The 144,179-nt window shown below is 37.9% G+C and overlaps 2 protein-coding genes and 2 non-coding genes across 24 annotated transcripts in view; 2 read left to right on the forward strand and 2 right to left on the reverse strand.

The window, feature by feature from the left end:
- Nucleotides 1–9,707: 9,707 nt before the first annotated feature.
- On the reverse strand, nucleotides 9,708–108,715 carry LOC134813890 (potassium voltage-gated channel subfamily A member 1-like). 21 transcript variants are annotated; one of them, XM_063821803.1, is made up of 15 exons: nucleotides 108,332–108,715; nucleotides 107,887–107,998; nucleotides 22,586–22,689; nucleotides 22,216–22,332; nucleotides 19,625–19,726; nucleotides 18,794–18,923; nucleotides 18,534–18,664; nucleotides 18,191–18,347; nucleotides 17,971–18,052; nucleotides 16,858–16,881; nucleotides 14,463–14,561; nucleotides 13,666–13,746; nucleotides 13,257–13,390; nucleotides 11,989–12,136; nucleotides 10,108–10,725 (listed from the first exon to the last, which is right to left on the reverse strand). In XM_063821803.1, the coding sequence occupies exons 1-14, from the start codon at nucleotides 108,366–108,368 to the stop codon at nucleotides 11,995–11,997; spliced, it is 1,452 nt and encodes a 483-aa protein (XP_063677873.1). In that variant the 5' UTR covers nucleotides 108,369–108,715; the 3' UTR covers nucleotides 10,108–10,725; nucleotides 11,989–11,994. The 21 variants fall into 21 exon arrangements, with proteins under 21 accessions (XP_063677871.1, XP_063677864.1, XP_063677873.1 ...); XM_063821806.1 differs by lacking the exon at nucleotides 16,858–16,881; XM_063821800.1 differs by lacking the exons at nucleotides 16,858–16,881; nucleotides 107,887–107,998; nucleotides 108,332–108,715 and adding exons at nucleotides 15,920–15,946; nucleotides 82,258–82,549.
- Nucleotides 20,325–20,397, forward strand: Trnar-acg (transfer RNA arginine (anticodon ACG)). Its single transcript has one exon. It is a non-coding gene; the product is annotated as a tRNA-Arg (tRNA).
- On the forward strand, nucleotides 21,446–21,518 carry Trnar-acg (transfer RNA arginine (anticodon ACG)). Its single transcript has one exon. It is a non-coding gene; the product is annotated as a tRNA-Arg (tRNA).
- Nucleotides 108,716–134,111: 25,396 nt separating the features above from the next.
- The window catches only part of LOC134813777 (uncharacterized), a 24,341-nt gene continuing 14,273 nt past the window's right edge, over nucleotides 134,112–144,179 (reverse strand). The window contains exons 3-4 of the mRNA XM_063821658.1: nucleotides 136,547–136,966; nucleotides 134,112–136,393 (exon numbers count right to left, since the gene is read on the reverse strand). Coding sequence (XP_063677728.1) covers nucleotides 134,112–136,393; nucleotides 136,547–136,966 — 2,702 coding nt within the window. The remainder of the gene's footprint in view (nucleotides 136,394–136,546; nucleotides 136,967–144,179) is intronic.

Genomic DNA, 144,179 nt, shown 5'->3' on the forward strand with positions numbered 1-144,179 from the left:
TGGCTGATGTGATGAAATTTACATTTCTTGACCCTATTTTGAAGAAACATGCCTCGATTAGAATTCAATATTCTTCCAGGAATTATTAGTAGGTTATTATTCAGCAAATCAGAACTCAAGTTTAACAATTCTGAGTTTAATTTTACTAAGTTACCGAAATGTGACGAAATTCACTTTTCCTGCCCCAGCAGTATAATTTCAATGTGATGAAAAATGGGCATGGGTTTCTATATTTCCTTTATCTCTGAATTAATCATTTCAAACTATAATTAGGACTGTTGATGTAAAAGAAAATGTATCTAAATTTTACAATGACGTATGTGACGAAATTTACATTTCTTGACCCTATTTTGAAGAACCGTACCCCGATTAGAATTCAATATTCTTCCAGGAATTATTGGTAGGTTATTTTTCAGCAAATCAGAACCCAAGTTTAACAATGCTGAGTTTGATATCACTAATTTACCGAAATGTGACGAAATTTACTTTTCCTGCCCCAACAGTATAATTTCAATGTGATGAAAAATGGGCATGGGTTTCTATATTTCCTGTATAAATCCATTCCAACTATAATAAGGGCAGTTGATATGAAAGAAAATCTATCTAACTAATGCAATGGCTGATGTGACGAAATTTACATTTCTTGCCCCTATTTTGAAGAATCATACCTCAATTAGTATATAATGTTACTTTATCACCATCACTATGTCGATAAACACGGAGCAAATAAAGTTATAATATTTTTTGTGTGACGAAATTTACAAATTTTTATCCTGTTCAGGTGTTGAAATTTATCCAATGTTAACATATCACTGCCATATAATAATTTATATGACCGGCGTATGGTTGAAATATTGTTAATTGATCCATAGTACGTAATATAGGGTGTTTAAGTTGGTATACTAATATCTACTCAATTTCACACATGTTGAGATATCATACAAATTTATGTGACTAAATTTACCTATTTCTGCCTTCTGTATTTGTATTTGCCTATAACAATGAAATATGTGAACAATTCCAAACACATTCAGCTCACAAAATAATGCTAAACTATTCGGCATTTCTTGTCAGGATGTCATAAACATCCCTCATATAAATTTCTTAAATGTGTGACGGAGTTTACATGGTGCTACCATTTAAGGAAAAAAGTCGCTAAATATGTAGATAATAGTCATATACAGCTATTCTATGAATTGGAAATTCGAAAATTTGGTCAAACACGGCAACAAGGGGTCCATATAAACTCCGTCACGTTTTTATAGTGTGACAAAGTTTACAACTCACTGCCGGCCGCATTTAAGCGATATCTTATCGTCTGATAAAGATATCGTTATGCGACAAAGTTTATCTAGAGGATGAAACGATTATCTTAGGGTTAGAGGGTTTATATAGTTTCATAGTGTGACACATTTTACATCATCGTGCCATTCAGTAGGGTCACTAATATTTACCAATATCCTCAAACTTCAATGAACGTGTCCATATACATGTTGCCATCGATATTTCTAACATGTTTACCAACATTCCTAGGGATATGGGGATCCAACAATGCACTAAGCACCTGAATAAAAGGAGTAGTGGTGATCAATTGTTTAGTACAGAATGTATTATTAGTGCACTAGAAATTACTCTTGATTACAACATTGCTTCATTTAACGGTATAACATACCGCCAGGAGCGTGGAGCAGCGATGGGTCCTAAGAACTCATGTGAGTATGCTGATTGTGCTATGGATAAGATTGATATTTTAGTTAACGAAGGAGATCTAGAATATGGCCCGCCTCATAGACCAGCATTCTGGGGTAGATTACGTGATGACATTTATATGGCTTGGCCCGGTACTGTTGAGGAATTATTACAATTCATGGAATGGCTCAATAGTATCCACCCAAACCTTTTGTTTACTTACGACTACTCTAGGGACGGCGTTGAGTTTCTAGACACCTATGTCTATGCTGTTGGTGATGTTGTCCACACCAAACTCTACTCTAAACCTAGTGACACCCACTGCTACCTTATCCCCACGTCATGCCATAGGAACCATGTTGTAAAAAACATACCTTTTGGAGTGGCGAGGCGGGTGAGACAGAACAACAGTGAAGACACTAACTTCTTGGAGCAGAGAGAGGTCTATACACGTTACCTTCTAGCCCGAGGTTATCATTCCAGTATTATAGAAGATGCCTTTAACAAATTTAGTGATATAGCTAATAGGAAAAACTTGTATACCCTTAAAGACAAGGATGAGTCGACTGCCTGTTTAATACCCATGGTGATGGATCAAAATCCAGCACTTCCCAACATGGGGGGCATTATCCATAAGTATAAGCACCTTCTCAACCTTGATCCGGCCCTGAAGAAGCTGGTACGTGCGGACAGTGTATTCGTGAGTCATCGAAAGAATCAAACTATCGGTGGCATGCTTGTACACAATAAGTACCGTGCCAGTGGAACTTTAAACTGTGATAATGAGAGAGAAACAACTGCAAGCCAGATCCAGGAACCAGACTCCGAAAGTCTAAGGGCGGTTCCCGGGGCTGTCGACCCAGGGTGCCATGCTTGTGGTAAATGTTATGTTTGTAAGCAAAATTTCCTGTCCCCCTGTTCCAATTTTAGTAGTCACCATTCTAAACAAGTTTTCCCTATAACTAAGTATATATCTTGTCAGAGTTATAACCTCATTTATTTAATGGAGTGTAAGACTTGTAAACAGTCGTATGTCGGTTATACTACCTCAAATCTCCCAAAGAGATTCTCTAACCATAAGAGTCACATAAAGAAAGGTATAAGAAGTTGTAAATTAGTTAACCATTTTTTAGATATTGATCATGATTTAGATTTTAGTACCATAGCCTGCTATAATTCCTCACTTAGTAAGCACCTTTCTGTCATTATAGTAGACGCTTTAGTATTTGAGCCTAATATTAGTAAAGCAGACAAAGAAAAGGCTATGGAAGCTAGAGAGGGGTTCTACCAGACCCAATTGAAAACCCTTGAACGGTTTGGGGGTATGAACACCCTTGATAGTAACCATCTACTTTTTAAATCTGCCGGAGCTTAGTTTTAGTTTTAGTATATTTTGTAGATTTTATTTAGTTATACCATTATTCCAGAGACGTGCATATTACATTTTTTACTTAAGTATAAATTTTACAGGTTTTTGTTGTGATTTTAAGTGATTTTCCGAGAATCAGTTATCAGTATTTAGATAAGAGATAAGATAAGAGTACATTTTTAACGGCTTTCAGTCTCTTTTTTAAATTTCAGTTCATCAGATTTTCCCACTGCTTTTAGTTTGTATTTATTCTCAATTGTATATGATTCGTATTTGTTGTAGTTACTTTAATGATATAATTTCTCAGAATTGATGTAAATAAACGATGCAAAGACTTTCGAAGATCTAATCACAACCGCTTTCTTTTATTGTGTAGAAGTCCAGCCATGAAATATATATATATATATATTCAATGTCCCTTCGTGCTTAGTTATCTTGAGCTCTCTTGGTAACTGCAGATGGCATTCAGTTTATAGTTACACAGTTGTTAAAGTTATGGCGAGCACTCTTTTTGATAGTTACACACTGTGTACTGATTAACTCTCATTGTACATCTGACGTGTTGTCATGGTAACAGGAATTCTGTGTTACTCGTAGTATGGATTGACGGAGATACACAATTTGTAATCTATGTTAATGATTAACATCCCGTTGACTGTTCATCAATATGGTTGGTGTGTAATACCATTATAGTACGTGGGATTTCAATTCTTCTATTGTGTTATATCATGTGTATATAATCAGTAATGTTGCCCTGTTCTGCATCTTACACCAAAAGCTAAAGCATGATTTTCTATTAAATTTGCAGCTTTAGTTCGAAATCTTTTACTTCTATTTGCTATGATTGTTGAAAACTGTTAAGCGCCCGCTCATGGATATACACGATATCATTCCTCGCCATGAGGGCGGAACTATTGTATAGCACTCGGGCCCGTTGGGCCCTCCGTGCTATACGAAAATATCTCCGCCTCGGGCTAGCGCCCTCGTGGAGATATAAAATATTGCACGCGCGTGCGCGTGCAATATTTAGTACCGCCCTCAAGGCTGCGGTGATATCTATATATATATACATATCACCGGAGACTCCCAGGCGGAACAAAATATTGCACGCGCACGCGCGTGCAATATTTCATATGTCCCCGAGGGCGCTAGCCCGAGGAGGACATATTTTCGTATAGCACGGAGGGCCCATCGGGCCCGAGTGCTATACGATTTTTCCGCCCGCGGGTCGAGGTGATGTGGATTATATCCACCAGCGGGCGTTTTACAGTTAATATATAATCTTATAAATAAACAATGGAGCTTGTACTCTTGTATAAAAGTCAACTCTAGAAAAGGTCGCCACTTATTATTGTAACCATGGTAACACGTCACGTGTTCAATGTAAGCCAATCATAAAGGGCTGTGTCGTATATAGGGGCTGGAGATAAGAGATCCATACTGGCACTGCATTCCTGGCAGGCTTGTCCGCCGTGGCTAAATGGATCGGCGGCGGCGTTTCACTAAAATTACACCGGCGGCGGCGTACGCCGGCGTGAGCCGTGAAATCAAGGCCAACTAAATTGAGGTCTATGAAATATGAATATGATCATGTACTTAATTTGGGTAATTTAGACTTAACTTCAACAATTAATGATGTTGGTATATTGTTATGGTATTATCTACTATCAAATAAAAGTTGAGACAAATTGATACAATTATTTTATTTAAGGTAAAATAAATAAACAATAAATTATTGCTGAAATCAATCTCTCAATCTTTTTTGTTGGAAACAAAATCATAGTTTTTAGAACAAAACAGTGTATATTTGAAATTCTTAACATTCATCCTAGATCGCTGACTAGAAAGAATTAAACCTGCAGCCGACCAGGTTCTTTCAATTTCCGCACTACTGGCAGGTATACAATGCACTATTCTTACTATGTTTGAGAGTATTGGGAAAGTTTTTTGCCTATCGGCCCAAAATCTTAAAAGTTCGAATTGTAAAATTTCTTCTTCAGTCAAACTTATGAGTAGGTATCTGCTCAGTTCTTCTGATAATCAATATTGTTAAGTTAGCTAAAGGTGTGTATCATGTGTGTGTTGCCCCTAGCCGCTAATCGCTATCAGTAACTCTATCTTCAAATGAAGACAGAATTATTTTGAAGTCAGAAAATGCACGCCATACGCCGATGTACGCCGGGGTGTATCGGCGGCGTTCGGCGTGGCAAAATCACCCGGCGGCGGCGGCGTTCGGCGGCGGCGGACAAGCCTGATTCCTGGGCCGTGAGAATAATGAATGTAATGTCAGTGACGATGAATATCAATAATAGGGGGATTATTATAGTGCTGATGTGTATTGTATGTAGTGTGTTATAATAACTTTGATATAAATCAAAGTATCATGTCATCTGCTCACGAGCTGCATGAGCAGCCCTACCAGACACAAAAATAAAATATACATATCTCCGTGCTATGAAAATATTTTAAAGAACTATATTGCTACTGGTCAAATTAAATGTCACTTGTTAGCGGGCTATATCATGAGCGGGCTGTAGAGATATCGGGCCCTGTGACAGCGGGCTGGTGAGAGCCCGCTATATATAATTATATCCACCAGCGTGCGCTTTTTCGCATAGCGGGCTCTCGCCAGCCCGCTGTCAAAGGGCCCGATATCTCTACTATACAGCCCGCTCATGATATAGCCCGCTAACAAGTGACATTTAATTTGACCAGTAGCAATATAGCCCGGAGTTCTCTAAAATATTTTCAGTTTCTGTATGAGTATCGTCTCCATGTGAAATTCCTTATTACACTGACTATATATACATTTTATTTTTGTGTCCGGTAGGGCTGCTCATGCAGCTCGTGAGCAGATGACATGATACTTTGATTTATATCAAAGTTATTATACCACACTACATAATACACATCAGCACTATAATCCCCCTATATTATTGATATTCATCGTCACTGACATTACATTCATTATTCCCACGGCCCAGGAATGCAGTGCATCTCCAGCCCCTATATACGACACAGCCCTTTATGATTGGCTTACATTGAACACGTGACGTGTTACCATGGTTACAACAATTAGTGGCGACCTTTTCTAGAGTTGACTTTTATACAAGCTCCATTGTTTATTTATAAAATTATATATTAACTGTAATACGCCCGCTGGTGGATATAATCCACATCACCTCGACCCGCGGGCGGAAAAATCGTATAGCACTCGGGCCCGATGGGCCCTCCGTGCTATACGAAAATATGTCCTCCTCGGGCTAGCGCCCTCGGGGACATATGAAATATTGCACGCGCGTGCGCGTGCAATATTTTGTTCCGCCCGCGAGTCTCCGGTGATATGTATATATATGCGAGCGTGCTAAATCACTCTACAGTCGATCTTCGAGATTGTTCTAAAAGGGCCCCCGACGGTTGTAACCAACTTCAATCGATGTATTTTCGGACGCTGATTCCGAATCACCCCACATGACATAGGGTTAAAATGCTCCCCTGACGAGATATTGGCGAAATACTGTCTCGATCACGTGATATGACCGTATAAGGAAGTTAGTCTTATTTCTCGTTAGGGTTAGGGTTTCAGCATATGTTTTTGTTAAGGATTGGGTTAGGGTTAGGGTTGGGATCAGATTAGAGGGTTAGGGTTTCGAAAACTCGTTCAGAACCAGCTGGAGAACGGGTTGAAAAAGTCACGTGACAGTCGAGTGTAGAGTGATTAATCATCATCCATATATATGGGAATGTCGCCATTAGTGATCATTCGCACTATTGTATTGATAAAGAAAAATATTGTCTTATGTTTTTGTTACCTGTGGAAATGAGACACATCCAGGCTGTTGAGCACAGTAGAAGACCGGAGTCTGGGTTACTGACTGCTCGGTAGTCTCCTCTCCGCAACCACACTCGTCAGTTAGGCAACTAGAGAAACCATCACAGACTTTTTCTACAGGGATCAAACACGTCCAATTTGTTGTGTCCAATACTGGATATCCGTGCATCGACATGGGACAAGCATAAATGTCTTCAGGCGATAGAAGTAATCTGTCCCTTTTCTTCATTTTTTTGTTATAAAATGGTCTATTGTATGTAAATGAGGTCTCATTCCGAAGAAGGAAATCGTCAACTTCATCTCTGCATATTTTTTTTATCGGAAAATCTGCACGTAGTATCGAGTAGAGAGGTTGAATTTCGTACACAGCCTTGGTTATAATTACCTTTTCTTTAGACAAGGGTTCTCGTGGGTCATTGGAGCCGAGGACGAGGTCAAGGATGAAAACTTGAATTAATATACCTATCATTAAATGGCTCCTTCTTGTCATGGCACTAATTTTCAAGGACTGCCAAAAAATTCGGTATGCACGAGTGCAGCTGTCCAACGTTGAAAGAAAGAAGAAGAAAACTCGACTGCCCTATATCTAAGATAGTTTATTAAATACCGAATAAATACACGAATCAACGCTCGCGTTCTTGAAGATATTATTTTTAAGAAACCAGCAAAATAATATAATTTGATCAATATCAATTATTCCATGTTTGATGCTGTATCGAAAAATAAATTTGTAAGACTAAGCACTAAAAATAAAATCCTGATCAGTAAGAGAGCGTTGATTTGCGAGAAAGCGCGATCCGCGAGCGTTGATTCGTGGATTAATAAACATTTATTCTGTATTTAATAAATTTTTATCGTGGTGTCTGCAGTTGCTGTTGCGGCTACTGCTGCAGCCCCGGGTATTGCATCATATACTTTTAAAAATTGATTGAGGCGATGAAAAAATGTCAAGGTATAGATAAGCGGGTTTAAGTACGCTCCCAACATGTAGAGATACCGCATTTTTTCCAGCCATGCCGGTATCCAGTCTTCCCCTTTTATAACAGAGAGGTGGAACCGTACCACAGTAGGACTCCACATCACCCAGAAGAGACCTGTAACCGCCGCGGTTGTGACCAGGGCTGTGGTGGTCTGAGTGGAGTGTCCGTATTTGACTTAAAATACGTACCCACATAGGCCCACGGGACTATGTTAATCACGGTGATTACAGTAAAGGGGACCAGGGTGAGAAGACTCATAATATTAGTACCAAGGTTGGAAATGTCTCGTCCGTATATAAAAGAGCAAACAGCAAGTTTGGCATTGAAATCAGATTTACCGTGGACTTACTTACTTTAGGTACTTTAGGTTGGTTTGGCAGAGAGTGCTTCTGGACAACAGTAACTAGTACATAGTACGTCCTCCATTCATTCCTGGTTCAGATCTTTCTGTAGATTCCATTCCAGGAGTGAGTTGTTGGTGATGGCGGTGTATCCTTTGGTTGGCGGGGTATCGGGAAGAGTCTCCAAAAATCGAGCAAGTGATACCTTGAAGAGTCCTAGAGCAGTTAAACTGTTCACTTGTCGTGGGAGGAGGTTCCATAGTCTCGCTGCATTCACTGCAAAGGAATTCTCGTAATGAGTGGCCATTGATCGTTGCGATTTGTTGTTCAGTGGTAGGATTATGGCTTTTATGCCATGTCGAGCGTTTTCCTTGAATACCATGTTGATGTCATTTGGAGCAAGGTCGTTTGCCATCTTCCATGTATGGATCAGGATGTATCGCTCTCTCCGCCTCTGCAGGGAGAGCAGGTCCAGCTTCTTAAGACGGTCCCAATAGTCCAATTGTTGACAACCTAAGATACGGCGAGTGTAGTTCCTCTGAACATTTTCAATTGCTTCTATATCGGTGATTTTGCTGGGGTTCCAGACCGGGACGATCAGAGTATTATACCCATCAACGGATGGTACCCGTAATCCATAATCTTACTGGGCGGCGCTCAGCTTGTCTTTCCGCCGAATCTCTATGATTATGAACATAAATATAATAGCCTGGGGTCCCCAGGTAACCCGTAATAAAAATGGTTAATATTTGTTTTAGTTGTTCATGTTTCAGAAATTAGAACCGGCAACGAGACGCATCTCTGATCTCATTCTCAGCATGTTACAAACATTTAAGTGTAAGTTCATATACTCTGTTATGTGTTGAGTTCAGCTTTTATTGTTAAGGTTATCTAGGTTATCTTTAATATTGTTGCCAAATGGTACATTAGCAAAAGATTTCAGGCAGGGGACATGCCGATCTGGCAGGGGTATATGAAACTTCTTAAACTTTCACTTACAGGAGACAAAATAGGTCACAAAAGTTCTATTCTGTCGATCTTGGCCGATAAGGGCAAATTGTCCACCCCATTTATATTGATGTCTTTGTTACTTAATTATCAATGGTTATTGTTACTATCTTACAGTACTACTAGCTGTTTTTTGTAGTACATGCCCTGCTTCCTTCCATTCCTAAACTACCTTACAAGCTCTTCCTCTTTTACCACCCTTTTCACTCACTTCATTTCACTCATTCACTTCATATCTTATTACCACAGTATCTGCCAAAACAAACATGGTCCATGTGGAAGGGGGCCTTGACGTTGTTTACCACTTGGCCCTGCATCCCAAGCTGACGGTCGGCCTCCACTCTCTAAAAACATACTTCAGTGAAGGCAGATGGTCAACAAATAGCTTGATACATGTTTCGCGCGCGAAAAGTGGCATGCAACGTATGTCAACCATTAACAATGGGCAAGTACAACTTTTATTGTGTATTAATGATTAAGTTGCGATTAAATCGGATACTTATAGTAATAGTATTCGGATATTTATAGTACTGAGTACACAACACGCACATTTCTTAGTCTCGTCAATTTTTATCTGATCGATGAAAGTGATAGCAAAAGTGCGTAGGTTATATTTAATAATTTAATTATTTTAGAGATTTTAGCAGCATGGTTTAAGGTTTTACCACACGTTTCAAAAACAACTTCAAATTATGAGCGGCATTGTAAGAGGGCAGCATTTTGGAGCATAGGGGTGGCGAGATGGCAATGAGAGGTGGGTGGGAACTGGGAGTGCACTTACGTAAGTTACGCCACTGCAGTACGTCCAGATAGTGGATACACTATACACTACTAGCTATTAATATTACAATTAACAGTGAATGATGAACAAAATAAAACGAGTAACTTCTAAATCAGGTAACATAAGGAATGCAACACATGAACTTTCATATCCCTTAAACAGCAAAGTGATGAATATTTATTAATTGTTTTGATTCCTGCAAAGTTCAATATCCATTACAATTACAATTGTAATATACCATTGTATTACAATTATGAGCTTACTATGAAGTTGACATTTAGTGGACTTTCTGAACTGTTCCAGACAAACGAAATGTTGCGCTCACATTATTCTACACCTACCACTGATTTGAAGAAAACCTTAAATGAATCCATCAAATCTGCACAGTCTTATTTTTGATTCTTGTACAGCACAAGTTAAATCTGTTCCGACCCACGAGGATGTGCGATGTGACATCACGCTGACGTAAAGTGAAGTCATACCACGTGACATAATGTCACACCAGGTGAAATGACGTCACACAACGTGACATGACGTCACACCACGCACCAAAACGTTATCTGTACCGATCTTTTGATCTCTTTTCCATCTTAGACTTCTCGTACTCATCCGAGAATTTAGCTACGATGACTGTAACAGGGAGAGCTAGGACTATGAGACCTGCTAAGAGGGCCAGTGTTCCGAACACCATCCCCAGAGAGGACTCCGGAAACATGTCTCCGTACCTGAGGGTGGATGGAGTTAGAAGGGAGGCAGACAGAGGGGGGTACAGGTAGAGGGTGGGGCAGGTAGAATGGCGGTAGAAATACAATAAGAGAGTAAATGGTGGCAGGTGGGGAGTGGTGAAAAAGAGAAAGTATTATAAAGGAGCATTCGACGTATAAATTAGACACTGTTGATGATGTGAGGGAATAAAATAATTGACTAACAAGGGGTTTTAATCATAAAACACGAAATCCCGATTTAAACACGATATTGTTAGTAATTGTGAAGTGAATTACGATAACACTCATAACATTAACAAACTTGAATCATTTAAAACCCTCTCAAATTTTGCATAGCATAACAGAATGATTGATTTTGGTAAATATATTCTAACAACATCAAAGCATTGAGATTAAAAGTTTGATTTTATAATGTATAATATATCCCCAAATGAATCAATATTTATTTCAAGACTACCCAAAGAAAATTACTGAGTTAAAGAATTGTAATTGATATCCCGTGATTAAAACTAATAGATTTTTCGTATTAAAAAGTTATAATGCCTAATTATATGCTGCCAACAAAAATCGGGCTTCGTTGTTCGTATAATTTGAAAACCTATAATGCAAAATCTGAAGCCAATTTGACTTTTGATGCCTATCAAATGAAACAGCGATCAGCAAGATTAAATGAAGACTAAAAAGATACAAATGACGAAGAAAGCAATTATTCTTTCTTTCATTTGGAACAATTTCCTGAAATTTTAATGAAAAAGCGTGTCATAGGCTATCAGGCTCAGCAGCGAAAGTGCGCGATTTTCTTTTATAACGAGCGAAACCGTTTTTTTGGGAAGTCGGTCCCGTGAACATGTGTGTATGTGTGTAATATTGTAACAATCAGACTGTGTGCACAGAAAAGCATCCAAACAGATACACTTTGTTTGAGCTCTTCCAAGCAAAATCACCCCGTTGTACTACGAACCCCACATTTTTAAAGTCTATATTATCAATTCACATGACTTTAAATCAAAGTCGAGCTGCTTATTATGCATATTATTCATAAGTTGTACCTTTTTCTGGTCCTATCAGATTCAAGAGGTGATTTTACTTGGAACTATAATTCCCGGAAAAATGCTGTATTAAAAAAACTGCAGGAGCGTGCACAAGCGTGCAGGAGCGTGCACAAGCGTGCAGCGTGCTCTGAGATAACGTCACGTGCGTTGTGTCACGTGCGTTGCCATGGTAGCAACACGAGGCGCGCGCTGCCGTCTTGTCTACACGTACGCTAGGTTAGGTCTTGCTGCGTTCGTACTCGTCCGAGAATTTGGCGACAATGATGGTGACGGGTAGGGCCATCAGTACTAAACCCAGCATGAGGGCCACCGTCCCCAACACCATACCCAGTGGCGTCTCCGGGTACATGTCGCCGTACCTAGTGGTGAAATTCAGGGTCTAGTGCACTAGCATTACATCACGTGGTGTGAGAGACGTCACGTGGTCTGACGTCACATCACGTGGTGTGACGTCATGAATTTGTGAGACCTAGTTGTATGGTGTTATTTGGAATTTTAGAGTTTTAGCTAAAATTCTTCTTAAAATTCTCAGCAAACACTTAAACATCATGATTTTATTTTTCTCATTCTCAATATCAAGCACCACCATTCACGCACTGATCGAGTTCCCTTTTTCTGAGCTGCCCTATTTTCATGAGAATTAGATGGTGGTGCCTTACGGTTAACACCTCCAGGAGTAATGTTCAGTCTTCTCAGAAAAGTCTGAGACTGTCGACAAAATCTCACAATGCATTCTACACACCAATCACTTGTACCCATGCTCGTAGAATTTTGGGTTAAAGCACTTGTTTATGACATGGTGAAAGTTTCATTGCTCCTAATAAGAAAGTCAAAGCAGAGATAAGATCTTTAGATTTTGATGCGCCAAAATACGGCCTGCAGAAAAAGAGTAACTTATAGTGGTGTAGCAGCCAATTTCAGTCAAACATAAAACTTTAAACGGAACACTTTGGTGTAAAGAATAAAGTCAAATTGAACTTTAAATCAGTTAGTCGTCATAGATTACACTGTAGCAAAGTGGCCAATTGTCTATTTTACTATTTTAGAAAATTTAGAAAGATATTATGATCAACTAGTAAATAAACTATTTGGCTCTTTGTCTAACTGATCGAGTATTGGATAGGAGCTGAATTGTGAATTCAAAATTACATTCAAAATTATTAGGGAAAATCATCCAGTACATATAATAAACTTATAAATATAACTAATTGGTGATTGGAATGATCAACATAAATAAATTTAAACAATTAGCTAATTAATTCAGAAATGGTTAAATAATTGAATCAACAAACTCTAGTTGATTAACAAATTAACCAAATCGACTTATAAAACGACAATCCATAATTAAATAATTCAGTAAATTAAATAATCCAGTAAATTAACTGATTAAATAAATTAACTAATTAAATAAATAAATAAATTAACTTAATTAGCTAATTAAGTAAATCAACTAGTTAATTAATAACTTAATAAACATACCCGACAGTGGTGACGGTGATTACACTCCACCAACAACCAGACATTATAGAGGTGAACTTAGTTGTACCGTTTACACTAGTGGTCTTCTCCACCGTGTACATTATACTTCCAAACATTAATACTACCATAAATACCTGAAGATAACGTTTTGCTGTATTACAGATTAATGCTATAAATTCGAGTAATTGGTTGGTTGAAATGGTTAAAAGTAGTATCTCTCGATTTGGAACAAACTTACTTTTTTAGCAACGTTTAGTAATCCAAAATTGAAGTTTAAAGTTTAGGTGAATGGCTGGTTGAAATTACTTCAAGGTGAAATGTTAATTTATAAAGGTAATATGTTTCGATTATAAAAAACTGAACTATCACGTGTTAGCGCGCATTATCACGTGTCATCACCATTACTTACCATTACGAATAGGACGAACAGTTCTGTACTGGTGTTCCCAACTGCTTTTAGTAGAATTAGTAAATTTTCTGACCGTCTCGCCTAAAAACAAGGTATGTTATGATCTACCGTACGAGACATATTTAAATGGTACGAAAGTCGGTGGTTTTTCGAAAAAAAAACCACCATATATTCGGACTATTTTCCTTAATTATGACTTTATCGATTAACAATCAACTTATCAATAAAGTAAGTTATAAATATGATTCATCAAACAATTAATGAACAGTAGTATTCGATCATGAATAGCTTTAAAAATGATTTTGCACACGTTCCATTAAAAATAGGCAAGCTCTGTCACTACTTTATTGGCCACGGCGGTGAAATTTCGGGAGTAGTGGAAGATAACATTAACAAACACTGTCGGTCTCCTATTATATATCCTCTGGAGGATTATAAGTTATGTTGAGGCTAAATTTCAAAGATGAAATTGTTTACAAGATGAAACAGCTTATGAGAGAAGATCTTTGTATTTAATTTTCTCAAATATTGGGTTTCAGTTTTATAAATAATGAGATGAAACAATCCCCAAATACCATGATTCAATTTGGGGTTCGAAATGTGGCGGTTTTCGGAAAAAATTCCCATATTTTCGTTCCCAAATCATTTAGGTCACCGGAATTATGTCGAACATAAATCTGTCTCGTAAGGTATAAATCTATACTATTTTAAGGACGTCTGCGCTCTAACACTCTACTTTAAGTAATTTGCTAGTTTACACTAAAGTAGTCTGTTTAGTACAGTGCTAAAGTACTCACAAGTTTGAAGACTCGTATGACTCTGAAAACCCTACAGACTCTGAGAACCACATACCATCCCCCTGAGCCCTGCTGCTCCGCCGACCCCGCTGCGGCCTCCTGAGATACACCTTATTAGGAGGATATCAAACCAGAGGTGTGTTGAAAGTGGGCGTGAGGTTCACCTGAGGGGTGAAATGGAGAAATGGAGGGGAAATTAAAGGTTAACATGATGATACAAATAAGTGAGGAATATAATTTGACAGTGAAGCTGAGGTGTACCTGTGGGTGAAAGGTGTACTTGAAGAAAGATGGAGTGAAATGGACACGGAATTAAAAAAAAAAGAAAGGAAAAAGAAGAAAGGAAAAAAAGAAAAAAGGAATATGTAAAGCTAAATAATTGTGACGTCAGCGCAGATTTTGCAGATTTGGTAATTTATTAGTTGTTAATGATATAATTTAATTAGTAAAGTGAAGCCATCAGTGGAAAAAGCATAAGAAATAATTTACTTTATGACATGACTTATGTATAAGAATAATTCTCTCTTAATCAATAAAGTAAAATAGTTTAGAGAGATTAAATGAAGATGAATGAGAGAAAATGAATGCCAAGATGGAGTGATGGAATGACGGATCAAGAAACTATCATTTTTTAAAAAGGAAATTGAATCAATCATTGAAACTGTAAATTACCTTTACGGTAATTGTAAAGCATACTTATTTAAAAATCGTGAAAAATTGCTCCAAACCATGCACCAAAAACATTTATAAAATCAAAATGATCAATAATCATCTAGTGATAAAAATCACCATGCAAATCAATACGAGGCAAAAATCGCCATGGCGACTAAAATATCGATGAGAAATCATCATAATTTTGTGCTCCAACACAATACAACAACAATCAACATAAACAAATCGATTGATTTTAAACAGTTAAGTGTATGGAATGACATTGAGAAGAGGTAAAAGTTCGTTTGGAGAATAATTAATGGTTAAGAAATCGGCTAATAGCTTGTAGTTGCATATTTTGTTTAATCTTTTCGGCAAACGTTATCAGTAGATTGGTGCCAAATGCGCAACGCATTTGGAATTTGGTGACTATACCAAGAATACTAATCTTCACTTATTTAAAATCTGTTGATTGCCCAGATAAGCAGATATAGAAGATTACATAAGTTGGTTGAGAATAATCGATTACCCATAACGATTATCAGCCTTGGAGTTGCTAGTAATTCTTCAAAACTGATCACCGGTTACCGGTGTTGCAATGATCGGAATTTGAATGCAGATATGATTGGATGTTTACTTCTGGTAAAAGCATCATTTGCTTTAACACGTGACGTCTCACGTGCGTCACGTGTCAGTTGTCACGTGCATTGCCATGGTAACAACATGAGTTGGGTGATGAATAATGAGATGATTATTAAATTTAAATTCACTTTTCACATTTCAGCGGGTCTTACCACGCTACTTACTTTAGTGTTTAAACCGATATGCAATCCCTGTCAGTTGTTTGGAAATTAATTTAAAGTGCATTAATTCAACTAATTGAGCAAATTATTATATGATTTAGTTAATTGATTGAATACGTTGCATGCATGATTATTTATTGTTTGCTGAAAGATCGAACTCACAAGTTTTTCAATAGTAAAATGTAATGAACTTTGATTTATCGTAGGGAAAATACGAAAATGATATACAAACATAAATATATTTGTTACTCTTATTTTCTTACCACCAAAAATCTTCCAGAAAAGCTTAAAAGAATTTAGTTTTGGAGATCAAAATTATTATAAATATAACCTTATCTTCTAGTTTTAGGGACTTATTGGCGTGTGGACGATACAATAATTTTAAATTATTTTACCCGGCACTTATTAAGTTACAAATCAACAGGACACATTTATAATAAATGTACATTAAAATAAACAGTTACTGCTTTGATAACAGTGACATGCAGGAGTTGTGATACCTATTTGAAATATTTGGATGCCGCAAACGAACTTCTCTTGAAATGATCACATTTCATGGTATCATGGTTCTAATGAAAGGACCAATTATACTGATAAACAATAACATGCTCCATCTACAATTAATGCAAACTGAAATAGTTTATGAACTGGAAATGCATGTGCATAATATGCATAACTTGCATAATATACACAATACAAATGCCATGTTCATAATGCTGGATAAGAAACATATCATCATGACAAGACAGAAGTACCATTTGAGTACGGTGGGTGCAAAATCGCACAACTTTCCGTATGTTTTCTGCATTTCTATCTGCAACTAAGCAATTAAAATGAGAAAATATGCGAATAATTTACACCGCACCCAGATGGTCCCTGATCTGTAACGAGACAAGACTAAAAAGAGTAAGACACATTGTAACAATCAGATATTTACTTACTAAGCCCTGTGCAGCTACTAAGCCCTACAAGGTAATGAAAACATCATTCTAGATAACACGTAATAACGCGCACTAACACGTGATAACACGTAATAACACGTGATAACGCGCACTAACACGTGATAACGCGTAATAACACGTGATAACGCGCACTAACGCGTGATAATGCGCATTAACACATGATAACGCGCATTAACACGTGATAACGCGCGCTAACACATAATAACACGTGACAAGGTTTACTAACACGTGATTACACGAGATTTACTAAGTGCAATTGAATGAAAAGATTCTATAGATCTGGATACTGTGGGAGACTAACCATTAATGCTTAACACGTTGAAGTGATTTTACATTTTATTAGTTAATGTGCCGTATGCTGATGGGCAAAAAATTCACCTCCCCAACAGTATCCAAATCCTAGTTAACACGTGAAATGTTTTAAAGATAACATTCAGTTTGTTAAGGAAACATTCAATTTGATTACGTCAAGAAGATTCTGTTGTTTATTAAAGTGTACAACAATACCCTGATTTATCGTGATTCTTGGAGGAGACCAAATTTGTGGAGTATTTCATCCGCCTTTTTGAAAATCCCGGTAAATCGAGGTTCTGATGTACACTTAATAAGTCCAGTAGATATTAGAAACTTCACGGCACATGTTTGGGCTTATCTGCTCTTAGTTAAACATCACAGCTTAAAGCACGACCACGAAAATCTTGCCACTAAAAGCTCTAAATTGCAACGAGCTACTAATGGCTAATTACTACTAATTACTACTAATTACTAATGGAAATAAAACTTAAAGCTGGAAATTCAGAGGGCCAGAAATTCAGAGGGCCAGATTTTCGGGGTTGTGCTATACAGTCATATCACTGCTAAAGAGGCACACGTAATTGTATCCTTATTGCGGGAGGTATTGTACATTAGAACCAGTGAATCACAGGTTGTGTTCATTTATTTGGTGGCTCAAACGTTGACTCAGACTGCTTAGTATTACCAATAGTTGGAGTCTGCTGGAATCCACTGATTCCAAGTTTATCTAATCGTGTCAATGACTGTTCAGTGTTTATTAGCTCTGATGATTAAGTAAATGAGTTAAATAGTACATACCTGTGGCCCATGGTATGCCATTATAGCTAATTCCATGTAAAACGGTAGTATTGATAATAGATCCATCCAGGGTAATATCTGCCTGAATAAATACAATATTTTAGAATATATTTAGACCTTTTATAAGGAAATATTCAATGAAAAAAAGGATAGCCATCATTGAAGTGAGACCTTAAAAATCATAATTAGTATAAACTAAGGATTGAAAGGTTTCACTAACTTTAAAAATGCATTTTTACTCTGCGCTGACCACAATCGTGCCATATAATCTGCAGTAAAGAATGCCATGATAAAGGCATTAATACCAAATAGATGGTAGTAATATTTGTTCTGAGGGTTTATGAAATAGTCTTTTACTTTTCCTTCTGTTTCGAGAACTGAAATAAATGCGAGGGTTAAATTTATGTAATTACACAATTACATAAATCATGTATTTAATAATTAATTGACAACAATTGTTAATTGTAGATAGTTATTGATGGCACGTTAAGTTCTGCTAATCAACGTGTAAAGAGTGGGAAATATACGACGTCTTCAGCACTCAGCAGAAAATTCTTACCAACCTAAAAAAGATATAGAGACTAAGATAAAGAAGCAATCTATGATTGCATAAAGTGAAGCACATCGTGATGACTCTGGCACGTTTATAAGACTATCAATCTTCGCTTTCCATTGCCCTAAACTTGTGTTATCTCTGAAAACGTACTTTATTATACCTGGCAATTTTGCTATTTTTCTTAATAATGACTTAAACTTCAAGTCTAAATATTCTGAACACATTATAAAACTAGCACAATGTATTTCCTTGCACTGGCCTCTGTACCTGATTTCCTCAACAGCTGGGGAGGGAACTGGTTCAAATTCCCGGGGGGTAAGTGGTATCTTGAAGTACTCAAACTCCCGCGTCACCAAACCTTCGTCTAACGTGTCACATAAGTAGGGGATCTGTCCATCTGGAAATAACGGCTGTTATCTAAAACTGTCCTATATAAGGAGCTAATAAGGAGCTAATAAGGAGCTAATAAGGAGCTAATAAGGAGCTAATAAGAAGCTAATAAGGAGCTAATAAGGAGCTAATAAGGAGCTAATAAGGAGCTAATAAGGAGCTAATAAGGAGCTAATAAGGAGCTAATAAGGAGCTAATAAGGAGCTAATAAGGAGCTAATAAGGAGCTAATAAGAAGCTAATAAGGAGCTAATAAGGAGCTAATAGGGGGGCTAATAAGGAGCTAATAAGGAGCTAATAAGGAGCTAATAAGGAGCTAATAAGGAGCTAATAAAGAGCTAATAAGGAGCTAATAAGGAGCTAATAAGGAGCTAATAAGGAGCTAATGCTGTCCTTTTTAGGAACCTTTGATCAACTCTCCAGGGAGCTAATAAGGAGCTAAAATTGGTCTCTGTAGTCTGTACTACAGCGAGCTAAACTTGAGTACTTAGAAGTTCAATTTACGCCTGTTATTGAGTTATAGAATCGAATGAACTAACACAAGGCGGTAAGCTTAAATTCTCCTCGATGTAGAATGGATATGCATTTATGTTAGACGAAACTTTGAGTTAGTTTCAATATGGTTAGTTCATCAAATATCAGGAAGTAACACTCTGATTATAATGTCTAATACCTGATAAACAGTAACTGACAATAGTAACTCTAATACCTGATAAATAGTAACTGACAATAGCGTCGAAAGCCTCTCTGTTTCTGTCAAAATAATAAGCTGATAGGTCTTGTCGGTAGTATCGCTTTATATTATCTGAACCTGAAATGGGATGTGATTCTTAGATAGTCTAAAGACTGTTCTACTGCCTTTTAAAAATGTTTAATGTATCTTTTTGTAAACATGAAGTTTAAGGATGATGAACAAACACGAACTTATCAAAAATTAAATGAAATTACGATAATTGTTTGGCATTCGGCCTTTGGGCGAGCAGAATGGCAAAGAAATTATTGGATACGAACAAAAAAGTGTGTCAAATAGACTTAATCGATGATTCACGACTGAGTTTCACGTATGCGTAGGAAATTATTGATTAATGGATGGGGACACTGGGTACTTAATTGAGATAATTTAGTTTCCGTGACTTATCACCACATTTATAGAGATTAGAGAGGTATGTAAGCCATAAGGGCATTACAAGTAACAGAGGACAGAACCTGTACAAGTGAATTGGATAGTGACTAAAGAATTGAGAAATTAGCTCCGGTTTCATGTCACACTAACACATTGGACAACTGAACATGAACTGAACACACAGACGTCAGACAGTAACTTGTCATGACGCAGACAGTTGAAACTATTATAGCAATACAAACACTTTAGCAGAGTATAATAATAACATTATTTCCTTTCAATTGTCGGCCGCGTGGCCCAATGGTTAAGGCGCCTGCCTACGGAGCAGGAGATTCCAGGTTCGAGTCCTGGCGTGGTCGCTTTTTTTCATGTCATTTAAAGATAAGAGTATGGTTATCCCAGTTATTATAATGCTCGTTCCTATCATTATTGTTATCATATTTTTGGCGACATGTACATCGTACACTATACATTGTACATTATATCATTAAAAGGAAGTATAAGATTGCCGCGCGTTACTGAAAGTTTATGCCGCTACAAGTTTGCGGAAGAAAACAGCATGGTATTGCTATTTAATTTAATTTTGTTTGCAGACCTGAAATATATCCTATATGAATCATCATGAATGCTTGATGTGCTTTTCATCATTTAAGTGTCCAGTCAGATAAATGCTAACTGTTACGATTTACTGCGAACCAATTACAGTATAGTATGCAGATTGCAGTCAGTTTATAATATACAATGTACAATTGTGTAATTACTGAACGCTTGATCGTTTTGACGTTCTTACTATCATGTTATTTTAATCGTTAATATGCTAATTGCTATGATATTTTAATTATAACGATGAATTAGTTAACATAGCGAATCGCTGCACTGAACATGAACATTAAATAACGAGGCAAATTAGTTTTGCCGATCAGACACATGACACATCGTAATGATTACCATTTTATGGTAGTAATTAGCATATAATTGGAACGCTTAATCATAAGATATTTTGAATAACAGATCGACCTTGTATGATAAACCAACTATACCAATTATCTGACTGATATTTGGACCGAAAATGTTCTGCTCCTGTCGGGTATACATATTTTACACTAGCGGTGTGCTATTAATTTTTAAGAAATTAATAAGCCAGCAAATCTTTGCAATATTCTAATTTTAATCATTGCGATCATCAATGAACAATCACTGAATCAGTTGTTACACTTACAGTTTATTTATAATTAATATTATGGTTACGATCTGTTACTATGAACTTAATTTGATTTCAATAAAAACTTGACAGATTGTAAGCTTTTTTGTTTGTCATACTTACACAATAGCCGCAAGATTCGGTTGCATGCAGTTAAATCTATTCTATGCATGAAAATCGAGAAAAATGATTCAATCCTTCATATCGGCCGCGTGGCCCAATGGTTAAGGCGCCTGCCTACGGAGCAGGAGATTCCAGGTTCGAGTCCTGGCGTGGTCGCTACTTTTGCACGTGCATTCAATTTACCACAGGCGCGCAAAACTTTGGTATCAGCTGAGGTGTGCTCAGTATGTGTATATTTATAATAACGGACATTATCTATCTCTTTCTCCCACAGTGTATGTTGACGAAATTGACACCACGCCATCCGGACCAAAGCATTACTATTGCATCCAAAAATGGCATGAAAATCTATTAAGCTGACTTCTTGCCGTGTGTCACACTTAGCAGGTTTCTGTTAAACCTTATATTTGCGTTTACCGTTACACGTTTTACTGCAGTACGATAATGAGAATAATAGCACGGACTGTTATATAAAAAAAGAAGGTTCAAAGCATTATATGTTTTAGCTAATGTCGTACTGTGTAACTTGTTGCTGGTCTAGGTTTTCTAGATTAGACAGGTTTATTAATAGTGCGGGGGACTTATGGTGCGACTTTCTTACCATCTGGGATATGAAAGAAACTTATATCGCAACTGTCATGTGCATTAAAGTTTATTTGGAAAAATGATCTCTGGCACGTGAATATCTGTTAGTACTTTAGAAGTTGGCTAAAAACCACGTCAAACTATATTTTAAAAGCGGCAGAGTTTAAAAATTAGAAAATTCTAAAATATTCTAGAACGTTCATGTTTAAGTATTATAAATACAAATATTAAATAAGTGAAATGATAAACGAATAAAGTATTAACACACCTAGCAGGGTGTTGGGGTGTTGTCTGAGTAGATCCCGTTTTAAGATGAAAGTGGCTCCCGCCACGTTTATATTTACCCACGTGGACTGGTGATCATTGTGGTCCTTCAACCCATCCACTGAGGAGGAAAAATATTAAAGATAAATTATTAAAATCACGATACTTCGTTTTTCTCGTTTCCTGTTTAATTTATGTTTAGTTTCCTTATTATATATCTATTTATAGAGATTAATTCAGTCATAAAAAAATAAAATAAAAAAAAGCTAAGATGTAAGTGGTCTATTAACTTATTAACCAATAAATATTAACTAATTAACCAATAAATATTAACTAATTAACCAATAAATATTAACCAATAAATATTAACGTACGTGAATTAGCAGGAACCTTGTGATCGAAATCTGGCCGTCCACCAATTGTCAAATTGTTGCCACACTTTTTCCTGTTGTTCGAGTTTGCGTTCATGCGCCGCGCCCTGAAAAATGTTCAGTTAATTTTCAGTTTTAACTCGAATAAGTATAATGCTAAAATGAGGCGTATCGTTAACGTCTGCTTGATTTTTACATAAATATTTTTACATAGACATTAGACAACACGTCTGGACAGAGAAAAAAGAAATGGTATATGGACCTTGACAGTGGAACTGGATATAAAGAATCACAAAAATCAATTATATTACGCGTTCATCTGTTAAACTGTTGAACTCATTGTTAATGTTCATCAACAGATCATGTCAGCTCGGTGCCAACTAGGTAGTGAACGTCGTCCCTCGATAGAAAATCTTAGTTTATGATACTAAAGTGGGACAACGAAAACCAGGTACATGACTTAGTATCAATTATAGGATAGCGTGTAGTTCTGCGATATCCGCTTTATTAGATCTGAATTGTAGCGCTGATTACCAATATTAAGTTATCGTACTTTCACTGGAAGTATGATAAGTAGGTATGAACCGGGGTTGACCAGGTTTTCAGATAAAATATAACGTACAAATATACATCGGTTTTAATAGAAATAGTTTAATACTTAGCTTAGTATTAAAACTTATTCCATGATTTAAGTGCTTGCAGTTTGGTTGTTAATTGTTAATGTTATTAATCTTTGTCCCAATAAAGAAAATGTTTCATTTTAGCGCGATTAGTTACTTTACAAAGTATTGCAAATTTGACAAACAAATTTATAACCAAATTTCATATTTTCGTTTCAACCTATCATTTTCAAATTTCTGGATTTTTTACGGCTGAGCGCGGTAAAAATATTTCTTTAAAGTGCGATGGAACACGGAATTAATCAAATGATTGGGTAAAATTTACTTTGTCGGAAACAAAAAGCATTTGAATTTAAGGTAAAAACTTCATTTCCTAGCTGCACACAAAAAAGGAAATAAATCTTAGACCAGAGCACAAACCCACCTATAGCGGCTATAAAGCGGCTATAAAGCGGCTATAAAGCGGCCTTAACGGCTACCAACCTGTAACGACGATCAGCATTATAAAACCTTCTCTTCCCCTTCCTTATCCTCAAAATACAAGAGCAAATGTAGATCATAACTTAGCTCCGGCACAAAAAGCACCAGGAACAAACGTAGATCAAATGTAGATGATTGCCGGTACGAGCATAAAACTTACAACAAGCCCTCCACTCCCTACGGAACTAATAGTCTTGATTCATGTTCCTTTACTTTAACAGGTCATTACAGGGGGAGTTATTTGATAGTTTTATGTAATCCCTGATTAGATTTTAGGGGTAGGAAAGGACATTTTTCTCGTAGCAAGTTGTAATTGGTATGTGGGTAAGGTGCGGTAATGAAGTATAACTTTAAATACTTTCAACACTACCATTTAACAAATAATTTTAGAGATAGCTTAGGGAAGGATGAAAGTTGTTACCTTTAAAACATATTTAAATGCATAATTTTACGTTTATGAACTTCATATTAGCCTTTTACTTAGTCTGTACAGACGTCTTATGAATACTCTTTCAGGTATTTATAAGCTAAAAGTGATTTGGGGTGAGCACCAGCATAGAAATAAACATTAAATTTCTGTTTCCGTCGGAGAAAGTGATTTATTTTGATCTAATAGTGGGGTTTACCGACTATTGACCAGCGAGTTTTGCGGAGTATTTAATTATTTAATTGTATTTGGTGGGGGTTAAAATTGTGTTTTGTCACCTTTGAAAGATTTAGGGGCAGCGAATCATGGATTATTGAGGTTGCTTGCAATATCTTTACATCAGAACAAATCACGAACAGGCTAAGAAAATGAAAATAATTGTCCGTACTTTCCTCGTAAGAATTCTGCAATTGACAGTTCAGACGAAAATTAAATAATCATTGGGATCATTTTGAGACGCGGTCTAAATAATTTCCAGGTATTATAAATCTTTAGAGTTCGTACATTTTGATTATACAATTTAAAAGTTTACAATGTCATTTGTATAGACTAATGGGAGATAATTAAGAAATACCAACTGTCACCTCGATTGCTATTTTGAGATGCATATTGTCAATGTTGCATGCGGTCGATAAAATTGCCCAAATTTGCTTACCACTCGATTTAGCAATCACGGTAAATCGGGTTGGAGCTGTGTGAGTGTGTGCTGTTAGGTATTAACATTATTTCATTCAATCAAAAATATATAACATTAAATAACTCATTTGATAACTTAATCTGTTATTGATTAGAAAATGTATTTCTAGTTTGTGTTCAAACATGTTCAACCAATTAAAGACGAGTATTTTCACATTCATAACCACCTGGAGTGGTTGCTGTCTTTCCCTTCACTAAAGGTGTCGTTAAGACTGTTGAATCGGGAGAGGAACCCCGCGAACAGGGAGAATGAATTGGACAACATTCCACTAATTCCTCCGGTTACATGGGGAATATGGTGGTTTCTTCGTCTTCAACAGTGAATATTGAGAGGAGCTATACGGTGTTTAAAGTAAGACCCCCCATTATTGGAAAAAGCTCAGTAGCAGAAACTATGTGTTATCGTATTGGGGTCAAAAAGCAGCATAAGTCAATAAAATAGGATGATCCAAAAGTGTGGCCATGATTGATGGTTTACTTTCTGTTTTTAATTCAACCCCACAAGATTAAACATCAATACAGGTTAACAGCGACTAACAACATCAAGAACAGTAAATGATAAACAGAGTAAATAAATCTCAGCTGAGGTTAAACAAACATAATACCAAAAAAAGAGAATAAATTTAATATACAGGATGTATATGCTGGATTTACGGGATATATGTTAATTATTAACATAATAACATTAACTTAATAGACTGTGACAGGTAGCCCACATCAGTGTCAAGGGGCATCTGGAGATGACAAGGAGCATGTAATAAAACTATATATCGGTAAAACACCTATACTAGGTTAAGGACTTGCAGAACCTAGTGCAGGCGAATACCTTGAACAATCAATCAAATGCTATGCCTATAGTCTCCAACCTCCATTACAAAACTGTTAAAGAACGAGAGAGATTTAAGTTAGACGTTGGCTAGAAAACAGGACGAACCCCCCCCCCCTCTTAAAAGTCGGTCGGAGATCGGGATTGCTGGATTATGACTAACAGATAAATTATTATTTATCACTCTACCCTTACTGTAGGGGTAGATAGCTTTAAACCTAATCCTATCTACTGATAAACCAAACAATAATCAATTGAAAATCAATCACAATAATAATAACACGGATAAAATGGAATCGTCAACTTGCGTCCAATTCCGAGAAATCAACCAACTCGCAAGTAATTCCCGTAAAACAGTATCGTCAACACTTCAACATTGATTCCGAGATTGGGATTTTAGTACAGTCAAATCCGTCTTTTTGTCGGACAAAATTCGCAACAAAGCGATTTTTACGGGATATGGTCGGGACAGGTCCCAGGAATCATTCCAGAGAGTTCCCAAAATCCTCGACTTCAGGAAAATCCACAGTTACCACTTTTTTACCACCTTTTTACCACTTTGGTTTTCCGCAAATAAGTCACGTTCTGAATATCCTAGAAGATTCTAGTTTAAAGCATTGTGTTTAGAAAACAAAGAAGAACAACTTTTTCTTTAACAACTTTTTCAAAAATAAATTATTTAATTAATTAATTAAATAATTAATAAATTTTCAAATATTTCAAAAATACATTTTCATAAAGAATGTTCACAATTACATTCCACGTATATTGAACTAATTTTTATGAAAATTTTGAGAATTTTCACTTACAATATTTTGGACTTGTAAAATTTTCGAAATTTGTAAAGAAAAACCACTATTTACCACTTTTTACCACATCGAATCTCCGCTAATAAAACGACTTCTGAATGTCGTAGAAGGTTCTAGATTGAACCAATGTGTTCAAAATATAAAAGAGAACAACTTTTTACTAGACAACCTTTGGATTAGATAATTAATTAATTAGTTAATTAGATTATTAAACAAATATTCAAAAATTATACAAATTATTTTTGATCAAAATATTTTAAAATTACATATCACGAATAATTAACAAATTTTCATTAATTTAATTGGGAAATCGAAGTAGTACTTTATATAACCATATATACTAGATAAGAGTCTAACTTATGAGTCCTCAGCTGGCACATTGGTGCAATTGGATCCTGACATTTGAGGCAGGTTGATCCACAATGTATTCCTGCTTTTCTGCATGAACAAGCATTGCCACAACCTGACTTTAAACAGTTGCAACTGATTTTTTGAATGAGCTTTTTCGGAGCTGTACTCATAAGAGTGGTCACTGGTACATGTGTCCCATTGTTCTGAACAATTTGTTCATCTTCCATCCCCAGCTTATCGGATCTAGGTCATTCTCATCCCACGCCTGCAGCTGATGGTAAACACGATAAGAATGTTGTTCAGCTGCCCCAGATGTTGGCGAGAGCTGTTCGCACTTGATGTCTGCTGTTAAAGATTGCGACTTCTGTTCAAGACCTGAAAGTCTAGCTTCATCTAGTGATCTCGAAATGATGAAATCAGCTGCAGCCTTAAAAGTTCTCCTACATGATTTATGGTAGCTGGTGTAGAATTTGCCGAATAAAAAGCATCTATTACACTTTCATCGATGGATGCGATCGTTCTGAAGAGCCGATCCTTACCAACTCCGTGGATCCGACTGGTGGTGTCTGATCCAGTGAAAGTGTGGCACAGCAGCTTATCGTGTTTACGTGCCTCCTACCAATCGCACTTCGAATTTTCTCAATGTCATAGATGTAGCTTTTGGTGGTGAGAAACAGTAGGTGGTCAAATGCAAAGTGTTTTGTCATGTGCAGTAAAATGACAAGCAAATCAGTATCATCACCAATTACAGAAACATCAACTTGATTAGACCTGTAGACCACTCAACTGCCTCTCTGCAAATCAAAACATCTGCAAAACGATGTGCGAAACGGATTGAAAATGACGAAGTTATCAAGCAATTTGTTTATCTCGTTAGCGAAATTGATTGGGTTATCAATGATTACCTAATCGCTTATCACGTGACAGGGTGCTACGATACCGTAATTGGGCTTTCTGCACGATTTCTGTGCCACGCTTTCACTGGATCAGACACCACCATAGTGGGAATCTAGTGCACTAAGCTACGGAGAAAGTCACGTGAAATTTTTGGGCGAGCGAATTAGTAACTTAGTAAGAGCCTAACGTATGTGTACTATACCAACTTACCCTGTCTGTAATCCGGTTTGAGGATTCATCATTTGGTGCGATCTCTACGTTACAGAATGGAAATTTGTTTAAACTGTGTTCGTGGACTAAAGATGGTCCTGCCTCATTTACAACGGACTCCTCTTCATTGGCCGATATAATAGTTAATAGCACTATGTTTACAGTATGCACTGAAGGGGTATCCTAGGAAGTTTCTTGAACTTTTAACAGGTACCCCTCCTCATTTAACCCTCAATTAAGTTTCCTATCATTCGGTTGAGTCGACCGTTGAGATCGCATAGATCCAATGGATCCTTAGCTACTCCCTAGACTAGGTGACACTGGGATTCGAACCCTGAACCTTCTGCACAGAAGGCGGATGCTCTAACCGCTAGGCTAGATATGAATCTTTGGAACTGGTCTATGGTCACTGTCTGCAATAATACACACAAGACGTCACTCTGAGCTGAATCAGTCATGCCGTTGTACTGCCGTTTAATTTCGTTCAGTGACCAGGGGTTGTTGATCCAACCTGTGGTGCGTTGATTTGTTTATTTATACAAGGTATAAGAGGCGTCAGGATAAAGAATAGGACCTCTTAAAGCTATTCACCGAAACTAACTCCTCATTTGCCTGGTAAATTAAAACATTGTATTGGTTAAGAATGCCTCTAGTTGCGCTCTCCGCTGAAATCAAACTTAAAAGTAAAACGGTAAAAACATATTACTATTATTGTATATTAGTTGACAGCTACTTACATAGAATCTGCACGCGTACAGTATCAGGCACACGATGTGTTCTTCTTTTGTCAAAATATTAACTATTTCGTGTGATTTTAGTCCTCGATTTTTAGCAGATTCAACTTTTTTAGGAAGAGAAGTCAACATAAAGTAAAGCTGAAGCTTACGCTTCCAAACAAACCAGTTTAACAATTTAGTTAAGCACAACACTAAGTCGAGAGATATGATGTGTAAATAGTTATAAGCTATAATAGTATCGTACAAATTTGGATATTTTACCGTTTATTCCATTTATCTGGATTTTTTAATCTGTTATCTTATCTATGTGACGGTGTATGTTCTGTTATTCAAGTAAATTCATTTTACGTTTTACGTCACGGCAAATATTTTTGATAAAAATTATATTTTGAAATTTTTAAAAATTTAATTATTATTTAATTAATAAATCAATTAATTATCTAATCCAAAGATTGTCAGACAAAAAGTTGTTCTCTTTTATATTTTGAACACATTGGTTCAATCTAGAACCTTCTACGACATTCAGAAGTCGTTTTATTAGCGGAGATTCAATGTGGTAAAAAGTGGTAAATATTGGTTTTTCTTTACAAATTTCGAAAATTTTACAATTACAATAAGTCAAAATATTGTAAGTGAAAATTCTCAAAATTTTCATAAAAATTAGTTCAATATACGTGGAATGTAATTGTGAACATTCTTTATGAAAATGTATTTTTGAAATATTTGAAAATTTATTAATTATTTAATTAATTAATTAAATAATTTATTTTTGAAAAAGTTGTTAAAGAAAAAGTTGTTCTTCTTTGTTTTCTAAACACAATGCTTTAAACTAGAATCTTCTAGGATATTCAGAACGTGACTTATTTGCGGAAAACCAAAGTGGTAAAAAGGTGGTAAAAAAGTGGTAATTGTGGATTTTCCTGAAGTCGAGGATTTTGGGAACTCTCTGGAATGATTCCTGGGACCTGTCCCGACCATATCCCGTTAAAATCGCTTTGTTGCGAATTTTGTCCGACAAAGGCTTAAATTAGGACGGATTTGACTGTACTATTTCTTTGCACGGAAAAAAATAACGTTAATTCTGAATTTCGTGGAGCAGCTGCAGCACAGGAAAAACGTCGCTACTAGATGTCATCAGGTGTTGGTAAACAAGATCTCATGATGTGCTTTAACTTTAAGTCTTTGATCTTATGAACAACAAACTCGGAAACCCAAGTTTAGATACAACTGTTGCCAGAATCCTGGATTGAGGAAGAACTCCAAAAAAGACAAATTACCAATTAATGGTCCCCTAAGCAAGTCACTGCGTTTAAACATACTGATAATTAGTCCAACGAGAAAGCCATCAACGCCACTGGAACTAAAACTAATCACATACAAAATTGGAAGTATGATAACTCCCGTTAACTCTCTCTCTCTCTCTCTCTCTCTCTCTCTCTCTCTCTCTCTCTCTCTCTCTCTCTCTCTCTCTCTCTCTCTCTCTCTCTCTCTCTCTCTCTCTCTCTCTCTCTCTCTCTCTCTCTCTCTCTCTCTCTCTCTCTCTCTCTCTCTCTCTCTCTCTCTCTCTCTCTCTCTCTCTCTCTCTCTCTCTCTCTCTCTCTCTCTCTCTCTCTCTCTCTCTCTCTCTCTCTCTCTCTCTCTCTCTCTCTCTCTCTCTCTCTCTCTCTCTCTCTCTCTCTCTCTCTCTCCCTCTCTCCCTCTCTCCCTCTCTCTCTCTCTCTCTCTCTCTCCTCTCTCTCTCTCTCTCTCTCTCTCTCTCTCTCTCTCTCTCTCTCTCTCTCTCTCTCTCTCTCTCTCTCTCTCTCTCTCTCTCTCTCTCTCTCTTTCTCTCTCTCTCTCTCTCTCTCTTTCTCTCGTGCTATCTCTCAGACTCCAAAACTTAATGCAGCGGGAAGCGAGAGAAGCAAGATAAAAGACACCCTAACAACCTTGCTGGTTGTCATGGTGCTACACGCAATACGCATGTGCCTGGAGACAGTGCAACTTGTAATTATCAGCAAGTCGTGGAATTATGTGTTCTTTACGCTAAGTCTCTGGACATGACAATTGAGGTAAAGAAAGGGAGGTAGAGGAGTGTTGTTAAGCGTGACAGACACCTAGCAGAGAACAATCAGGAAATGTAAACTCGAGGAAAGGAGGGTGTTTAAGTATGAGGTTGTGTTTCGTGTTGTACCCACGAAACCAAACCCTCTTCATGGCTAGTATTCTAATCATGGTGTGACAAACAACTTGATTCCTGGGGTAGGGGGCACTCCCTTGGGGGCACTACCCTGGTGGCACTACCCAGGGGCACTACCCTGGGGGCACTACCCTCAATGTTTTGTGGGTCACTATTAGATCACATCAAGACAGAAAGGAAAACAAGCTGAAGAGTCAGCCAGACAGACCAGCGCTGCATTTCGTAAATATGGATTATCAGCGAGTCTCGGAATTACAAGTGGCGCGTTTTACGTTTATCATCCCAGGCGCGTGTTTTACTGGTGACGCCACCAGACCACTGAGAGATCGACCCTCGTGATTTGAACACTGTCATGCAGACACCATTTCATGATTTTGTTATACCGCATATTTTCAGGATGAGCAGGGATATCCGAGGAAGAAACAGCGTACTTCGTAATTATCTGCTAGTTCTTGAATTACAGCAGGTGGAATTAAGCGTCTTTTGTTAATTCCCTGGATACGCCAGGACAATTGAGCAACAGCTAAACAGGGATATGGATTATGGACGGAGGAAGGGTGGTACAGTCTATAAATGAGACAGATACGGGCTGAGGAGAACAATCTGGTAATCTACTGTAAAGTGGAGGTCAACAGAGAGTACGGGTTACATTCCTTAGCAAGGAATGTCTCGACTTTGCCAAACTGTTTATTTAAAATACTTCACGACGAAATCAAAAAGTTAAAGTAAGAGTTAAGTGGGAGAAAGAAGAAAAGTGAAAGTGAAAGTGAATTATGGATAGTTTTTTAGTTTGGTGCTCGCTAGAGTTGACGAGAGAAAAAGAACAGTTCAAAACACGGGGCGTGTTTAATTGTAAATATTACAGTAAGTATTAAAGTTAAAGTAGTCGGCGGTGTTAATGATGGTGTGAAGTTGAAAGAGTGCATGAAAAGAGTAACTTGTCGAGTAACTTCTTAACTTGTTGAGTAACTTGTTGAGTAACTTGTTCAGTAACTTGTTGAGTAACTTGTTGAGTAACTTGTTGAGTAACTTGTTGAGTAACTTGTTCAGTAACTTGTTGAGTAACTTGTTCAGTAACTTGTTGAGTAACTTGTTGAGTAACTAGTAAAGTCACTACTCACTAGTTAAGAAGTAAGGATAAGACAAGAAAGATACTAACTACATTCTTTTGGTCGTGTTTTATGAGAACTGCAATCAAAGTTTAGGGTTTTATTAAAGTTTATGGTCTGGTAAAACTTTTTTAGTTTTAGGGTTGTGGTTTGTTCTAGGGATTGGATTTACAGAAAGGGTTGGCTCCTAACTGAAGGTTGTATCAATGATCACATTATGGGGTCAGGAATATTTGGGGGTTATCAACGTATACTAATCTATCAGGCCTTCTCACCTAATTGCGATGGTTGACTGAGTAGCGGTTGCCATGGTGAACTATACCTAACGTACCAAATACACAACAACAACACAGCTCAGAAAAAACATAAAAAGTGCTGAGTGCTGTTAAAATAGACACTTAGTTGTTGAGTAGCTCCCCCAGTTCCCTGGACGCACGGGCCTCATGTGTCAAATAGTTCACCGGTAGTCTGTGTGAAGTCCCAGGGTAGCAGGACGCTGTTGTTAATGAACAGGGGGAACCAGGAGGGGAACTCCATCACCTGGGCTTGTTAGCTAGATTAATAATTATGAGACAGTGTTGCAGTAGGAGGGGGAGGAAGAGGGGGTTTAACATGTAGCTTCATGAGGACACCTGCACAACCTAGGTGTCAGGATAGCTTGGTGGAGGGCGGCACTAAGGGCGGCACTTGAGGTGGCACTAGGGCGGCACCTGCCTGTTTAACTATGCGATTAGGTGTTGCTAACGTAAAGGTAATGTAGTGTGTTGAGGGGCTTCTTTTTGTAGTTCACACGTTGAGGGTGCTTGTCACCTTGCCCATGTGTCGGACAACAGTTGTCGTGGAGACTGTTCTTAGGAGACAGATAAAAGTTGTCGTGGAGACAGTTCTAAGGAGACAGATAATAGTTGTCACGGAGACTGTTCTTAGGAGACAGACAACAGTTGTCGTGGAAACTGTTCTTAAGAGACAGATAACAGTTGTCGTGGAGACTGTTCTTAAGAGACAGACAACAGTTGTCATGGAGACTTTTCTTAAGAGACAGACAACAGTTGTCGTGGAAACTGTTCTTAAGAGACAGATAACAGTTGTAGTGGAGACTGTTCTTAAGAGACAGACAACAGTTGTCATGGAGACAACCAAATAACAAAATAAGTGTCCTTATATTAATACTTTACCATGCCTTACAAAAAAGCAAAAGGTCTAGCCAATCCACAACAACGTACACAATAACAAATAATCCTCAAACTCTCATCGCTTAGAAAATCTTTATGCTTAATTCATATCAAGAACAAAAAACAATCAGTAAGGTCCAACATAAACCAAAAATAAACGAGATGAAAGGCGTGTTTGTGCGACAGCTGGCGAGGAGTAAACCTAAAGCATATCTCGAGATTATGATTATACTATATACACACTGCATCACCGTCATAACACCTATATCCCCGTGATAATATTATATAGTCTATTTTTATGCTTCTTTTTTGTTGGCGCTTAATACAAGCAGGCTGAATTTTGCAATATAAGGTATTTTAATTCAGCACCACTTAAAATTCCGACCATCAGATTCTCGGCATGACTTTATAAATAGACAAATATCAAATTAGCGAGGGGTCCGATATTGTAGTTTAACAACACCCTACAACACTCTACAACACTCTACAACACTCTACAACACTCTACAACACTCTACAACACTCTACAACACTCTACAACACTCTACAACACTCTTAGAGTGTTGTAGAGTGTTGTAGAGTGTTGTAGAGTGTAATACTCTACAACACTCTACAACACACACACATGGCCAGGTTTTTATGTTACAGAAAAGATAGAAAATCCGTCGACAAAATCAAAGTGGCAATTTAAGAATTTACAGTTGCAGTCGTTAATCTACATCCCTGAAACTTTGCTGAGAGGGAGGCTATATTTATAACACACATGCAAACTCGGTGGGTAGGGTGGAGAAAATAAGTGGATTATAGCACACACAAGCTTAGTACTTTAGTAGGTCGAGCTTAGAGTCGCAGCAAATGTCTAAACTTGGACCATAGGCTAGGTGTATAAATCTTAATATACTGCAACCAATCAGCATCCAGTATTAATCACCATTAACCAATCAGCGTCCAGATTGATCAGTATCACCCAGGATCACTGTCACGACACAGTACTGGAAGTGAGATTTCTAAAAGAGATACTGACAAGTAACCAGGTCGTCCCAGTTGCTAGAAAACCCTGCTGATTTCCTATCTGCACTTTAACAACAGTTGATATTAGAGGTTATTGGCCGATATTTCAACACTTAACATGATTGACCTGGTGAATATTCTGTAGAAATCGTACTACTACTTTCTAACCCATCGAATATATAAGAGTTTTAATACTTTCAACACTACTATATAACAAATAATTTGAGTAAATGGCATTCAACATGGCCGCTGGATTATTGATGACAACTGCTTAAAGACAGACGAAACTATAGTATAAAAGGCTGCGAAGAGTGTGACGAATCGGAATTTATTTATTGTTTTTTCTGAATCTGGTGTAGTATCATTGCTTCATTGGCTTTATTGAAATGATGAATGGCCCAAACATCGAATATATAAGCTAGGAAATCCTTCACGACCTCTCAATTCGAAAGTACTAATTAACAGCAACCAGCTGTACACACACCAACGTATGTTTGCTGACTTTTAGCCCACCCACTATTTGCACAGTACTACAGACACGTGGAGAGAGCTGAACAGCTTAGTAGCCTTCTTGTAGACAATCAAATAGTATTGCTATGGTAACACTACCTTAAAAGGTATTGCATTCAGCAGCTTGGGCTTATTAACGATTGAACTGTGTCACTATAAGATCGAGTAATCAAATTCGTAGGATCCTTTGCAATTCAGAAGACTCTTAAAAACTACGTCGCCAAATATAATTTAACAGAGTACTAAGTAATATACGTTTATACGATCAGTGTTACTATAGTGACACTACCTTATATGGCAGTGTTACTATAGTGACACTACCTTATAAGGAAATGTAAGGTATGATAAACACTTTTTACGATCGGTATTCAGTAGACTGACTTCCTAGATAAGGTGCTGCAGACAGGGCACCAGATGTTTAGGTACTACAATACCGGGTAGGTCACTACCTTATATGGCAGTGTTACTATGGTGACACTACCTTATATGGCAGTGTTACTATGGTGACACTACCATATAAGGAGATATAAGGTATGACAGACAGCAAAGAGTACCGGGTAAAGTTAACAGACTCACACGAGCTAATAGCGACTATACAAATGACGGTGGTTGGTTTATTGTGAGTTGTAGAGTAATGTTTGTGTTAGGAGGAATACCTGTTTACAGGGACAAAAGGAAATCGCGATTTTTCTCATTATTTGCAACAAATTTTATGTATAGTCTGTTAAAAATCGCGGTATCGCGATTTTTGGGCAAAATAATTGCGATTTTTTTGTGTCCCTGCCTGGTTAGTTCTGAGGATCATTGATTTTAAGGAGGATTTTTCAGACGAACATTTTACTATGGGGCGAGGAGGGGTTTTTCCATGATATACGCCTCTAAAACCAGAAAGTTTACCTTAGTAACTGTGGTGTTACCCCAGGTATAAACTTAACACGTGACTATACAACTCCCGGTAGACACTGTACCAGACATAGGTGGTAAGATTTAGTAGGACCAGGAGCTGTGGTAATCTTCAAAATGCTAAAAATAATAATATTACGTCTACAATGCTGTCGAGGGAAAACTTAAAATGCAATAAAATAATATTATGATGTCAAGAGAGAGAAAAACTCCGAAATGTTTTAAAGTCGGGGATTTTTATTACAGTTGGGAAATAATGATATTACTTATTCTATGTTGTCGAGAGAAAAATTAAAAAGCTAAATAATAATGATATTACGGCAACTACAAAAAAAACACTGCTACGAAATATCTTTAAGTCGGAGATTTTTCATTAAAAAATAAAAAATAATGATATCTCATTGCCAAAAGAAAAAATAAATGCCAAAAACTCTCTTTCAGAAGAGAACACACTGGTACGAAATAGAAAATTGAGATATTGTTTACCGTGCAGACAGAAGAAGGGAGCGGTAGTAGGTCCATGAAGACCGAACCCATAGAAAGTTATTAACAGGTTAATCAAAGATAAAGTAGTCTGCAAGGCGAGAGGTTTAACTCTGATGGAGGGGGAAGGGGGGGGGGGGGGGGGGACTTGTTTTTTAATTATGAATCGGAAATCGTTAAAAGTGGTCGTAGAAATCGAATAGGAGGCACAATATAAAACTGTTCACGAGTTGAAAGCAACACAAGGAGACATGATAACACCAGATTAATACGAATTCGCTGATTAATATTTTCCAGGGTGTTGGCATTGAACACTACTGAATATCGTGTAGGTTTATCATCGGAAATTTAATAATCACACGAGTTAGTGGCAAGATTTTTGCCATATTATCGATATCCTGCGGGAGTGAGAATTATACTAACTTACTAACATTTGGAATTGTATATCAGCTGTACCCAGATCTTCAATACATCAGAAAATAAGCATAAAGCGTGGTGGAATTGAACGGTTTTGGCGGAATTGAACGGGTTTGACTACCTATAAAATGAAACACTGAAATTGACTGAAACTTCCAAATGTGATAATTAGTTGATGTAACCATGGTCACTGATGGTGGCTGGAAAGTCTACGTGGGGGTCAATCCCAATTCAGGCTAGAAAGTGTTTAATTATTAATTATGCCTAATTCCTATGCTGTAAACTATGGTTGCTTTAATATTATTATATCAGATTAACTAATTGTTAAAACGGCCTGAATGACAATTAAAATTAAAATAGATGTGCAATGAAGGTGCTATCGAAATTAATTAAAATTTAAATATGCCAAAAACAGGCAACTGGAATGGGCCATAGTTATCAACAGTCTTCCCTCCTTCAAAATGATTATACGAACATGAGGTGGTTAGAATAACCCCGCCCCCCCCCCCTTCTTACAGTCCTGAAGTTCTGTGCTACCTTAACGCAGAGTTACGTAAACTATATGGATCATGTCAGGCTTCACAGACTGTTCTAAGTAACTTCATACTTTACTCAGAGACAGTTCCGAGAGTATTCTATCTACACCACATTTTAAAATTAGACACGTCTACTGAGGGTTTTATTGTCCTGTTAACTTATTAACTCGGTGAAAAAGTGCAGCGTAGTTCTGAGAAAGTGCTGCAGTTTGGAGAAACGAAAAGAATTTTAAATGAATTAGCGATAACACGTTTCAGACAGAGTTCCAGATCTAAACAGGAATTTAACATGAAGTATGGCAGAATGCATCGTCTGTAACTATGCACTAGATTGTTTAGTCAGCTTGTAAAGCAAAACCGCGGATCAGGAGTACAACAACACCATATATGGTAGAGTTAAACAGGAACCTGCACGCTCCCGCACGATGTATGAAGTTGCCGAACAGAAACTCAATTTTAACTTGTCAAACCAACTAACCAAGCTTTCTGTCATCTCCAAATAATCAGAAGTATTTAGCTAAACCTTCCTGTTATCGTATGGTACATAAACATGGTTGATGTTGAAACGTTATTGATAGTCGACTTGAAAAGCTAGGAGAAGGATCGGAAGGATTTTGTGAAGCCGTGAATTTATTTAAAGTCTCACTGAATGAGAGAATGATCTCGTTTTAAAAATGTCTGAAGACAAAATGCTATTGGATATTAAAAGTCACGTTACAATTTCCAACGGTCATACCACTTTATGAACTACAACAAAAATTGTGTCCCTCCCGACGCGTCACATCTAACCAAAACTACTGATTGATTGTCTAAAGAGTCTAACTAAAACTTTCCTGCCATCGTTTGATACATGATTGACAGTTGACTTGAAAAGTTAGGAGGCGGATTAGTAGCTGACCAGATAAATAAGAAGTACGTTAAAAAAAAAAAAAAAAAAAACCCGACACGTGTTTTAGAGCAAAACAAAGACTGTTAGTTAAATTAGAAAGCTGGGAGGCAGATTAGAAGTGTTTGTTACAGCCGTGAACTGTCTCACTTATACTGTCACACTGTTACACTTGTACTGAACTCAAGGATACGAGTCTCCTGTGGAGATACCGCTAGACCACGTGACATGACGTCACGGCAGTTGCCACTTTTTACGAGATACTTATTATCATGTAGAGATTCATACTGAAAATAAAGCAGCACGGTACTATGGAACAAAGGAACATAGGAACATTATTGATAGTTAGCTCGAATAGCTGGGAGGCAAATCAGATGCGTGGTAGACCAAACTAGACCGCGACTGTCATATGACGTCACACCAAGTGACATGACGACACACCACGTGACCTGACGTCACATCACATGTTATCATATAGTGATAAGTCACGTGATTAAAGTAGTGATTCATGTCCAGAGACACACATTCACCCTGTTTGGTTCCCGTAATTACTGTTGAAATCCGGACATGATACTGGTAATATGGTGCTATAGTTTTGTACCTGGAGCCGATAGACTTGGAGACGGGAATATTAAATCAGATACTTTATACTTTGTATCTACACTTCTGACAGAAGTTTACCTGGAGCCGATAGACTTGGAGACGGGAATATTAAATCAGATACTTTATACTTTGTATCTACACTTCTGACAGAAGTTTGAACAGACCGTGAGACCGTAACATGACGTCACACCACGTGATATGACGTCATACCATATGAACTTTTGAATCTTGTTATAAGCATCGCTGAGATGAATATTGAACCAGCTCGATCGGCCACTGATCGAATGGACCTCATTAACTAGGAGACGTAAACTAGGATCAGGCGCATAACTCTCAGTTATTCAGTTAATACGGTAGAACTATACTAGTGCTAGTAATGTAGATTGTAGTACTATAAGTAGACAACAACAACTCATTTTTGAACTTAATGGACCTCTTTGTCTCCCACCAGTTAAAAATGACGATGGTCTGGTACTGTGAATTTGGTTTGGGACAAACCAAATCCTGGCTGTCTGCCAACGTCTGGCAGTCTGGCAGTCTGCACTTCCCATTCATTGAGAAATTAAGTGGGTTCTAAGATTCACACTTGTACATAACACAAGCTGAAAATGGGGTGTTCGGACTTCGGCAATAAGCATTCTAATGTTAAATAAATTCAACAGTAGACAAAATATTATTTTTGAACTTAATAGGTCTCTTAGCTTCGCGTTGGTTTAAAAAGTCTGTCTACCAACTTCTGGCTGTTTGTCAACTTCTTGCTGTCTCTCAATTGGTGAGTCAGCAATGAAGTGAATTTTCAGGTACACAGCTTTGTCCTATACGTTTACAAAACGCAGGCTGAAATTGGGGTGTTGGATAATGTCCCCAGTGCAGCTATACCCTTGACAACCACAGTACTGTACCCTTGACAACCACCTTCCAATTCCATCCAATAATCTGATTTCTTGTCACGACACCTAGATGCGTGGCGCGCATGAGCTGCATCTCAGTTAGTTAACATAACGGAACACAAGGTTTTAATCAGTATTTTACACGAGGAGCTGTTACTTTTAATGGGGAACATGTTAGTGGGTTTAATTGTAGCAAGAATCCTGTTAAACACATCCTTGTAGGTCTTCTCAGGCTGGACTATCTTTTCAGAAGAAGCACTAAAGAAGCACCTGCTATAAATTGGCACGATGCAAAATTTTCACGTCGAATTTCCTGACCCTAAACCTTGGCTGCACGTAATGTAAATGTGGGTGTAGGACTTGAGACTTCGCATTTCTAGTCACGTGGGCGAAAGACTTTTCATTTCGAGTCACGTGGGCCCGATTTTACTCGTCAGTCACGTACCTTGATTTTCAGTCGCGTGATTTCTCACTTAAGTTGTCAGTGAGTCTTTTACTTTACTGACTTATCGTGAAGCGTCATTTATAAATTTAGTCGGTATTTTAATATCGTGTCTGAAGTATTTACTCCCTCAGCAAGTATAATTTCACCTAAAAACAAAGAAAAAGAGAAGAAAAGAGAAGAAAAAGAGAAGAAAAGAGAAGAAAAAGAGAAGAAGATACACATACTATAATATTATGTGGGTACGACTTCTCTCGTATTAGTTATTACCTTCACTTGGCAGACTTGTAGAAATTTGGAAGCTTACCTTGGTCCAACTTTTGTGTACATCTAAAAATGCCAGAATCCAGATATGATCCTTACTAAGAGAGGAAAAAAGAAACAAACTGACTTATCGCAGGGTAAAGCAACCTATTGTCCGCAAGAGGAACTGATCCTTATATTGGGGCAGTATCCTCTAATATTGTTATCCAGGGTAGTTAATAATAAGTTACAGACAGTCACTAGTCACTAATCCTACCTTGATAACTAGTGAGTACTGACTGTTAAATACCAAGATGAGGTTTGGTACAGCTGATAATCGACTAAAAACGTAGTGACCTAGCGGTTTTTATAATATACCACTCCTTCTTCTTAAAAAAAGTACAAAACTTAAGACAGCCCAGATGCGGGTTATAAGTGCTTAAACCCACCTAAATCATCACCACGTGACATGACGTCACACCACGTGACATGACGTCACCACGTTGCTAAGTGCTTGTACCCACCTGAAACTCGGATCCTCCCGTCTTGGCATGGGAGAGAGAATCATCCTGAAATTGCACTACTGAACTGACAAGTTCTACTTTATCCTTCTGTGTGATCCACTGTCTAAGTCTTCACTCAGCAATAATTTGTCGTTAAGGAATGGAGAGTAGAATAACCAGTGTCTCATTCAGGTATCATATCTACCCGACAGTTTCTTCTTCTTCTTTTTCTCCTTCTTATGAAATGGCCAGTTTCTGGCTTAAAACCGAATTAAAGGACGTCTCACTAGCACAAGCGCAACGGAAACGAAACACTTACAACGAGCTAAGCGAAAACTAGCCAGTAGCCAAACTGCCGTTTCCAAAGTTGCAACTCGTCCAGCCTAGCGGTAGGAACGGAAGCAGAACACTAGAGTATAGACGTCAAAGATAAACGATAACTGAGAGCTGCACTTCTACAGTAGTTTACCTTACTTCTGAGAGTAAATTGGCCGACTATAAACACTCTCTACTTGGACATTAGGAAGATAAACTCAGGCACGTGACGACTCCTCCTTCATTCCAATTACTTAGTTAATTAGTAACTATTAGAGGGAGGGAAAGTGCAGTTACCAGGTAAACTAGATGTAGAACTTGATACAGGAACTCTGCCAAATGTTGCTGTCTGGCGTGTATTTTGATCTATCTTACTATCTTATCTCTTAGTTTTAACCAGTTGTAATCTCCTTACTGCCTGCAGTGCACAGTCAGATGTGTTGTAAGCTATTACTCTATTACAGTTTTCTGTCTCAGAACTTCTTTCTTGCTAATTAGTAGCTATTAGAGAGAAGGAAAGTCCAATTACCAGGTAAACTAGATGCAGAACTTGATACAAGATAAGAACTTATAGATACAGATACAGGATAAGATATAGGAGCCCTCTATGATATATTTGTTTAGTGTAGTGTTCTTTTGGTATTTAATATTATACTTAAGTACTAACTATTAAGTTTCGACAGCTAGTGTAATCGATTTATGAATGGGGGGGGGGGGGGGGGGGGCTCTTCTGACTGAATATTTAAATCATATTTAAATCATGACTGGAAGCGGTTTCAAAAGTAGTAGGGGAACAAAAATAATTGTAGAAAACATAAAACTGAACTAGGATAGAAATATAATTTGTAAAATTAAGCATCCTCTATCTCACAGACTTTAAACTTATAACTTTGTAAGCTATGAACGAGATGATGAACCAATACACAAAGATAAAAAAGGGATTTATAAATCAACTTATAAAATATTGATTATGGGGAAGTCATGTGTCGGTCTAATTGATTTCCGATAGAATTGTGTAAGTTTTCTTGATAAAGGCGTCCTGGTGATGAAGAAACCACGATAACGAAGGAATAAATAATTGAATAATTATCAATACGTAATTATCAATACCGTAAATGAATCGATCAATGTTCTCCCTTATTTTATACGAAGGGAAAATAATATCCCTCTCATATCCACAATTTAATCATGATGAATTAGAATCGGGTATTATCTTGTTAATTAGTATTTTCACTAATGAAATCATCCTTACTGCCATTGATATCTTATAAATATTAATTTGTATCAGTGAGCGTGGTTACCCGAATAATGCGATCATTCAAGGATTAAATAACGAATTAAAATAAAGTTCTCCTGATTGGGCGAATAAATTATTAATATTTGTCTGAATCTGAACTTCTATTATGCTGGAACAGCATTAAATTTATCTATTTGATGTTTGAAGCCAAGTAACTTGCACTAACTCGACTCGACTTACTCGACTTAGGGCGGCTTCAACGTCCGAACAGAGATAGTTTTTTTCCAAATCTGTCTTTCCAGCATGAGTTTGTTAATCTCCTTACTGTCGTCAACCCCGTGTCCTTCCGAAGGATGTCAATATATGTGAGGTGTGGTCTTCCCCTTCGACGATGTCCTTGAAGGGGTTCCCAGAAGAGAAGTTGATGACTCAGAAGTTCTTCATGTCTGGCTAGATGAGCTGCGAGTCTCATCCTCCGTTCAGCTATCTTATCAGATGCTTTGATGAGGTGTCCATATACCTTGGCGTTAGTCTGCCGCTCTTTCCAGTCTATGTTAAGTGCCATCCTCAGCATTCTCGTATAACATCCATCAATACGTTTTGCGAGGGTCTGGCTGACAGTCCATGTTTGATATCACTACGCATATCCGACTTCCATACAAGCTTCATCTGGTGACACGCTCCCCATGCCTTAGCTTTCCTCACATCATTCCTCATTATTCCTCAAATTATTCCTCACTTGCACTAAAAACCCGGTAATTCGCATTAAATACCCCCATTTAAAGGATTAATTAATATAAATGTAAAACACATGTTAACCTATGATGAGATGTCCTTATAGAAATAGGTAGGAAACTCCTCAGCTCGAAGGTCCCTGACCCACAACTCCTAGAAGAGGAGGTGGAGGTTGTGGAGCCGGTCCTCCTGAGGGAGGTTCGTTCCGTTCGTAGCTCTGTGAGCTTGTCCAGCGGCTCTGTCGAGCCTGTTGTACTGCTGCAGTGTGCTCTCTTTTGGTTGTACGGGATCATTTAGAATAGAGAGTGGGGGTAGTGAGGAAATGAGAGCGCCAGTTGGAGGTAGTGGAGAGTTTCAGTAGTGAAGAGCTCTAGTTGGGGGTAGCGGAGAGTTTCAGTAGTGAAGAGCTCTAGTTGGGGGTAGCGGAGAGTTTCAGTAGTGAAGAGCTCTAGTTGGGGGTAGTGGGGAGTTTCAGTAGTTAAGAGCTCTAGTTGGGGGTAGTGGAGAGTTTCAGTAGTGAAGAGCTCTAGTTGGGAGTAGTGGGGAGTTTCAGTAGTGAAGAGCTCTAGTTGGGGTAGTGGAGAGTTTCAGTAGTGAAGAGCTCTAGTTAGGGGTAGTGGGGAGTTTCAGTAGTGAAGAGCTCAAGTTGAGGGTAGTGGAGTGTTTTCGTTGAGCAGCAAAACTTTATAAAGAACTTCGATCTAACAACAAAAATTACGACTAAACTTGGTTTATTATAGTATTATCCCTGCAGAGAGAGATGGTTTGTGAGGTCAGTGTGGTTAATTACATATCTTATTGCATACTTTATGAAGGAGCCGGATAGTCGGGCAGCACCTTGTAACAGTAACTAATCGTGCGTGCATTTTATACCGGAGTCTTTACTTACCTGATTAGAACCAAATTATCAGCTACTTAATTAGCTACTTAATTAGCTTCTTAATTAGCTATTTTATTAGCTTCTTAATCAGTAACCTAATTAGCAGCCTAATTAACTACCTAATTTAAGAGCTGTAAATTAGTGGCTCAACGAGGGATAGAGCTCTTTATCCTAAGTTATGTTATATTTATTTAATTAGCCATGCTTAGTTGGAAGCGTAAACGCAACAACATGAACTTAATATTTAGAGGAGTACAATTACCGACCCGTCAACGACCAAGACCTCATTATCAAATTTCCTGAGTCTTTTGATTTTACTTTACTTTGGTAAAAGACTGTTATATAAATGGCAAAACGATGTAAGTAATTTAAATACACAACAGTAGTTTTGTTTATGACAAATCCCCAAGATTCAAGTGATCAATTATAACCAGCATCAGTATCACCACCGATCTCAAAACATCACGTGACATGACGTCGCACCACGTGACATTACATCACACCACGTGGTATGACGTCACACCACGTGGTATGACGTCATATCACATGACGTCACACCACATGTAGACCTCCCTCACTAACCACCAACTCCACCACTCCACCATCATAAGAACAAGACAGATCCAACTCAGTACTTAGCATGTTTAATTAAATGGTTAATTAAGTGATTAATTAACAATCCTCCCAGCTGATCTCTAGCCTATACATTCTAACTAGCTGGGTAGCTTGTAGTTCAGAGTATTGTGAGTAATTGTATTGTTGCTATCTACAATAAAGATCTGGACTGGATACATCAATTGTATTACGATTCTGGGGTAAATTTCTGTTGTTCCCGTTCATTATTATTAATCAACTATATACAGCAAACACAAGATAATATAAATTAAATCATAAAATCGAGTGGCCGAGTAGTCTCGACTCACCCATAACTTCTCCAAAGGCGTCTATCATGAGCTTTGTACACTAAATCGTTGAAATTACTTAAACTAAATCTTTTATTTACAATCACAATAATTTGTTTTGTCATAATGTCTTTTAATAATAAATCAAATAAATTTGAACGAGGTTCATTATTACGACAAGGAAAAGGCTCTTATCAGGATAAGGAACTAAAGAAATGGTCTATTCAATGTAACAACATTCATGATCACAAATTATTTGTTATATTGTATTACGACCACGGACAGGTTTTGGAACATAAAAGTGATAAGTTGGTCCCAGGAATGAGACCTTTATACAGTTGTGACGTTATAAAAACTGAAAATACATTGAAAAGATACAAAACAGTAAAGAAAGTTAATTGGATCCCCGATTTTTTGAAGGAAAGAATTGACAGCAAAAGCCACAAAAATAAAAAATACAAAAAATCAGACAGTACAATACGAACATTTGGGAAAGCCACCAGAGATGACGAGAAACTTTAAAATAAAAAGATGGTCGTGACACTGGGATTTTATCGTATATTTGAGTGCATAACAAATAGTAAGTTATCACAGTACTTAACTGAAAATGTATTATATTAAACACGACATTCAGCTGAAAAAGAAAATGCCTACTTCGCATATTCAAGACAAAATACAAGCGTTAAATCCGGATTTCCACGTTTAAAAAAATAGCACAAATAAAAACAACAAAAGACATAATAATGAAAAACTATATGATAAAAAACATAATATAAAGATATAATAAAACTGAATAGTGAATACTGAACAGTCAACATGGATTACTCGACGTATGATCTATCAGAGCATACCACCACAATTTATTAAACACGATCCTCAACAAAAGATAACACAACCACCAGAACCCTCCGCAAGCAATACAACATGTATACCACTAACTCACTAATACTCCGAGGGGGGTATGGGAAACAACAGAAATTAATAAAGAATTTCAAGCGTGGTGAATATTGTTGACGGGTGGTTGGTTCATCCGTTAACCAGCACAAGAGAACGAGATGCCGTGTGAATGCGGAGAACTCATGCCCCACAAGTAGTCCCTAGGTTAGGTGACCCTCATATCATCAGGATTCAGGCCCTTATCATCAGTTTCTACAGATTCCAGGGACCCAGAAATGGTTCCGTGCCCCTTACGAGTACGCAGTGATAATTAAAATACTTTACTTATTTGATTAAATACTTTACTTATTTGATCACAGTAATTAATATCTGCTGGGAAGTGGCTAAATAGTCAGATGTTTGTTGGGAGCTAAACCAATCGACTGATATCTGTGGAAAATAACAGGGGGTCTCACTATTGACGTGTAATAAATTTTATGGTAATCAAATTTGTGCTACTGTAAAACAAGATGGAAAGTTGACCATATTTTTCAAAGAAATACCCAACATAATGCGTGGTAGAAATCCCACTGTATAACGAGATAAACAATAAAGCATTCAGCAGGCTAGAATTAGTGGCAAAGTGGAGAATAGTGGAGAATTAGTGGCAAAGGCCCCGGAAAGCAGCTGGATTATGAGCATCCGGGATACTAAATAAGCCGTTAACTCGCTATAATACCTCCGTTTTAGCCTACTCAAAGAGTTAAAGTGTAGCTAGGCAACTGTATCTAGGTTACTGTAACTAAAGTGTGACTAAACGTGTGATAACTGTACCTAAATGTGTGATATATCCTGGGTAGTATAAGTAATATTATAACTCGTGCTAATTCCCAGTGGTCTGGTGAGTATTGTAGTGACAAAGGAAAGTATAAGTGTGACAGTTAATGGTGGACCATGTTGTTGGTACGATGGCAGCTTGCTGCAGTTTGGTAACTGTAGCTAGGTAGCGACAGTACCTAGGTAACTGTAGATTGGTTACTTATAGAGGTAAGTGTAGCGGGTAACCAGGTAACTGTTGCTAGGTAACTGTAGATTGGTTGGTTACTTATAGAGGTAAGTGTAGCGGGTAACCAGGTAAATGTATCTAGGTAACTGTAGATTGGTTACTTATAGAGGTAAGTGTAGCGAGTAACCAGGTAAATGTTGCTAGGTAACTGTAAATTGGTTACTTATAGGGGTAAATGTAGCGGGTAACCAGGTAAATGTTGCTAGGTAACTGTAAATTGGTTACTTATAGAGGTAAGTGTAGCGGGTAACCAGGTAACTGTATCTAGGTAACTGTAGATTGGTTACATATAGAGGTAAGTGTAGCGGGTAACCATGTAACTGTTGCTAGGTAACTGTAGATTGGTTACTTATAGAGGTAAGTGTAGCGGGTAACCAGGTAAATGTTGCTAGGTAACTGTAAATTGGTTACTTATAGGGGTAAGTGTGGCGGGTAACCAGGTAACTGTAGCTAGGTAACTGTATAAATCCATCTCTAGCAGTCTGGTAAATAGTGTAACAAAGGCAGCAGAGACACACTGGTAGTTAATCGTGGTACCCCCCTCTGACGAGCTAGTAGTCCCCTGATATATTTGATTGTATTGGTCATTGAGCATTCATGATATAACATGATAATCACGGTACAGAATATAGTCGTGACTTGTCGTCATGTTCATGATATGCTGTGTTAGTGACAAACGTATTCGCGTTCATGATAACCGCGGTGTCTTTATACTGACTACAAGCCCAAGCAGTCATTGTTGGTAACAGTAATAGTAATGGTTGTGTTCATGGTGCAGGTTTGCTTGTCCGTGGTAACTGACGTTATTTATTAGCGATCGCTCATGTTGGCGCATGACTTTTAGAGTCATATCAAGTGTTTATTTAATGGGAACCTGGCAATGTGACACAGGATGTCCACGGTAAGGTGAGGTGAGGGACCGGTCCACCTTGGATCTCTCAAAGGATGAAAATCGTGATTCGTGATTCATACTAAACCCCTTTAGTCATATATATGTTTTAATTTTTTAATCTTATTCAGTATTTCTTTAAAATTTCTTTTATTGTTCATTTTAGTATTTTGAATAGGAGCTAATGCAAGGGTTAATTCTTTAAAGTTATTTACTGAAAATATAGTCTGGCTCATAGCCAGATTAGGTCATTAGGTCAGAACAGAGAGTTAGAGTCCTAAAGATCACAGGATTTAGTCACGTGACACAAACCAATCAATCAGAACACAGGATTTAGTCACGTGACACGAACCAACCAATCGGAACATAGGATTTAAGCTGCAGATGTTTGGTATTGCACTCACTAAATTGTGAACAAACTCTAGTAAAAGATGTCTCACCTTGTAGTTGTAGTGGATACCGGATCCTAAGCCATCCTCTAATCACACTATAGACACTAACAGTCACTTTTCTGAGATTAAACCAACAAGGATTTATTCACGTGACACAAAACCAAACAATCAGAACACTTTTCTGAGATTAAATCCAACAAGCTGCACTCAACGTACAAACACAACTTTAACAGCAGCGGTTGGTAAAATACAACGTCTCTAACATATGATGTGTAACATAACAAATTTTAATTATAATTTACGTTTAGTGTCCGTGCAGCTAGGAACTGAGTACCGACAAGTGGGATTACAAAAACGTGGTGGTGGTGTGGTAATCACATACGTACTGTTATAGTACGTGATTAATAGAGTTTCACAGGGATCAGTGCAATCCTGGCTCTGTTATAATACGTGATTAAACTAGTTTCTTCTTGCAGGTATTTACAGGGATGCACAATAAGTGATAGTATGAGTTGTAAGGTGGACGGATCTGGTGGAAGTTTGATCCACTTATTTATTATTTATTCGAAATTTCTATTATATGACTAACGAAAAAATAAAAATTATTCCGCTCTATTTTCATAATTGTTTCACATTGGATAAAAATGATATTTTGTTTTTCTCTCAATTTCGATGAACAATTTTTAAAGGATAAATGAAAAAAACAAACTTTGCCGCTGTATTTCTAAATTTTCCCCACAAAAATGCTGCCTACTAGGTCTAAGAGTATTAAAATTTAAATCTAACATTTGAAGTTGAATTGCTCAGCTTAAACATTTACTGTCTTTCGTCGTAATAAACCCGACATTACTTCGGGTAATTTAATTGTAAAGCCTTAAAATTAATCTTTTGTCTTAAAAGTTACACCATGTCTCACAAGTTACGGTCGTAAAGAGTCTTCTTGTAAACCCATAATGCCCAGACATACCAGAGGGTAGAATGCTTGCGGAGGGTAGATTGCTTGCAGAGTGAGCGGCATTCTGTGCAGCGTCTAAATATTTACCCTCAGCAGCAGTATATCATGACGGTCGAGACATTTTGTAGCTGCAGATCACAGGGTAACATAGCTTTATACCCACAATAATGTCTAAAGGGTGACATGTTGCGACTGTAACAGTATAAAATAGCTATACTATTCTACTACTCTTTGAAATATTTATTTATTTTTGAATATCGCAGACGGGTACGTATCTTAAAATTTGTGGACAATGGTGAGTACCAGGATGAATCTGTTGCCGCGAGTCTGACTTTTAGGAAAAATTCAATTCATTGGATATAGACATACCAGACATCAGATATACGCATATCAGACATACCAGACCTTCATACAAACCTCAATTTGTGTTATTGAAAGAGGAAACAATGAATAAGACTGCGACTTACTCTACTATTGGACTCAAAAGCAAAGGGTTCATTTTCTCTTATCAGTACACAACCTCCACTATAAGCCCACAGCAAATACTACAAAATTATGCGAAAATTTATGAGGTTAAGCATATAATATTTGCATAAGAAAATCATAGTAAACCCACGGTCCAATAAAACAAAGCTGATAACTATTTCCCCTTTTGACCTCAGATTCGTTAATTATACGTGATTAACAACTACTCTGAAGCTGATAACAGTAAACAAGATTAAAGAAAACCTGAAGATTATAACTAATCCCACGTGGGCTGATCACGTGATGACGTGATCACGTGCGCTGTCACTTGATGACGTGATGACGTGAGCACGTTGGCTGATGACGTGAGCACGTTGGCTGATGACGTGATCACGTGGGCTGATCACGTGATCACGTGGGCTGATCACGTGATCACGTGTTGGGAGTAGTTAATGTGAATGTTAGATTCGTTAATTGGATAGGATTTGTGGTGAGATTCCAATAACTGACAATTTCTCAGCCGCGCTACATGAAAAGTACTACAGAGCCGGAAATGGACTGGATAATAACGTACCTGATACATAATTGCAGGGCAATTTACTGAAAAAACGTTGATTATTGTAAAATTCACGATTCTTTCCAGCGGTGCGCGATGAATTCAAGAGCGATGGCACTCAATGTAAGAAATATTGAAAGAATAGTTAAGACTTATTTTAAGATATGATCATACTTTTAAATGCTTTTAGGGAACATTTGTCGTGTAAAACATTGTACGTGGGCACGATGGGATCATCTGAAGTTAATGTTAATTAACCAGCTCCTTTCTTCCTACAGCACTTATATCGTTTGTGGTCACTGTAAAAATCAGTAGCAATCTTGAAAAAAGGGCTGTTTCAATTATATGACTTTAAAATTACTTCATACATGCACATATTACTTACTTACATGCAGTCCCGTATAATGCTACTAGAACCACCAGAAAGTGTAACAAGAACATTACTGGTAGTGTAACAAGTAACAGGAAGACAAACAAACAACCCCCTACATACCCTATATTGTTGAGTAGTCCCTCGAAAGAGTCCTCCCCCAACCCGGCCTCCTGCGTCTCATCATCATCCACCCAGGCTGCATCCTCAAATATAGTAGTACACGTGCTAGGCCGTCTGGTACCATGGAAACTGTGTCTCTTCTCCGCAGTAACAGGTGAGCCTGGTACTTGTATTGCTCCGACTACGTTGGAGGGAGATTTAGTTGAGAGGGATTTATCCGGATGGAGATATCTGTAGTTTCCCTTGTAGACTTCTCCCATTGCGAGGCTGAAGCGAGTTCTTTTACGGGCTCTGTTGCGTTTAGTGGTGTACACGCTGGATGCAAGGATCATGGTGATGGGGGTGGTTGGTGATTGTAGCTGAGTTGCTAGGTTAATGTAGCTGAGTTGCTAGGTGATTACAGCTGAGTTGCTAGGTAGTGGGGAACTGTATCTAGGCAACCATGAAGCTATGTAACCGTTACTTGTTGACTGCACCTTTGTAACCGTTGGTAACTGTAGCAGGTTGCTGGGTAACAAGTATCTCGATAACTGTAGCAGAGTAGCTAGGTTACTGTTGGTAACTGTAGATCAACGAGAAACTCGTACAACTGATGACTGGAATAAAGCGGTGTCTACATCTTCACTGAACACATAAAATAAGGCAATATTAATCTAATATTTAAGTATATTTCCAGTTGCTTAATCGCCAATGCGGTCGTCATTGATTGCTGGTTTTGGAAAAGCAGGAAAAGCGGAGAATAAAGTAATACTAGATAAGACGCTCACAACAAATTCAAATCTTTTGTTTTTTGAAACATTTTTTTTCATGAATCAAAGCTGAGAAAATATCAAAAATTCATCAAATTCCATTCTCTACTAACGAGTTCCTTATTCAATTCTAAAAATAAAATTGAAACTAAATCGCACAAAGAGCTATCATCGCACTGCAGGCGATCACACAATCTACAGAAGAATGTGGCAGAGAGTCAACAGATAAAGGCAAAGCTGATACAAATCATTATTACTACTAGACAGCTGTGTGTGTGTGTGTCTGTGTGTGTAGGATCTTCTATAATTCTAGTTAATTCCTAATTGCTCATCTGCGGTTACATAATGCCCTGTTCACGCACTGTCACGTGCCGTCATCACACTGTCACGTGCCGTCATCACACTGTCACGTGCCGTCATCCTTCAATAACAAATATCACACAATTTACAGAGGAATGCAGCAGAGAGTGGAGAGAATAGAGCTGAATTTATTCTGCAGAAAGCGCCCAGAAATTTTGGCGTATGCCAGTTGTTCCACCCTGATTAATGTGTTGCTGTAATTGTGTAAATTAATGTCCTGTAGGTAGGACGTGCGTGATTACGAGACATTATACACACGATCATTTAATTAATTAAGGTATTAAGTTATTATGAGCTACGATCACTGGATTTGTAGAGCGTGAAACTGAGGAAGTTAATTAATGCGGGTTTAATTAGGAATTATTTATTAGGAAAGTGTATCTAGTTTAGTTTTACAAGTCAACCAATATGAAATTTGTCGAGTGAAGGAATTGTAACAACTAACAACATCGGATTTGTAGCGTGATTGTGGCCTACAACTTGTGGGTGCGTGATAATTGTACTATGACGTCACGTGACAGTGTGATAACGTCACGTGACAGTGCGTGAACAGGGTAGAATGTAACTGCAAATGAGTAGTTAGGAATTATCTAGGATTCTACAAGATCGTACACAACTGTCTACTGTCTAGTAATACTGCTCTTCTTTACAAGTTAAAGCTAGACAGCTAATGTTGACCTGTAACAATAAAGTCTGACTTATGAACTCATATGAAGGGTCTGCGACTATAATGGTTTATAAAAGGTCCCCAGGGATAAAGATGGTGGTGATTAGGTGCTCGCACAATTAACTCACTAATTACGGATGAAAGAAGGGGTTTGTTTACAAGTTCACAGTGGTGAGAGATATGTTATACTTTATTCATGAGATAAATGGGGGTATTGTTAGGTATCTAATGCGGCCAGAAAGAGATGAGACATTAATAATTCATAAGACACCTATTGTGTTGTGGATTGTTATCTTATCTTGCGTCACAAATCCACAAGCGGGTTGTAAGAACGTCTACCTCAAAACACGTTCCATACACATTCTTTACACGTGTGATGTTGTCTATCTCATTACAAAATCATTAATTAAACGAGATTCGTTTTTGTGAGAACTGAGAAAGTCTAGATTCGTTCTGAGAAAGTCTACTTTATTGGATTCAACCCTGTCTTAGATGCTCTGATAGTGTGACAGTGTGACAGTGTGACAGTGTGACAGTGTGACAGTGTGACAGTGTGCTAAGTACGATATATAAATTGGAGATTAAAAGCTTGTAAAAGGTAAAAAACAAGACATAATATTAATACTAAATCGCAAAACAGCTAGACACTAGTTCGTAGTCACATAGCAACTGTTGCTAGGTTACACTGTATCAATCAAAGGTCTGATCAGTGATGATATGCTGGTTAGGCTGCTAGGCGGCGTTAATAATCCGACTAAAACAATAAGCAAAGTGATGTAAAATGTATATACGCATATAGGCATATGTTTCAAAGTGATGTTGGAGTTTCTTCAACGTAAAATGTATATAGGCATATTATGTTTCATCAGAAACATCACAACGTAAAAACCTTCTATTTCGATGTTGACTCTAGCAAGTATAAAATATATATTCTGATAACTGACAAGCGAACAGAAGTACACAACCTTATATTCCTAACTCGAGATACAAGCAAGTAAAGTCTATTATGAGTCCTGACTGAATCTGCAAAGATTAAACAGGCATTAAACATGAGACTCAGTGACGCAGAAGGAATATCTGGTGAACGTCTATGGGATGACTACGGATCTTGTAACACTGACAGTGACACCCAAGGAACGTGTAACACTGACAGTGACACCCAAGGAACGTGTAACACTGACAGTGACACCCAAGGAACGTGTAACACTGACAGTGACACCCAAGGAACGTGTAACACTGATAGTGCAGACACCCAAGGAACGTGTAACACTGACAGTGACACCCAAGGAACGTGTAACACTGACAGTGACACCCAAGGAACGTGTAACACTGACAGTGACACCCAAGGAACGTGTAACACTGATAGTGCAGACACCCAAGTAACGTGTAACACTGACAGTGACACCATAGGAACGTGTAACACTGACAGCGACACCATAGGAGCGTGTAACACTGGCAGTGACACCCAAGGACCGTGTAACACTGATAGTGACACCCAAGGAACTTGAAACACTGACAGCGACACCCAAGGAACTTGAAACACTGACAATGACACCCAAGGAACGTGTAACCCTGACAGTGACACCCAAGGAACTTGAAACACTGACAGTGACACCCAAGGAACTTGTAACACTGACAGTGACACCATAGGAGCGTGTAACACTGACAGTGACACCACAGGAATGTGTAACACTGACAGTGACACCCAAGGAACGTGTAACACTGACAGTGACACCCAAGGAACGTGTAACACTGACAGTGACACCCAAGGAACGTGTAACACTGACAGTGACACACAAGGAACGTGTAACACTGACAGTGACACCCAAGGAACGTGTAACCCTGACAGTGACACCCAAGGAACGTGTAACACTGACAGTGACACCCAAGGAACGTGTAACACTGACAGCGACACCCAAGGAACGTGTAACACTGACAGTGACACCCAAGGACCGTATAAAACTGACAGTGACACCCAAGGCCGTGTAACACTGGCAGTGACACCCAAGGAACTTGTAACACTGACAGTGACACCCAAGGAGCGTGTAAGGAACTTGTAAGGAACTTGTAAGGAACTTGTAAGGAATATATGTGTTTACGAGCTGCCATTAGCTCAAAAGAAATTATGTAACATGGTTTGGGATAGAGTGTTTAGATTCAATTCTAAAGGTGAAACGAAAGGATACGGTTAGAATCGCGTGAGGGCTGAAAAGTAATATTTCTAGTGTATCTTGACAAGAATGATTCTAAAATGAATTAATACCATATTGTATCTACACGTTTACTAGCCCGCTCAAGAAGAAAATAATCACACTGGCATTTCGGAAGATGAGGTCGGTGGCGAGGGAGAGTTAAACAGTCAGCTGTAACTCTGACTGTTTTCCAATCGAAACTAAATCATTGCATTAGACTTTGGCAATTTTAAGCATCCCTAAGCATGCTCAAGCGGAAAACAACAAAAACAGCAGTTCGGGAAAAAGATCAATATTTCGGGAAAACAAAGTCGGTACTCGAATTAACACCAAGTTTTGTCGAAACTAATTGTGCGATAGACTTGATTAACTCCGTTTAGGACATGTCATGTGTGCGGTAAAGCTGACAATAACCGCGTGAATCCTGAACGCATCACACAAGTTTATACTGTACTACTAGCGATACTAATACACTGATACTGGATATCGCGGAGAGAAGCAATCAGATCATATCTCTACCAGCCACAGGATCACTACATTTACAACTGGAGCAATCCAATATAGCTGAGGACTGATCCAATATATCTGGGGACTGATCCAATATATGTGGGACTGCTGCTGCATCATTAGTGTAATTCTAGTTTGTTTACTATTCATACGTTATATAGCCTGGTGATCATAGGGTTCGTATTAAGATATCAACTAAGGTGATTAGGCAGTGTATCTGGGAGAGAGAGAGACGTATTGGGTCGGTATTGACAGGAGTAGACGAGTTATCTTGTTATTGATGTGATACTAAACTGAAGCTTTTCAACGACTATGGGGAGTCTTGAGAGGAATAATTGAGGGAGCATTGTTTGTGGCAAGTGATTATTGACCTAGGTGTTTAGTTGGTGCGTATTTGTGACAGACGTTAGGGTCATTCTAGCAGGAGTGATGCAGGGAGACACTTTGGCGCCCTACCTATTCATTATCGTAATTGACTACATTATGAGGGTGTCCCTAGAGGGTAGGGACTTTGGGTTTACTCTACACCCTAGAAGAAGCCGTCGCTATCCGGCAGTCAAGGTCACTGATGCGGACTTTGCTGACGACCTTGCTCTTATAACAGATAGTGTTGCGGAGGCACAAGATTTCCTCAGGAGTCTGGAACTGGCGGCCAACTCAGTTGGACTCCACCTCAACGAGGGGAAAACTAAGTACATGGGAATCAACATAAGAGATGATGATAACCCGACTCTGGTTGCTGGGAGTGGGAAGAACATTGAGAAAGTCGATGACTTTGTATATTTGGGTAGTAGAATGAAGAGTTCGGAGAAGGACTTCGAAGTGAGGAAAGCTAAGGCATGGGGAGCGTGTCACCAGATGAAGCTTGTATGGAAGTCGGATATGCGTAGAGATCTCAAGATACGACTGTTCCTGGCTACAGTCGAGTCCATCCTTCTATATGGCTCTGAAACATGGACTGTCAGCCAGACCCTCGCAAAACGTATTGATGGATGTTATACGAGAATGCTGAGGATGGCACTGAACATTGACTGGAAAGAGCGGCAGACTAACGCCAAGGTGTATGGACACCTCATCAGAGCATCTGATAAGATAGCTGAACGGAGGATGAGACTCGCAGGTCATCTAGCCAGACATGAAGAACTATTGAGTCATCAACTTCTCTTCTGGCAACCCCTTCAAGGACATCGTCGAAGGGGAAGACCACATCTCACATACATTGACATCCTTCGGAAGGACACGGGGCTTGACGACAGCAAAGAGATTAACAAACTCATGCTGGATAGACAGATTTGGAAGAAGACTATTTCTGTTCGGACGCTGAAGCCGCCCTAAGTCGAGAAGTAAGTCGAGTTAGGGTCATTCCTGATCATATCTGGAATAAAATTAATAATAACATCAAACATGACCGTACTCTTGAAGTATGTATGTAATATAATTATTATTAGGTTTCTACCAAAAGTACGCTTTCAACGAGTCTAAAATGAAATCCGTATAATAGTGAAATGACGATTGCCAGCCTCCTAATTATAACGTTACACTACTATCTACTTGAACTAAACTGTGAATATTCGTCTACCAAAAGTGAGTGAAGGATAAAAGCAGTTGTAGTCCAAACTTCCAGAGGGTTCTGAAGAATTGTAAAGTGATGAAACTGTGACTGGGTTCAGGGAATTAATGTTACTCAGTAGGTGCGAGTTAAAAGAACTTTCTGTACTAAAATCAGGGGAATATTTTACTGCAGGTTGAACCTTTAAAACTTAAGGAATTTCCGAAGACCCAACAAAAACGGACCAAAAGCTGAAACAAAAGAATTCGTTCAACAAATGTCAATTAATTATCAAGTAGATGCGACAAAGAGGAACTTTAAACAGACACCTGAATTCCTTTAACGGCATGAAAACTTATCATCACCAAGTTGCAACATTTATACCGATTGAGACCTTAGAGCATGTGTGAATCTTCTGTCTAATCTTGTTTATTAGGTACCGCGGTTAAAGATTATTATGTTAATTCTTAAAAATGTGAAACATGATCTGTAGAAATGCGCATAATTTAATCTGAATTATCATTTAATCTGAGTTTTTATCAGTTTTAGAGCAAGTTCAAGGTGAGCCTTTGAGTATGAAAACAATACCAAGTCTGACTGAAATGCAAATGAGTGCTTCTACTGCATTGCTGTGGTGAAAAAGGCCGTTAGACATCGCTCCAAAGATAATGTTATCATTTTTAGATACATATGGAAGTAACTTGATTTTAAAATTAAGGACCGGTCTTGCAACAATGTTCTGATTAGAATCAATAATTATACTTGCATAATTTAACAAGACGAAAATTAACAAGACAACAGTGAATCAGCACTAGAGTTTTCTTTATTTACGAATATAAGTGCTTGTTAAAATATATATAAATTTTTTTAATCAAAGGCTCTTTCATCGGAATGTTTTAAGAAGAAATATAAATAGTAACACGACCAAATCAGGCTTTCTGTCCGATAAAAATTTTAATTGCACTCTTTCCCTAAACTCCTATAAAAACCTCGAATCCTCATTAATACATGGTCTTGCAAAGTATTGATGCTTTTCATACAAACAAGTTAAACCAAATTCTTTATGTCATGTATCCTGGGTTTGGACAGAATATGCCCGCTTAAAATACTTCCATCGCGTTACATTACATAATTCTCAATAAATGTAATAAATTTGTAGTGTTGTAATTAGTTTAAAACTATGTATGTTACTTTCTGGTTCAAAGCGTTTGAATTAGCGCTCAAAGAAACCAAAAAGTGCGATTACATTGCGGCTTGATTTTACAAATAGTTCCACTTTCAGGAACTACTGTTATTTAATCAGAGTTCTAAGAAGTTTTGGTACTAAAATTGTTCTAACTTCTTTCGATTCCAGGAGTCTGTGGTATATAAAAAAATAAGAGTATAAGGGCCCTGGTGTTAAACTGTTGAAATTTGAAGCATTCCTGAAGATCCAATGAAAAACGGACCAAAACCTAAAGCAAAAATGTCGCCCAATAAATACCTAACTACCATTATAATCTGAATCAAATCGGTATAACTACAAAAAGGAATTTTGTAAAGCAAACCGGCCAAAATTCCATTGAATAGAAATTCTTCTCAAAAAAATCAAAAATATTTTAGAAACAAGAGTAACGCCAGTTTTGGCCACGAAGAGGGTGAGGATTCTTCCAATTACATTCACAACTAGTTCACGTTTATTAAGGACCCTTTCAATTTCTCCCAACAACTTCAAATAGCAAAAACATTACAGAACAGAAACCCGTCCAGCATTTTAGAAACAAGAGTGACGCCGCTCTTGGACATATTTCGGACGCAAACAAGATTCTAATTACAACCTCTCGAACTAAATTCACGCAAAGTTCACGCAAAGAGCCCTCAAACCTTATACTAAAAACAGAGTAAGTTAGTTCACGGTGAATATATCACAGTTCACGTTCTATCAGAATATATCACGTAAACTATCGGTATGTTCAGCTATCATGAGTGGTATGTTCAGGCATTCCGTTCAGGTTAGGAACCCAGTCAAGAGCATAGTTCACACAGAGCGTCCTGTTTGCGTTCTGTTATAATATATACGACAGTAACCCACCTTTGGTGTGAACAGCAGCTGACTATGCAAATTACTTAGTTTTTACCATACAAATAAAACTATATTTTGCACAGTTCTTTACTATAGAAATTAGAAATACTATACAAACTTATGTTTTATATACTTCTTACATAATATTTATGGAGTTTACATTGTACAGCCAGTGAACACACCCGGTTATCTTATTACAGTTTAGACTACTAGTCTACTGCTTAATGATATTTGATAAACATCGCGAAATTGGAGTTGTCATCAACTGGTTATAGCTTTATAGAAACAATTATTATATATTACATATCAGTTGTGATACCATGAGGTAATAATATATATCAGTTGTGATACCAGGTATTGGAATTGTCGTGAAAAAACAAAAAAAACAACAGATAAAATACAACGAAAAGGAGTCGAGTGAAGCAGATTGTCAAAAGGAACTCTGGAAAATGTATGTTTTGTAGTACTAGTCATGACTAGAAGAGTATATGTGTGACGTTAGTATACCGACATACAATGGCGTTGCCGCGGTTTTAGCATGGTGTATTTCAGTCTACATTGTAGTCTACATTGTAGCACTACAAAGTGCTCGACTAGGTTGTATCACGTGTGAAGTAACGAGGTAACAAGTGAAACCATACCATATATGGTAAGACATCATACCATATATGGTAAGACATCATACCATATATGGTAAGACATCATACCATATATGGTAAGACATTATACCATATATAGTAAAAACATCATACCATATATGGTAAAACTTCATACCATACATGCGGTAAAACATCATACCATACATGGTAAAACATCATACCATATATGGTAAAACATCATACCATACATGGTAAAACATCATACCATACACGGTAAAAACATCATATCATACACGGTAAAGCATCATACCATATATGGTAAGACATCATACCATATATGGTAAGACATTATACCATATATGGTAAAAACATCATACCATATATGGTAAAACATCATACCATACATGGTAAAACATCATACCATACATGGTAAAACATCATACCATACATGGTATGAAACCATACCATGGTCTACTACTATATACCTATATTATTACTACCAATCTAATGTACTGTAGCGACTGGAGATGTTACGAAAAGTCTTGAGAAAGCGGCTAATTGGTTTGTGCGTAACATCTTATTCAATTTTATAGCGCGAAATTTAAAGAGACGTGTAAAGTGCACATTTGACAGATTATCAAGCAGCAAGCCCAAAACAATTGCTCCGTTAGCCAAAAGTAGTCTGATAACTTTAAGACAACTTTCTTTACTGAATTTGATTACAAAATCGTAGATCACCGTGGGAGCAAATCAAGCTGTAGCTGATCGCTAGTTTCAAAGCATGCGAATAATTTCAATCACTCATCTGGAAATTAAATGAAATTGTTGGCTAGATAGTAAAAGTTGAAGATGAGCAAGTGTTACCAGTTACCTACCTCTAATCAGTTGGATAAGCTGACCAGTTTAAGACCCGAGAGGCTGAGATATCAAACTGCTAATTCTATAATTAGGAACACTTTTGGCACACAGTGGCGTAACGTTGCCTGTTGGCGCCCCCCTGCCGAAAAAAAGCGCCCCCCTGTTGGCGCCCCCTCCCCTTTTGGTGCCCCTCCCTAAAATTGAACAAATTAGGTGATTTTAAAGAATACGCCGGTAAAATCTCTAAAAAAGTGTGTATCTAGAGCAAAACGCGCAGTTTTGCTAGTACTTTAGTTAAGTTTTCGAAATTGTCCCACATTCAAACGACGATTTGGCGCCCCCCTAAGACGGCGCCCCCCTGCACAGCGGGGTCAGCAGGGCCTTTCGTTACGCCACTGTTGGCACACCCAGCACGAACAACTTTTGCTTCGATTTAGGGAAAATGCAGAACAACTTTTGGTTCGATCAAGGGAAAATGAAAAGTATGGATAATTTCTGGGAAATGCAGAAGAGTTTAAGTATGCCAGTGATTTGTGTAGACGTTATAAAATTACGACCGTCTAAAATCTGAATTATCGCCGATAAATAACCATAATGACACTAGCGACGCTGTGAAAATGGGTTTACGTGTCCTCGAGGAGATGTTGGAGGTTATTCATAATAACCGAGAGTAGAATTAACTTGTTTTGCAGCGTATATATATATAGTACGAGCATATTTTGTCGGAATGAATTGAAATTATAGCACATGTCCGTGTCATTAAACCTGTCAGAATATCTAATTATCTGATTAAATATCTTATCATCAATTAACAGGACACTCGTAAACAGGTAAACAGGTGTTTTCGACTAATCAGGACTGAGAGGACGGATATAAATATTACGACTATCTGACTATAAAGTTATAGATATAGTTCGTCCACTGATGCGGGACAGGATTATAGGAGGAGAGAGTTAACTGGTATAGATCGGACTTAGTTCCATAATTAACAACTTAAAAAACTTAGCAGATAAAACTTTACAACTCATCCTATAAATAGCTTAACGAATAATGAAAAACTTAACAAACATAGCAGATACAAATTTACAAATCACCCTATAAATAACTTCGCTAATAATAAAAAAAAACTTAACAACTCATGCAGACATAAATACTGGAGCTGGAGAATTATTAATTAGCAAGCAACAAATATCCAAGCTGATCCACGTTTACAGGCCTTTACCTACTACAGTTACGGCATTATTCTACCGAAGAATTCCGCACTTTATGCTGAAGAATGCCGCACTTTATGCTGAAGAATGCATCACATTCTGAAGAAACCATCATGAGACGTCAGGTTAGCAGGACTGAATCTCAGGTTTCCCGTGAGATTCCACTGCGTTCCACTCTGTTACAAGTTCTATAACAGCTAATTTAACAAACAGTTACCTGGTTTAACTTAACTGAGTAAGTGAGAAAAAGAGGAGGGAGTTATTAACATCTAACACTGATTCATGATAATATAACCAAGCTGAAGGTATTGAACTGCTATAATACTTTGAAAACTTCAAACACGACTACAAAACATTTTTGAAAATGCAGAGCAAAGTTGAATAGTTTTAGGGCAACCTTCTGGATGGTAGGAGACGAAGTCAGTACTTATACTAACCGCACAAAAGAACACCAGGTAATAACAAATAGCAACGTATAAACCTCAGCAGTAATAACAAATAGCAACGTATAAACCTCAGCAGTAATAACAAATAGCAACGTATAAACCTCAGCAGCACACGTTTGTGCTACAGGAGACTCTTTTTACTGTTGTAGATGCGCGAGACATATCAGACAGATTACAAGCTATAGATTGTAGACCCTCAAACAGACTACATAGCACTGTATGCACGAATGAACATAGCTGAGTCTGCTGTTTAGTTTGAGGAGGCTAATAAAACTTAATGAGTTTTGAAGGGGTTCTAATTGTAAAAACGTGTTAGAATGACATTAGAACGTGTTAGGGTAGCGTGTGACAGTTTCCTTATTCTCGTCAGGGCATTGTAAGGGAATAAGTTGTCAGGGTAAATGGTCTGGTAAGTGAATGTTGTCAGGGTAAATGGTCTGATAATTAGTGAATATGGTATATGGTCTGGGAATTAGGGGATTGTTATACTATACATTTTTCTGGAGGATACTCGGCATTGGCTCGTTGCTCGTTCCGGAGGTTGATAATCATGGTTTGTTAATTTTTGTTCGGAACAGATAAAAGTTATCGTATTTTAATCGTTATTGATCGGCAGTATTTAAAGCATACATTTTTCTCGCCTTCATACTCGAAGACTTGAAAAATTTAATATCTGTGCAGTTCAGTTAACATGACACGGACAAAAACTATATCAGTGTAAACTGTAAAAAGTGCAACACTGATTGTGATGCAGGTACATATTAACGTTTTATGTCCTCTGCCAATCACAGAAAGTGGCCTGACTAAAGCTTTTGAGACGGTAAATTTGTTTTGCCGAACAGTAGCATGAACAAAGAGACAACAACAGTAGAAAACCGACAGTAGCAAATTAAGAGTCACCAGCATAATGTAGACGAGTGAGACTGCGAAGCATGAGACTGAGAGTAGCACAATTAAATATATTTGAATCAAGTGAAGTGGAGATGTGAGTGGAGAGTGGCAGTGAGATACAAATAACTTATTTATGGACATTCCTTAGTATTACTGCAGCTATATGCGGTTGTATGAAGTAAGAATATGTCAGTGAATTTATTACTTAATAGAGCAATATGTTTTGGCAAAATGACAGAATCGGTTTGAAAATAAAGTATTTGATGATGGAGGCGATGGTGGTAGCAAATTAAACAGATTTAAATGAATTTTAACATAATATTTAGAATTTGATATGCAACATTACGTCTATATTTTTTCGCATCGCGCAACCGCAAGCAAACAAATGTCATGAATTGTCAAACGTAGTGAAGGTAAGCAAGATTACGTGTTGACCGTTGAACTAAAACAGTCGATGATCAAAGATTTCGTGTACTTGAAGTGTTGATATTTTGCGGCTGCTGAAAGTCACTCAATCGGATCAGATAATTGCAAAAACTAAATCAACCCTTAAAGTTGATCTGAAATGATGAGCTCAACAAATGTGATAAATGGGCCCGATTCTGCGTGGAATTCAAGATATTTCAGGATTATATGCAGCGATGAACGGAAATTATTCAATTAATCTATGCCATCAAATGCTAGGTAGAGAGGAAAAATATCAAAAAGAACTAGCGAAGCCTCAAAAAACTTCATAAACAGGGTGAACTAATCTCATCGTAAAAATAAAATTTGGATAATTAGTTTAATTTTTAATAAAAATTGTTAATTTTCATTAACAATTAAACGAATTATCCTAATATCCAGGTGTTCTTTTGTCTTAATATTTGATTTAAGTCAATAATAATATAACAATAATTATAATAATAAATACACTCTGTGTAGGATTGTTCGAATCTCTATTTGCTAAGTTATATATAACTTATATATCACAATGCTGGCAAGCATTACCGTCGCCCTTATATTCACAATACTATTTACCCCCTATACTAGTATATCCCCTTTATTGTTTTCCAGGCATTAAGACTCATCGAAAGTAGTTCAGCAGGCATATTTAAGTTCAAAACATTCTAATTCAATGTTAAAGATGACAGGAATAAGAAATAGTTATGTGGAGGTTTTTAAGAAATTTGCGCAAAATACGCGCCAGCATGTTATACGAAATTAGGTAAAAAACCCAAAATCGCCATATTCAGGTGCCTTAAAAACCATGTTAAAATTGAGTTAGAGATATGAAACTTTGCAGGGCGTCTAGACCTTGTCCAAATCGACTGTAAAAAAAATTTCATGTTTCAGGAGTATCGGGAAGTGGGTTTTCTGGAACCCCTGTTTTACAACAGATTGTTGTGAAGTATATATATGTATATATATATGTATATATGTACTTTAAAAGCCAAAGATATCTTACTACCTTACTTCATAGACAATTTTAAAATTGGGACGGACACAATAAACTGTTTTTTTGGAAATTTTGTAAATTTTGATAATTTTGAAAATCTTTCATGATCGATAAAAATTATTTTATAAAGGAGCAACATGTCATAGCGCTACAATTCATTATTCTATTTGACACTGATGATTGGTATTGTTTTTATACATATCATGAAACGGATCGTTTGCCCGCCAATTTGATTTGTTTCAATTGTTCGAATTATAATGCTCCTGCTTAACTGCAGTCGAGCACTCTCTTTGGGAAACCAAACAACAACTATTTATTAGTTATGCTCCTTCGACTCGTCGTTGTTGAGCACTCTCGTTTGATAACCAGAATCAACAATTAACTCTCAAATACGGATCCTAATTCTACCAGCTTCACGGAACTCAGTAAAGAATTTTCCTCTACCACTACACGAAGGCCAACGCAGTTTACAACTTTAAAAGCCAAAGATATCTTACTACCTTACTTCATAGACAATTTTGAAATTGGGACGGACACAATAAACTGTTTTTTTGGAAATTTTGTAAATTTTGATAATTTTGAAAATCTTTCATGATCGATAAAAATTATTTTATAAAGGAGCAACATGTCATAGCGCTACAATTCATTATTCTATTTGGCACTGATGATTGGTATTGTTTTTATACATATCATGAAACGGATCGTTTGCCCGCCAATTTGATTTGTTTCAATTGTTCGAATGTATATATGTATGTATAGACGCTTTTGCAGTCAATTATAGCCTACATTTAAGTGTCCGTAGATTCAAAAGTATAAAAGATACAGTCATTTCGAACCACAGGTCTTGAAGATAATCGTTTACACTCCAGTTTCCATTATATTACAAAATAATTTAACGTCATCATCATCACTTGATGACGTCATCAAGTTAAGTGTTTTTAAAACTTGGTTTTTAACAAAATAACAACTTTTCAAATCGATTTTAAACCATTTAATTAAGGAGTAATTTTATTCAAAATCTGAGGACATTTTTATCTTAGATAATTGTTCAAGCATTCTGAAAATCTACCGGAAAATTTTCCTACCTTGCTCCTTCATAAAGATATGCGCTATTGAAGTTAGTGCTTTTTTGAAGAATAATTTTATAAAAATACAAAAGTTGTGAATTAGTATTCTCTGGTGTTGGGCCATCCCTTGGGTTGTGGAGCTCGATTGTGCTTCCTAAAGGTCTAAATTGTGTTATAGGCTAGATTTAAAGTTGAAAATCGAAAAGTTGCACACGTGGGGACACGCCCAAATTGATAGAAAATTGCTAAAATTACTGAAAATTGCTGTTTTCACCATTTTTATCAACTTTGGAGTCCCGTTGTGATCCAAGTTCTATATGAAATCTTCTGAAACTTTGCTTGCTTATTAAATTATATATAAAATACTGATATGCAAAAATTTACGGTGATTCAATATTGTATGCGCACGCAAAGTCCGCTCAAAGTTTGCACGTGCGAAAGGTGAGAATTTTGCTCATTCGTGATCACGATTTCGAATAAATTCTGCTTTCTCGCGATATTTAAATGGAATTATATATGAATTTAATGCCAACTTGAATGAGTAAAAAGTGCCATATTCAGTCAGGTAAAATTTCGAAATCGATGAAATTACCTCCTAATTATTAATATAAATATTAATGAAGTTGAATGAACTTGATATTGCTCATCGCAAACACCTCCGAAGAATCCTCAACATCAGATGGCCTACTGGGGTTATTTCTAATGAGGCACTCTATGCTCGTTGTTATGTCACTCCCTTGTCTGTGAGAGTCTCTAAGTTTCGATGGAGAATGTTAGGACATATCTTAAGAGGACAGGAAGACTCACCAGCATACACCTCTATGTTATTTGCTATAAATTCTGATATTTTTATGGAAGGGAGACGGGGTAGACCATGTTTAAACTTATTAGATGTTATTAGAAAAGACTTGACTAGTAGAAATCTTGATATTAGACTTAAGAATTTGACTGATTTCGAAGACCTTAGATTTTTAGCTTTAGATAGGGAGGAGTGGAAGAAGTTAGAAGATGGTTGATGTTTTTTTGTTTTCTTTTTTATGCGTTTTGATATCTATAAGGTGCCTAGGATGCTCTTTTAAAGAGATATTTCGTACTTTGAAAGATTTACTACTACTATTAATGAAGTTATGAGTTTACATTTCGGCTTTGTAAATTATCCTGACATTATATATAATCAAAAAGAGATGATATTTGACCAAAACCCATAATCATGGGTAGAGTGTACCGCTGCCAGTGTCTCTCTTTTCCAAACAAAAGGAAATGATATTAATTTGAATAACCGTCCGCAAATGCAAATTGATACCGAGAATGAAATCGGTCGCTCGCTTTTTCCATTCGATTACGGCTTACGAATTGTAATAAAGCTTATTGATTGGAAAAAGCGAGCGACCGATTTCATTCTCGGTATCAATTTGCATTTGCGGACGGTTATTCAAATTAATATCATTTCCTTTTGTTTGGAAAAGAGAGACACTGGCAGCGGTACACTCTACCCATGATTATGGGTTTTGGTCAAATATCATCTCTTTTTGATTATAATGTCAGGATAATTTACACAGTCGAAACTTCATTAACAAGGAGGTAATTTCGACGATTTCGAAATTATTCAATTATTCAATTAATCTATGCCATCAAATGCTAGGTAGAGAGGAAAAATATCAAAAAGAACTAGCGAAGCCTCAAAAAACTTCATAAACAGGGTGAACTAATCTCATCGTAAAAATAAAATTTGGATAATTAGTTTAATTTTTAATAAAAATTGTTAATTTTCATTAACAATTAAACGAATTATCCTAATATCCAGGTGTTCTTTTGTCTTAATATTTGATTTAAGTCAATAATAATATAACAATAATTATAATAATAAATACACTCTGTGTAGGATTGTTCGAATCTCTATTTGCTAAGTTATATATAACTTATATATATATATTATAAACTTTGTGATTGTTTCTCCCGTTTTTCTTCCCTTGCGTTGCAAGATACACACAGTCTCTACACCTTTATCCTCTGGTCCCTAGGGTCAGCTGACTCCGGGCCAGAGGAAAATTACCGATTGCCAAGGTTTGATGCCTAGGCAGTCGAGACCTCTTATTGAGACCCGATATTATTATTGGCGCAGCAGGGTGTTCAGCTAATTTGAGGTTGCTCTCAAATCTCCCGATAAGCCGTGACCTTCACCATTTGTCACCACTTTTGATTGATACAAATAGTTGATTGTTTCACAACAAATTCTTTAAATCTTTTCCATCCTGTAGTACAAAGAGGAGACGTACTTCTGGTAATGAATGTTCTTTTTACTAGGTCTTACCGACTACTACATTAACATACGCTTTGCAGACTAGCGGAACAAATACAGAAATACGATTTTGGACAATTTGAAGTTACTAACATCTAACAAATTTGATAAAGGAGCAAAACTCTGTATCCTAAAGAACAAATACTCAGAGAAGCACTTAATTTCAGTTAAACACGTTTGGTACCTTAGTCGACTGGAGATTCGAACGTGCCCCAAGGACTAAATTGTTCCATTCTAGTCAAAGCAACAGCCACTACCATACCCGAAGTACGTCTCCTCTCTGTACTACAGGATTAAAAGAATGTGTCTACATATTATTACTTTGGGTTGGACGAAGATAACATTGCACAGCAGTGGCTTTTCAAATCCTATACGGACGTCTGTACTCTAACATTCCACGTAGTTTCCCGGTTTACATAACAATTACAACTGATAAAAATGACAAAATACCCCAACTCACCGGGTAGTTGCACTCACCGGGTAGTTGCAGCCGTGACATGATTCCCGTGATCCTGTTGGGCTGCTTGTGAAGCCGACAAGGCACTCTTTAAAGACGATATAAACACGTTCATTCCACTGTAGGAGGAGAGCTAGAAGGAGAGAGCTAGGCGTTTCTTTGTATAACTTTACAAGCACGAAGTAAACACGAAATATCACCAAACTAAAATAGCTATGTTGACTGGTGCTGAATTATTCCGTGTTGTCTGTTTAACATACAGCCGTCGTGAGTTGTGGTTTAACTTAGTAACTGCCGAATTATCTCAATATTTTCGAGACCACAAATCAGAAAAGCGAAATTATTTCCATACTTTAAAGGTCACGTGCAAAGAAAAATTACCACTGCTCAATGCAAACAATATTTGGAGAAGTGAGAAATAAATACATAAAGTCGAATATTATTTTAATGTTTCTGAGACCACTCACAAGAACTAAAGTGGAATAATTTTAACATTTTCAAGACCACAAAGAGAAAACTGTATGACACAGGAGAGTACATTACGGGCTGTAATTGATCAGCTAATTCGTTCCTGCTAACCTAAACCACAATTCATTGCAGGACCAATTAAGAGGTTGAGTGTGTAGAGAGTTGTAAATACAAAGAGAAAAGAGAAAATAGGGTTAGAACCTCTGTTCTATAGTATATAGGTCATAAACCGGTCATAAGACAGTAATTTACAGGCTGGAGTCCGAGTATCGACCGGCTAACAAACGGTGACAAACTGGGTACTGAGTATTGAATGGCTAATGGAAGTTAATATACTAAAAGCCCTTATATTACATTAAATCATGATAATATTCATTGTTCTATATCATTGTTCTATATCATGATAATGATAATCAGATAAAGTTATAAGAACTTAAAGCATGCCATTAATATCCTGGCCGATTAGTTCTGCGTTACTGTAAAAGTAGAAATTCGATTATCTAGAGAGTATAAGTACTTAATAAAGTCGGTAATATATAAGAAATACGTAATAAAGTACGCATAGAAAGAAAGTAATGAATTACGTGTAGAAAGTAGGTATAAGTTGCTCTTCGACACTACACGGTAGATTAGGGGTGATCACTGTTGAATAGGGACAAAAGGAAATCGCGGCATGTACGGAATCGCGATTTTTCCCATTATTTGCGACAAATTTTATGTATAGTTTAATGTATAGTCTGTTAAAATTCGCAATATCGCGATTTTTGGCCAAAATAATCGCGAAATCCTTTTGTCCCTGCTGTTGAAAGAAACTGACTTCTACTCGAGAAGGTGAGGGAGTGAGCATTAACAGTTAAAAGTGGCTTAGTCTGACTAGGAGTTGGATAATACGATTACCTACCACTCTAGTAACATAATAGGATTAACTACAATCTTATAGTTACTTATTAACAATTCTCTCACCATTTTACTTAAGAAAATGATTCTGACTAGAGAGAGAGTGAGAAAGAGTGAGTGAGAAAGTATAGCTCAGACTAACTTGAAGTGGGATAATATTTAATAGGATTACGTTATTCTCTTACTAATATATAGATATAATATGATATATAATAGGATTAACTACCAAGCAATACAATTACATGAAATCTTACTAACTGAACAAGTAAGTCTCTCTCCGCGCGCGCCTGATTATATTCCTATTTCTTGATCAAATTATTTTAAATAGCATGACTCATTGAATTAAAGATGTGGATTATTTTTAGCTGAATTGGAATTTGTATGCTGTACAGACACTTTTGGGGAACGGAATGGTGAATCTGTTCAAATCGCCCAGATATATCTTTTATGCGGAAACTAAAGCTTCAACCATTCTCCAACTAGTTCATCCAACCAGCCACTTTTAAAAGTGAGCACAGCCATAGAAATGGCATACTCGTATATCCACCCATTCGAGCAACTAGCAAAGTAACTCATAAACTGAGCTCAGTATAATTAATAGATGACGTGTTCGACATTCACATAATCAATAGCAATATATATTAATATATATAGTATGAAGGAGTATAATTGATGACATGTCCTTCCTGTACGGCGTACGCATCCTATCATAAAGGCAGCATTTTAATTATATGGGCTGATTAAGGAGCTAATTAAATCTTGGTTCAGTGATCACGCGTACTCATGTAACGATTCACTGCGCCCTGATATACCGCAGGGCCCAGCCATTCCATTCCTCCGATTGGGCTGTACATACTTGTGCGATCAATTAAAAACCCGATTGTATTATATACTACCATGAATACCCAAAAATTGGGTAAAGTGGACCGTGCCGGTTACAGTCATCCTTCTTCAAAACAAAAAGTAATGACATTTTATATTGAAAAGACTGTTCACAAATGACACCGAGAATGAAATTTAGTATTCATTTATTAACCGGGCTATGAGTTCATGATTATAGTATTTCCCCCTTTTATTGATTGACATAAACCCTCAAATCTATCATGCAGTTCTAGCTCAATAATGACTCTCAATTACTCCCCAACTATCAGTAATGATGTGCTTTGTAGGATGATGATTAAGGGGGCATACACCAAACCTGTCCAACCCAAATGACGTCATAGGCAGTTCAGCGACATTCTAGCGCACCGTTTCCACACAAAAAAATTATTTTGAGAATGCCTATTTTTGTAATCGAGCATTTCCTGGTTAAAGTGGAATTTTGATATCGTATCTAAAAAGGCTGGTGTGTTATAAATTTTTAAAGTCAAAAAGCTGAAATTGTCCTTTTCAGGCTTATTTTAACCAATAAGTCAGTCAGGGAAGATCGGATTGATTTGATGCTTGACATGAAATTGTTCTCTGACTTCTGGCGCAGTTTTTGGTCCCCTCAAAAAGTTTTGACTCATTTTTCTTCAGATCTATTGGACCTCATATCAAAGCCAAACAACAAATTTAGGCACATTTTTCGTTTTTCATATTTACCGATTTTTCTAAAATTTTGATAGGAATGTGCTAGTGACTTTTTGAAGGGTGCAAAATAACCGCAACTAGCCCATTTATATATGAGTTATGAACAACAAAACACCCTAAAATGCTTCCCTTTGAAGTTATTGTAAACAAAGTCATTTTTTATCTGCGAAGCCAAAAAAACACATTTTCTCCAAATGTGAAATTCCGATCTAACCAGGAAATGCTCGATTACAAAAATAGGCATTCTCAAAATAATTTTTTTTGGTGTGGAAACGGTGCGCTAGAAGGTCACTGAACTGCCTATGAGGTCATTTGGGTTGGACGGCACTAACCACTGTTTTGGTGTATGCCCCCTTAATCACTCTACACTCGACGGTCACGTGTCTGTCCATAACCAACCCTAACCCTAACCCAATCCTTAACAAAAGCATATGCTGAAACCCTAACCCTAGCGAGAAATTAGACTTACTTCCTTATACGGTCATATCACGTGATCGAGACAGTTTTTCGCCAATATCTCGTCAGGGGAGCATTTTAACCCTATGTCATGGGGGTGATTCGGAATCAGCGTCCGAAAATCATCGATCGAAGTTGGTTTCAACTGTCGGGGGCCCTTTTAGAACAATCTCAAGGATCGACTGTAGAGTGATTTAGCACGCTCGTGCTTCGTATGCAACTTATAATAAAAACAACTTACTCCTCGTAGAAATTCTTAAAGGAGCTTCCGCGTGAGTTTTCCAGCTTGATCCTGCCCGTAGCAGAGTATCTCTTCTTTCTGATATGACCTCTCATGGGGTCTTATATCTGGGGGTCCTTTCCGAAATGAAACTTAGTAGTAAATATTGCTTAGTTTTCCCTTTTTTGCTAAAATCCGTTCCGAAAACCAACTTAAGTAACAAATTTAGCAAATTTTCAAGCAAAATTTTTGAATTAAGTTTTTACTTCGATTTTTGCTTAGTTTCAACTTAAGAGCTATTTTTTGCTTAAGTTGCTTCCAATTTTTCATTTTTTGCTAATTTTTTTAAGTTTGGTTCAGACCAACCTTAGAATTGTAAGTTTTTACTTAATATCCCAAATTTCATTGCAAGTTGATTGAATTGAACAATTTGAACAATAATTCAGTGTTCATAAAAGGATTTTCTTTAGATTTGTTTGGAGAGGCGAATCATACACAGCTTAGGTTCTAAAAAGGATTTTAAAGTTATCATTTATCAAGAAAAGTAATCATTAACAATATTATTCCGTACATTAATTCCTTTTCTGATTTCTTCCGCCTCGTTCGGCTGCCTTGGAGGGGCAGCCCGCCGGGATTGTTCAGCTTGCTCTTCTCTCATATCTTGAAGAATGTGTGGCAAAATTTCTGGATCACGAATTCTCCTATTACGGCAGTAATTATGAAATACAACGCATGCAGCAATTGTTTCAGTTTGTGTCTGGGACAGAACGATGGTTGTTGTTCTTCTAGCTGTGCCTGCTGATGTATGCAGTGCAGATTCGAATTTCAATAGTGAATATTAGAACTCATAAAATTAACATTTATTGATTATCAAATTCAAATTGCGATATCAAATTCAACTCAACATGAATGGTTATATTTATGATAACAAAATCCATGGCACACCAACAAGCACGTGATCGCACCAACAAGCAATTGCATGACGAATTACGTCATCAGAGTTTTTGCGCGCATTTTAGGCGCGTATTTGTTACTTGCACGTGTAAATTTGTAACTTTGACGCGTTTCGTAAACACTTTAAGTATAAGTTTCGAAAACGCTGCACTTTACTTAAGTAGTGTTTCGGTAAGGACAAACATGATTTTACTTGGCGATTACTTAAACTAAGTAAGAACTTAAGTTTCATTTCGGAAAGGACCCCCTGATGAACAACAATCCAACAAAAAGAAGCTATCTTCACTTCAACAACAACAAAAGTTTACAAGTTACTATTTTATAACAAAACTCAGTCCCCAAAACAGTAAAGTTTGATAAAAAGGAGCGACTTCTTTATCAAACCCACCCCATACCAGAAACTTAATACTAGAAACAAAACTGGAAACGGGCCGCTGAAAACAATGGGTTAAACGGCCCCGCATAAATATTATAGCCTGGAAATGAAATACAAATATATACAAAGATTCCAGAGCTGTTACAAGTAATGAGTGTTATGATAAAGTTACTAATACAAGTGTAATACAAGTAAATAGTTTAAGGATTCAGTTCCCAATACTCTAATAGTAGGGGGGGGGGGGGGGGGGGGGTATTAGTGTGTATTAGTGTGGCACCTTGGTCGGGTTATAAGTAGGGTAGAACTATGAAGAAGAGAGGGAGGGGGGGGGGAGAGACTACATGTTTACACTGATCATCATTGATCGTTAGTCTATTTTGGTGCTGCTCTTCCAATCTCACTAGGTTGTAATATGAATATCTAACTATCAACCAACTATCAACCGGCTATCAACCGGTCATAAACAGGGCATAAACAGGGCATTGACCGCGGCTTATATCTGGCAGTAGTCAACTAATGAGTAATGGCCTTAATTGTAATTGATTGTGCGGTGTTCAAAAACTGGCTATCCTCTTTTCCAATGAATACTAATACTATAGCCATGATCAAGTTTGTAGTTAAATTGATTGTTCACACCAAAATTATTTGACCGTAAATCTTCATCTCCTGATTTTTGGGTCAACTCCAAAAGACAAGTCATGGTCACTAGACACTTTATAAAATTTGACAGTACCTAACAAATTGACCAGGGTTTTACTACATGTCCTTGGTCTTTATCCCAACCGACAATAAAGCACCGCAGGTATTAGCTTTGACAAATCAGTCATTTCAGTCAATCGTAAGGTCAATCCAATACGCTAGGTTACTATATAGACGCTTTATTAAATTTCATGGTACTTAAACAGTTTAACAGACTTATATTTGCTAGATTAGATTGTTAAACCGCCCCTCCACTTCCGCGAACCCAACACCGCAGGTATTACCCGTGTCAACTGAGTCATCAGTCATTACGGAAGGGACTCGAGTGACAGTTAAAGTGAGGCTAACGAGTATCGACTATCAATTAAATGAATTAAAGTACAATTTCCAAGTATGTGCTTTGTCGTTAATCTAATTTGTCATTAACGTAACCTAATCAAATATATTAACAGCACTTAACGTATTTCAATAGTGTTGAATCTACTGATCTGTTATAATATACTGATGGGAGGTACCACTTGTGGAATTTTCTTATTGTCGATTATAATCGCTTAATAAGCGGTCAAGAGGCGCTTTTCTTAAAAATACGGCGTTTAAAAACGCTTACAAATCGCTAATTACGAGTGATTTTTAAGTAAGCGATTATAATCACTATTCCAAAACAGAAAAGCAATTTTATAATTGCTTATAATTGCTTATAATTACTTATAATTGCTTACAATTGCTTATAATTGCTTATAATTGCTTATAATTGCTTATAAAAATCGCAAATAAGCGATTATTATTGGAATGTTCACCCAGGGAGTCGAGCTGTTTATAAGCCATTATTTAACGCTTATAAGCGTTAAAAATAACTTATAATCGCTTTTCTAAAAGTCAATCTAACTGGTTTGTAACGCTTTTCTAAACCAACCTTCGACCGGTTTAGACTAGCGGGTGCCGTACTAGTGCCGTAGCGGCCGGTGCCGTACTCATAGTCACTAATCCCGTAATAATAACACCTACTTACCACTATCAGGTCAGAGCTGCGACAAAACAAATTACGCTCCAAATGAACGTCATGAAATCGATTTATTATTTAGAAAATTACTCAAAACAATATTTTTATTTTTTAATGAGCGTTATATTTATAGTGAACTCTTATCGTAAATCGTTAAACTGAGCCACCGATCCCTCTTGAAAACCAGTGTGCTTATACTAGGCTCCACCTGGCCCCTTTTTGGCCATATTTTGACTCTTGTATTAGTCGATTTAATCATTGCCATAATATTGGTATCTTAAAACTGGGGTTGTATTTCACAGCCTCATAAGAGATTTATCAAAACATTTTCATATTTTGTAAGCACTCAATCGCAGTTAAAATTACTTTTTAAACCAAAACCCAAAATTGAGTAGAGTAGACTGTCGCCAGTGACTCCTTTTTCCAAACAAAAAGAAATGTTATCAATTTAAATTAATGTTACTGTACCTAAACGCTACTCAAATAACCGAGATAGCAATCATGAACAGTTAATTCATTACGGATTCCTCAAATGAGTAATTACAGTATACCATCTGCAAAGTTACAGGTCTAAAATATGAAACATGGCTATGTTATATATTATATAAAGAACCAACGTATGTGTACTGACTTTGCCGACCCCCCCCGCCCCCTTACATTTATAACTAAAGGATTACCTGACATTAGGATTTGAAAAGCGATGTTTGGTCTTAGGTTTAGCACTGCGGTACATGGAACTCTTCATGTTCGGGTGGGATCGTGTGTGGTACTCTTATCAGCTTTTATCAGTGTAGTGGTATCAGATCAGATCTTATTAGTTGTCAATTCTCAGCTTATCAGTCAGCTTATCAACAGAAATCTGATTCTGAACCCGGAGCGTTACCAGTCTCTATCAAATGTTATCTGATAGCCTTATCTGCGTTTTCAGTGATATGTTCCCCTTGTAACTGATTCCCTTCTTTCCGTTTTCAGTAAAATATCCCCCTGGTAACTGATTTTTCTTTCTATTCACCACGTCCTTGTATCACTGACCTTTTTAGGAGAACCCTAACATCCAGGGATTCTGGAAACTTGAGAAAACTTCACTTCTAACAATAGACTTGATATCTGTTGTAGAACGTAGGGCAATAATATGAACAAGCAATTGTAAAATCTCCAGCTGAAAGTTACAGATGTCGGCAATTACAGAGATCTCAATCTAGAATCTGATTATGTTCATACTCCATTCAGGGCTTATTACTGTTCTGGTGCTTGAGCTGGAAGTTGAGATGTTGGGTAGATTGATTTGGATAGCCGTTTCCTGGTGTTAAAGTTTTTAGGCATTAATTAGTAAATAACGTTAAAAATATCAAGTACAATGGAGACATTATCAACCAGTACAGAAACATAATCTCAATAACGATCACAAATCAGACACGTAAAAATTCCGATCGTTGGCAAGAAATTCCGATTATTAACAACAAAAAAGTTTAAAAGAAGGACATTCCTAGTCAAGAAGGCCTGGTACACTACTCTAGTACTTTAGTTCTACAACAATACAAAACCTTTAGAAGGTGGTTACGAGCCAAAACTTAAATCAAATTCTTTTAAATTGACTACCGTCAGCAGAACTGCAAAACGATGAAAAAATTTATAGAGGAGTAGAGGATAATGGTATTAAAAGGCCGACTGAGCTTTTTGTTCATATACTGAGGGAAATTGGGACAAACTCTAAAGAGGAACTGCGAACCCTAATGCGGACAGGGATGTATGGAGTAGGTTATTTGGCGTAGATCGGACTCGGTCCAACCTAGTGGTAGTGGTAGTATGGTATGGTATTACGAGCCAAAACCTAAACTAACGTCTATTAAGTTGTTACACTGTTAGACTAGTACAATACAAGCCGACCACCAGCTCGATTACCTAAGTGCTGTAAGAGTAAGTAGGAGTAAGAGACCAGCTGTGAGAGTTATAGTTACTGTAACAGCACTGTAAGAGTTAGTTACGCCGCGTACTCTGGAAGTAACACAGAAGGAGCTGAAACAAATACCATGTGTGGTAATGGCATTGTTCTGCCCGAACAATTAGTTTCAGGATCAAACTGAAGTGGGATGGAAGAGTGAAAGAGCCTCAGCTTGTTCGCTGTTGTTTTTGAGGCGGTGTTTGCATGAAAATCAAAATATAGTTCCAGTTTTCAAGCCAAAATCAGCACGTTGGCTGGAAACATCGTCAGCGGCGTTTGTCGGCGGCGTTTAACACGACTACATACCTTGTAACACGACTAGAACCGGGGCTGAAATGTTGCGCTGTTGAGTTGAACCAACTCAGCGAGCAGATGATCACAACAAAGTGGTGTCTACTACATACATCCTCCTCTTGTAAATACTCCCCTTATACCCTCCTCCTCGGCCCTCGGGGAGAGGGTTTCTGTCTTTAGTGCATGTATAATGATCATCAGATGATTTAAACGTGAAGCTACTGATAACCCTTACTACAGAGAAAAAGAGAAGAAGAAGATAGAACTAAAACTCTAAAATAACTCCGTACTAACGACCCTGTTATTACGTTCAGGTCTAGTTTCACAGTGGTCTGCCCTGTAATTCCTACAATTACACAAGGGGTTTCCGGGTCTGTTGCACTTCTCTACTGGCATTCAGAGGACAGTTCCCTGGTAGGAACAACCGGGGAAATAACCACTTCTCAGAGATGAACCTACAGAGAAGTGACCACTTTTCGGCTGAGTAAGAGGCTAGAGACAAGTTTTGAGTCTGCCTCGCTCCAGGAAAAGAGACAGGGGAAGTAATCCCCCTAACAACGGACCGAAATGAAGCTATATTTCTCTAGATCACAAAAGGAAGTTGGGGACTAACTTTAAAGAGTATCTACAGCAGTGGCGTAACGTTGCCTGTTGCGCCCCCGCTGAAAAAACGCCCTCCTGTTGGCGCCCCCTCCCATTTTGGTGCCCCTCACTAAAATTGGACAAATTAGATGATTTTAGAGGATACGCCTGTAAAATCTCTAAAAAAATTGTCCCACATTCAAATGACGATTTGGCGGCCCCCTAAGATGCCCCCCCCCCCTGCACAGCGGGGTCGGCGGGGCCGGGGTCCCTTCGTTACGTTACTGATCTACAGGCCTCGATTCAGACTCTAAAAAGTTTCTAATACAAGCCTCGATTGAGGACAGGGATGTAAGAAGAAGAATTTTATTTGACGTAGATCACCGTTAGTTCCGTTAACTTTTATTAGCAGTGAACGGTTAAGTACCCTGACAACAGCTGTAACCACAAACACTAAGACATTTTGTATAGTATAAAAGTACATTATACCTGTACCTGAGCTGTATTTCTCTAGGTTACTAAATGAACCAATTGTATAATATATGGGTTTGTGGCATGATTATGCACAGTTAGATGGAGTATGGTATTTGAATTACTGCTATGTTGGAGGATTGTGCAGCACTAAGAGATCTGTAAGGAGTAGTTTCATTACGTTCAGCATTAGTTTCAACATACTTGTTCCAACATACTAGTTTCAACATACTAGTTTCAACATACTACATAAGAGGTGATCATTGACGTGATTGTTAGAAAATGTATATTATCAGGTTGTATCAGCTGCCGACAAGCAGTAAAAGAGCAAAACGTACGGACGAATAACGCTCATCTTAAACCTTTGAGCCTGTTTAATAGTTTAAACTTTTCTAAGTTTCTAGTTCCTTTGATTTATTGGCACATATCACATCCCAGGTAATGCATTTATTGTTAAGTCTTATCGAAATATGCAGTTACATAATATTGATTGAATTGAGGCTTTATTAATTTCAGATTGAATTAAAATAGAACATTTCCGTTTACTATAAGACATAAGACCTAAATTCTGATTGACAAACAAAGTTCTTCCCATCCCTAACACATGTTCACACCTTACTAAAACAAAACAACAATTAAATTTCAACGTTATAACGAAACAAAGAGAAAAAACCCCTGCAACAATCCAGTTCACTATTATAATAAACAGGATCATATCTCGATCTGAACAGCAATTAAATCATTATCTCCGTCCTCTAACGAACAGATAATTCGTACATGACACGCAATGACCTAGACATAAGGTCTAGACCAATCATGTTAGAGAACCACACCCACGTGATCACCATTGACCATGTTGACATGTGTGCGCGGCTCCTCTTTCAACTGCCAGTGAAAATGACTTACTCACTATTGGACAAAGCACGTAAGTTATACTATACACCTATCAAGATGAAACTTAATTATTAAGAGTTGCTGAGCTCGGCTATATTAATTATATTATGTTAATTATAAAAGATTTTTATCGGGGATTGGGCTGGACGGTTTTAAGAGAATTGACACAGGTACTTGACATCCAAATACATTAAACTTGTAAGCCAGTGAAAGCGAGCTTCCAGACGAATCGTCTGTTGTAGACCTATAATACCGGGTAAGGTAGACCTATACCATGATAGATTATCCTAAAATGTTGATTCCTAATGTTGAAACTAGCTTATTAAGAGATTAAGGAACTGAGCATTTTTCTGGCATGGTCCCAAGATTTCTTAGCCGTGCTAATGTGGGAATTTAGCAGGGATTGGGTCGGTTTCTTGTATTATTAGTCGCTGCCATATAGATGAGGTTCTGACAGGCTTTGGGCTGAAACATACTATGTAGTATGTACTGAAAACTAGATGCATGGCAAAGAAAATTGAGGAATTTTATTCGAGAATACAGAAGTCATATTGATATTGATATAGTACAGGCTCTACTAATAATGGCCGTAATGAAAACATGGCACAGAGAGTCACAATGGAAAGCCGTCAATTTAATGAAAGTTCAACAGTCTATAATAATAGACCTACAGCTCGATCCAGAGATCAGTATTTATTGGAAATTTAGTCTGCTTATTATAACTGGAGAGAGCTCATCGTTTATTCAGAACTGTTTGTGTTCATCACTTCATGCTTAGACTATATTCCTGGTAAATATATCATAATATTAACCGGGAAATTGGCCGATAAGTTAAAGGCCAATAAATATGGCCATTGCAATTTGCTGTTTAAGTAAAACAGTCCATTGAACAATAATTAGTAACATCAATTATACTGATACGGCCTACTTACGGCTCATAAGCTCATAGTCATACAACTAGTTAAACAGTATGACCCCAAAATCCGGGCTTTAACCAATTTCATGGATGAAAGTTACAAATTTAATAATTGAGCATCTATTTTAAGGTGAATTAACCCCGTGTCTACCCCTTGTGTCAAGTTCGTGTAATCGAACACATAATGGAAATATAAAATTATTAGTGTAACCCGTGCCTACGGCCGGGACTTCACTATCGCAGTTGAAATGCAAAATGTATAAACCCGCCTATTATATTCGAAAACCCGCATAACATTGTCGTATGAAAGTATTAACTCTCTCTACAGTCCAAACTCCAAACAGACCGCAATGAGTGCCCCTCCCTTATAAGGTTATAGTATAATATGACAGTGAATATTACGCGGCTAACCTAATTATGATTCATGTACCAACGCTACATATGCAGCTACATATGCAGCTACATATGCAGTAATGGGAAAGAGAGCGAGGAGGGAGAAAAAGAGAGCCATTTTTTGTCACATTTGTGGTACAAAACCATTAATCAAACCACTTACCACCGACCGATTTAAAAAACCTTTATTATTTGGCTTTGTCAGAGTTTACCGAAAAAACCAGTCCCATAACTCTTACCGTTTTCTTGATTAAGCCGGAAATTACACGCTCGGAAATTACACGCGCACACACAGACAGAAAGACAGACAGACAGACAGACAGACAGACAGACAGACAGACAGACAGACAGACAGACAGACAGACAGACAGACAGACAGACAGACAGACAGACAGACAGACAGACAGACAGACAGACAGACAGACAGACAGACAGACAGACAGACAGACAGACAGACAGACAGACAGACAGACAGACAGACAGACAGACAGACAGACAGACAGACAGACAGACAGACAGACAGACAGACAGACAGACAGACAGACAGACAGACAGACAGACAGACAGACAGACAGACAGACAGACAGACAGACAGACAGACAGACAGACAGACACACATACAGAAATTATTGTTCAAGATAATCTGCATCGAACAATTCATTTTCTATTTTATTTACAAGTTTAAGATACCACATGAAAGTACAATTATTAGGTACCATTTGAAAATATAATTTTAAGGTACCACTTGAAGGTACATTTCAAACTTAAACTACATCGCAGATTACAGCCCTGAACTTGAAAAAACCTCTTAAACTCGACAGCTTAACAAGAAAAACAGTTCAAAACCTCTTTGAACAACTGAAGAAGGAAATTAGAACTCTGCAGCAGAGGGTTACAATAACATATGATCTAGGCTGCCACAATCAGGCTCTTAAAGAATGTGTTTAGGTGTTTATAACACGGCAGGATACAAGAAATCTAGAACATTACCCTGACCAGATCCGGAGACTTTCCGTCTCTGTAGTCCGGCGTGTCAACTGGTGCTGGACTCTTTCGCATTTACGAGTTATTTAATTAATTAATCATTTTTGGACACTGTACGTGGATCAGCAAAGATCAGCCACTTCGGCCCGACCTGAAAAGCTGAAACATTTTAATGGAAGGAGGTGTGTCACGCGATCTGACACAAGTTGTTAGTAATTGTTGTTGTTGTAAACCCGGGCTTCAATTTACAAACATAAATAAAATGATAATTAGAAAGGGAAAAAACCCTATTAAATTAAAAACTTCAATGAAATTAAGAAAGCGTTTTTTGCACTCCAAATTACATTTGATTTCTGAACACTCAACACCTTGTCAAATATAGTGATCCTAAAAAGCTAAAAACAGGGTAAGTCCCACGCGCAAACAAATTAAAAAACGAAAACTCAACGTATTTGGAAAGCACCGACGCATTCTCGCCACGTACTAAGATATAGTAGAAACAATTTCACCACGAACATATTGTTTTTATGATGAATTACTGATTGCAAATAATTAGAGCTAAAAACCAAAAGAAGAGAGCAAAGAGTCGGTTAAACTTCTAAATTCATTAAAGGTTATATTTTTGAGGTCACTTGACGACCTGATTATTTAAAAACGTGAAATTTGTATTCAGTTGATCATTACATTTACAGCTCCATTGTTGATATTTATTTATCAATTATCATGGATATATTATGATTTATCATTATTATATAATTAACCTTACCACATTGTACGGAGCCACAGTTTAATGGATCGTTAACAATACTATGTACTGCTGAACCCATCATTAAAAATATGTTTACGCAACTCTCGCATCTTTTGTCGGTGAAAATGTTTTTGATACCTGCAGTAGCGCGCGACAGCCATACGGCGACAATATTAAATTAAATTACGAAATTTACGAAATGTATACGTAGACGTATACATTTAGTTAAATGGAGTACCCCACAAGCTGAAAAATGAATAATCTGGGCGCGGTTATGAAGAGGTAATTAGCGATAGTTTTTATAACGATCATGTATGATGATTGATCATTACTTCAGATTTGACTATTTTACGTCAAATATGAACACGCGTTACATTTTGCTTCTGGTGCGCTACTATTTATTTTTAGTTTTAGCGTTTATCATGCCGGCGGGATCGCTTCGCATGTGCAATAAGACAGCCATACAATATATCTATGGGACAGCAGACAGTAGATTTAGGAATGCAGCTGAGTCACATGGCTGAACACTAAATAGTCATAAAAAAGATCTGATCCCGGTTTCAGATGTATTTTAATTCCTGGCTGAATTATTATTTAAAATTTGACAGAGTCATCATAACAAGATTCAAATGTGGCTTCATGTTTTTAGGTTTCTTCCAACTAATTTAAGTGTTTCAAACAAACAAAATTCTTTTACAGTTGAGCACTCGTTGGGAAACCAAGCAACAACTAATTATTATTAATTCCTCTACTTACGTAGATTCAGGGTTGTGAAGCTTTTTAAGTTTCTCCGACAGCGTTGGGGAGTTCCGTAAGGAATCAATTGAGTCATTCTGCACAAGGATAGGAGATCCTGATTTCTGTAAAGGTTTCGGAGAATCCCATAATGATTTTTTTGAGTCATCCCTTTGCAGATGAGGTGTCATTTGAAACTTAGGAGAGAATCTGGGACTAAACAGCCTGGGATTAATCGGACTTGAATTAAACGAACCACTTTCTTCATTTTCTTCTCTGATTGTGGAGGATCGGATGAGGCCGAATATTGCAGCCATCTGTATAAGGTAGTTTAGACGGTTTAGAATAATTTGTATAAGTATGTAAAACTTATTCAACTTACATTTGCATCCCAACCAAGAGCAAAGAAAAATACTCAAAATTTAAAACGATATGATGTCTGTTGTAGTTAATGAATTTCGATCGAATTGTCGAACAAAAATTAGAAGAAATCAATAAATAAACATAGGAAAAAACTCATTAACCAAAATATAAATATAATTGTATCGCAAAATGATTTAATATCTTAACTAAGCAACAGAGGGGTAAAGTTATACTTAATTAACGTCGCATTTCTTAGAATCCTGTATAAATGTGATATAAATATAATTACTGATACTGATAGCAAATAATTGAAGCCAAAAACCAAATGCTGAGGGCAAAGAAGAGAACAAAGAAAAAGTAAAGAAAAGATCAAAGAGGTGGAAAATCTTAAGTTTATTAAAATTATATTTACAAGGTCACTCGACGAACTGATCATAAAACATCTTTCATCAGTGAAAGAACGTTTTTGGTACTTGCAGTAGCGCGCGCCAAATTAAATTATTAAAAAGGCGCTTCACAAACATGAAAAAACGTAAATACATGTACACCAAAACACCTGGGTAAATGAATCATCTCAAAAGCTAATGAATAAATGATCTGGGCTGTATGGGTTGGTAGTTAAAAGCGTTTTTACAACGATAAAGTTTGATAATAAAATCAGATGCGTGCGTGATAAAAGTAACATATAACGTGTGGCAACTTCAGCTCTTTATACTTGAAACTTGCCAGTCAGTTTCATTACGTATTTAAGGGACAATGGATAATAAATCAAGGCCAACCTAAAGATACGAAGTTAGCAGGCTGGATAGTAAATACAAAAGATCTGGACCTGGTTTAGTAGGTGATTAAATTCTTTGTTTACAATCTGAACCTGGTTTAGTAGCTGTTTAAATTCCTAATTTACAATCTGAACCTGGTTTAGTAGGTGATTAAATTCTTTGTTTACAATCTGAACCTGGTTTAGTAGGTATAATTTAAATTCTTTGTTTACAATTTGACCGTGACTAGTCTTACTCTTAACAAGATTAAATGATTTATTTTTTGGTATACAGGGTGTTCACGATATATTGAAACGGTTTTAAATGTCTATACATTTTTTTATGAAGGAGCAGCTCAATATTTGTTGAAATGTGATTGTGACTAAGGCAAAAAAACCACAAAAAACGTTAAAATTTACTTATATCTCAGTTTTCGTCTTTCACAAGAGCGAATTCGCTCAATTCGTAATTAATTCTCCATTCCTTAATATTTTCGCATGAAATTTTCTGAGTCAATAAAGAATCGTATTTTGACTTCACACTATTAGTCAGATTTTATATTAAGGCCCAATGAAAAATTTTGGGGCCAATTTTCAAACTAGTTCTGGCAGAAACATTCGTCACAGTTGTAGCACAATATTTGAAATTTTGAGAATTGTGAGACATTAAAAACCGTTTCAATGTTTCGTGAACACCTTGTATATGCCTCTTTGTTTATGTTACAAGCAAACATTTACATAATTCGTTTACTAGCACGTAGATTCAGGACCTTTTTCGGTGAGTTCCATAATTGTCTTTTTGAGTCATCCCGTAGAAGAGGTGTCTCTGTCTTTTAGGATAAAATGAAGACCGACTACTCCAGCCGCTATCTAGTGGAAGGGTAATTTGGACGGTTTATACATAACTTATGTGAGAATGTAAAACTTATCTAACTTACAAATACAGACTAGAGAAACGCTTGAACCAAAATACAAATATAGGTGCGATCAGAATGATTTAATATCTTAACTTAGTAATATAATTATAACTGAAAGATGATCAAGTTATACTCAATTGACGTTTTTTAGAATCCTAGTAAAAATAAATATTAATGTGAGTTATGATTAATGTGATCGAAACCATGAAGTACCATTGAATTTGAGACAAGAGAAACAACATTTTGGGACGTTTATAGGACTCTTAGTCCTCATGGAGTCCTAGAATTAGATCTCCTCCAACTTGTTTGAATAAGATGATTATGATGTCAAGACAATTAAAAAACACATGACAAAACCTATGCTTGTGGCACTACTGCTTTTAAATTGTTGCTTCGAATATTGAAAAAAAAATGGACAATAACATGAAAATAATGAATTTTGAATGAACTAAACTTCGGAGAAATTTATAAATTTCAAAAAGCTGAGTAACCAAAATATTTTCCCACAAGTGTGCCCACGAAGCACGTCTAAGACACTACGACCATGAAGTCAACAAAATACAAATATAAGTGCATCAGAATGATTTAATATCTTAATTTAATAGCAGCAACGTAATGTTATACTCAATTGACGTCACATTTCTTAAATTTGCTAGTGAAATAGGGAATTTAAATGGTGATTAATGTGATCAATTACCATCAATTACTATTAATAACCATTATAAGGTATTTCTGAGTCCTTATTGGTTATTTGACATAGAAAAGCTAACTATTTGATACTCGTTAATAAAATAAGTAATTTAATAAAACCTTGATCCTTATATCAGTATTATTCTTGTATGGCTCGTATCTATCAGGTAATCTAATTAAACTAGTGCTTGAAATAACGATGGAACCTGATAAGGCTGAAACTTTCAAATTTTGGCAATATTTTATAAATTTGAAGTTTCTACAGAATTATAACTGTATTTAAAGTTAGTTATCAGTACGCACGAACACAAAATGTATTTGTTGGTAAAAGCCGTGACAAAGAACGTGATGCGGTTAACAATAGATAAAAGCTAGGCGAGAATTGGAGGGGTAGGGTAGGGTGGGGTGGAGTGGGGTGGGGCGGTGTGGGGTGGGGCGGGATGTTGTGAAGTGGGGTGGGGTGGGGTGGGACGGTGCACTATGTCGATGTAAATGGTAAATTTGTATCACTTTAAAATATATTTTAACTCAAATTTTATAAATTTGACATTGCTGCGGTGGGACTACTTCAGTGATGCACGCCGCCGCCGGACGCCGCCGCGCCGGCACATTTTCACACGCCGCCACGCCGATACCTCTCAAGTCGGCGTGGCGTGAAAATTAAAAAAAATTTCAAGGCAAATTTTTTTGGACGATTGCAATTTAGAAAAATATAATTTTAGGGCACGCGCAGCCGGGCAAACTAGAGTTTTCTGATGGTAGCATTGATAATTGTAGTTCAGCGGGTGGATGTCGTATTTTATGGGGCTACTCGCTGCTATGAGGCCACTTCGTTACGTTCATCATCACATTCAGCCACGTTTTCGCCATAAATGCTGTAAAAACCACACTTATTACATCATTATTTCATGATCGCAAGTACGCCACAATTTTTGTGGGCCTGGAAATTCAAACCTAAATTTTGACAAAATTATGTTCCACGCCGCCGAACGCCGCCACGCCGGGCTATTTTGGGCACGCCGCCGCCGGTTGGCGAAAAATGAACCGGCGTGCATCACTGGACTACTTATGTGTTCATTTTAATATAAACACTATTTCTAACACGCGGTGTTACGCAAATTGGAGTTCCTATAGAATTCATGATCCTGCAGGAATAACTATTCAATTTCAATGCAACTCTACCAATAACTACTCAAGTATCAACTTACAAACTACCTTTGGAATAGAAATTACGTTCATGTTTGCTAATTATTACATCTTTGTGACCAAAAGTGTTTTGACTTTTGAGATACAATGATGTGTCATATGTTGCATTCTGTAAGCTGATCAATTATAGAATTACAAGCAGTAAGCCATTTTAACAAATAAGGAAATGGGAATGACGTACGAGATCTTATTGGTACTATAGGCACTGTTCTCCCAGCTACTCACATGTTGTCTAAGCTTTTCTCTCTGTTCCACACCCAGCTGACACTTAAGCGTACCATCATGAATCACATGAATCACCCCCCCTCATAAAACTTACCATCATCCTCCATTATACTTTCTCATTTCTCTGGCATCCTCCCCTAGGACTGCCACACCTCAGAGGCAGGCAAAGCATCACATGTTATCCTCCCAGGCACAGCCTCTCTTTAAAAAACACCGTTCTAGTGTTCTCCTACTAATACTTGTGCCCGGCCCCCGTAGTTCTACTCAAGGTTAAGATAGCTGTAAACCAATGCTGTGAACTTGTTTACTCGTCACTGCCTTTTCTTTATTGCTCATACACTTAGTATTATTTGTATCTCCTCTGCCTTACTCTTAGTTACCATGTATAATGGTTAATTAATATAAGTATAACAAGTAATAAAACATTAATTTCTGAGAGTATTACTTATTATATATATGTATATATATGTAATATATATAATATGTATATAGCAGAAGATAACCTCTCATAATAATATAATAATATATACAAGGCTGCAATCGTCCTTTATAAAATGAGCAGCACCGTAAACATTATCTAGATTCTAGATGACGTAATTGGCGGGATTGCTTTAAAAATATTGTTCATTTTTCTTTAAAATGAATATTTCTGATGCGGTGCATCATAAAAAGTAGTATAGCTGTTAGTATAAAAGTTTGGTAGAGTTTGCCGCTCAGTGGCCATGTTGGTTACTGGTCCTGAGGTTACGAGTTTGAATCACAGTCAGGCCAAGATCTCAAAACTAAAGGGCAGTCATCACCCACCAAACTATGGTGTGAATGGTAGTTGCTCTCATTAGAGCTGGGAAAATAAAACGAGTGCATATGCTTGGGGTTGCGTCCCGACTATGCTGCAGGGAAATCTGTACCGAAAGGACCGTGGCCGTACCACATAAGAAAAGGAGATCGGCCCCTCGTTGCTAGCCTGCTAGGTTCGTCCTGCTGTTTTGTTGGTCGAGTTTTCTAAAAACATTTTGTTGTGTTCAATTGCTTGATGATGGTATCACACAAATTATCTTCATATGCAAACTACTCGTGTAGATTGTTATGTAATACTGCACAAGTGAAATAGACTGAGCTATGATACTCTTCTTCTTATCTTTCCTTCTCTTCACTGGAGCAGCTGCTACTGACGAAGGTACGTACTACAGTGCAGGAACTAGTTCATCGCTACAATATAGTAGGATTATCGCAAATATTAATTCATTATATTTTTAAAAAATGTCCAATGGTACGGTAATACTTACAAAAACATGACCATTACCGATTACAATTTTTTGGCAAAGTTGTAGTTATTTCGTAATGCAATTTCTGGCTGGATTGATGGGATTGCATATAAAATGATTGATTTTGACTTGGAGAACACACCTCTTCAAATAAAGACGAGCAAAGGAACGATCAGCGATATAGGTTTGCGGTTTTACGACGAAAGTGATATAGAAGCAGGAGAGATCTATCTCTTCGATGCAACATCTTCTGTCAGCTCACAATACATGATTGAATACTGCATGACTCAGTACATCGCTACTAATTTTGTCCCGCCAATTGATAGTGATAATGTGTGGACCATCACAAAGAAGTCCCCTGGACCAACAATATAAACAGTACAGTGTAACGAGGTAACAGTATAGTGACGCACTCTGTCGGATGAGGTGTGTACTAATGAAAACTGGAGAAATCAATGTAGTAAAAATGTGGTGAAGATATTCATTGAGTTCGATCACTTTGACTCCACGTACTACAGACCCAAACCACCAGGTTACAAGGAGACAATCGATTCTTTTTTAAACCGTGAAATATAAGAAATCGTATCACTAAAAATGTTCTAAGGCAATATAGTGCCGTTCGTAGCCAATTAAGTGCCACTTTTCAATTTTAGCAGATGATTTTTTAATTAATTTTTATAAAGACAGTAAGCACAAAAAGCAGTCGTTAATCAGCAGTAAACATGTTGAATGTTGATATAATTTAGTCCGATGATAGAAATATAAATTGACCGATATTAAAAAGTAATCTTATCCTAGATAATAAGTTCGCAGTGGAATACTTTTGGGAAAGAATTTCAATTGAATTTGATTTGGACGGACCGTTAACGGACAGGCCTTATTCGAACAAACATTTAAAATGAACGCTAGTAGAGCCTCCAGCATCCGATTAGTTTCCGTTCAAATAAAAGTATTTATTTCAGATATACTTAATTTTAGTTTTAACTAAAATTATATCATGCACAATGGGCGTTAAACGGTTAAACGTCAGCATTGTACGAAGTGACCTTGTACACCTTGTATTATACTTGTATTATACATAGTATTATATTTGACCTTGTACACCTTGACCTTGTATTATACTTGATTTTACTTAAATCAAATATAATACTAATCTATCTCTGTTTGATCAGTGGAGAACAAAGTGTCGATCAAAGTGTCGATCAGAACAGCCGACACTGCTCACGCCGGGACACGTTCCCCCCTCTTCTTCACCTTCATCGGAACAGAGGACAGAACAGAAGAGTACAGGGCAGAGAACAGTGGAACTCACGACAAGGACCGCACGTTAGTGGAGACCTGGACCTTCTCCAATGTGACGTATACTGCAGGGGAGTTTAGATGTGTTAGAGTCAGGGTTGGTGGCGACGATGCTTTCAATTTTGAAGAGGTATTTATGATAAATATGAAATATTTTATCAGAAATTATTTGTGTGGAAATTTTGTGGACGGACATAATTTTGGGCGAACACATTTATGAACGTAAACATTTCTTTGAACACATATTGTAGCTAAACGTCCCACTCAAGCGCTCACGTAATATCCGATCAAATAAAGTGCTATAAGGTACTTACTCTGCTCCGATAGTAATTATATTATATATTTATTACGCATAATTAGTTATAGTTAACTAAATAATATGAACATCTGCATAGTGATTGGATATTTTCAACGCTCTCTACATCTTAGAAAGAAGAAAATATTTACACTATGAACTGTGGATTCACACTATTCTCCTAGATTGATGTGGAAGTGAATGGAACCCTGCAACCGAAAATAACGAACGAAATTGGCTGGATTGATAACCGAACGGACGTTGCTTTCTGTATTCCTCGGTTCGGTACGTTAGATTTAATACGGATTCTAAATTTTAACACTGATTCATAAATTAATGCCACAATCAGAAATGAATTAATTGTAACGATCCTAAAATTAGCACCGTAGATTTCATTACAACTTTTCCGTTACGTCCAAATCAGTGAACGGACGCACAAAGTCTCACTATTACACATATCGGCTGCTTTTGTACTGACGATTAATTGCAGTCTCACCTTTACAGACAACGGCCTGTTTTGCCCTGAAGACCATCCCTATTCCTTCTACGGACATAGCATGTGTTGTTCGAGTGATAAAGAGGGAACAAAAACGAATTACTTGGAGATATTTGCGAAGGTACCAGGACCCTAGACATATCTTCCTTGTGTTGTAATGGAACAGAGGTGCGATGTTCAGCTGTCCCCTGTGTCAACTATCCAGGTAAAATTGTGTTTGGTCCGGTACCTGTGGCACCTGTTTTTAGGTATAGTACCACTAGGTACAGGGTCTTTAAAAAGTCTTGCTTCTTTTTGAATGATCTTGTATCTATTTGCCTAAACTTCATTCTGTAAAGAGTAATTGTTAGTTTTAAGGTTTGATGGTGCCATCTGAATTTTGCACGTCGCTATGGCCACCATAGCAACCACATCAGTCGCCTTAAAACCCTGTAACTGTTTCAAGCCAATTTTAATATTCCTGCTAAACATCATAGTAGATATCCTGATTCCTCCATCATATTATACTTTACCCGATAAGGTAAACCAAATGTGGTACTAGTTATCAGTTTACATTTCGACTTTGTAAAGTACCCCGACATTAATCAAAAAGAGGTGCTATACGAATTGTATAAATAAGTTTTGATTAATTACACCAATGCTGTAAATGATGCCGTTGTCAGCTTCCTTCTTCCAGTAAGTTTGGACTTGGGAGGGTTTTTAAATTCACAATGAATGATAATTTCTAATGTATTCTGTGTAAAATTATATTTATCCCGGTTACTGCGACAAGTAAAATAGTATGTAGTAACTAGTAAAAGACCACGATAAAACAAAATGCAAGTGCAGGTCTCTCCCTAACGTTTGGATGGCCTGAGGTGCTTATCTCCTTTTCATTAACCCTAACCAACCCTGTGCCGAAGCACTATACTAACTGTAGGGGATTAGTCCTACGAGCCAGAGAGTGTGTATCACCAGCCGAAGCTGTACAAAATCACAGCTTGGTAACTGGCTGACTTGCATCTGACCGGATTTGAACCCAGGCCTTCTGCTTGGGAGGCGATCGTGTTACCACTACACCACCTGGCCGATGGGATCTACTAATTGGTTAAGTGCAGTTCCTGCACAATACTGTTGATATTTTTTATTGCGGGCTTATTTTAAAGGACTGATTGTTTCAGGTATAGAAGCTAAGGGTAGCGAAGTGCTGACAAACACAGAAGCTACAATATCTTGTGTAATAAGTGGTTTGACTAAGCAGCTGGAGGCGGTAACATGGGAGAAACCTAGTTCGGGTGGTGTTATAACTGACGGTACTAACAGCTATCAGATTGATATTGGAACTTACCTACCTGAGACCAACATTCAAACTACAATTCTGACCGTACCTGCTGGTGAAAACACGGCTGATGCTGTTTTCACATGTGTAATTTTTTTTGACGAGCATGCAAAAACATCAGCGTCTCCAGAAAAGACTGATGTCAACTCGAAGGTTTTCAGTGAGTAATCTTGATACATTTTGAGAACCACAATGTGTATAACGAAGTCTTATCAGAATTTTGCAGCAGTAATCATTCTTAATTTAGGCTATTTTAGTTACAACTACATGTAATGATACTTTAACATACCAAATGTTTTGTGAGTTTGAAAGAATCAAATTATTTTAGCCGTCGTTCCGGAGACTCCTAAAAAAGCCACCACCGCTGTGACTCAGACATTAACTTGTGATATTGGAGATGTGGTTACAGATGTCACTGTGTCGTGGAAGGATACTGGTGGGGTCGATATAACAACTGGTAGTGGAGGGTACACCATCACACAGGGATCAGCTGGCCCTGCTACCAAAATTCAGAAATCAACTCTGACCATTGATGTTGGCACTCTTACAAGTGTAGCTGTAGCTGCGAATCCCACGACATACACATGTGCTGCGCAATCTGTAGAATATTCGGATTCAGCAACATCTACTTTCAAAGAAATTGTTGTCAACTTCCTTACTTTCGGTAAGTTTCTTGGGACTTGGTGGGTATTTATAACTGCCCATAAATGATGCTCTGCTGTTTTAACTTTATCTCTAAGATAACTTGTTACATCCTACTGTTAAAACAAAATTAAACTCATCATAGGACCCAGTGAATTAAGTTGAGAAAGTTCAATGATTCAGTTCCTGTACAATACTGTTGATATTTTTTATTGCGGGCTTATATTAAATGACTGATTGTTTCAGATGTAGAAGCTAAGGGTAGCGAAGTGCTGACAAACACAGAAGCTACAATATCTTGTGTAGTAAGTGGTTTGAGTAAGCAGCTGGATGCGGGAACATGGAAGGAACCTTCGGGTGATCCTATAACTGACGGTACTGACAGCTATGCTATTGAGATTGGAACTTACGTTCCTGGCACCAAGATTCAAACTACAATTCTGACCGTACCTGCTGGTGAAAACACGGCTGATGCTCTTTTCACCTGTGTCATTCAATCTGACGAGCATGTAAAAACATCAGAAGAGACTGCTGTCAACTCGAATGTTTTCAGTGAGCAATTTTGATACATTTTGAGAACCACAATGTGTATAACGAGGTCTTATTCGAATTTTGCAGCAGTAATCTTTCTTAATTTAGGCTATTTTAATTACAACTACATGCAATGATATTTTAACATACCAAATGTTTTGTGAGTTTGAAAGAATCAAATTATTTTAGCCGTCGTTCCGGAGACTCCTAAAAAAGCCACCACCTCTGTGGCTCAGACATTGACTTGTGATATCGGGGATGTGATTACAGATGTCACTGTGTCGTGGAAGGATAATGGTGGGGTCGATATAACAACCGGTAGTGGAGGGTACACCATCGCACAGGGATCAGCTGACCCTGCTACTAAAATTCAGACATCAACTCTGACCATTGATGTTGCCAGTCTTACAAGTGTAGCTGGAGCTGCGAATGGGTCACCTGTGACATACAAATGTGCTGCGCAATCTGTAGAATATTCGGATTCAGCAACATCTACTTTCAAAGAAATTGTTGTCAACTTCCTTACTTTTGGTAAGTTTCTTAGGACTTGGTGGGTATTTATAACTGCCCACAAATGATGCTCTGCTGTTTTAACTTTTTTCAAGATAACTTGTTACATCCTACTGTTAAAACAAAATTAAACTCATTATAGGATCTAGTGAATTTAGTTGAGAAAGTTCAATGATTCAGTTCCTACTTCCTGTACAATACTGATGATATTTTTTATTGCGGGCTTATTTTAAATGACTGATTGTTTCAGGTGTAGAAGCTAAGGGTAGCGAAGTGCTGACAAACACAGAAACTACAATATCTTGTGTAGTAAGTGGTTTAAGTAAGCAGCTGGAGGCGGTTACATGGAAGGAACCTTCGGGTGATGCTATAACTGACGGTACTGACAGCTATGCTATTGAGATTGGAACTTACGATTCTGGTTCAAACAGTCAAACTACAATTCTGACCGTACCTGCTGGTGAAAACACGGCTGATGCTCTTTTTACCTGTGTCATTCAATCTGACGAGCATGCAAAAACATCATCGTCTCCAGAAAAGACTAATGTAAACTCGAACGTTTTCAGTGAGTAATCTTGATACATTTTGAGAACCACAATGTGTATAACAAGGTCTTATTCGAATTTTGCAGCAGTAACCTTTCTTAATTTAGGCTATTTTAGTTACAACTACATGTAATGATATTTTAACATACCAAATATTTTGTGAGTTTGAAAGAATCAAATTATTTCAGCCGTCGTTCCGGAGACTCCTAAAAAAGCCACCACCTCTGTGGCTCAGACATTGACTTGTGATATCGGAGATGTGATTACAGATGTCACTGTGTCGTGGAAGGATAATGGTGGGGTCGATATAACAACCGGTAGTGGAGGGTACACCATCGCACAGGGATCAGCTGACCCTGCTACCAAAATTCAGACATCATCTCTGACCATTGATGTTGCCACTCTTACAAGTGTAGCTGGAGCTGCGAATGGGTCACCTGTGACATACAAATGTGCTGCGCAATCTGTAGAATATTCGGATTCAGCAACATCTACTTTCAAAGAAATTGTTGTCAACTTCCTTACTTTTGGTAAGTTTCTTAGGACTTGGTGGGTATTTATAACTGCCCATAAATGATGCTCTGCTTTTTTAACTTTATTCTAAGATAACTTGTTACATCCTACTGTTAAAACAAAATTAAACTCATCATAGGATTCAGTGAATTTAGTTGAGAAAGTTCAATGATTCAGTTCCTGTACAATACTGTTGATATTTTTTATTGCGGGCTTATTTTAAATGACTGATTGTTTCAGATGTAGAAGCTAAGGGTAGCGAAGTGCTGACAAACACAGAAACTACAATATCTTGTGTAGTAAGTGGTTTGAGTAAGCAGCTGGAAGCGGTAACATGGAAGAAACCTTCGGGTGATGCTATAACTGACGGTACTGACAGCTATGCTATTGAGATTGGAACTTACGATTCTGGTTCAAACAGTCAAACTACAATTCTGACCGTACCTGCTGGTGAAAACACGGCTGATGCTCTTTTCACCTGTCTCATTCAATCTGACGAGCATGCAAAAACATCAGCGTCTCCAGAAGAGACTGTTGTCAACTCAAACGTTTTCAGTGAGTAATCTTGATACATTTTGAGAACCACAATCTGTATAACGAGGGCTTATTCGAATTTTGCAGCAGCAATCATTCTCAATTTAGGCCATTTTTGTTACAATTACATGCAATGATATTTTGGTTCTTTTGCGATAGTCAAAACGCGACAACTAGCGCTGGATGGCGACAACTAGCGCTATCCAGCGCTAGTTGTCGCCATCCAGCGCTAGTTGTCGCTATCCAGCGCTGGATAACGCTGGCCAGCGCAAAATATATATGTTCGATAATTGTCGCCATCCAGCGCTAGTTGTCGCCATCCAGCGCTAGTTGTCGCCATCCAGCGCTAGTTGTCGCCATCCAGCGCTAGTTGTCGCTGGCTATGCGACACTGTCGCACGCGATAGTTTGCGATGGCCAGCGCAACTGGCCATCGCAGAAAACAGTTCGATAGCTAGCGCTGGATAGCGACAACTAGCGCTGGATAGCGACAACTAGCGCTGGATAGCGACAACTAGCGCTGGCCAGCGCTGGCCATCGATATCCAGCGCAAAATTTTTACGCTTTTACTCGTCAGCTAGCGCTGGCCAGCGCTAGCCAGCGCTAACCAGCGCTAGCCAGCGCTAACCAGCGCTAGCCAGCGCTAACCAGTGCTAGCCAGCGCTAACCAGTGCTAGCCAGCGCTAATTAGCGCTAGCCAGCGCTAACCAGCGCTAACCAGCGCTAGCCAGCGCTGGCCAGCGCTAGCTGACGAGTAATTTCAGTAATATCGCAACTATATTGCGCTGGCCAGCGCTGGCTGACGAGTAATACTAATATCGAGCGTGCTAAATCACTCTACAGTCGATCTTCGAAATTGTTCTAAAAGGGCTCACGATGGTTGTATTACAACCGTTGTAACCAACTTGAAACTTCAATCGATGTATTTTCGGACGCTAATTCCGAATCAACCCCCATGGGCCCATGACATAGGGTTAAAATGCTCTCCTGACGAGATATTGGCGAAAAACTGTACATGTATCGATCACGTGATATGACCGTATAAGGAAGTTAGTCTAATGTCTCGTTATTTATCCAGCGCTGGATAACGCTGGCCAGCGCAAAATATATATGTTCGATAATTGTCGCTATCCAGCGCTAGTTGTCGCCATCCAGCGCTAGTTGTCGCCATCCAGCGCTAGTTGTCGCCATCCAGCGCTAGTTGTCGCTGGCTATGCGACACTGTCGCACGCGATAGTTTGCGATGGCCAGCGCAACTGGCCATCGCAGAAAACAGTTCGATAGCTAGCGCTGGATAGCGACAACTAGCGCTGGATAGCGACAACTAGCGCTGGATAGCGACAACTAGCGCTGGCCAGCGCTGGCCATCGATATCCAGCGCAAAATTTTTACGCTTTTACTCGTCAGCTAGCGCTGGCCAGTGCTAGCCAGCGCTAACCAGCGCTAGCCAGCGCTAACCAGCGCTAGCCAGCGCTAACCAGTGCTAGCCAGCGCTAACCAGTGCTAGCCAGCGCTAATTAGCGCTAGCCAGCGCTAACCAGCGCTAGCCAGCGCTAACCAGCGCTAGACCAGCGCTAGCCAGCGCTGGCCAGCGCTAGCTGACGAGTAATTTCAGTAATATCGCAACTATATTGCGCTGGCCAGCGCTGGCTGACGAGTAATACTAATATCGAGCGTGCTAAATCACTCTACAGTCGATCTTCGAAATTGTTCTAAAAGGGCTCACGATGGTTGTATTACAACCGTTGTAACCAACTTGAAACTTCAATCGATGTATTTTCGGACGCTAATTCCGAATCAACCCCCATGGGCCCATGACATAGGGTTAAAATGCTCTCCTGACGAGATATTGGCGAAAAACTGTACATGTATCGATCACGTGATATGATCGTATAAGGAAGTTAGTCTAATGTCTCGTTATTTTTAGGGTTTCAGCATATGTTTTTGTTAAGGATTGGGTTAGGGTTAGGGTTGGGATCAAATTAGAGGGTTAGGGTTTCGAAAAGTCGTTCAAAACCAGCTAGAGTCAGAGAATGGGTTAAAAAGTCACGTGACAGTCGAGTGTAAAGTGATTAATCATCATCCGAGTAATATATGATTTTGATACATTGCGCTGGCTAGCGCTTGATAGCGCTGGATAGCGACAACTAGCGCTGGCTAGCGCTGGCCAGCGCTGGATAGCGACAACTAGCGCTGACTAGCGCTGGCCAGCGTTGGCCAGCGCTAGCTGACGAGTAATAGCGCATAAATTTTGCGCTGGATATCGATGGCCAGCGCTGGCCAGTGCAGCGCTGGCTATCGCTTAGCGCTATCGTTGTCGCTATCCAGCGCTAGTTATCGAACTGTTTTCTGCGATGGCCAATTCCGCTGGCCATCGCAAACTATCGCGTGCGACAGTGTCGCATAGCCAGCGACAACTAGCGCTGGATAGCGACAACTAGCGCTGGATGGCGACAACTAGCGCTGGATGGCGACAACTAGCGCTGGATAGCGACAATTATCGAACATATGTATTTTGCGCTGGCCAGCGTTATCCAGTGCTGGATAGCGACAACTAGCGCTGGATGGCGACAACTAGCGCTGGATAGCGCTAGTTGTCGCCATCCAGCGCTAGTTGTCGCGTTTTGACTATCGCAAAAGAACCGATATTTTAACATACCAAATCTTTTGTGAGTTTGAAAAAGCCAAATTATTTCAGCCGTCGATCTGGAGACTCCTAAAGTAGCCACCACCGCTGTTGCTCAGACATTGACTTGTGATATCGGAGATGTGGTTACAGATGTCACTGTGTCGTGGAAGGATCATACTGGGGCTGCTATAACAGGTGGTAGTGTAGGGTACACCATCGCACAGGGATCAGCTGACTCTGGTACCAAAATTCAGACATCAACTCTGACCATTGATGTTGCCACTCTTACAAGTGTAGCTGTAGCTGCGAATGGGTCACCCGTGACATACACATGTGCTGCAGAATCTAAAGAATATTCGGATTCAGCAACATCTACTTTCAAAGACATTGTTCTCAGCTTCCTTACTTTCGGTAAGTTTCTTCCTACTTGGTGGGTATTTATAACTGCCCATAAATGATGCTCTGCTGTTTTAACTTTATATCTAAGATAACTTGTTACATACTACTGATAAAACAAAATTAAACTCTTCATAGGATCCAGTGAATTTAGTTTAGAAAGTTCAACGATTCAGTTCCTGTACAATACTGTTGATATTTTTTATTGCGGGCTTATTTTAAATGACTGATTGTTTTAGGTGTAGAAGCTAAGGGTAGCGAAGTGCTGACAAACACAGAAGCTACAATATCTTGTGTAGTAAGTGGTTTGAGTAAGCAGCTGGAAGCGGTAACATGGAAGAAACCTTCGGGTGATGCTATAACTGACGGTACTGACAGCTATGCTATTGTCGTTGGAACTTACGTTCCTGGCACCAACATTCAAACTACAATTCTGACCGTACCTGCTGATGAAAACACGGCTGATGCTCTTTTCACCTGTGTCATTCAATCTGACGAGCATGCAAAAACATCAGCGTCTCCAGAAGAGACTAATGTCAACTCGAACGTTTTCAGTGAGTAATCTTGATAAATTTTGAGAACCACAATGTGTACAACGAGGTCTTATTCGAATTTTGCAGCAGTAATCTTTCTTAATTTAGACTATTTTAGTTACAACTACATGTAATGATACTTTAACATACCAAATGTTTTGTGAGTTTGAAAGAATCAAATTATTTCAGCCGTCGATCCGGAGACTCCTAAAGTAGCCACCACCGCTGTGCTCAGACATTGACTTGTGATATCGGAGATGTGGTTACAGATGTCACTGTGTCGTGGAAGGATAATGGTGGGGGTGATATAACAACTGGTAGTGAAGGGTACACCATTGCACAGGGATCATCTGACCCTGCTACCAAAATTCAGACATCAACTCTGACCATTGATGCAGGCACTGTTACAAGTGTAGCTGCAGCTGCGGGTGATTCACCCGTGATATACCAATGTGCTGCGGAATCTAAAGAATATCCAGATTCAGTTACATCTACTTACAAATATGTTGATGTCAGCTTCTTCAGTGAGTAATCTCGATAGAGTTTGATAACCACAATGTATGGAACGAGGTATTTTTTGAATATAGCAGCAGTAATGAATGTCCAGGTTAATGTAACCCTCACACATCAGAGATATGCACCGAGTTACTTTTAGGCGGTGGCGGTCTGGACGCCAAAATTGGCAGTCTGACCGCTGTCTGACTACTAGATTGTGCAACTGATGTATATGAATTGATTTCTTAATATCAATTTACATTGAAGAACTAATTTATCGTTTAACAGCTGGGTCTGGGTCAAAATTTCGCGGCGGCGGCGAATTGCGGTGGTGCACATCTCTGAAAAACATAGTGAGCTATACGACCGAAATTTCCCAATTAAGGCAAAGAAGAGTAAACCATGACGCCGTAAAAACACAAAGCCGTGAATGCAAAAATAAATTCTACAGTAAAGCCCGGGATCCCCGGATTGTATGAAATAAAAAGAAATTACGCCATCATGGATCGGGAAATTGAGCGGCCATCCACAAAAGAAAAGCGGCCGCCTTTCTTGTTATAATTTAAAATCTTCATTTGTATGACTACAGGTTATTTTGAAATCATATTGGTAAGAAAATTCGTAACTTCAGAGGTAGTCGCAAAAAACAGCGAAGTTCTCAAGGACACAGCGGCAACAATATTTTGTGTAGTGAACGGCCTGACAAAGCAATTGGACGCGGTAACATGGGAGAAACCTCGTTCGGGTGGTGTTATAACTCACGGTACTGCTCCTGACGACTATCAGATTGCCGTTTGGACTTACGATCCTGATCATAACAGTCAAACTTCAGTTCTGACAATTCCTGTCTCTGCAAACGGGGCTGGTGCTGTTTACACATGTGTCATCCAATCTGACGAGCATGGAAAGACATTGGGGGCTGAAGAGAAAACTAACGTTAACTCGAACGTGTTCAGTGAGTATCTTACTAATATTAACTTTACACAGATGTTCAGAAGTTTAATTTTGTTACTTGTGAAGGCACTAGAACCATAGACTACACCAATGGTTTTTCTAGCAGCCAGTTTAGCTAATGATATTAAATGATCTTGAAACCATTTATCTCAAATTATTTCAGCTATCACTCCTGTTGACATGTCGGCAACTGACGCTGTGGACCAGACATTGGTCTGCAATATCGGAGACGTAACTACAGCTGTTACTGTATCATGGACGATCAGTGGAGGCAACACCCCAATAACAAACGGTAATGGATACATTATCACACCGGGGACAGTTGACGGTAGCACCAATATCCAGGAATCTAGTCTGACCATCACAGCTGCTACGCTAAAAGCACTGGATACAAGTTCAAGCTCCGTGATATGGAAGTGTGCTGCTAAGTCCTCACAATACCCAGACTCAGAGCAGTCTGAATACAAAGATCTCACTGTCACGTTCCTTACTTTAGGTTTGTTCTTTAGATCGGTTTGTACGGAAATTGAAAAGAAACCTAGATAAACAGTGCATGACGTTTAAAATTTAAAATCTTTATTTTTATGGCTACAGGTTATTTTGAAATCATATTAGTAAGAAAATTCGTAACTTCAGAGGTAGTCGCAAAACACAGCGAAGTTCTCAAGGACACAGCAGCAACAATATCTTGTGTAGTGAACGGCCTGACAAAGCAATTGGACGCGGTAACATGGGAGAAACCTCGTTCGGGTGGTGTTATAACTCACGGTACTGCTCCTGGCGACTATCGGATTGCCGTTTGGACTTACGATCCTGATCATAACAGTCAAACTACAGTTCTGACAATTCTTGTCTCTGCAAACGGGGCTGATGCTGTTTACACATGTGTCATCCAATCTGACGAGCATGGAAAGACATCGGGGGCCGAAGATAAAACTAATGTTAACTCGAACGTGTTCAGTGAGTATCTTACTAATATTAACTTTACACGGATGTTCAGAAGTTTAATTTTGTTACTTGTGAAGGCACTAGAACCATAGACTACACCAATGGTTTTTCTAGCAGCCAGTTTAGCTAAGCCTAATGATATTAAATGATCTTGAAACCATTTATCTCAAATTATTTCAGCTATCACTCCTGTTGACATGTCGGCAACCGACGCTGTGGGCCAGACATTGGTCTGCAATATCGGAGACGTAACTACAGCTGTTACTGTATCATGGACGAGTGGAGATAACACCCAAATAACAGACGGTCAGGGAGGATACACTATCACACCGGGGACAGTTAGCACCAATATCCAGGAATCTAGTCTGACCATCACAGCTGCTACGCTAAAAGCACTGGATACGAGTTCAGGCTCCGTGATATGGAAGTGTGCAGCTAAGTCCTCACAATACCCAGACTCAGAGCAGTCTGAATACAAAGATCTCACTGTCACTTTCCTTACTTTAGGTTTGTTCTTTAGATCGGTTTGTATGGAAATTGAAAAGAAACCTAGATAAACAGTGCATGACGTTTAAAATTTAAAATCTTTATTTTTATGGCTACAGGTTATTTTGAAATCATATTAGTAAGAAAATTCGTAACTTCAGAGGTAGTCGCAAAACACAGCGAAGTTCTCAAGGACACAGCAGCAACAATATTTTGTGTAGTGAACGGCCTGACAAAGCAATTGGACGCGGTAACATGGGAGAAACCTCGTTCGGGTGGTGTTATAACTCACGGTACTGCTCCTGGCGACTATCGGATTGCCGTTTGGACTTACGATCCTGATCATAACAGTCAAACTACAGTTCTGACAATTCTTGTCTCTGCAAACGGGGCTGATGCTGTTTACACATGTGTCATCCAATCTGACGAGCATGGAAAGACATTGGGGGCTGAAGAGAAAACTAACGTTAACTCGAACGTGTTCAGTGAGTATCTTACTAATATTAACTTTACACAGATGTTCAGAAGTTTAATTTTGTTACTTGTGAAGGCACTAGAACCATAGACTACACCAATGGTTTTTCTAGCAGCCAGTTTAGCTAAGCCTAATGATATTAAATGATCTTGAAACCATTTATCTCAAATTATTTCAGCTATCACTCCTGTTGACATGTCGGCAACTGACGCTGTGGACCAGACATTGGTCTGCAATATCGGAGACGTAACTACAGCTGTTACTGTATCATGGACGATCAGTGGAGGCAACACCCCAATAACAAACGGTAATGGATACATTATCACACCGGGGACAGTTGACGGTAGCACCAATATCCAGGAATCTAGTCTGACCATCACAGCTGCTACGCTAAAAGCACTGGATACAAGTTCAAGCTCCGTGATATGGAAGTGTGCTGCTAAGTCCTCACAATACCCAGACTCAGAGCAGTCTGAATACAAAGATCTCACTGTCACTTTCCTTACTTTAGGTTTGTTCTTTAGATCGGTTTGTATGGAAATTGAAAAGAAACCTAGATAAACAGTGCATGACGTTTAAAATTTAAAATCTTTATTTTTATGGCTACAGGTTATTTTGAAATCATATTAGTAAGAAAATTCGTAACTTCAGAGGTAGTCGCAAAACACAGCGAAGTTCTCAAGGACACAGCAGCAACAATATCTTGTGTAGTGAACGGCCTGACAAAGCAATTGGACGCGGTAACATGGGAGAAACCTCGTTCGGGTGGTGTTATAACTCACGGTACTGCTCCTGACGACTATCAGATTGCCGTTTGGACTTACGATCCTGATCATAACAGTCAAACTACAGTTCTGACAATTCTTGTCTCTGCAAACGGGGCTGATGCTGTTTACACATGTGTCATCCAATCTGACGAGCATGGAAAGACATCGGGAGCCGAAGAGAAAACTAACGTTAACTCGAACGTGTTCAGTGAGTATCTTACTAATATTAACTTTACACGGATGTTCAGAAGTTTAATTTTGTTACTTGTGAAGGCACTAGAACCATAGACTACACCAATGGTTTTTCTAGCAGCCAGTTTAGCTAATGATATTAAATGATCTTGAAACCATTTATCTCAAATTATTTCAGCTATCACTCCTGTTGACATGTCGGCAACTGACGCTGTGGACCAGACATTGGTCTGCAATATCGGAGACGTAACTACAGCTGTTACTGTATCATGGACGAGTGGAGATAACACCCAAATAACAGACGGTCAGGGAGGATACACTATCACACCGGGGACAGTTAGCACCAATATCCAGGAATCTAGTCTGACCATCACAGCTGCTACGCTAAAAGCACTGGATACGAGTTCAGGCTCCGTGATATGGAAGTGTGCAGCTAAGTCCTCACAATACCCAGACTCAGAGCAGTCTGAATACAAAGATCTCACTGTCACTTTCCTTACTTTAGGTTTGTTCTTTAGATCGGTTTGTATGGAAATTGAAAAGAAACTCTACTAAGTGATGCTATCCACTTTTTCCTAGAAGCCAAGATATTTGATGTGAGATTGTACGTTTAAGGCAGCTGACACATTCGGCTGATATTTCAACGTTTTCGCACAATCTTACTTTGTATAACTATCAGATTGGAAGAATTTCGAAGCAAATGGAGAAAGTCACGATATTCTGGCAGGAACTATTGGAACTCTTATTTGTTCCGTCACTGGGGTCTCTAACCCGGACACTGAAATCAACATACAGTGGATGGATGAAGGGCTGGAAGTATCCCAGAACACTGACAACAAAGTAGCTGAAACAGTGGTAGCGGGAGAAGGCAAGGTTTCTACTTTAACACTGTATGAGGAAATAACAAAACATGATCATATCTACACTTGTAGGGTTCCAGTAACTGTAGGAGCTGAAACTGAAACTAATACGTTTGACCTGGAGATCCTGTTAAAGACGTTTAATGTCCAGACTGATGAAGTAGAAGTGGAGTTAGGAGACACAGCTACTCTGACGTGTTTAGTGACGGGTTCTACTGATACTTTAACCATCACATGGCTGTTCAACGGGAAGGTTGTAGGTAACTCACAAGTGACAACATCAGACGAAACTATAACGGCTTTAGAACTGGTTTTAGAGGAAGCAGGAAGGGACGCTACATATACTTGTCAAGTAACTGGAGAAAACACCTACACTTTTGATGTTGATTTAGTGGTCAATGATATCGATCTCGTCCCCTCGGGCCAAATTAGAGTGTTTTCAGGCACAACTTTTAACATGACTTGCAGCTTCAAAACGTCAACTATCAGCGAGGGCTCCTTCCAATGGATACACGACGGAAATATCTGCGCTAGTGATGATTGCTTGAAAGCAAACCATTCTCCCAAGTCGTCCACTTTGACAATCACTGTCTCATACGAGACAGCCGGACCACGGAAGTGCTCCTTCACCAAAGCAAAGAGCAGCAGGAACGTATCAAGTCATCCGTTAGAGATAGTTGAGGTGGAAAGCAGAGGAGAGCAGAAACCTGCAGCAGTTTGGGGTCGAGTTGGAGATAAAGCTACGGTAACCTGTATCGTGCCGTTTGGACTGAACTACTCCGACCTAATCTCTATTGAGTGGACATTTAACGGACATTTGATCACTGAAAGTGAAACTAGCGCTGATAAGAATGCATCTTACTTCACCTTCGGCGACAAAATTGAATCGGCGACAGATCTGGCTTGGACAATTACAGTCGATCTCACTACAACTACAAAAGGAACACTCCAATGCAGAGCTGCTTACAGCTCAGGAGAGCAGGTTACCATTTCTAGCAGCAATGTGAACTTGATGATCCTAACGTCTGATTCTGAATTTGTCTTGATGTCCCCCAACTCTGGAGGTGAGGTGACTTTTATCACCCGAGCAGAGTACGTATCAACTACTCAAGTTGCTATCTCTGATGGACAAATATCCTTTCAACAGTCCTCTGCTCAAAACAATACGGTAGATGGTGTTGTACACATCGAGTTGATCAAGTTTACCAGCAATCATGTGTCTTCAGTGGACAGCAAAGATGACCTCACAATGCAAATGTCCTCGTATAGTTACACCGTCAACGCAGGTCTATCAAATGAGATGTCGATCACTGGACATACATTTTTGGTCGGACAAACGTTCGTGGAGAGTACACCGGTGTGGGGAAGCATTGGACAGCGACTAAGACTAACTGTCTTCCTCACAGCGGTAGAAGCATCCGGTGTCCAAGTTACTTGGCAACAGGAAGACAGTAAGGACAGTGATAATTGGGCAGATGTCACTTCGAACGTGTCCTCTATCATTTCCGAACTAGACGACAAGAATGTGATGTCAACAATCCTAGTGATAAACAAACTCAAAGAATCTGACATCAGGTGCTCATTTTAAAATCATTCCTCTTGTATAGTTGTATGTTTTCTGATTTTGGTTGAATAATTTCCAGTTTTGATCTGACACATGTGTTAAATTGTAAAGATCTTTCTAATTTCTAAAATTTTCACATTTCAGCCGGTACAGGGTTGAGATTGAAATGGCAGGATCTCAGGGGATAACTAGATCAATGACAGTCAAGTCAGCTCGTGCTACCGCCCACAATGTGGAACCAGTATTTGAAAAAGGAAACGTTTCCTTATCAGTCATTATAGAAGGACCCGGAGACCTGATAACAGCTGTAATGTTAGTTCACAAGGAGGCTGGTAAAGAAATTGAAATTGTTATAACTGATATTGCAGTTTCCAATCGCATGAAAATTTCTCATCAAATGATGGACGTGGGCAGCAATAGCGAGGGTATGTACTTTTTCAAAGTGCAGTTTACTGGAGGCTTGAAGATACAGACCACACCAGTGGAGTTGGTGGTAAAGAGGAAGTGCAGACCTCTCACTCCTCCCCCCAACACTGGTTAATTACATTTTATTTTAAATTTTAAGCAATTTTTCTCAGGTTTAATTGATTTTAATTCAGACGTGGACAGTCGTGATGTAACTTACGACATCCATTTACCTAAAGTTTCTTGACATAGAATAATAAAGTTTATTAGTGTATCATCAGTCAAAACGTTTGCTTCGATCCAATTACATGATTGCACCCCTATATAATTGCAGTGCTAAGCAAAGTGGATATCCCCAATTCCTACAACTACAAGATAACAGTGAACTGTATAGAGGTGGACCAGATGAAATATGTGTATATGGACGAAGAACGGAGGAATGCACTGTGTGATACAGCCACGGGACAGTACAATACAACAACCTTGCTAACTCCATGTTTCAGGACTATTGATCCGACGGATTGAGAATCAAACAGCTGCAGTTGGGCTGGCAACTAAGGGCTGATTGAACTTGTATAATACCTTAAAGTCTTGGCAGTAACTATTTTTTGACGATTACTATTTTTCAAAATTACTATTTTTTCATATAATTGAATTGCTATTGCTAAGTAGACTGAATACAAATGCTGCTCTGTTTTTCAGTTTGTATTGTGTGTAGTAGGATTGTGGTTTGCAAAAACCAAATCGTTTTTCGCAGTATTGATCGATATTATTGAACAATCCGTTTAAAAAATTAATTTTTTCAAATGTGGTGCTCCCATCGTGCGAATTGAAAATCAAAAGTCTTTTTCGTCGATTTTTAGAAATTTATTGCAACGTTTTAGTTTGATAACTGTATTAATTGTATTTGAATCTTTGATTGAAGTGTCTTGATAATGCTTGATTATCTATTTGATTATAATGTTCATAACTTTTTTGTGGTAATCATAACGAGTACATTGTACAATTCACTTCCGATAAACTGTTTGTGAGTTCCTTCGGAGAACCAGCAGCATACAAATATAAACTATCAACGCATTATTATTTTAGTGACCCATTAAAAATCTAGCAAGGCCCACACTAAACATCTAATGCCTAATCGCTGGTAATGGATAAACTGCTGTTTAAACCCAATATTTGAATACCATATATAATATAATAATGGGTTTAACGTGGGTGTAATACATAATATAATAAGACAAATTATAAATATAAATTCGGCAATTCAGCCAAAAAGTATAAGCATCTGAAATAAACCGAGGTGAGATCTGCCAACTATTTACATGTGAGTCAGATCTCTACAGGTTAGTGTAACATTATAAACGTTGTTTCTCATGATATTACGATGAGATAATAAAAATAATACAAGAAGAAAAATTTGAAATACCAATTCAGCCAAAAATTAAAACACACCTGGTTTATGGTGACTATTGACTATTCAGCTATGTGAGCCAAAAAAACTGTTCCTAAAATCTGACAATAATTGTTAACAGATACATATTGTGAAACAAATTTGTTATCCCACAATGATTTACACAATATCAGGATGTTCGATTTGTTGAGGACTATATATACTAGCAGGAACCCGTATTACCCTAAAATGGTGTCAAGACTCAAGAGACTAAAATAATTATTACCTATTTAATTCGCGTTTTTGACACCACTTGGGGGTCCAAATTTTGGGCTCTAAAACTCCTATTCCTTGGCCAATTTTTTATTTTTTCATGCTGATTTGGAGGCCATTAAAGCATTTGACCCAGTCAAAAAAGCTTCAGTTGTATATCTTTTACGGTTTTTGCGGAAATTCGCGTTAAAGTTGATGCCGTGGTGTCAGTAATATGGCACGGAACCATATATATCGTCTCGCTTTATATATAGTAAGATTTAAATATATATATATATATATAACTTTTTAACTATATATAGTTAAAAAGTTAGAGTTTCATTCTGTATGCACTGCACGATTGGCTCGATTATTATAGTATAATAATCGCGCGAAATATAAGTGCTGAACTTAGGCACCATTAACTAAAGTCCATTCTAGACTGAACGGCGAAAATGTCAAAATCCGCAAAATCAATATTGAACAATCGTACAATATTCATTTTTTGACCAATTATTAGATTGATTCGTTTTAAATCAAAATTTGGATCAGTTTTGATAAAACTATGATTAACTGTTTCAAAATCTTTGATCGCGGAAAATTTTCATTATTTTTCAAATAAAAAAATTTTCCTGGTTGGGAATCTGCAAAAACGGCCTTGTAAAAAAGAAAACAAATTAATTCTAATACTTAGATTTGACATAACATACCGCACAGAATGACAAAAGTCGAATAATAAACGCCTACAAAGATTTAATAAAGTTGGAATTGAGGGTTTAGTTGGATAACGATTTGTTTCAACACGTGACAGCTCTATTAACTAAAAATGTTGCGTTAATATATAACGACCGATTGAATTCGTTAATTGTTGCCACGAGTCAAAACAAATCAACGTCACCCCCAATTAGTAAATTACACCAATAATTAAATACAGTACAACACATCAACAACACATTATCAAATTATTAACAACACATTAACAAATCATTAACAACTAATTGACAACTCATTAACAACTCATTAACAACACATTAACAACTCATTAACAACACATAAACAACTCATTAACAACACATTAACAACTCATTAACAACTCATTAACAACTCATTAACAACACATTAACAACACATTAACAACTCCTTAACAAATCATTAACAACTCATTAACAACACACTTACAACTTATTAACAACTCTCACCTTGCCTGCCTCCTCCTATTAGTTGGATCTCCAGAAGCCCACTTTCTGCTCCCCGTGATGTAACCTTGCTGTCCACCTCCCCGACAGAACGGGTTTCCTCCCCCTCCCCCACCTTGTGAGATAGCTGTGAGACGTTGGCGGGAACCAGGCCCACGGTGGGTCGGTGGAAAGGAACCAGGCCCACGGTGGGTCGGTGGAAGGGGAAACTCACTGATCCTTTCAAGGGGATACTCACTGATCCTTTCATATTTTTTTTCTGAAAGGTCTAAACAATTCAAATCTTATTTTCATGCTTTGAAGCATATTAACAAAAACAGTTTTAAAAGAATGGACATCATGGAAAAACGGGGACGGGGACGGGGACGAGGACGGGGATGGGGACGGGGACGGGGACGGGGACGGGGACGGGGACGGGGACGGGGACGGGGACGGGGACGGTTTTTACCTGGTTTTGGCGCACCACGACCTCCAATAACCACCATGATGAAAATCAAATAAACTACAAATCCTTAAATAAAGCGATTTGTTGATTTTTTATAATTATCGTGGTAATATCAGATTTTCTTGTAAAAAGTCCGGAGAAGAAGCAAGAAATCCAGTTCAAAATTGATTTTCCCCAATCTGATTAAACTCCGTGAGTCCGTGGGTAAGGTACTCAGTCTGATTTCAATTTTATGGCAGACAGTTCCAATTAAAAAATTGATAAAGTATATCAGTATCGGAAAAGGTTGTTTTCTTCCAATTCCAAATTGCTGAACATCAAATTCTGATGAAAATGTCTTGAGCTGCTGATTTAATGATTGTTCTTGGATTCATTGACGTTCCTCCTGAAGGTGAAGATTTGTTGAGTTATTTAGTACAGTTGTTATTGAAAACCCAAATATAAGAGTATATCAAGTATTAAAATAAACTAATATTTTTTCCATTTCACCCTTTTGAAAAAAGGCAATAGTGAAAGGTTACGAATGGACGTTTTTGCAGAAAAACGTGGATTTTGGGGATTGCAGTAGGTGGGTCAAATATATGTCGTGTTGCTTCCGTTCGTTACCATGTCAACTTGCCGCTCGCACGCGCGCGAGGATTGCTTGCGGAGATGTGGTGTATAGCTAGTCTGTGGTCAATGAATGCGCGGCGCACGAGCGTATTTTAATGTATACTAGTAATGTATAATATTTTGTAATAAGCCCAACTTGAACGTGGCACGCGTAGTGTATTGATGTTTCAATATTATTATTATAAGGTGAGCTGATTAGAGCTTATTATTAATAGTTATAGTGAAATGGAAATCTAGCGTCCGCCAAGACGAAACAACGCGAACGGGCGCAATTCTTGTTAATGCTATCATCACTATAAAATAATTGTAGGCTTTCATGACCTGAATCAAACGAGCTCAAGCCCTTTTTGTTTGTTCCCAATTCCCATTCGTGTCCAAATACAATAAAACAATAACCTAAAACAATTGACTTTGATAGCACAAAACGGAGAAGAATACTATTATAGTATTATCTAGCAATCTAGTACTTAGAAAATTATGGAACAAATAGTTAGTCTACCATAAATTAGTGGTTCCTAAGGTAATAACGTATAATGCTTGGAGCAAACAATGCAATAGACAGGGTACACATACAATGGGTGGTGTTTGTTTTGTCTCTAAAAATAGCGATAAATTGTCTGAATGAGAGGACAGACTAGAGGACAGACAAGAGGACAGACTAGAGGAGAGACTAGAGGAGAGACTAGAGGAGAGACTGGAGGACAGACTAGAGGACAGACTTGAGGGTAGACTAGAGGACAGACTTGAAGAGAGACTAGCGGAGAGACTAGCGGAGACAATAGCGGACAGACTAGAGGATAGACTAGAGGAGAGACTAGAGGACAGACTAAGGGAGAGACTAGAGGAGACACTAAGGGACAGCTATTAAGTATAGTGAGAGTACTATGTACTGTAATGTGTACTGTACTGTGTACTGTACTGATTGGAACATCAGACAGTGCACACTAGAATAAATGTCGGAAAGAAATATAAAGAAAGAAATACTAAGAAATAATAATGTCGGAGTTGGTATGCTTAGTGCAAGCCACTCTAATGATTAGGAGGAGTACAGAAGATTAACAAATTAATGATTAGGAGGAGTACAGAAGATTAAAAATTATGTTTTTCTCTTCTGTAACCAATAATCTATCGTACCATTTTTAAGTTTCAATAAACCCCCTCCTAACGTACAAGCTAGATCACTGAAACTAACGACTTAATGAAAATGTCTGCATAACAGATACTTGCTGATATTTCATTATATAACAAGATTTACGAGAAAAACTTTTGACTCCTGAGCTAGATTGAGATTAATACTGGAGTTAACCGGAGACAGACTAGACAGTAACTGAACTTACAGTACAACGTTATAAAAAATAATCTGACTACTGATAAAGCATTAAAGATGTCTAGTTTACAAAGAAATTGAATGAAAATCCGTCAAATGAATAGGGGAAGCTGGGGTTAAATGAAACACCAGGGTCAAATGAAACATGGCTATATCTCTAGTACTATTAACTTGTCATGGCTTAAAACAGGCGGGATCGACTTCTATTGAATTACCTATTACATATACCTTTCCTAGAATATATGAGAAAAGTTGATTATAGAGTTACAATCTACTTCCTCTCCACTTCATCTTTCCCTAGAATGTTGCGCTTAACATTTGTTGCCTCTGTGCTTGAACCAATTACATTTACCGAATGTTTCTTGATTTAATCTTCAACATTAGTGATCGTATTTAAGTATTCTAGTGGTTTTTAAGCATAGGAACATACAATTAACATGCTGTATTGAAAAAATCTCACCATATACGATTTGGTCAAATGAAACAGTACCCCTTAGGGTCAAATGAAACATCTAATTAAATAAACAATTATTGAATTTTAATGAATGAAGTGTTTAGAACGTTCTTAAGAGCTTGTGTACCCAATATGAGTATATCCCAATGTATGGTATTGATGTTGCATCCAAAAGTTTGTACCCGTTTCATTTGACCCCTACTTCCCCTACAGTTCTCAACCTGTAGGGGAAGTCATTTGACCCTGAGGAGGCCTGTTTCATTTGACCCTGGTAATTTGAAATGCAGTAATTCTTAGGGTCAAATGAAACATCTAATTAAATAAACAATTATTGAATTTTAATGAATGAAGTGGGTTGATAGTGTTTAGAACGTTCTTAAGAGCTTGTGTACCCAATATGAGTATATCCCAATGTATGGTATTGATGTTGCATCCAAAAGTTTGTACTCGTTTCATTTGACCCCTACTTCCCCTACCAAGTAACATTTGATAAATTATAACGTCTAAAATCGAGCATGTGACTATTAAAGTATTATAAAAGAGACCATTAAAGTATTATAAAAGAGACTTATAGTACTGACTGTAGGCCAGCGACTGGAAACTTCAACAGACCGCAACATGCACAAACTAGTCAAAACATATCCATATCAGTTTAACAGAAAGCGATCTAAACGTCTGTGTGTGTGTGTGAGAGTGTGTGTGTGAGTGAGAGTGTGTGCTGATGCCGGTGTCACTCATATAACTCAAGACGTGTAAATGTAATGATTCCAAGATGTGCGTCAAAATGGTTCTCTTCTTGCTTGCAATGTACAAAAACACAATGGTGCTGGAGATGGCCTTAGTCCATTGGGGGAGGGACTTTGTTCATTGTGGTGTTTTGCTAACAATGGGTATACACCATGATGAACAAGGGGGAGTTGGAGAGGTGCCAAAACACTTTGGGAATCATAATATTACTTAAAGAGAGCTGTTAGGGACATGAACCAGTACGTTAAGGAGAGTAGTTAAGGAAATGGGCCAGTACGTTAAGGAGAGTAGTTAGGGACATGGGCCAGTACGTTAAGGATAGTAGTTAGGGACATGGGCCAGTACGTTAAGGCGAATTGTTAGTGTTAATCAACTACACAATCAGTAATTTAATCCATCACAAGAATAATAGTAAAACTTACTTCCAATTCAACTAAACACATCAAAGAATTCTCCTCCTTGTACTTGTGATTGCTAATACGTAATAGGATAATAACACAATATAAATAGTACATAATAATTCCTCCGTATTGTGTGAGAGAGGAACGCGGCACGGTGGGACAAACGACTTGCTCTCAGAAAAACTCCGTAATACTGTAAGGAGAAGAGGGTATTCTGAGGTGGAGGCTGGTGTACATTGTACAGTACAGTATGATATTCAATATATTATATTGCATCAGGCACCAAGTACGAAATATTGCGCTGCGAAAGTCGCGTAGTGTAGGAGGAGGAGGAGGAGGAGGAGGAGGAGGAGGAGGAGGAGGAGGAGGAGGAGGAGGAGGAGGAGGAGGAGGAGGAGGAGGAGGAGGAGGAGGAGGAGGAGGAGGAGGAGGAGGAGGAGGAGGAGGAGGAGGAGGAGGAGGAGGAGGAGGAGGAGGAGGAGGAGGAGGAGGAGGAGGAGGAGGAGGAGGAGGAGGAGGAGGAGGAGGAGGAGGAGGAGGAGGAGGAGGAGGAGGAGGAGGAGGAGGAGGAGGAGGAGGAGGAGGAGGAGGAGGAGGAGGAGGAGGAGGAGGAGGAGGAGGAGGAGGAGGAGGAGGAAGAGGAGGAGGAGGAGGAGGAGGAGGAGGAGGAGGAGGAGGAGGAGGAGGAGGATGTTTACTCTAATAATTAACCATGTCATTGCTACACACAAAACCATGATTCAGAAAAAGGAAAGTACTTCATAGTTATGGAGATAAACAACTAAACCTTATATAGCCCTCGTTACAGAGAGCATTTTGAGGTTTTTAGATGACCAAATCAGGACGGTAAGTGTAGCGCAAATGATAAATGTTTTGTTAGATCTGTTGCCGAAGTTTTTAGCAGATCAAATCAGCGCACTAATAGCCACAAATGATGATTGCTGTGTCTTCATACCTTCATACCATCCAGCTACCTATAGACAGAGAGACAGCAAAATTGGTATTTCTTGGTATTTCTTGGAGACATCAGTAATTAGACATGGTATTGAAAGATGAATGCTATCGAAATTTTAAATAGCTTGAACGGGGGATAATCCAGCTATAATCGGGGTATACATTCGGGGGTATACACTCAGGGTATATAATTGAGGTGTACATTCGGAGGTGTACATTCGGGGTATACAATATACATTCGGGGGTATACATTCGGGGTATACAATATACATTCGGGGGTATACACTCGGAGGTATACATTGTATATTATTGTTATACGGGGTGTATAACACTGTATAATATGAGGGGTATACACTGTGTATCATGACTGGCAGAACTTTACTTTTCCCAGAATCAGCTGCCTGTTGATAAGGAGAATGAGTTACAAGGTAAATGATACAAAACGGTTCCACGGAATATATTCTCCAAGCAAACTACACGAGCCGGAAAACATCCCCATCAAACCATTTCAACTGCCAGCTCATACTTTAGAAAATACACATACAACCTCTATCAACCTGCATATCATTATCAATCTGCATACATTTTACTCCGCATACATTTTACCAGGCTCCAACCTATCTCATAACCACAGCCGATCTTACAAAGGACTCTAAATTGTTCCTCAAAACATTTGAAACAATTACAACAATACAAATCTATTGCGCTTATTAAGTATTACTTAATGGGATGAAAGTGCTTTAACCACATCTTGGCTCCATAATATGAAGACTTGTTTCAATTCTTTATGAAAAGCTTGAATAAAGCATGAAAACGTGCATTGATAACCCATACTTGCTCGCGCACATGCAATCTTTTGATGTTGCTACACAACGATGCAGTCAAACTCCAAAACATACATCAATCCAGTGTTTTACGAGGAGTCAAGACGCAAACAGTACCCGTTGTAGAACACAAATCAGACTGGTATTTAGAGTACGAGCTTTGTTTATAATGACCACTGTAAACCAATGTATCATAAAAGCATAAAGAGATAGTCACAAGATGAAAGTTTTGAAAATCGATATAGTTTAGATTGTTAAGTTAAGAATGAGGTAAGGTAGTCGGGGCATTGTGAACATTTTCTGGGAACTTATTTTCACTACAAGCATTTCTGTGCAGGAATGTGATGTGCATAGTCCCTGTATAGGCACCCCCTCAAACACGTGTGAACTGTAAAGGTAGATCTGATGGGCACAACTAGCTAGAGCATATTTTATTCAGGCGCCCTAAAAACAACTTGGATTTTCTCGCCGTAAGGCAGATGCAGTATATTTTGGGTTATCTAGTTATATCTTATACAATATCTTTGCCGCATAGGAGTGGGGCAGTAAATACTGTGTTCCGTTTCGTATTGTAATGCATGCATAAGCTTAATATAAATTACCCCAGCTGCATTCAAACGATGACATAAACTCCAATCACAACACCACGAGAACCTCTTCTAAAAATGTAAATAAATAAAAGTTAGTATTAATATCAAAAACGTCAACTTATATGTCTCGCAAATTGCCCTGTCAGTACAATACATAAAGCTCGGTCGCAGTACTGCAATACAACTACAAGCTACAAACTACTACGGCAATTTTCACTGCCGGACGAATCTACAAGTACAAACTATAACTGCGCTTCAATTAACAGTTCAGACGGTATTGTAGTCCGAAATGTTTTTGAAACTCGATACAGTTAAGACTGCGGAGAAGAGGAAAGAACATTGCACATGTACACAGGGAAGTTTGCATTGAGGAATTTCTATACAGTAGTTATATGTTAAGTGGCTGAAGGGGCGTGGTCTGAATTTAACGTAAATCTTCTAATTTTTTATCGGTCCTTTTGTAACAGTACGGATATATCAGATACGTAAAACTATTCCACGTAAAATAACGTAAAATACGATCACCCTGTAATTCATTGTACAAACTACTACGTTTTAATGAACACTCATGGTACTTATATATTAGAAATATCTTTGAAACTTGATATAATTAAGAAATGGAAAGAGGGTCATCACGACAAATATTTATATAATTGATAAATGTTTATTTTCCATCCCACAACCACCATTTGATTCTAAAAAAGAGTTTTCGCATTAAAAGTTAGAATGTAGCTGATGCCAATTAGTGTAGTAGTAGTCCCCGTCAAGGTAGGGACCGTATCGTCATAACGACTGTATGTAATTAGCACACAAACTATATCAAGTCTATAACATAAAGCACGATCACTGTACAAAACTACTACAAACTACTATACGTTTTAATTAACACTATAGGATCTGACGCATAACTTGGGAGAAAAACAAACGATTGTTGGAATGTAGTGTATTTATTAACCAACAATCAACATATATAATATATTATGTAGTCTATAATATAATATAATAATGAACATGCTGCGATCCTCTTCAGAAACTGAAATTAATACTATCCGTGAATCAAATCTGCCGTGATCAGAAATTGGTAACAAATCGGACGGTGAAAACAGTGGAAAGAAACATTTCAAAACGGGGGAAAGTATCTATAAAGGGTTAAAAACAAACGGCTGCTGGAATTCAGAGTATTTATTTTTGCAGTAGTTAAATGTTTTTAGCCTTAAAACCTAGTAGAAACCGCTTTTAATACCTTATATGAACTGACTGCGACAAATCGGACGTCGAAATTTGAAAAATAAAAAAAAAACGGAACATTTCAAACGGAGAAAAACTGTATTGCTAATTAATTGTCATTCCATATTCCATAACTAGGATATTACATATATTATGAGTAACAACATAATACAATGTGATAATAGTTTATAATATCATACATTTTAACGAGGATGATGAAATGTGGTCTATTTGTTAACCAACGCAGCATTAAAACCTGTTATAAACAATTTAATCTAATGGACTAAAAGATAATCTCGATAAAACGATTAGATACAAATGAAGCGTTAAAAGGAGTAGAACTAGAAAGGACCATTTTAAATGGAAAAAAGGTATTCATTTGATTGTCACGGCCCGCAATTACGGAAAATATCCTGCATTTCAATAAGTTAATACTACTGTTCAAGTGACTATATAATACCGCTAAGTGTAGGTGTTCGTTCATAAGTTAATTACAATTCGAAGAGGGATTTGTATCCTAACAATACGGCAAACACTCATATTATACACTTATTATATATATTAACACTCATTAACACTCATTAACACTCATTAACACTATAGTCATAGATTAAGGAGCAATTTGCAAGATCGAAATATTTTGATGTGTTTCCTCAAAGAAAAGTTAACCATGCGTATAACTGTTCATTATTGACTTACATTTACAATCAACACAACACGTTTTGGTGACAGACTTTGCCAACAATTTCTAAACACTGGTATAAGATCCAGGAGCAATTTGAAAGATGTTTCCTTGTGTTTAAGAAAGATTAGTCATAGTCACGTACTGGTCATAATAGACATAATTACAATCAACTGAACTATCATTATATTTGATAAACATGCAGCTATTAGATTAAGTATTGATTTTCAAGATTATGATAGTATCACCCATATGGCACGTGCAGTAACGAAGGGCCCCGCTGACCCCGCTCTGCGTGTGGAGGGGGAGGGGGCGCCGTGGAGATGCAGGGGCGCCAACATGCAACCTTACGCCACTGCTCACGTGAAAGGAATACAAAATTACTAATGTTCATCAGGGTCTCTACAAATATCAGAACATTCTAGATGTCCCACAAAATCTATGAAATCGAGAAAACAATGACCAGATGTATACTGATAAAACTCTATCTCGCTATATTAGCAAGACATCAGAACAGCGAGACAACCCACCCTAAATATGTATTACTATAATCACTCCTAAATAACGTACCAATCATTCCTAACTAATGTAACAATCATTCCTAAATACGTGTAAGTGTAAGATTAATCCGCACTTTGGAAGATCATCACATAATATGTTTCCTTGTGTTTCCTTAGAAGACTTGCACACGGAGAGGCAAAGAACATTTGTAATAATATGTAGGTAGGTACATATTAAGGACACATCTCCATACTCTCACCATTATTGTGCGTTATAAAGCATCAGACATAATTATCATATTGATATAGAGCAATAACTAACTATACCGCAATTACTATAAAATGCAAAGTAGTAAAAGAAACAAATGGAAAGAAGCTGGAAGATAATGAAATCCAGGGTATTCAAAGAAGATATTAGGATCATTCTCATACATGCGCTCCTATATAATTATCATAATATAGCCCATGTCCATTGTCCACATCCTTGTAGAATTTATTCATAGTCAAGATCCAAGATACTAAGGTTATAAGACAGGGTCGATGTGAATATTAATAATTTCCCTACATCGATATAAAGGATATTCATGATTTCGCCTTTCGTGATCAGCAGTAGACCTTGGAGTGACTTTCACAAAGCAGACTAAACAGGATTCTGTCTGCACTATATTTCCGGAGAATTGTGATGGTCATGGTTTACAGTCCCGAATATTAAGGCAGACTCTGTCAAGTTTGCAGCAAGGTCCGGTAAAAAAGGGAGTATTTTTGTGCAAATGATAAGACGGCAAAAGCTGAGAAGCTCGCAGACTGAATGAAAAACATGATTTGAATTAAAATATACATATTCAAATTTCAAACCTTGACTGCCCGAACTAAAAAGCCGTGGCAATGCCAGCAGACCAGGCCCACACTAAATCTTTTTGACCAGACAAAGATTATAAAATATCTGGGTCAGTTATTGTTTTTAAAAACACTGCTGAGACCTCAATAATTCATCGATAAGCCCCATCAGATATTTAATATTAGAGAAATATGACAAACCTTATAACTTTAAAAACAAAATACCGCTAAAATCTGTCAGCTTATGTCTTATTAAGCACTTCAATTATTAGATTATCATTTTAAAGAGGTGAAAATTCCATGGGAAACAGTTTAAACTGAGAAATAAAACAAAACCATCAAGAAGGAGTTGACATAAATACTTAAATATAAAGACGTGAACAAATAAGGAAGTTAAGAACGTAAAGTTTTAAAGACAAAACGATGAAAAAATCAGGCTAAAACGAATTAAATTCCCCGCTGGACAACATGCTCACACCTGCTCACAGTTTTAACATTATTTTAACACGATAATTACCGATCTCATTTAATAATTATACCCTGATCTATACCCTAATAATACCCTAATTATTCTCTAATCATGTGAATATTCAAAAGGCTTTTAAATCGTAATGTTTTAAAAACAAAATGACGAAAGGATCATCTTAAAACGGATTAGTGAGAGAAATTACCGGTCCTATTTGATAATTATACCCTAATCTTGTGGACTTAGGTACGAATATCAAAACACTTCTAAATTGTCAAGGGGCTGGATTTGTAAAATACTTTTGAATCGCATTTCTTTAAGGGGCTTTCACAGTGAAAATCATACAATTTTAGTATAGTTAGCAAAAAACACACATAATCTTGATTAACAGTAAAGGGAAAGCAGGACCAGAGCAAAATGAATCTTGGACGATGTCAATAAAGATTACAGAACTAAAAATAGCACAGAGCAAAGTGAATCTCAGACGATGTTGATATAGATAGCACTGCATGAGCGAATGTAAAAAAATAATATTTATATATCATATTATAATAATATGTGAAATATAATGTGTAATTAAAAGTTCACGCCGGTTATACTGATACTCAGTGTTTACATATTGTAGGTATGTATAATAGGAGCAATAATAGTAGTAAAACTAATACTAAATCGAATGATCGTGTGAATCACTTTCTTGAATCACGCCTTTATAATATTTATTATTTATGACGAACTAGTGTAAGTAGTAGTTCTGAGGAAAAATATCGACAAATGACGCAAATAAAAGGCTGGGTTGTGGATACGGCCGGCTTTAATTTAGAGGGTTTTTTAAATTTATTTAGACGGTCATCGGTAGGTTTTAAAGTTTTGAAGTTTTAAAATGATAAGTATTAGAACTTTTTCTTTTTAACCACAATAAGTACAGAAAAGATTTGTAGTGTTGTAGTAATAGATTGGTTCAAAGAATTTTAACTTAATGGTTCAAATTATCGCCTACAGACAAGTATAACTATGTATGACAGTAAAGAGTAAAGGGCGTGATAATCTACCTGCAACATATTGATGTGTTCTACACACACTCTACACGTGATAACCTACACACTCTACAACAAGACACACTAAACTATAAAAACAGGACGCTACGTAATATGGGACGCTAATCAGGAAGCTACGTAATATGGGACGCTAATCAGGACGCTACGTAATATGGGACGCTAATCAGGACGCTACGTAATATGGGACGCTAATCAGGACGCTACGTAATATGGGACGCTAATCAGGACGCTACGTAATATGGGACGCTAATCAGGACGCTACGTAATATGGGACGCTAATCAGGACGCTACGTAATATGGGACGCTAATCAGGACGCTACGTAATATGGGACGCTAATCGATAATTTAAGCGGTATCATAACATTACTTTACGCTAGGCACAAAGCAACAACTAAATTTACTGTACTGGAACTGTGCGAGGTAGTGATGTCAGACATTGTGGACAAATGTAAATCTCTGTTATAAATCTCTGTTACCTTTAGGAGTCTATAAGTCTATAGGAGGGGAAAGGGGGTTAGAAATTGGAGAATAATTTTCTAGCCTATCTTAAAGAGTCGAGTTCTTTGTTTTACCATGGTTTACTATGGGAATACAATGAGTCAAAATATGATCTCTCCCACCCTAAAGTTGCACCACAAAAATGTTTTATGATAATGTTATTCAGAATTAGCACAAGCTCAAAAATCTTAATCTTATTACTCGAATTTGATCATGAGGGAAAACAATTGCAGTCTGCATATTTGGGGGAAACAAAAGAACAATTTGGGTTTTGTGAATCAACCAAATTACAAAAAAGCAGCGAAATTAAACGGAAAATATGCAAATATGTAAATTTCAATACCAAAAAAATTGGGTATTGGAGTTCAACTTTGATACCAAAAATAATCACATACTTTATACTATATTTATCTAGATGAAGAAAATGAAGGTTTGTAGTTAGATACTAGAAATGAATCTAGCATAGTTATTATTAGTCATACAATACCTCAGTTTCTTACAGACTTTGTGGTTACAATATCGCACAGAAAACAGGCAATTTGTTAATTTTCCGGGTCAGAAATGCACCTTATTTATGTAACAACTAACCAGCTGAAACTCAATACTAAAAGTCATCAGTATTTAAAGAACTATGAACTCTTATTACCTGTATATATGTAAAAACAATTATGGGTTCAGTAAATGCATAATTAAGCTATTATATATATTTTTCCTGATATATTGACCCTCATAAAGCTATATAATAGTTTTCATAATAATATATCGACCATTAGGAACATGAAGGTAGTTTTCATGAAATATTGACCATTAGGAACATGAAGCTAGTTTTCATGAAATATCGACCAATATAAAATTGTCAGTATCATTACATACTGCAATATCATTTCATTGAATCTGTTACAAATAACAGCAAGACCTCCGTGATATATGATGCACTAATATCACTCTCGAGTACGGAGTATGATTAAATATAAAGATATAAAGTAATTCAAGTCACCACTTGCCAATAGACACTGCAACATTACTTCTGCACGTTCTAATAGCTAGTCTGCCTTCAATCCTTATTAATAATAATAGTTATAATAATTAATTATCAATTATTAATTAATAATAGTTTAATAATTTAATAATAATTAATAATAGTAGTTTAACAATTTAATAATAATTAATAATAATAGTTTAATAATTTAATAATAATTAATAATAATAGTTTAATAATTTAATAATAACCACTGTTTCCGTGACGCCAATCATTAACCATGACGATCTGCAGTAAGGAAAATTAGAGTAATTATTGTTTATTATTAACAAGATCCCGCATCCTGACACTCTTGTATATACCCATCTTATACCCACGGTAATACCAATTCCCTGCAATATAATGCAAGTTTTAATAAATAGTCTACCTTTGCTTCCGCGATGAGATACCACCGTAATTAACAACTGTGAATAGCAATCAGCTGCCATATAATTGAAACAATAAGCTATGGTATATTATATAGGATTGTTCGGCACTATAGTATTACTATCTGGATCAGTGAGTGTAAATCGAATGATAATTAGGTAATTGTTATAATTAAATAATATAGTAATAATAAGATAATAGCAATAATTAAAATCATGTGATGTCATTAATTTTTTGGAGGAGCGAAATACGTGTTTAAACTGGATAATGGTTATAGACAGGAAGATACCTTATCGGACCTTATTTGGACGGACATTACTTGAACGCTGGAGGCCCTAGCGTTCATTTTAATGTCCGTTCAAATAAAGTCCGTTCAATTAATGTCCGTCCAAGTTAAAGTCCGTTGAAATTTTTTCAAAAATTTTTCCATTTCGAACTTTTTGTCCAGAATATGACAACTATGAGAACTTTATTGTGCCGTAAGTTAACGACGGAAAGGTTCTCCTTGGTCTGCCAGAGGCACAGAAAATTCTACTAGTATATGATGTTTTCAAGGGTCACTTGGCGGAAAAAGTCAACGAAATTATGGCACTTAACAACATAGTTCATGAGCTAGTCCCCGACAAACTTGTTCCAGCCTCTATATATTACGGTAAATTGTGTTGCCAAGGACATTGTCCGACGTTGTTATAGTTCATATTACTGAGGGGAGGTAATGAAACAGTGCTAGGAAAGCTCCACGTGATGTTAAGGTTAACCTAAAGTTGTCTAAGATAAAACCACTTCACGCCGAATGGCTTGTAAAAGTTAACACTGAAATGCAGGACCGGCCGGGTAGTTTGATAAAAAAGGTTTCCATAAAGCTAGAAATCACTGATGCTTGTTTAAGCATGGACTATTTCATGCACGAAAACTCATTTGATGAAGATGATATGTGATATTAGACACTGATCATGTACACATGTTTTAACATTTTTACTGCTTAATGACTGCTTTTCTTACTTACTGTATAAAAAATGGATTTAAAAATCATTTGCTGAACTTAAAAAAACATCAAAAAATTGATGATGGTTTTGAATGCCTTCGAGCGTTCATATTAATGTCCGTTCATAATTATGTCCGTTCATGTAATGTCCGTCCAAATAAGGTCCGATAAGGTAGATCGAATGTAAAAATAGTGTCTCACTAAGTTATAGATAAATGTATACGATGAGTCGATGATGCAATGATTGTATTAACGAAACCTGGGATGGGATATGCGTGTAACAGAACTAGGTATCATTCTGGAGTAAACTATAATTTTACTTATTGGTGCAATTTTTTTGGTAGTTATTTGGCCTACAGAACAACAGATAAGCCTATTACCGCAATTATTGGATAATATTTTTGTTTTATGAACAGGGCTAGTGCACACACATTACATAATTATCGAAATTATAAACAATTAATGCAGAGCAAAACTCCGATAGTTGAACAACTAACTAGACATCATTAAACTTAATAACCCTGACCAGGTATGATAATTCAAATTTGATTTTAGAAATAAATAAATTGTCAATGCCGACAAAGTTCAAAATTCCACTGGAGATCTGAAATCAGTTACGACAAAATTTCAGGTATTTACCAATTTACGTAACAAAACAACGAGAACGCAAACAAAAATAGTTCTCCTTAAATCGGGTTACACAGCATAATTACAAGATAATAACAATAAATCGATACACTGCACAGTGTCCAGCCAGGGAAACCCAGGGTACAGACTACAGATACCACGTACTAAGCATTTTGCACGTGCGCTGTACATTGCACGTGCAATAACAGAACCATTAAAAGGGTGTGAAACTAACATTTCCTAGGCTACCTCCGAATACTCGGTGTTATATAATAAAGTTATCACAATAACGTAACTGACACATTAGTATTCTATGTATGTAGGTATGGCATTCTGTAGAATTGTTAATGTTATCTTTAGCCCTCGCTATGAACATTAAAATGTTAACGATCCTCTAATTTTTTGTGATGACTCTAAAAAGTCAGCAGTAAGTCACAGTTTTACCGTAATATGGAATTAAAATGATGAGAAATTGATAAGAAATTGATATGGGTTTCTTAATTAACCAGGACGGATCCTTACAAAGATCATAACACTGAATATAGTACTACATCATTCAGTGCTATGTAATACTCTTAACTCTACCTTATCAGTCATAATTATCATGGACATTACTTTCACGCTGAAGACCTTAGCGTGAATAATTATGTCCGTGAAAATAATGTCTGTGGCATTAAGGTCCGTGAATAATAAAGTCCGGTAATTATTTCCATTAATTTTAGTGTGTGTGTCCCTACATATGCGTAGATATGTGTGTAGCCGATTACTATATTAGCTTATTAGTATACTAGGACAAATATAATCACTCCTCAGTCGCATTCTAGAGTTCAGAAAAAAAGTAAAACACTTATTAAAAGTCACCAAAAATTTTCACAATTTTGTGGACATTTTTGGGCGGTCATGAGCGTGAATAATTATGTCCGCGAAAAATTTGGTCCGTGAAAAACTTGTCCGTGACAATTATGTCCGATAAGGTATTACACCGCTGTTCCTGTGGAAAGTATCTACCGTTGATTAGATCTGATCTGTATCTAATTGGGCCCGAGTTCCAGGTCCAGTAAGTCAGCTATGATGAAAAACCTGCGATCACGTACTGCAGTGTGTCTGCAGCACGTGTCTGCAGCACGTGTCTGCACGTGTCAGCACGTGTCTGCAGCACATGCAGTCTAGCTAAAAAGCTAGAACGACAACCGCATCACGTACTAAGATAAAGAAAGTGCCGTCTATAAGCTAAAACAAAGACTCCATCACGTAATCGATTACGTAACGCGTTACTTGCCGTCTAGCTGGGCCTCCCTCACAATTACAAATGAACATTATAAGAGTATTGTTCCTGAAGACCAGATCTGGTAACCTTGATCTGCTGATAATAAGTTTAAGAACTGATATCTTACAGTTGTCAAGGTAACCACATATCTGCTGGTAATAAGTTTGAGAGCTGATATCTGCTGATATTACCACATAATATCTGCCCTAGATCTGGGGGCCTTAGAAGAGATGTGGCACTTGTCCCTGATCTTTATATCTTAGAAGGGCACACTGTAATCTCTGAGATGTGGCACTTGTCCCTGATCTTAGAAGGGCACACTGTAATCTCTGAGATGTGGCACTTGTCCCTGATCTTAGGAGGGCGCACTGTAATCTCTGAGATGTGGCACTTGTCCCTGATCTTAGGAGGGCGCACTTTAATCTCTGAGATGTGGCACTTGTCCCTGATCTTAGGAGGGCGCACTGTAATCTCTGAGATGTGGCACTTGTCCCTGATCTTAGAAGGGCACACTGTAATCTCTGAGATGTGGCACTTGTCCCTGATCTTAAAAGGGCACACTTTAATCTCTGAGATGTGGCACTTGTCCCTGATCTTAGAAAGGCACACTGTAATCTCTAAGATGTGGCACTTGTCCCTGATCTTAGGAGGGCGCACTGTAATCTCTGAGATGTGGCACTTGTCCCCGATCTTAGAAGGGCACACTGTAATCTTTGAGATGTGGCACTTGTCTCTGATCTCAGAAGGGCACACTGTAATTTCTGAGATGTGGCACTTGTCCCTAATCTTAGAAGGGCACACTGTAATCTCTGAGATGTGGCACTTGTCCCTGATCTCAGAAGGGCACACTGTAATCTCTGAGATGTGGCACTTGTCCCTGATCTTAGAAAGGCACACTGTTATCTCTGAGATGTGGCACTTGTCCCTGATCTTAGAAGGGCACACTGTAATCTCTGAGATGTGGCAATTGTCCCTGATCTTAGAAGGGCACACTGTAATCTCTGAGATGTGGCAATTGTCCCTGATCTTAGAAGGGCACACTGTAATCTCTGAGATGTGGCACTTGTCCCTGATCTTAGAAGGGCCCACTGTAATCTCTGAGATGTGGCACTTGTCCCTGATCTTAGAAGGGCACACTGTAATCTCTGAGATGTGGCACTTGTCCCTGATCTTAGAAGGGCACGCTTTAATCTCTGAGATGTGGCACTTGTCCCTGATCTTAGAAAGGCACACTGTAATCTCTAAGATGTGGCACTTGTCCCTGATCTTAGGAGGGCGCACTGTAATCTCTGAGATGTGGCACTTGTCCCCGATCTTAGAAGGGCACACTGTAATCTCTGAGATGTGGCACTTGTCCCTGATCTCAGAAGGGCACACTGTAATCTCTGAGATGTGGCACTTGTCTCTAATCTTAGAAGGGCACACTGTAATCTCTGAGATGTGGCACTTGTCCCTGATCTCAGAAGGGCACACTGTAATCTCTGAGATGTGGCACTTGTCCCTGATCTTAGAAGGGCACATTGTAATCTCTGAGATGTGGCACTTGTCCCTGATCTTAGAAAGGCACACTGTTATCTCTGGGATGTGGCACTTGTCCCTGATCTTAGAAGGGCACACTGTAATCTCTGAGATGTGACACTTGTCCCTGATCTCAGAAGGGCACACTGTAATCTCTGAGATGTGGCAATTGTCCCTGATCTTAGAAGGGCACACTGTAATCTCTGAGCTGATGTGGCACTTGTCCCTGATCTTAGAAGGGCACACTGTAATGACTAGATAGTTGGCGGAACAACAACAGATCCAAGTTCCAACGCAGATTTTAATAATGACAGATCAGTCCAGGTAAGAACCTTGATGAGGGTAAGCACATCATATCTTACAGTTGTCAAGGTAACCTCGTGGTCTCTTACGAGCAACAAGATCTAGTGCAGATTTACGAGGACAAGGGTGTAAGTACTGAGGAGGTTTAACAATATGATCAAGTTCAATATTGTATATAATCAACTGTATAGTATAATTAACTGTATAGTATAATTAACTGTATAGTATAATTAACTGTATAGTATAATTAACTAGGTATAGTATATGATAACTATGATTAAATGTAATATTGTTGATACTAACTGTTTAATGCATATAATCAAGTATAATATTTATGAATATCATGTTTTATAATATTTGGTTGAATCCACTAATATTAAGAGCGGTTATTGTAAATAAAGACTTCCTTAATACTTTGATAGCGCAATGCATTCACCTTACACAACAATACGTCACTTACTTTATATGCTAACGCTGCCTGTAAATTAGTTAATTAGTTAATTAACGAAGTTTATTAGTTTATTCAGGCTATATCTTAGGGTAGAAGTAGGAAATCAATGCAATTGGAACGACAGTAACAATTCAATGCTCGGTGTAAAATAGAGGGAGGGCTCTGAAAGCAACATGAACCCTGTCCGAACCATCTAGAAACCGTCTCAGAACAGTGCAGTGAGAAAAGCTAAACTCATCAACACGTCCACTCTCCAGCAGTACAAATTAGGCTAAAAGGCACAACAGTGCATTTAATTTGTCGACATGTGGCGGGTGGTAAAGTTAGTGCTACATCTCAGATCGCTCCTAGCTTACTTTATAAACCTGCACTTAACAAGAGCTAAAGTTTAAGATCCAAGGTATTGTAGGAGCGCTTCTAGTTAGTAAACTGTACCCGGTGAAGTATTTCAGTTTCCTCTAAAAAAGGAATACCAGCTGAAAACTTTAAATTTGTATTAAAAACGCTGCAAATAATAAAAATCCATGTGATAGAATTATAAAACAGAACAAGCAGCTGACAAAGAGCAAAAAAACTAGCAAAAGTCGGTATGAGACTGAGGTTAAATAAACAATATCTTTATTCAGACAAACTGATATTAGTAACGGAATTAGTATCATATTAGGTTTCTGAAAATAGCACAAATCTTATTAAATAAGTGGTTTGGTATTTGCAAACAGAGCGCCATAGATTTTTTAAACTTAGGATTTTGAAGTGTCACCGAGATTTTGAGGGGAGGGAAAACACAAATTGTTGAGAAGTTGATAATTCTCAGAATGTTTAATTTAATCTATCTGAATAATAACTGTGAATTTAATCCATCTGCATAGTGATTAACATACAGTAAGTGTGCCTTTCAGTGTGAACAAAGCACTGAATATGCTACAGATAAATGAAACTTTAACGATGTTTCTCTTTCGTGGGAACAAAAGCCAAACAAAAATTAGTTTTCAGGAATCTTAAATTATTCACTTGATAGGAAATATGAGACGAGAATAACACAGGTTACAAATATGATGAAACTCTCAGGCCTTCTTAAAACAATATAGGCAATATAGCACGTGCAGTATGCAGATTATACATATTTTCTCACGCTCATTTTGATAATAATATCTGCGTTATTTGATAATGGCTCAAAATGGCGTTATTTGATAATGAAAAAAAAAAAGTTATATAATTAACCCAAGCTCTTGTGACAGATGGTGCAATGGTAAATCTCATTAGGAATTAGCAAGTGTACAGGTTACCTGAACAAACCACTTAAGCATAAAAAATCATAAATTATACATAAAATCATAAATTACAGGACTCTTTTTGGGTTAGAAACGACATCTGGGTCCCTACCCTCGCACAAGATTATTTTCAATTTTCTTGTTGTGTCCACAACTATACCGTTGATCAGAGTCACATCTGATGACTTCAGTGAAAGGGCTGATGACTTCAGTGAAAGAGCTGGTGACCTAGTGAAAGTGCTGGTGACGATGAGAAAGACCATAAACCAGGGATTCCTTCGGGAGCATGTAAGATTATATCCAAAGTTTGTTCGCCAATGGGGTGTGTCTGGGTGTCAAAGATCTTCAAGGTGGGTGCTACTTGTGATGAACTCTAGAAGGATGGGATGGTAATACTCGGTCTGGCCGTCTGGAAGCCCATAGAATTCCAGTTCAGAAACCGAGTAAGGAGGTGCGGCTACTGATGAGAAGCCTCCTTAAAGTTTATTTGCGTTAGAAACGACATCTGGGTCCCTACCCTCGCACAAGATTATTCTCAATTTTCTTGTTGTGTCCACAACTATACCGTTGATCAGAGTCACATCTGATGACTTCAGTGAAAGGGCTGATGACTTCAGTGAAAGAGCTGGTGACCTAGTGAAAGTGCTGGTGACGATGAGAAAGACCATAAACCAGGGATTCCTTCGGGAGCATGTAAGATTATATCCAAAGTTTGTTCGCCAATGGGGTGTGTCTGGGTGTCAAAGATCTTCAAGGTGGGTGCTACTTGTGATGAACTCTAGAAGGATGGGATGGTAATACTCGGTCTGGCCGTCTGGAAGCCCATAGAATTCCAGTTCAGAAACCGAGTAAGGAGGTGCGGCTACTGATGAGAAGCCTCCTTAAAGTTTATTTGGGTTAGAAACGACATCTGGGTCCCTACCCTCGCACAAGATTATTCTCAATTTTCTTGTTGTGTCCACAACTATACCGTTGATCAGAGTCACATCTGATGACTTCAGTGAAAGGGCTGATGACTTCAGTGAAAGAGCTGGTGACCTAGTGAAAGTGCTGGTGACGATGAGAAAGACCATAAACCAGGGATTCCTTCGGGAGCATGTAAGATTATATCCAAAGTTTGTTCGCCAATGGGGTGTGTCTGGGTGTCAAAGATCTTCAAGGTGGGTGCTACTTGTGATGAACTCTAGAAGGATGGGATGGTAATACTCGGTCTGGCCGTCTGGAAGCCCATAGAATTCCAGTTCAGAAACCGAGTAAGGAGGTGCGGCTACTGATGAGAAGCCTCCTTAAAGTTTATTTGGGTTAGAAACGACATCTGGGTCCCTACCCTCGCACAAGATTATTCTCAATTTTTCTTGTTGTGTCCACAACTAAGGCCTTTTTTAAATTCACACTTCTTTAAAGCTTTTTATAAGTTCTAGCGTACTGTTTTAATTCTTTATACAAAACGACTAGTTCTAAGAAAGGCTGTACAAAACAATATTCAAGCTGTATACTTATTATTCAACTTTTATACACCGAACTTTATGCATCTGGGAATTAAATTGCATAGTGTATTAAAATTGTATTGTGGATGAGGTATTATAATATCTGCTAAACAAAAAACATGAACTAACAGCTAATCAGCTAATCCTGACTGGAAATAGGACCCCAATTCGACGTGATTTATGTAATAAAAATCATCTTACTGGAAATCTGGGGACTGTAAAAATCGGGAAATTATAGTTTCAAGTCCGTCTAAAATAGATCGAAATATGCAACAGCGACGTTCAAAAGCAATGATTGTCCCCTGTATTTGCAGGTAAGAAACTGTGTAAACCGCTGAAATGAATTAGTTTTAATGTTGCTCGCTGTAAGTGTTTACGGAACATGACCGTCCTCAACAACTATATAAGGACCTAATATTAATAAGGACCCAATAAAAACCTTAAAAGGTCATGTTTAGGACCTGTTCGCGACCTTATAATAAGAACCTGTTACACACAAACATACGACTTATAAAACGTACGAATATTATGGTACCATGCCCTTCATATCCTTCATTAATCAGTAAAAAGCAGGGCCGATGTCCTTGACTTTGCGTTTAATTTACGATGAAAGGGTATAATGTAGGCATTTGGGAAATATGGTGTGTAGTGAAAAGTGAGAGCAACATTTCGGATGACGTGAGCAATTATTCGGGAAATCAATATTGGAAATTTGTAATTTGATAGAAACATAATCAAGTAAAAGAAGCTAAAGTTTAAAAAACAAAATTTATGAGCTTTGTAAAATTAACTGTTTTTGCCGATTTCGTTTCGCTCAAAAAGGTCTCTGCAGTGGTTAGTTATAGAAGCAGTATAAAAAGATTTAACTTGATCAATGAAAATTCATTGATATCCGCCGAGAAGAGTACAAAGATTTTAGAAATTGCTGTTTGTTCTATATATGATATACGGTGCTAACTATAAACTATTAATTAAACTATGGAATATTTCCTGACATGACGTCAGCAGGGGTCCACAAGAAAGCAAAAACTCGACAAAAGGAAGCCTAACAAGCGGGAAAGCTTTTGAAGAGTCGCGGAAACCAGAAATCGAATAATGTTCTAATTAATGTCAACATTAAACTCCTGATAAACATGTCGGCAAATCGTAGAGTACTCGAAATGGAAATAATTGTTTAAAAAATTGTTTCGGGGTTTTTTGTGCTCTTTTACTACAAGGCAAACTGCACGGTCTGTCAAACGTCAGAGTTATTATTTTTGCCAACAACTTTGGGCGATCAGAACTATGTTGTGTTCCCTATTCAGATTCTATTAATGTAAGATACTTCATAATCCGTTGAGTACCTGCATCAATTCAGTGCCTAGGGTCTCAGTGCGTAACGACATTAAGATATCTCCATCATTCAACAAGATTTGTTTGTGAGAGAGCGCGGGAGATACAAATTAATATTAGATCTAATTAATCATTAATATTAAAATTTCAACGCCGTTTCGCTAGAACAAAGTCCGTGGATGAGAATGCATGGTATGATATCAGTTGTTGTTGATCTGGACGGTGCCGGCGGTTCTAATGACCATTACAAAAACCTAGCAACATCACAATAATACACAATATCTAAAACAAAGTAATTGTTTCGGAACAAACACGCGACAAACAAACGACCTGGCGACCACCAGAGAACAATCAACAATTCTCAGGAATTGTCAATGTTTCATTCTAGTGGTGTGGTCTGTGAAGCTTCGTTTTGGTTTTTGATGAAATCTGTTGTTTCGTTGCGGCTGCCAATTCAAACTGTAACGAGTTTTTTAAAGATATAGTTTACTACCGCAAACTTAATAATAAGCGCCATTTGCCAAAGCAAACTTAGATAAGAGAAAACGGCAAACGAAGAAACACGCATTTAAAGTTAAAACATTAACAATCAAGAATATGTAATGCTATTATCAGCGATACGGAGCATTTAGGAACTGTGCTGTTAAGTAATACTCAAATAAAAGCAAACGGTCGAAAGGTTCAAAGCATTAACATTAAAAAGGAAGTATGTGCTATAAATGAGAAATATCTTACGTCATAATTATCTCATCTCAACCAGACCTAAGTGGAAAGGAAACAATTCTGACATTTGCCGCATCCTGTCTACCCAAAACAAAGCTGGAAATAGCTGCCAGGACAAACTCAGAAGAGAACTAGTGAGCGAGGACTATTCCGGAACAAAGGTTCAAAAGAACAACAACAAGCGAGGACTATTCCGGAACAAACGTTAAGAATAAAAAAAAAAAACAAGTGGGGACTATTCCGGAACAAACGTCCAAAAGAAGAAAAAGTGAGGACTACTCCAGAACAAACGTCCAAAAGAAGAACAACAAGCGAGGATTATTCCAGAACAAAAGAAAAACAACAATCATTATCAAGGACTACTCCAGAATAAACGTCCAAAGGAAGAACAACAATCGAGGACTACTCCAGAACAAACGTCCAAAAGACAAACAACAAGTGACTCAAGTGAGGGCTACTACAGAACAAACGTCCAAAAGAAGAACAACAAGTGAGGACTACTCCTTAACAAACGTCCAAAACAAGAAAAACAAGCGAGGACTATTCCAGAAGAACGGCTCGTGAGGAAATACCCGCGCTCACACCATTAGCCCACATTACACAGATGTAAATAACTGGGCTGAAAGGAAACAATCACACTTTTACTCTCCCAATTATTTCCAATCTTGTGCATAAAATGGAGGCAGGTTGATCGGGAGCAGGATATGTTAACCCTCAGAGCAGCTGTTAACATTGCTACTCACACGAGTGGGCTTATTATCACAGGCTATTATGCAGTTAGTTCCCAGCTGCACATATTATGCCTAATATATTGAAATGCTCCCATCTTCAGTCGAACGGAGATGAGATTTACAGGGAGTGAAATTGTCGGGAAGCTTGCGGAGTGAAATTGCTGGGAAGCTTGCGGAGTAATCCGATGATGATGGGCGCGCTTCCGGCGTGAGATGGGTCCAGTTTATTTGGAGTAATCTTAAGAGGAGTGGACAGACAGTGCGGTGAGACAAATAATTCGGTTATTTCATCCCGGTAATTTGTTTAACTGATTGTTATCGATTGTTGGATCAGTGGATGGATTGTTGAAGGTGGGGCGAAAAATTTGCGGAAATTTAGAACATTTTGTTATGATGTACAATAATTACTGTTGTAGTAGTATAGGTATCACAGTTTACGGCGTTCTGTGTTTTATAATATATGAGAATTTATATCTAGTGTTATTGAATTTCCGCAGTATTTTCTTATTTTCTGACACTGCTTGATATCATTTGTGGGATCAAGACAATGTGATTACAGAAGTGCAGCAGATCTGCTCGCAAACCAAAATGATTTAAAATTAATATATCACCTAATGATCATATCTTCAAATCTATTTTCGTCTCAATGGATTTACGACACATTATCTTTCTCAATTCTCTCCGCATACCTGATTAATTCATTCACATATTTGATAAATACCATGAATTATGGCCCCATCATTAGCTGATTTGTACTTAAATATGAGGAACGAAAAAAATCAATGGCACCTGATAATATCGTTACAACGAGCAAGTCACCGGTCGTTGATATGGTTACTATGGTTACCTCAATACCTGCTTATCTGGTTACTGGCTTCTTAAAGCCTAGACTGGTGTCAACATGGCTAACATATTGATATACGGGGAGTCACTCAGTCAATATGAATGATGTGCTGTAAACCGTAAACTGAGGTCGTTGGGGTTTAAAATATCTAGACTGAAGAATTATATCCGGATAACTTGGTCCTGCATTTCAAGGCCCATGCCACTCCTGGGAGGCCGACTTCCAGGCCCTCTCATTACTAGGGGGCCCAGGGAGATCAGATCATGTCACTAATTAGTGACGTATAATTAGTGATGTGATCCATCAGTAGGATTTAACTGACCTAGAAATGGGCTAGATACAGGGTAGAGTTCACATGTACATCATAGCGGTTCATTAAGAAGTAAACATGATCTTTAAGATTTGACCGCTCGACTCGTATATCACATAAGGGACGGGAGCTCTTGCTAAAGGGGGTTCTCGTATCTAGGGATGTGAGACGTATGTGCCAAAGGCATGCAACGGGAGAACTGTCAAGCTGTTCAAAAGAACATCCAGAAAAATTTTAAGAAGATTTATTTTGCAGATAAACTGTTTGCCAGAGCTGCGAGGCTTGTTGTGTTTCTTGCTTTTGTTCCAGTGGCTGATGTTGAGGAAGTATTCTATGAAATAACGTACTATATACAGACAAACTTTCCTAAGCTAATGTCTATACCTAGTTAATTATTTCGAGAAGACTTACCTTGGCTAAGAGGCGAAGGAATTGCCATACCCAACTCCACGATATCTGTTCTTTCTACTCAACATACTCTAGCAAGATCGAGTATTTGTTTACTGTAGCCTCAATGTTTGGGCACGATATTTAGGAAACTATAATTGATGTATTCAGTATTCAGTATTCAGTATTCAATATTCAGTATTTAATAATTCATAATATGTTTCAAAATGTCTTTTCGACAACAGACAGTTGGTGGATCACATCACTAATTATACGTCACATCACTAATTATACGTCATAGGATTTCAAAGGATTTCAAGGATTTCAAAATAAAATGATCATTACAATAAACATTGTGTCGGATCTAAATTTTAAAAAATAAAGATAAAATGAAAGTCAAAAACGAAAAAACCGAAACTTGTCCTGAAAAATGCACGGTTGACGGTTATAGTCTAAAGAGTTTAAAAACCGAGCTATTCTAAAAAGGAATGTTCATGACGCGAACAACCAGTCCTTTGTGTCCATGCCTAAGATCCACACATAAATTCCACACTAAATCATGTTGAGTCCGTGAGTCATGTTGTAGGTCCTTCCTTTTCTTTTCTGTCGCTCGGGGGGAACCTCCGCTTGTTCACTTTACTCAAGAATCTGGCAGTTTCTCTGATCAATAGGATATCCTTGAAGAGGTCGGCAAAGGTCTCCGCTCCAGAGGTGATCATGGTTCTCGCCTGCTGACCTATGTTTCGCCTCAGGTCGTCGTAGGGCGAACAATCCGTGAGAACGTGTTTCTCATCTTCAATGATCGGCTCAAACATTGGTAGTTCGGCCAGTATACCGACAGCTTCAAGGTCTGATGAAGAACAGTGCTTACAAATGCGACTGAGCGGATTTTCACGGTTGATGGCGTATCTACCGGTCTCGATGTTGAACTTATGAGCACTCATTCTGAACTGCGCCAGCCGCTTCACCTATTCTCCACTGAGCTGCAGGTTCAGGTATGCTTCAGCTGTAAATTCACTTTTGATAGTGTTGTAGAAACTGAGCTTCCGGTTGTTTTGCCGCTCCTCGTTCCAACAGTTAATAAAAGTACTACGTAGTGCTGTTTTGAATTGGTTGGGGTAGGTCAACCTGCGAGATGATACTGACTGAAGGCTTTGTCGGAGATCTTCTATACCTTTGTACCATGGCAGATTGAGTGTGCGTTGTTCTATGAACGCCTGTCTGGCTAGGCTTGTGCAACCAGCTCTGTCCATTTGCTCAAGTCGGTTGAAATACCCAAATACTTGCTTTGATGCCTTTATCACTAGGGGGCAGCGGCCTGTATCACCCCATACACTCGCATTTGAGGTTTTTCTGCCCACTCCTAAGGTCCACTTGAGGAATGAGAGATGAAGCTTTTCGAGAGGATCTCTTGCAGTCTCCTTCAGGAGAGATTTGGTGTTGATATTATCTTGATAGTTTCTGACAAAGAGAGTCTCTGGGAGCCACACCTGACATCCGTATGTCACAATCGGTACCACAAGCGCGTCGAATAGCTTGAATACGATTGTTCGCCTGAAGTGTCTTAAGTCAATACTGCTTTTTAGCGCGAAGTAGCTTCTGAGACCTTTTTGCTTCAGTTTGTTCTGTGCTACTGCTGAAGAACCGTTGAGGGTAAAGGTTATCCCGAGGTAGCAATATTCTCGAACTGATGTGATGTTGGTTTCGCCGAGTTGGAATGTCAGACTCTCTTTAAGGAGCCTCCCGGAACGGTTGAACACCGTCACTGCCGTTTTTCCGATGTTAACGGTTAGTCCCCATTCGATACAGTAACTGTGTAAAACGTTTAAAAGTTTCTGTAGTCCAGTATGATCAAGGGCAAGAAGTATAAGATCATCAGCCCAGAGGAGATGAGTGATATTAACATTATTCAGTTCAGGGACGTTGACTTCCTCAGCGTTATCCAGATCTAGGGAGAGTTGGTGGATGAAACACTTGAACAGCTCAGGAGACATCGGGTGACCTTGCTCAGTCCCACAGTGAATGTCGATTGTCTCTGACAATCTGTTCAACAGTTTGATTTTTGCTGAGGAATGTGAATACATCTGCTCGATACATTGAAAGTATCGACCTCTTACTCCTAGCTCCCAGAGTTTATAGAACATGGCATCTCGGCACACAGAGTCGAACGCCTTCGCGTAGTCGACGAAGCATCCATATAGCCTCTTTTTCCGTTGCGTTCCATACTTTTGGATGCAAGTTGAGAGTGTTAGTATGTGGTCACTCGTCTGTGCTTTTTTACAGAACCCTAGCTGGTTTATGGTGTCTGGACAGTTCAGTGACCGGAATGTGAGTAGGCGCTGTAATAAGATAGTTGAAAACAGCTTCCCAACATTGCTCGCCACGGCTATCGCCCGGTAGTTGTTCGGATCGTATACACTCCCCTTTTTGTGCAAGGGGGTAACTAGAGAGGTCGTCCATGGATACTCCCCGAGTTTCAAACAGTGGTTGAACAGGTTAAGAACAGCTGACAGCATTGGTTCATCTGACGAAATGAGGAACTCATTCAGGATTTTATCTTCGGCGATGGCTTTCCCTTTCTTAAGGCCTTTGATGGCGGTCCGAAGTTCCTCTATTTCGATATCTTTGTCCAGAACTTCCACGAGTTCATGAACACGAAGTTCAGTCTTTCTGCGTTCCGTGAAGTCAGCAGTTTCTTCATTCGGGATGGAAGGTTTTGAGTACAGCTCTTTGAAGAATTTACAGAAGTTCATCATATCGAAAACGTCCAGCTTTGAGCCATTTGAGGAGAAGCTTTTAAGTTTCTTAAAGCGACTCCAGTTTATGTCGCACCCCTCGTCAACATCACGACAAAGAGATTCCACGAACTTGGCCTTCTTCTGTCTCACGAGCTTTCGATATTCGCGGCGTTTGTTGTAGTAGCTGTCTCTCAGTTCTTTGTCAAGAGGACTTTTACCGTATGTTTTAGCTAATCGATTTAGTTCACGTTTTTCGATGATGCAGGCAATATCAAACCATGGAGACTTCGGTTTTGCCCTTTTGTATCCCCGAGTTTTCCTATTGAGGGGTTTTTGTTTATGTTTTCTAGGTCTTGGTAGGGCCTGATCAGCCATATCACGATAAATGCCGACGATGTTTTTATTGAGCTTAATGACATCCTCCTTTTTTACGCAAACAGCTTCAACCAGTTCCGCGATTCTGCTTGCAAACTGGGGTTCTTTTTGGATATCTAGGAACTGCTGTTTATTCTCTGAAGCATTCTCGTCTCATTTGTGTTTTATTGGGGCTGGCTGGAGTGATGATAGAATTTCGTCCGGATCAATTATATAATTATGACTCAGTTTCAGTGTGCATAAGCATGGGCGGTGGTCTGAGAATTTCGTAAGATCTAAGACCTTAAGACTTTGCACCGATTCCCTTAGCATGGGGGATGCTGTTACGTAGTCTACAACGCTGTGTCCATTGTAATTAATTGAGGTGGGTTCCCCAAAGATGTCTCCTAGTGTATCACCATTAAGAATGCTAAGGTTCAGACTGGATATGAAGTCCAGAAAAAGTTTTCCCCTTGGGTTTATCACAGGGTCTTTGCTTGATCTTGTTGATTTTTCTGGAAAGCTTGCGATTGTTGAGAAAGCCTCGATGTCAGCTGGAGGTTCATCATCAAAGTTAAAGTTGAGGTCCCCTGTTCTTGCATTGAAGTCTCCTAGAACCAGTTTCTCGCCGAGATCTGTGTTTTCAGCAACAAAGTCAATAATGGATTCGAGTGTTGACTGGGTTGGTCCACCATTGCTGTTTTTCAGTCTCTTTTTGTAGGATGACTGCTCTGGGGAGTCGTATACGTTGATTATTGTGAACTTAAGAGTATCATCAGTGGCGGGGCAAAAAGTCACCGCTTGAATATCTGGATGGGAGCTTTTTACGGGCTTGAAGTCTCCTGACAGGGATCGATGGACCCCCACACATAGCCCACCGGAGCGCGAGCCGGTTCTAAGGCTATTGTAGCATTTGAAGTTTGGAAGGTGGAACTCAGCCTTTGTTTCCTGCAGGCAGAATATGTTACACCCAATGAGAAGTTTGACGAAGTCCTCATCATCGGCCTTGGGGCCCTCTTTGGAGGACATTGCGTCATGAATGTTCCACGACAAGATCCTCATAAGGTCTTGTTGGTGGCTCATAGTCCTATCAGATATAGAATTAATCATTGCGCTTCCTTTTCGGTTTGTATCCAGTTTCGTCCTCGTAATTCCCGTGACTGGTCTCCATGTCTACAGTTCTATAAAGAGAATCACGAAACTTCAGCCAGGTTTTCCGTTGGCCTCTTTCTGAGAGGAACAGTTCTACGCCATTTTTTCCTGTCCCTTTGTTTATGAATCCACCGAGATTACGATTACACGATGTAAAGACACGGTTTCGGTATTTTTGTCCTGATCTGAGGTTGCTCACAAAAGTTGACAGCAAGCCATTAAAGGATTCAATCTCCTCGGTCAGACGAGGGTAGCCAGGGATTGGGATGATCGCTGATAGGCAGAGTTTAGCCGTTGTCGACTCGAGGATGTTGTAGACCATCTGTTTATATTTACCGAAAAGATCGTCAGCAGAAAGTTTGAGCCAGAATAGGTCTTGAAATCCTGTATGCACGAACACGACATCTGGTTTTGTGTTTCGCACTTTTGATACGAGGCCTCCTTTCGAAATGATATCGTCGACCGAGAAGGCTCGATATGTGCTGATCTCAAAACGACTGCTAAATTTGGTCCCGTCAAATTTGTTGAAAAAATCATCGTGAACAAGGAGACATTTTCGGTTCGACCGCTGGGTCGGATGTGATCTTCCTCTTGGTGTTTCTGGGCTGGTCTGGGCATTCTTCAGTCTTCCACTGCATTCTAATGTTCATAACACATTATAAGCGTCATTTCCTCTTTTTATTAACATGTCCGAAGAATTTAATTTTATATGGTATTTTGATATTAATTGCTTTTTGAGCTGGCATGATATGTTTTGACGTTCTAACACGAATATAATTTAGTCTGGCTCGAATTATAGGCGTGAGAACTAATAAAGTCCATACTTGGTAATTGGTTGCTACTTATCAGCTTGCAGAACTGCACCTTTTGCTCTTTCGGTATTTTAATCATTAACTTTACCCTTGCCTAATGATTTTATACAACAGAATAAAATGGCAACCAAATTCGTGATTTAACGGTGTGTTATATTTACGCTTTATAATTTGAACATTTCGTTTAATTTTAATAGGTAAAAACTTGCTTTGTGTGCATAACTGGTGCGGTACGTACATTAGCTTTTGAAGAAATAAATGTGTATCGATCGCGTGACCTTTGTATAAATGTGCTGTCATGACATGTTTGATCATACTAAATCGAAATAACCTAGATTCAAAGTGATTTATTTAATTTCAATTTAAATTGTTGGCACTTGGCACTGAGTCTAACTTTACTGTTTTATTAAAAATTTCTTTGAAAGAATCATCAGCAGTTGGAATTGTAGTACGTTTTTTTAATAAAGTAGATCAAAGCAGTTGGAATTTGTGTTACCTGGACATTTGGACAATTAGATTACCAGTCTGTAGGACTAGGACTATATATTTATATATATTTATATATGGACACGTTCATTTGAGTTTGAGGATATTGGTAAATATAAGTGACCCTATTAAAAGGCACAGTGTAGTTGACTTTGTCACACTATGAAATTACACAAACCCTTGATGGTTAGGATAATCGTCTCATCCTCTAGGCTAACTTTGTCACATAACGATATCTTAATCAGGTGATAAGATATCGCTTAAATACGGCCGGCACGGAAATGGTTACATTGTCACACTATAAACATGTGACAGAGTAAATATGGACCCCTTGCTGCCGTTTTTGACCAAAATTTTGAGTGTCCAGTTGATTGGATGGGTACATATGACCATTACCTACATATTTTACGACTTTTTTCGTTAGTTGGTGCACTATGGTTTACTCTGTCACACATTTAAGAAAATATGTGAACAATGTTTAGGGAACCCTGATAAGCAATGCTGAGTAGTGTAGGTTTATTTAATGGCCAGGAAGTGCTAGGAATTGTTATTATATCATATAGTCGCAAGGAATTAAATTACAAAAGGCACAGACAAGTTTACTTTGTCACATAATCTTGATGATATCTGAACATGTGTGAAATTGAACAAATAATGATATACCTGCTTAAACCCTTTGTATTACGTACTATGGATCAAACAACACTGCTAGTACCATGCACCAGTCACATAAATCATTATCGGGTGGTAATATGTTAACAGTGTCACAATTAAACTACCGCAACATGGTCAAAAATAGGGTAATTTCGTCACACAAAACTATTATAACTCTGTCAGCTTCTTGCTGGCAAAATAACTAGTTTATCGAAATTTTGTTGATGATAAAGTTACATAATAGTATTCTAATAGAGGTATACTTCTTCAAAATAGGGGCAAGACATGTTTACTTTGTCACATCAGTTATTATAAGAGTTAGGTAATCGTCATCAGATTAACCAATCTTTTTCGAGGTATGGATCGATTAATATAGGCAATAAAGCATCCTAATTCCTGTGGCAATTTTAACACACTATCTTGATATTGTTGGGGCAGGAAAAGTTAATTTTGTCACATTTTCAGTGTCTTTGACAAATTAATCTAAAATTTTTAAACTTGGGCTCTGATGTTCTGGACAATATTCTACCAATCGTGAAATGTTGAATTCTAATAGAGTTATAGATCTTCAAAATAGGGGCAAGACATGTTTACTTTGTCACATCAGTTATTATTAGAGTTAGGTAATCGTCACCACATTAAAATATATTTTTTTGTAGTTTTGATTGATTTATTTAGGTAATAAAGCAGCCTATGCTAATTTTTACACACTATCTTGAAATTGTTGGGGCAGGAAAAGTTAATTTTGTCACATTTTTAGTGACTTAGACAAATTTAACCTGAAATTGTTAAACTTGAGCTCTGATGTTCTGGACAATATTCTACCAATCGTTTCTGAAAGAATGCTGAATTCTAATAGAGTTATAGATCTTCAAAATAGGAGCAAGACATGTTTACTTTGTCACATCAGTTATTATTACAGTTATGTAATCGTCATCACATTAACATATATTTTTTTGTAGTTTGGATTGATTTATTTAGGTAATAAGGCAGCCTATGCTAATTTTTACACACTATTTTGAAATTCTTTTGGGCAGGAAAAGTTAATTTTGTCACATTTTTAGTGACTTTGACAAATTTAACCTAAAATTGTTAAACTTGAGCTCTGATGTTCTGGACAATAATCTACCAATTTTTTCTGAAAGAATGTTGAATTCTAATAGAGTTATAGAATATATAGATCTTCAAAATAGGGGCAAGACATGTTTACTTTGTCACATCAGTTATTATAAGAGTTATTATAAGAGACTATTTCATTATGTAATCATTGTTTTTAACCTATTTACGATTTCGTATAATTTTTTGTGACAATGTAAACATCAACTGATCTTAACTTGCATCAACTACATTGTCATCATGTAAAGTTTTCCCGCCTTTCAAACCAAAATCAGATATAAATAATTCGCCCAAAATTTTAAATTCCATATATTGTGACAGAATTAACCTCATTTCCCAATAACCAAGTGCCTGTATTAGCTAACTATTCAAATATATATATATACATATATTTTAGGGCTATGATTGGTACTCCGTACTTGGTAGATCAACCATCAAATAATGAGTAAAAAGGTTTTTGAGGACACCTCACAGTAGAATAGAGGTATGGTATTCTGAGTGTGACAAAGTTACCTGAATATTGCCTTGTAACCGTTCGATCCGTGCCCTTTAACCAATGTTGTATCATAATTGTTAGATTGACCTAATCTACTATGTTTCAGACCAAGGAATGATAATTAGACAACTGCAGTTAACTAAGTCACACAAAATGTGACATTTGAAACATTATAGTGCCTAACAACAATAGATTTTCTTTCTGAGCAGTGCATATGGGAGTATGGGTTACGTGGCTAATGTTCAGAACTTCTAAACGGGCTAGGTTAATAGATGTCAAAATTAAGCCACTATCGTCAAAAACGCTATTATTTTTGTTTACCAATATCCTCAAACTCAAATGAACGTGTCCATATACAAATCACCTTAATAATCTCAAGAAATCTGTTTGTATGTGTGTATGTGTGTATGTGTGTATGTGTGTATGTGTGTATGTGTGTATGTGTGTATGTGTGTATGTGTGTATGTGTGTATGTGTGTATGTGTGTATGTGTGTATGTGTGTATGTGTGTATGTGTGTATGTGTGTATGTGTGTATGTGTGTATGTGTGTATGTGTGTATGTGTGTATGTGTGTATGTGTGTATGTGTGTATGTGTGTATGTGTGTATGTGTGTATGTGTGTATGTGTGTATGTGTGTATGTGTGTATGTGTGTATGTGTGTATGTGTGTATGTGTGTATGTGTGTATGTGTGTATGTGTGTATGTGTGTATGTGTGTATGTGTGTATGTGTGTATGTGTGTATGTGTGTATGTGTGTATGTGTGTATGTGTGTATGTGTGTATGTGTGTATGTGTGTATGTGTGTATGTGTGTATGTGTGTATGTGTGTATGTGTGTATGTGTGTATGTGTGTATGTGTGTATGTGTGTATGTGTGTATGTGTGTATGTGTGTATGTGTGTATGTGTGTATGTGTGTATGTGTGTATGTGTGTATGTGTGTATGTGTGTATGTGTGTATGTGTGTATGTGTGTATGTGTGTATGTGTGTATGTGTGTATGTGTGTATGTGTGTATGTGTGTATGTGTGTATGTGTGTATGTGTGTATGTGTGTATGTGTGTATGTGTGTATGTGTGTATGTGTGTATGTGTGTATGTGTGTATGTGTGTATGTGTGTATGTGTGTATGTGTGTATGTGTGTATGTGTGTATGTGTGTATGTGTGTATGTGTGTATGTGTGTATGTGTGTATGTGTGTATGTGTGTATGTGTGTATGTGTGTATGTGTGTATGTGTGTATGTGTGTATGTGTGTATGTGTGTATGTGTGTATGTGTGTATGTGTGTATGTGTGTATGTGTGTATGTGTGTATGTGTGTATGTGTGTATGTGTGTATGTGTGTATGTGTGTATGTGTGTATGTGTGTATGTGTGTATGTGTGTATGTGTGTATGTGTGTATGTGTGTATGTGTGTATGTGTGTATGTGTGTATGTGTGTATGTGTGTATGTGTGTATGTGTGTATGTGTGTATGTGTGTATGTGTGTATGTGTGTATGTGTGTATGTGTGTATGTGTGTATGTGTGTATGTGTGTATGTGTGTATGTGTGTATGTGTGTATGTGTGTATGTGTGTATGTGTGTATGTGTGTATGTGTGTATGTGTGTATGTGTGTATGTGTGTATGTGTGTATGTGTGTATGTGTGTATGTGTGCATGTGTGTATGTGTGTATGTGTGTATGTGTGTATGTGTGTATGTGTGTATGTGTGTATGTGTGTATGTGTGTATGTGTGTATGTGTGTATGTGTGTATGTGTGTATGTGTGTATGTGTGTATGTGTGTATGTGTGTATGTGTGTATGTGTGTATGTGTACACTGGTCCTTGGCAGAATGCCTATAAACCTGGCCATAGTTGTGCAAATATCGTTTGGACCCAGCGAATACTAGTGTCAGTTGTCAAGGAAAAACGCTGGTCTCTTCATAAGATGGGCATTGACATGTCCTCTGCTTTTGATACCATAAAGAGGTCAGTATTACTTGACATTTTAGCTGATGCTGGTTGTAGTGAGGATGACATACGACTGGTAAGGTATTTGCTCGCAAATACTAAACTGAAGATCAAAGTGAACTCAACAATATCGGGAGAGTTTATTGTCACGATTGGAGCTTTTCAAGGCGACAGTTTGTCTGGAAACTTGTTCACTCTACCTTACAAGACATATTTATAACGTACGAAATGTGGCGGTTTTCCGAAAATTTCGCCATATTTTCGGACCGCCAAAATTTCGGTCGTCGTAATAGAATCCGTCGCATTATCTTTTAGCTTATTTCAATGACTGTGCCTTCACTGCTTTATTTTGTTTCTAAAAAGTAATATCAAGTAAAATAAATAAATGAATTCTGGCATCTTGGGACAAATTATTACCACACCAATGACGAATTGAATGTCAAGCAATACAGTTTAAATGTGCATTAAAATACATGTATGTGCTAACATGAAAGTCTTACAGTCTTAATACAGACTAAGTTTGAACATGATTTTACCGAATTTCAGAAATTTCCTTACTGCTTACTGTCACAAAAAATGATGAAAAATACCCTTATTTTCTGTGACGTCCGAAATGTGACGGTTTTTGTTCAATTTCGCCATATTTTCGGACCGCCAAAATTTCGGTCGTCGCAAATTGGTCCGCCACAAAAAAGTCTTGTAAGGTATATCTGGCAGCAGCACTTTACCACCTGCGTGCTGTTATGTCCTATCTAAGACCTAACCCTCCCATAGCTGAGAATCTGTTACCCCTCGAGTGGGAGTACGCAGATGATGTTGATTTTACTGATGAGGATAAAAGCAATTTGGAGTCTTTGTTGCCAATATGTAAAGAGATATTGGAAGAGTGGAATCTTTTTGTCAACGAGTCAAAAACCGAGTTCACCCACTTCTATCTGGCCGGCAAGAACAAGGTTGATAACAAAGGAGAGACACTCAGAGGTAGAGAACCTTGGAGGTCATCTATCTCTTTAGGCTCTAAGTTGTGTAGCATCGAAGATGTCAAGAGACGATGTATACTTGCTAACATTGCTTTTCAGAACTACAAAAAAGTCTGGGAACAAGGTAGACGTATACCCTTGAAGATTCGACTCAAGATATATGAAGCACAAGTTGTTTCAATACTGATGTATAATTGCAACAGTTGGGCAACATCTAAACAACTCCTTCAAAAACTTGATGTCTGCCACAGGAATCATCTCCGTACGATCATTGGCATGACCTACCCTAATGTCATACG

The sequence above is a fragment of the Bolinopsis microptera genome, chromosome 4, assembly GCF_026151205.1.
Source record: "Bolinopsis microptera isolate Bmic1 chromosome 4, MBARI_Bmic_1.0, whole genome shotgun sequence".
NCBI lineage: Eukaryota > Metazoa > Ctenophora > Tentaculata > Lobata > Bolinopsidae > Bolinopsis > Bolinopsis microptera.

Bases quoted from the DNA above. Each gene is read 5' to 3' on its own strand.
- LOC134813890 (XM_063821792.1), bottom strand. From the start codon at position 50,615: ATGATCCTTGCATCCAGCGTGTACACCACTAAACGCAACAGAGCCCGT. The intron at 18,053-18,190 runs GTTAGTGAAACC...GTATTTATTCAG, and splicing joins AGTAAAAATGCATTTTTAAA to GCAGATATTACCCTGGATGG. The intron at 13,391-13,665 runs GTAAGTAATGGT...CGTTATCTTCAG, and splicing joins TGTTCGTCCTATTCGTAATG to GTATTTATGGTAGTATTAAT.